The sequence below is a fragment of the Leucoraja erinacea genome, chromosome 27 (assembly GCF_028641065.1).
Source record: "Leucoraja erinacea ecotype New England chromosome 27, Leri_hhj_1, whole genome shotgun sequence".
Taxonomy (NCBI): Eukaryota; Metazoa; Chordata; class Chondrichthyes; order Rajiformes; family Rajidae; genus Leucoraja; species Leucoraja erinaceus.
This window is the reverse complement of record NC_073403.1, coordinates 14,231,225-14,375,403: the sequence shown is the minus strand read 5'-3', so window position 1 is coordinate 14,375,403 and position 144,179 is coordinate 14,231,225. Positions and strand designations below refer to the sequence as shown.

The following is a 144,179-nucleotide window of genomic DNA, read 5'->3' as shown; positions in this document are numbered from 1 at the left end:
GTGGAGCCAACAATGGTCTATTGTTGGCTGTGGAGAAGGTGATAACGAGTGATATAAACTGCTCCGCAGCAGACCTTTGAAACAGGTTCACTGCTCCCAGCAGTCACAATAAACAACTACAAGGCGGGCAGGAAAAAGTGATTCAAAGATGTTCTGAATGACTCCTTGAAAATGTGTAACATCCCCAGAGTCTGTACTGCTTATAACAGAGGGTTTGGCACTCTGGAAGGCACAAAGCCTGGGGATCCAACAGATATCGGCGGGGACACAGATCATCCTGCTCCCCCTGGCTCCAGCTGCCCATTACCATCCACCCCTTCTTGTGAAGCATTATCTGCAGTATTTCCGATTCCCCCGTTTATCATACTGTGCTCCAGGCTGCTTCTGACACTTTGTTCCTTATTTGTTCAACTCTGATATTTTTGGGAAATAACATGGCATCTCATTCCCCTGCTTCACCAAGTTCCAACCTTGGCACTACAATGAAATACCCTCAGGTGAAATACAGAGACTGCTCTCACACACCCTGTGCTTTAGAGTGAAATCACTAATTTTGGAATCTTCAGTCAACAGTAATTACCAGATGCCAGATCTGGGCAAACACCTAATTAAGTGAGAAACAGCCACTGGCAGGCAAGTTGGTTACCCCTAACATTGGAAGTTAGAAACTCAACCTGACTTGCAATTATAAATGCAAAACATAAGTAAACATTAGCATCAGCTTCAAACCCCACATCACCAAAGTCCAACCTCTGGTGAAATGCATTCAAGTAAAATGCACCATAGGCTTTTCATAAGATCATAGACTAGCCCTGCTCATTATACAAAATTTTCACCATCACCACTACCACCAACCTCCCAGTGTTGGCACTGTTCTTCACCAGCTTGTCCGGACACCTCTGACCCCCAAGAAACACGGTCCCACTGCCTCCTTACACTGCACAATCCATTCAGTAAGTAGCAACACTCGTGACAAGGTGTTGCACACCTGCAGTACGTTGACTCGAGAGCTGACCGCAGATATTATACCTGCAGGGCTCACTGCTGGCAGCTGCAAGCAACCTCAATAGATCAATAGAGAAAGCTGCAGTGAAACAGACAGTGCACAAGGTTACACTGAGAAATCCAACACTGCTATTCTGTAAACACAGCAACTGAAGATCTGCAACAAACTGTTGGGCTGCCCCTCAAATTGGTTTAACACCATTAAAGCAAATAAGATGTGAAATTGTGAAATGGTAGATGGAGTGAACCACTTCCTTGATGTCTGCTTTGATCTTTCATTTTCACACCTTTCCATATCTCTAGTTTCCCTCTCCCCTGACTCTCATTCGAAAGAAAGGTCTCGACCAAAATCATTACCCGTCCCCTCTCTCCAGAGATGCTGCCTGTTCCGCTGAGCTACTATTGCATTCTGTGTCCATCTTAAATACAGACAGATGTGAGGTGATGCATTTTTGGAGCACTAGAGACTAGGACAAACACTGTGAATGGCTGGGTCTTAGGGAGTATTGAGGAACAGAGGGACCTTGGAGTACATGTCTAAAGGTCCTTAAAGGTGGCAACACAGGTATATAACTTGGTTAAGAAGATATATAGGATGCTGGCCTTCATTAATGACAGCATCAAATACAGAAGTAGGGAGGTTATGCTTTAACTATGTAAAACCTTGGACAGATCTCAGGTCGAATATTATGTGCAGTTCTGGTGACACTGCTATAGGAGGTATGTGATGGCTCTGGAGAAGGTGCTGAGGACATTAACCAAGATATGTGAAACTGACTGTAAAAGTTCATTTAAGTTTCTTTAGGTATGTAAAAAGGAAAAGATTAGTGAAGACAAATATAGGTCCCTTACAGTCAGAGACAGGTGAAGTTATAATGGAAAACAAGGAAATGGCAGAACAGCTAAACGAGTACTTTGGTTCTGTCTTCACTAAGGAAGACACAAACAATCTCCCGGAAATACTGGGGGACCGATGATCTACTGGGAGGGAGGAACTGAAGGGAAACCACATTTATCAGAAAATGGTGTGAGGTAAACTGTTGGGACTGAAGACAGATAAATCCCCAGGGTCTGATGGTCTACATCCTAGAGTACTCAAGGAGGTGCCCATAGAAATCATGGATACATTGGTGATCATTTTCCAATGTTCTCTCGACTCTGGATCAGTTCCTGCGGACTGGAGCATAGCCAATGTAACTCCACTTTTTAAGAAAGGAGGGAGAGAGAAAACGGGGAATCTTTGACCAGTTGGCCTTACATCGGTAGTGGGGAAGATGCTGGATTGGTTATTAAAGGTGTTATAGTAGTGCATTTGGAAAGCAGTGATAGGATCTGTCAAAGTCAGTATGTGTTTATGATGGGGAAATCATGCTTGACTAATATTTTGGATTTTTTTGAGGATGTAACAAGTAGAATGGATAAGGGAGAGCCAGTGGATGTGGTGTATCTGGACTTCCCAAAAGACTTTGACAAGGTCCCACACAAGAGATTAGTGTGCAAAATTAGAGCACATGGTTTTGGGGGTAGGGTATTGACATGGATAGAGAACTGGTTGGCAGACACAAATCAAAGAGTAGGAAAGGTCCTTTTCAGAATGGCAGGCAGTGGCTGGTGGGGTGCCGCAAGGCTCGCTGCTGGGATCCCAGTTACTTACAATATATATTAACAGTTTAGACGAGGGAATTAAATGTAATATCTCTTAAGTTTGCGGATGACATAAAGCTGGGTGGCAGTGTGAGCTGCGAGGAGGATGCTATGAGACTGCAGGGTGACTTGGATAGGTTGGGTAAGTGGGCAGAAACATGGCAAATGCAGTATAATGTGGATAAATGTGAGGTTATCCACTTTCGTGGCAAGAACAGAAAAGCAGATTATTATCTGAATGGTGTCAGGTTAGGAGAAGAGAAGGTGCAACGAGATCTGGATGTGCTTGTACATCAGTCACTGAAAGTAACCATGCAGGTACAACAGGCAATGAAGAAAGTTAATGGCATATTGGCCTTCATTGCGAGAGGATTTGAGTTTAGGAGCAAGGAGGTCCCACTGCAGTTGTACAGGGATCTGGTGAGACCGCATCTGGAGTATTGTGTGCAATTTTGGTCTCCTAATTTGGGGAAGGACATTATTGCTATTGAGGGAATGCAGCGTAGGTTCACCAGGTTAATTCTCGGGATGGCGGGACTGACATATGATAAAAGAATGGGTCGACTGGGCGTGTATTCGCTGGAATTTAGGATGAGAGGGGATCTTATAGAAACATATAAAATTCTTAGAGAATTGGACAGGGTAGATGCAGTAAAAACATTCCCGATGTTGGGGGAGTCCAGAACCAGGGGTCACAGTTTAAGAATAAGGGGTAGGCCATTTAGGACTGAGATGAGGAAAAACATTTTCACCCAGAGAATTGTGAATATGAGGAAGACACTGGAGGCCAATTCTGGATGTTTTCAAGAGAGTGTTAGATTTAGCTCTTAGGGGTAAGGGAATCAAGGGATATGGGGGGAAAGCCAGAACGGGGCACTGATTGTGGATGATCAGCCATGATCATATTGAATGGCAGTGCTGGCTCAAAGGGCCGAATGGCGTACTCCTACACCTATTTTCTATGTTTCTATATTGCCTGGGATGGAGAAGTTCATTTATGTGGAGAGACGAGGTCTATTATCCCTGGAGTAGAGAAGGTTAAGATGGGACACGCTTAAGGTAGGTAGGAGTGAGGTGTATAGATAGGGCTCCAGCCTCATGTGCATCAGATAGGTCCCTTGAATGGCCACATTCACAGAGGTACAGCATAGAAAAGGCCATCTAGTCCACAATGACCATCAACCACCCATTTACTCCAGTCCTATGCTGATCCCATTTTGTTTCCATTCACTCCACTCCCTGATCACATCCTCTCTCGACTACACTAGAGGTAGTTTACAGACGTCTATTCATCTCCCAACCCACACGCCTTTGAACTGCGAGTGGAATCTGTCACTGGGGGGAACCCACGCGGGAACAGAGAGAGTGTGTAAAGTCCACACTGACGGTACCCGAGGTTGGTTTTGTACCCGGGTCTGTGGGGCAGCAGCTCTGCCAACTGCGCCACCTAAAAAGCTGACATTATTATATTCCTAAAGGTCGCCAGGAACTGACTGGTGGATGAATGGAAACCCAACTGTGAATAGTCAACCTTAATTTCGCCCTCTGGGCTGATGAATACAGATCTTGGCTCGATGAATGCAGTAGTGATGGGCGGTGGCAGCACAAAGGAATTCACAGTACAAATCCGCCCTCACAGCCATCTCTGTGCAGGGCTGTTTACTCCAGCCCCGTCTATACAAACGCCGCATCAATGGGCAGCTTCACGAATTTCAATCAATGACTATAATTGAGGGGCGAGATGGAGAATTAACTCCTTGCACCCTGTAGCTCGTCGTTTCACCCACCCAAGCTGTTCACGGATTTAGATGTTGCCCCCCCCCCCCCCCCCCCCAGCCTCTGTTGCTGCAGTTAGAGAGAGGGGGAGCGGGCAGTCTATGGGCACATTAGACGACGCTACCTGTTACTGTCAAACCCCTTTGTCTCTTACTCCGCACCAACTCTTGGCGTGGGCGGGTTTGAGTAGGGGAGCGCTCTCCATCCACCCTGCCCTGCCCTGCCCGCCCGTGTGGGGGTGTGGCGCTCCCTCTATGCGGCGGCACAAGACAGCGGGACCCGGGGGAAGAGGGTGTGGGAACTGGCTCGGGGGAGGGGTGTGTGGGGTCGGAGCAGACGGGGCGAGGTGGAGGGTGCGGGATGGCAGGGAGAAGCGGGCAGAGAGGGTGCGATGGCGCCGGGGGTGGAGAAAGGGCGGTGTTGGGGTGGGGACGGGCGCACGGTGTTGGGGCTAGATGGAGGGGGCTGGAGGCTCGGGTGCGGGGTTTGGGGGCTCGGGTGATGGGGATCACATCTGCCTCTCAGTCCGCGTCTCCTTCAGCACCGACCACCGGACAAGCCGAGGCAGCAAAACTGCGGCAACGCGCTGTCTCTTTGCCAGAACATTCCGCCGTCTTTAAGGAGGGGGGGTTGTCTCCACACTGACCTTTTGTTGGAGGTGGAGGTGGTGGTGGAGCCGCCCCGCCCGCACTCTCCGCTGCATTGCCCGTGCCCGGGAGGTTGTGCCCGCTCTCTGCCCGCTGCCCCGCCGCTGCCTCCATCGCCACCGGCTTCTGCTGTCGCTGGCTGCACACACAGGCGCTGGGAGGAGGAGGATGAGGAGGAGGAGGGAGGGAGGGAGAGAGAGAGAGAGAGAGAGAGCCGCTACAGCCCGGTACTCATCTTATTGCGGAACGGCGCAGCTCTCCGGCGAGTGACGGATCTCCGCTACGGGATCTGCGGCGCAGACTCGCCGCACACGTGCCCCTCCCGTACGTAGCCCCTCGCCCTCGCCCTCGCCCCTGCTGCCGGCCCGGAGCTGGGGAGGCCGGGGGCTGCACCCTAGGGTGCCCGTGCACCCGGGCCCCGCACCCAGTGCATCATTGGATGCCAACGCACCCACCCCACGCGCGGTCCGTGCGCACACCCCGGGGTGCCAGTACACCCAGCCAGGGGTGCCAGTGCATCCACCCAGGGGTGCCAGTGCACCCACCCCGGGGTGCCAGTGCATCCACCCAGGGGTGCCAGTGCATCCACCCAGGGGTGCCAGTGCACCCACCCCAGGGGTGCCAGTGCATCCACCCAGGGGTGCCAGTGCATCCACCCAGGGGTGCCAGTGCATCCACCCAGGGGTGCCAGTGCATCCACCCAGGGGTGCCAGTGCATCCACCCAGGGGTGCCAGTGCACCCACCCAGGGGTGCCAGTGCATCCACCCAGGGGTGCCAGTGCATCCACCCCGGGGTGCCAGTGCACCCACCCAGGGGTGCCAGTGCATCCACCCAGGGGTGCCAGTGCACCCACCCAGGGGTGCCAGTGCACCCACCCAGGGGTGCCAGTGCATCCACCCCATCCCGGGCCCCGCACCCAGCCACACCGGGGTGCCAATGTACCCACCCCAGGGTGCCATTGTACCCACCCCAGGGACCCTGCATCTACCTACCCCGGCTGAGTGCCAGCGCACCAACCGGCCGTGGGATGCCTCCACACATTGCCCCACCCGGGGTGCCCGCTCAATATGATGGGGCCTCACATAACCCTCCTCCCCGGGTGCCCGCTACCTGGGCCGTGGTGGGTCGTCCCGTAACCCTCAACACCCCACCCCGGCCCCTCCCCACACTCTCGCTCCGGGGCCACAGTTCTACTGCCCGAAGACGCGCTTCACTCGATGCCATCGCCAGGAATGGGATCTCAGACAAGTCCGTCCCAGCCCCACCGTCCTCCATGTGCAAGTCGCCCGTCAACGCGGGGAGACCACGGGCCTGAGTGACCATTGGGAGTGAGGCTCACGGTGGAACCCAACCCGCAGAATTGAGAAGAACTGCGGTAAATAAGCGACACACACACACTGAGGCACAGTCACACACACACTAAGGAACTGGGGTATAGTTCCACATACAAAGAGGTCACAGCAGGACACTTCGGCCCACCATGCCCAAGCCACCTATTCTACATATCTATACCAACTCTGACAGCTAGGACTTTCATGTGAAAAAAGACTGGATAGGCTCGGCTTGTACTCGCTAGAATTTAGAAGATTGAGGGGGGATCTTATAGAAACTTACAAAATTCTTAAGGGGTTGGACAGGCTAGATGCAGGAAGATTGTTCCCGATGTTGGGGAAGTCCAGAACAAGGGGTCACAGTTTAAGGATAAGGGGGAAATCTTTTAGGACCGAGATGAGAAAAACATTTTTCACACAGAGAGTGGTGAATCTCTGGAATTCTCTGCCACAGAAGGTAGTTGAGGCCAGTTCATTGGCTATATTTAAGAGGGAGTTAGATGTGGCTAAAGGGATCAGGGGGTATGGAGAGAAGGCAGGTACAGGATACTGAGTTGGATGATCAGCCATGATCATATTGAATGGCAGTGCAGGCTCGAAGGGCCGAATGGCCTACACCTGCACCTATTTTCTATGAGTCTATGTTTCTATGAATAGGATAAGTTTAAAGGGATATTGGGCAAATGTAAGCAGGGGTAAGACTAGTGTAGAAGGGATATGTGGGCAAGTTGGGCCGAAGGGCCTGTTTCCACGCTCTATGGCTATAATTTAATTTGCCTGCATTAATGTATAGCCTTTAGTGTCTTGCCAATTTGTTGAAATGCTTCCTGTATGAGCCAATGCATCCAGCTGCTCTTCAGACAATGCATTCCAGACTTCAGCCACTCTCTGGCTGAAAGATTCCTCCACAGATCCCCTTTAACCCTCCATGCTCTCACCTGAAACTAATGCCCTCTTTTCCCAGCAGGAGAAAAAATACTTTTGCTATCTACCACAGCAACCCCCTCACAATTCCACACATCTCGATGATGTCAGCTCAGCTCTAATGACAACAAATATCTTTTAATCCTCCCATAACCAGAAAGCTCAATTTCAGGCCATGCCCTGGTGAATCTCCTCTGCACTCTCTCCAGTGTTGTCAGATCCTCCCTGCATTGTGGGGACTGTAACTGCACATAGTACCTCTTGTATGGCCTATCCAATGTTTTATAAAGTCCTCACATTGATATCCCAGCTCTCACATTTAATGCCCTGGCTAAGGAGTTTAAGCATCCAACATGCCTTCTCCATCACCTATCTGTGCTGCTACTTTCAGAGATCCACGGACTTGGTCTCTCTTGTCATTAACATTCCCCAATACCCTATTATTTACTCTACCCCCAGCCCAAAATGCATCCCTTCTCACTTGTAGAATTATCCATTGACCTATGTTCCACTCAACCTTCCAACTGACCAATATAATGCTGTTGCCCCCAATTTTTTTGTGTATCTGCATACCTCGCACAGTTGCATTCAGATTCTTGATGCATTTCACAAACATCAGCGATCACACCACTGATGTTTATGGTACGTTACTCTTCACAGACATCCAATTAGAAAATCAATCACCTTCTGCCTCCTATTACCAACCCTATTTTGGATCCAATTTGCTAGCCTTCCCTGGATCATTTTGACCAAGCCTTTATCAAGCCTTATTTGACTTTGTCAAATGTCTTACAGACATTTATGTAGTCAACATCTACTGCACTCCTCTCATCAATATGGTTAGTTACCTCCTCAAAAACCTCATCAATTTTGTGCGAATTCCCATGAACAAAGCCATGTTGACAATCCCTATCATTCCAATTTCTGTCCCTTAGGTTTATCTCCAGAAGTTTCGCTACCACTGATGTAAAACTCACCAGCCTTTCAGTACTTGGCTTATCCCTGCTGCCATTAAAATAATAACTTTTACATCACCCAGAAGCAAAGATGCAGAAATATCTGTCAGAGCTCCAGCATTGTGCTTCCTTGCCTCCACACACACACACACACCCTCCTGACCGAGGTGATGTCTCACACATTCACACATTAACTAAGGTGGTGAATCTCACACACACACATAGATTGATGTGGTGTCTCTCACACATACACACGTTGACGTGGTGAATTACACACACACTCATGGACTAAGGTGGGGTTTCACACACACACACACAGTGAGGTAGTATCCCACACACACACTGACTAAGGTGGGGTCTCACACACATACACATTGACTGAGGTGGAGTCGCACACACACACACACACACACACACTGACTCAGGTGCTGTCTCTCCCTCACACACACACTGACGGAGGTGGTGTTGCACACATTGATTGAAATGGCGTTATGCACACACAGTTCCACAGACATACCCTGACCCAGGTTTTCTCAGGCAATCTGTTTGTATCAAGGATAACTCGGGTTTTTGTGGGTTCTGAGGTGGCTGCTGAGGCCAGTGTGGAACCGCAGGTATTTCCACAGGTAAGGCAGGGGTGGCAATTGGAATAGGCATGCCGGTATCTTGTGAGGTGGAGCTTTCTTCTGCAACTTACGCATGCCCTCTTGAGGTCCTCAGGCACAGAGTCCAGGTTCTCATTCCCGTCCTGAATCCTCTTTCTAAAAGGTTGAGTGTTTATGGCCAATGGTCTGTTGGGATGTTTTGTTAACAGTATGTCAAGGTGGCTTTGAGCACACCTTAGAAACATTTCCGTTATCCACCTGGTCGTTTCTTCACAGGTCAAACTTGGAATGAAATGCCTATTTCAGGACTCTGGTATGCAAACAATATGATCTGTTGAATGAAGTTGACCATCAGTAACCAGGAAGAGGAGGGTGACATTGGAGGATTTTGCAGGGCAGCACTGATGGCATTTGTCCTGTGCCCTGGGATGTCTGCTAGAAATAGATTAGGAATTAAGAGGATATTGAATGCAGGGATCACTGCTGTATGGTAGATCATGAGGTTCATGCCAGACCTGAGGTCTTGCCCTTTAAACCCCCTCTTCCTAAATTGCCCACAGGCTGTAATGTTGGATTGAAGACAGTTATGAACTTCATCATCCATGTTTGCCTTAAATGTTGTCTACTGAGATATAGATAAGTGATTGATGTTACTCAGAAACATTATTGTCAGAGGGCAGTGTGGTGCAGCAAGAACAGGTTGGTAGAGGAATGTTTAAGATAAGGCCCATTTTCCCCACATGCTTTAGGGAGAGTATTGACAAGGCTATGGAGCTGATCATCTGATCAAGAGCCAGTGCTGCCTGTACATTGTACCTAGGTTCTGGAGTGCAGTTGCCATGGGACAGTTTTCCCATTTGTTCTGAAGATTTGCTCCACTCTTTTACAGGAGGCAAAGTGAACATTTCATTGAGAAAAGTGCTGTGGCAATGATGCAGCCATGTTTGTCACTGGTCTTGACTGAGATCAGTTCTGTTGTAGATCCATTGGCTAACATCACAGCTTGCATGCCACTTTGAGGAGAATATTCCACAGTCACTCTCAGTTAATATAATCAAAGTCTTCAATGAGATTGGTGAAGACCATTGCAGCACAGTGGTGCAACTGGTAGAGCTGCTGCCTCACAGCGCCAGAGACCCAGGTTCAATCCTGACCTCGGGTGCTGTCTCTGTAGAGTTTGCACATTCTCCTGTGACCGCGTGGGTTTCCTCTGGGTGCTCCGGTTTCCTCCCACATCCCAAGGACGTGCGGGTTTGTAGGTTGGTTGACCTCTGTATATTGTCGCTAGTATACAGGCTGTGGATGAGGAAATGGAATATCATAGAACTACTGTGAACGGGTGATCGATGGTCTTCATGGACTCGGTGAGCCGAAAAGCCTGTTTCCATGTTGTATCTCTAACCATGCTGTTCCCTGTATTGTCCGTGGAGCTGTCACATAGCGAAGATCATACCTACTATGCTTCTAGATTTACAGAATCCAGACTGTGGTTCAGGGAACAGCTCTTCCAGCCATTACTGATGACTTTCTATTTGGCAGACAGCAGGGAGACACCCGGCAGTGGTAGCAGATGAGGGAAGAGGGCCTGGGGGTGCAGACCCTCATAGACCAGCAGCAGAGTTGTCGGAGAGTGAGGCATGGCAATAGGAGACAGCTGCCTGGTCAGCACAAGGCCACCGCTTGCCATCAAGTAACAGAACGATTACAGGGTGTTTTTCTTTTGCTTTGTTTCCTGCCTTTTCTGTCCAGTGAAGAGTTTAAAATCAGGGCACATTAGTGTGAACAAGGTCTGACAAGGGAGGAGATTTTACTGAAGTTTGCACATTATGAGGAGCTCGGGGCAAAATTGAAAAGCAGAACCACAAGGGTGATAATGGCAGGATTGTTACCTAAGACACGTGCAAATTAGCAAAGGGTAAATTGGTTAACAGAGGTAAATGGCAGGCTCAAAGCATGATGTGGTAGGGATGGGTTCTGAATTGTATGACATTGACTGGGGTAACCTGGAGAGATTGGTTCCTTTGAGATGGGCTCCACCTGAACCATGTTGGGACCAGTGTCCTAGTAAATCATGTAACTAGGGATGTAGACAGGAGCAAAACTAACCAGGAGGGTAGAGAGCTCCAAGAGCTTTAATAAATCAGAGAGAATTGAAGGAGCAATTGCATAAAATGGTGAGGGAGAAATAGACAGTAATTGTGTAACAAGCCTGGGCAGTATATGTACATTTAAGATGGGGATGTAAAGATTCAAGGAACAGAGGAGCATATTTTTCACACAGAGGATAGTGGGCAGGTAAAATGGGCTGGCAGGGAAGCTGTAGATTCAGGTACAAATACAATGTTTATAAGACATTTGGACAGGTACTTGGATATGGAAAGGTATAGAGGGATATGGGTCAAACACAGGCAAATGGGACTAGTCTAGATAGGCATCTTGGTCAGCATTGATGAGTTGGTGTTTCTTCTTCCATGTGGAATGATTTTATGACTTGAAATTAAATGCCAAAATCAACAAATCCTGAGTTGTAAATAACTGTTAATAATAAAAACAATATTGTTGTTTATTTGGATGTGTCTAACGTTTGTAATGAGACAGATAGCAGGGAATGGAGACATGGGTGGAAGTTTTCTGTAGACCCCATATTTGTGCCTGTCTCCTCCAGATATACTGCCTGACCCACTGAGTTACTCCAGCACTGTGTTCTTTTTTTGTAAACTAGCACATGCAGTTCCTTGTGTCCTCAACATGTGACCTATCAATGGGTCAGAGCATAAATTGGTCCTCCCCCTCCTGTTGAAGCACTTGCTGTGATATCCCATTGAGGTGAAAAGTTCAGTGTTCCTGTCTTGCAACTTTGTTTTGAAGTGTGTTGGAAGCTGATAGGAAGGAGCAGCGAATCAAAAGGAAGAAGGGCATGTTTGAACGGAATTGCAATTATCATGGAGGATTTGGGTAATTTACATTTTGATCGGATCACAATCACATTAAACCCCCCTAGCAGGTTGGAGGAGGGGGGGGGGGGTGAGAAGAGGGGGAATCGTTGAAGGAAAACGATTTGGGATGGAATGCATCAGGGGATCGCTTCGTGGAACAGTGGGGGAGGGTGGGATGGGGGAATCCACCCAGGAGGGAAAAGGGTCTATTTTAGATTTGGGAGAGGGAGGGGGAAATGGGAGGGAAGAGGAAGGAGGGGGGGGGGGAGAAGGGGAAAGAGTATCATGATTAAAGAGTCCCCACGGTATGGTAAGGGACACAATGTGATAGAAAGGGAAGCCAAATACAATGGTTGAAGGTAGACAACATAGGACATAAGTTTCTACCAGTGCCTTCAACTGAAATAAGAGCAATTCTAATGGAGTTGTCGTCTCATGTGGACAGGATAAACAAGCTAAGGAACACGTTCACCAGGGGTCAGTAGCATATGTAAAGAATCCCGAGGCGGGACATCTGCGATAGAAATTGTAGATATTCAACGATGCGAATGGTGTATAATCAGCTGGACGAACTCAATGGGTCAGGCGGCAGCACAGACTTTTATATGATAGATAGATAGATAGATAGATAGATAGATAGATAGATAGATAGATAGGGAGGAAAATGGACAGTCCACACTTTGGGTCGGGATCCTTGTTCAGCATGATTAGAGAAGGGAAGAGAATATCGTCAATGAGAGGTGGGAGTGGATCAAAGCCTGGCAAATGATAGGTGGATATAGATGACGGGTTTAATTGGCAAATGACTGAAGTAAATGACAAGGCGAGAGGTGAAAAGGAGACAAATGGGTGTCAGAGGAGAGGAGTGAAATGTAAAGCAGATATGTGGAAGGGGAGAGGGGAAAGGAGAGTTAAAAGAAAAGAGGGGACTCAGGGACGGGGGGCAAATGACTGAGTATGACAAGGCGAGAGGTGAAAAGACAAATGGGTGTCAGAGGAGAGGAGTGAAATGTAAAGCAGATATGTGGAAGGGGAGAGGGGAAAGGAGAGTTAAAAGAAAAGAGGGGACTCAGGGATGGGGCATTAGTATACAAAGGAAGAAAGGAGTATGGTGACTGGGATGGGAGATGGTGGAAGAAAGAGGAACATCCAGGGGCCGGGGCCTTGGAAAGAGGGGGTAGCAGGGGTATTAGGCAAAGTTGGAGAATTCAATGTTGATACCAATGCAAGGTACCCAAGCAGAATATGAGGTGCTGTTACTTTAGTTTGCGCATGGCCTTACTTTGGCAATTGGGGGAGGCCAAGGACAAAGATATTGGTATTAGAAAGGGAGTTTTCAATAGCAATATGTTTAGTTTTATGAATGCAAGCTTAAAATATTTATGGCTATATGTTACATTGTTTGGCAGAGTGTGGCATTGGACGTTAGCAGCTGTGTTCTTTAGAGCCAATGATTAATGTGGGAGATTACATGGAAGCAGTTTTTTTTCCTAGACTGTTTTTCTTCCCAAGACAGCTTTTTTTTTTTAGCATCAATTTCCAATGTGACTTTCAAATGGTTCTCTAATTCCCAATCAAAATTGCATTATAACATTTTGCACTGCATAATACAAATATCCTACCAAGATTCATTAGTTGCATTATATGCCATTTATGTCATATAAATGTGTTATAGCATAACAATCTGTACCGCAGGGATCAATTCTTGGCCCATATTGTTAACTGTATTAATGATTAATGATCTAGAGGAAGGAACAGTGTACAAATTTGCTCCCAAATTTGCTGATAATATGAAAAATGGTGGAAGGGCATGTTGTGAAAATACTGCAGTTCTATAACTATAGAGAAATTGAAAGAGTGTGCAAAACATTGGCAAATGGAGTTTACTGAGAGGTCATAGAAACGTGGAAAAATAGATGCAGGAGTCGGCCATTCGGCCCTTTGAGCCATTCAATATGATCACAGCTGATCATCTAAAATCAGTACCCCATTCCTACTTTTTCCGCATATTCCTTGATTTCTTTAGCCCTAAGAACTAAATCTAACTCACTCTTGAAAACATCCTGTGCCTTCTGTGGCAGAGAATTCCACAGATTCAGAACTCTTTGGGTGAACATTTTTTTCCTCATCTCAGTCATACCCCGTATTCTTAAACTGTGACCCCTGGTTCTGGACTCCCCCAACATCGGGAACATTTTTCCTGCATCTAGTCTGTCCAATCCTCTAAGAATTTTATATGTTTCTATAAGATCTCCTCTCATCTGTCTACATTCCAGTCGACCCATTCTTTCATCATATGTCAGTCCCGCCATCCCGGGAATTAACCTGGTGAATCTACGCTGCACTCCCTCATCAGCAATAATGTCCTTCCTCAAATTAGGAGACCAAAACTGCACACAATACTCCAGGTACGGTCTTACCAGGGACCTGTACAACTGCAGTAGGACCTCCTTGCTCCTAAACTCAAATCCTCTCGCAATGAAGGCCAATATTCCATTAGCTTTCTTCACTGCCTGCTGTACCTGCATGCTTACTTTCAGTGACTGATGTACAAGAATACCCAGGTCTCGTTGCACCTTCCTTTTCCTAATCTGACACCATTCGGATAATAATCTGCCTTCCTGTTCTTGCCACCAAAGTGGATATCCTCACATTTATCCACATCATACTGCAATTGCCATGCATCTATCTAACCCATTCAAGTCACCTTGCAGCCTCATAGCGTCTTCCTCGCAACTCGCACTGCCTCCCAGCTTTGTGTCATCTGCAAACTTGGAGATGTTACATTTAATTCCTTCGTCTAAATCGTTAATATATATTGTAAATAACTGGGGTCCCAGCATCGAGCCTTTCAGCACCCCACTGGTCACTGTCTGCCATTCTCAAAAGGTCCCATCAATTCCTACTCTTTGCTTCCTGTTTGCCAACCAGTTCTCTATCCATGTCAATACCCTACCCCCAATTAGTGTGCTCTAATTTTACACACTAATCTCTTCGGTGGGACCTTGTCAAAGGCTTTTTGAAAGTCCAGTTACACCACATCCACTGGCTCTCCCTTATCCATTCTACTTGTTAGATCCTCAAAATATTCCAGAAAATTAGTCAAGTATGATTTCCCCTTCATAAATCCATGGTGACTTTGATCTATCACTGCTTTTCAAATGCGCTGCTATAACATCTTTAACAATCGACTCAAGCATCTTCCCCACTACTGACGTAAGGCTAACTGGTTTTCCCCCTTTCCTTTCTTAAAAAGTGGAGTTACATTGGCTACGCTCCAGTCCACAGGAACTGATCCAGAGTCGAGAGAAAGTTGGAAAATGATCATCAACGCATCCACGATTTCTGTGGGCACCTCCTTTGGGATGCAGACCATCAGGCCCTGGGGTCTGCCTTCAGTCCCAACAGTTTACCTAACACCATTTCCTGATGAATGTGGATTCCCTTCAGTTCCACCCTCCCACTAGATCCTTGATTTCCGAGTATTTCTGGAAAATTGTTTGTCTTCCTTAGTGAAGACAGAACTAAAGTACTCATTGAACTGTTCTGTCATTTCCTTGTTTCCATTTGTAAATTCACCTGTCTCCGATTGTAAGGGACCTACATTTGTCATGTATTTTGGTGACAGGAATCAAAAGGCAGATCCTTATCAAAATGCAGAGATATTGCAAATGAGTAAAGTGATTTAGGTATTCTAGTGCAAACATCATGGAGTGCTAGCTGGCAGTTCCAACAAGTAGCGAAGCAAGTAAAAATCATTTTGGCTTCATCGCAAATGAATTAGAATTTAAAATAGGGAGTTCTTGTTGCATATATATAGATTGTTGATGAGGTGTCTTGGAATATCGCATGTATTGTTGATGAGGTGTCTTGGAAACCTCTGGAGACTTTGCGCCCCACCAAAGGTTTCCGAGCCGTTCCCGGAGGTTGCAGGTGGTTGCCGGAGGTTGCAGGTAGTGGAAGCAGGTAGGAAGACTGACAAAAACCTCCGGGAACCGCACGGAAACCTTGGGTGGGGCGCAAAGTCTCCAGAGGTTTCCGTTCAGGTTTCCTAAGTGGGACAGGGGCATTACCTACAATGGAGTTTCACCAGGCTAATTCCTGGGATGAGAGAGTTGTCCTATCAAAAGAAGATGAAAAGTTTGGGTTTGGATTCCTTGAAGTTTAGAAGAATGAGGGTGGCATTATTCAATAAGAGAAGATCATAAGGAAAGCTTGACAGAGTAAACGTTGGGATGTTTTCAGTTGTAGGAGAGTCCTGAACAAGGGGACATAAGTACAGCATAAGGGGCCGGTCTTTAAAAACTGAGATGTGTAGGACTGTCTTCCGTGGTGCCTGGTTATGCTGGAATTCCCTGCACGAGCATGTGGCAGCAACTGGATAATTAGAAGTAATTAAGTCGGCGATTGATAAATATTTGATAGCCTGAGGAATTGATTATTATGGTGAACTGGCACAGAAGAGCATTTAAAGCTCGCATTGATCAGATATAATCAGAATGAATTGTGCCATAGTCTTGAAGGCCTGTTGGCCTATTCCTATGTTCTTGTTCTTTTATGTTCTTCGGTTACCACAGTCCGACATGTCTCCTTTCTTGAAGATCATTACAATTATGTTGTGACTGAGGTCCCCTGATGTACTCGCCTTTTCCTAAGTGTGGATTCCTCAAAGCTCAAGATTCCAGCATCTGCAGTTCCTTATGTCTCCATTTACTTTATTTTCTCTGTCTCCATCATATATTTGCTTCGATGATGAGACATTTAGCACTGGTGACTTTAAAATGTCTTCCTTCTTCCTGAGCTGTGGCTTTGCAGAGCCCTGGACCACATTCCATTTATTTTTCACATAGAGTCATCTATACTGAGGTACAATCCACATTCGATATGTTGCAGGGACTGACTTGCACTGCATACATTACCACAAACACGGACAGACACTAGGGCACAGGTCCACAAACATCACAGACGTACAATCCCACACACATCATATGTCACGTTACAGTTCCATGAGCAGCCCCTCACTGGACTACTGTTCTAGGTTGATGCATTAGCCAAGTGGGGTTTTTTTTGCGTTAACTGTTTGTTTGCCATCCTCCAGATGCTGGGGATATTCCTGGCACTCCAGTTACGTCAGCACAGGGGGAGGCTGGGGCTGGGGGGAGGGGACGTGCTTTACTCTGTATATTAACCTTACCCACTGTACTGTGGAGTTCCTGACCCCACCCACAGTCAGACCCCAGGGCCTTCACCTGAGGGCCTGTGCCCAGCTCGCTACAAGGGCAGGGTAGTTTGGTCACACTTGGCATCGGCTGTGTAACTTCACGTCAGGCTCTGGCAGAGGAACCCTCAGCTATCAGCCATGCCTGCTGCTGCCAGCTTTATCTGCCTGCTCAGTGCGCTGGCCAGCTTTAACACCAGACTGCTCTGAGCAAACGCCGGGGTAGTACTCACTCTGCAGGGTAAGCCACGGAATGGAGCCCTTGTGGAAACGGAGCGCTCAGCAAAAGAAGGCCGCACTGTCAGTCGCCAAGGGGGCTGGGAGTGCAGGGGATGTGTCGGTGCAGAGCGGTGCCAAGCATTAGATAAGAGTCTATTCTTGGCAGGGTTCGATTACACAGAGCCAGGCTAGAGCTGCTGTCAGGTTGGATTACAGCGAGCAGAGCTGTGTGATGGGATGGCCGTCGTGTTGCTTTGGTTGAGGAAGGCAGTGGATAACAGCCCAAGGCTCTGTCTCCCCAGCTGAAGCAAATCCCACTGCAGAGTGGCTCGGCCAGACGACCCTGGGCCCAGCCAGTGCATTCAGACTCCACCTCGGGAATATTGTTCCCAATGTTGGTGAAGTCCAGAACAAGGGGTCACAGTTTAAAGATAAGGGGGAATTCTTTTAGGACCGAGATGAGAATTTTTTTTTTCACACAGAGAGTGGTGAATTCTCTGCCACCGAAAGTACTTGAGGCCAGTTCATTGGCTATATTTAAGAGGGAGTTAAATGTGGCCCTTGTGGCTTGAGGGATCAGGGGGTATGGAGAGAAGGCAGGTACAGGATACTGAGTTGGATGATCAGCCATGATCATATTGAATGGCGGTGAAGGCTCGAAGGGCCGAATGGCCTACTCCTGCATCTATTTTCTATATTTCTACCTCACAGCAAGCCCATGCTAACAGCTGGGAACAGCTCCCTGTCCGGTTACACCAACCAGCTAGAGGAGGGTGGGTGGAGCCGCAGAGGTGTTAACATGTTGACTGGACTCTTCACACAGAAGGCACACAGCTCCTTCAGACTGGTAAACGTGGACGGCAGATACCCAGAGACAGCCAGACGACCCGTACATGCTGCACTGAGCTAACAGTTCTTGCTATCATCTCACTCCATTGGCAAAGAGTTACTGTACATTCATACCCTTAAAATAATTGGAGCTTTCTAAAAATTGTATTAGATTGCAGAGTTTCCCTGATACATTTCCCAGCAACAAAGTGGTGGAAAGGGCAGTGAGAAAAGCATTTTGTTTTATTTTGTTTAGTTTAGAGATATAGCACGGTAACAGGCCCTTTGGCCCACCGAGACCGCTCTGACCAGCGATCCCCGCACACTAACACTATGCCACACACACCAGGGCAATGTAACAATTGTACTGAAGCCAATTCGCCTACAGACCCGGATGCCTTTGGAGTGTGGGAGGAAACCGGAGCACCCGGAGAAAACACACGCAGGTCACAGGGAGAACATGCAAACTCCGTACAGACAGCACCCCTTAGTCAGGATCGAACCCGGTCTCTGGCGCTGTAAGGCAGCAACTCTACTATGCAGTATTTTGTACACTTGCCTTCAAACTCTGAGGCATTGACTACAGAAGTTGGGATGCCATGTTAGATCCGTACCAAACATTTGTTAGGCCGCACTTGGAGTATCGTCTACACTTCTGATTTCCTCACAACAGAAAGGACATGGTATCAATACCTGCCTCTGCCTCCAACTTCACCTCGCATCTCCCTCCTTCCCCGCTCCCCTACCCCCAATTTGCCCATATTTGATCTCCTTATCTGTTTCCACCCATCACCCACCAGACACTGTCTCCAATTTATCCCTCCCCGTCCCCCATCTGCCCATCATCTCCATCTCACCTGGGTGCCGTCTATCACTACCAGCCCCTTATCTTACCCCTCCCTTTCACCTCTTTATACTGGTGCTCTCCCCTCTCCACTCTCAGTACCGACGCAGGCTCTCAATGCAAAACGTCACCCTTCCCTTTGTCTTCACAGATGCCACTCATCTGGCTGAGCTGCTCCAGTTTGTGTTCGCCCCAGATTCCTTGCAAATATATCGCTGGTCCTTCTATCATTGTTGGGGCTTAACCCTCCTCCAGGAACAGGACTGTCCCTCCTCAGGACCGCAACAGTACCACAGAGCACCTTCACCAGAGTTCAAGAAGATAGTTTCACTCACCTTCTCAAGGGGAAAACACATGGATGTAACCAATGTACTCAGTGCAACATCCTCATATAAACCTTCAATGGAACACTGCCTGATATAATGCCCAGCCTGACTATAAGCCTCTGATATCACCCACATCCTCCCTATAATCTTCTCTGATATATCTTGTACCTTCACGGTGTCACCCACTAAAATATCCCACAGCCTCATTCTCTGATGTTACTCAGAGCCTCAATGAGGGACCTCATTGAAATTTACGGAATAGTAAAAGGCTTGGATAGTGGATGGGCAGAGGATGTTTCCACTAGTGGGAGAGTCTAGGACTAGAGGTCATAGCTTCAGAATTAAAGGACATTTTTTTAGGAAGGAGATGAGGAGGGACTCCTTTCTTCAGAGGGTGGTGAATCTATGGAATTCTTTGCCACAGAAGGCCATGGAGGCCAAGTCAATGGATATAATATTTAAGGCAGAGATAGATAGATTCTTGATTAGTTCGGGTGTCAGAGGTTATGGGGAGAAGGCAGGAGAATGGGGTTAGGAGGGAGAGATAGATTAGCCATGATTGAATGGCGGAGTAGACTTGATGAGCCAAATGGCCTAATTCCTATCACTTACAATCCTATGAATGTAAGGTTGTTACAATCCACTATGTCAAATAACACTGACATAATCTACAATCTCACTGTAACTCTTTCTGATATAACCCACACTCTCCCCGTAACCCTCCAGTATGTTCCACACCATTGCTGAAACCATATATAACCATCACCTTAACTATAGCCTTCTCTGATATAAACAACAACCTAAATTTAACATTGTCTGATTTAATTGATATGGTTACTGTAACACTCTGATATAACCCACAACCTCATTTAACTGACATCAGGAACTGCAGATGCTGAAATATCACGTGGAATACAAAGTGCTGGAGTAACTCAACAGATCAGGAAGCATCTCTGGAGGACATGGATAGGTAACATTTCAGGTCGGGATCATCTTTCAGATTGTAGTAAGAGGGAGAAGGCTCGATAAGGGGCCAGGGTGGGACAAAGTCTGGCAAGTGATAGGTGGATACAGGTGAAGGAGGTTTGGTTGGCAGAAGGGTGGACAATGGCTCGAGATGAAGGAAACACAAAACAAATAAAAAGAAGACAAATAAGAGGAGTGAAATGTAAAGCTAGAGAGAGGGATATAACCATATAACCATATAACCATATAACAATTACAGCAGGAAACAGGCCATCTCGACCCTTCTAGTCCGTGCCGAACACATAATCTCCCCAAGTCCCATATACCTGCCTCAGACCATAACCCTCCATTCCCTTCCCATCCATATAACTATCCAATTTATTTTTAATTGATAAAAACGAACCTGCCTCCACCACCTTCACTGGAAGCTCATTCCACACAGCTACCACTCTCTGAGTAAAGAAGTTCCCCCTCATGTTACCCCTAAACTTCAGTCCCTTAATTCTCATGTCATGTCCCCTTGTTTGAATCTTCCCTACTCTCAGTGGGAAAAGCTTTTCCACGTCAACTCTGTCTATCCCTCTCATCATTTTAAAAACCTCTATCAAGTCCCCCCTTAACCTTCTGCGCTCCAAAGAATAAAGCCCTAACTTGTTCAACCTCTCTCTGTAACTTAGTTGCTGAAACCCAGGCAACATTCTAGTAAATCTCCTCTGTACTCTCTCTATTTTGTTGACATCCTTCCTATAATTAGGCGACCAAAATTGTACACCATACTCCAGAATTGGCCTCACCAATGCCTTATACAATTTTAACATTACATCCCAACTTCTATACTCAATGCTCTGATTTATAAAGGCCAGCACACCAAAAGCTTTCTTTACCACCCTATCTACATGAGATTCCACTTTCAGGGAACTGTGCACAGTTATTCCCAGATCCCTCTGTTCACCTACATTCTTCAATTCCCTACCATTTACCATGTACGTCCTATTTTGATTTGTCCTGCCAAGATGTAGCACCTCACACTTATCAGCATTAAACTCCATCTGCCATCTTTCTACCCACTCTTCCAACTGGCATAAATCTCTCTGTAGACTTTGAAACTCTACTTCATTACCCGCAACCCCACCTATCTTAGTATCATCTGCATACTTACTAATCCAATTTACCACACCATGATCCAGATCATTGATGTACATGACAAACAACAGTGGACCCAACACGCATCCCTGTGGCACCCCACTCATCACTGGCCTCCAACCTGACAAACAACCATCCACCATTACTCTCTGGCATCTCCCATTCAGCCACTGTTGAATCCATCTTGCTACTCCACCCGGGTACCCAACCATTGAACCTTCTTAACCAACCTTCCATGAGGAACCTTGTCAAAGGCCTTACTGAAGTCCATATACACAACATCCACTGCGTTACCCTCATCAATTTCCCGAGTAACATCTTCAAAAAATTCAAGAAGATTAGTAAAACAAGACCTTCCAGGCACAAATCCATGTTGACTGTTCCTAATCAGACCCTGTTTATCCAGATGCTTATATATATTATCTCTAAGTATTCTTTCCATTAATTTGCCCACCACTGACGTCAAACTAACAGGTCTATAATTGCTAGGTTTACTCTTAGACCCCTTTTTAAACAATGGAACAACATGCGCAGTACGCCAATCCTCCGGCACTATTCCCGTTTCTAATGACATTTGAAATATTTCTGCCATAGCCCCTGCTATTTCTACACTAACTTCCCTCAATGTCCTAGGGAATATCCTGTCCGGACCTGGAGACTTATCCACTTTTATATTTCTCAAAAGTGTCAGTACTTCCTCTTCTTTGATCCTCATAGTTTCCATAGCTACTCTACTTGTTTCCCTTACCTCACATAATTCAATATCCTTCTCCTTGGTGAATACCGAAGAAAAGAAACTGTTCAATATCTCCCCCATCTCTTTTGGCTCTGCAGATAGTTGTCCACTCTGACTCTCTAATGGACCAATTTTATCCCTCGTTATCCTTTTGCTATTAATATAGCGGTATAAACCCTTCGGATTTACTTTTACCTTACTTGCCAAAGCAACCTCATATCTTCTTTTAGCTTTTCTAATTTCTTTCTTAAGATTCTTTTAAGTTTATTCTTTATACTCCTCAAGCACCTCATTTACTCCATGCTGCCTATAATTAAACATTAATTGTAGATATTGTAGAATCTTCTTTTTCCGAACCAAGTGTCCAATTTCCCTTGAAAACCATGGCTCTTTACAATTTTTACGATTATTTTCAACCGAACAGGGACATAAAGATTCTGTACTCTTAAAATTTCACCTTTAAATGTACTCCATTTCTCTTCCACATCTTTCCCATAAAACAAACTGTCCCAATTTACTCCTTTTAAATCCTTTCGCATCTCCTCAAAGTTAGCCTTTCTCCAATCAAAAATCTCAACCCTAGGTCCAGTTTTGTCCCTCTCCATAATTATATTGAAACTAACTGGAAGGGGTCGGAGGGCGGAAGGGAGGCATGATAGAGGGAGGAATGGGTGCACTTCCAGAGAGGGCACAGGGAAGGGAAGGGGATTGGTGCAGTTGACTCGATACCAAAAATTGAAAAATGTTTATGTTGTTGGGTTATATGCTACCTAGGCAGACTATGAGTTGGTGTTTCTTCCAGTTTGTGTCTGGCAATGGAGGAAGCCCAGGACAGAAAGATTAGTATGGGAATGGGTTAAAGTGCATAGCAACCTGAAGATCCAACAGGCCAAACGCAGGTTTTTGACAAAACAATCGCTTAATCAATGCTTAGCTTCACAGAGGCAAAGGAGGCCATATCAGGAGCACTAACTGGGGGCACGCACACACAGAAACGCATGCACAAGCAGAAACACACACACATGCAGAAACACGCACACATGCAGAAACACGCACACATGCAGAAACACGCACACATGCAGAAACATGCACAGATGCAGAAACATGCACAGATGCAGAAACATGCACAGATGCAGAAACATGCACGCATGCAGAAACAAGCACTCACGCACACATGTAGAAACACATATGCATGCAGAAACTCACACACATGCAGAAAGAAATAAACACGCACACAGAAACACACACATATTCAAACAAGCACGCATGCAGAAACACGCACGCATGCAGAAACAAGGACACACACATGCAGAAACACGCACACATGTAGAAACACGTACACATGCAGAAACACGCACCCATGCAGAAATAAATAAACACCCACACAGAAACACACACATATTCAAACACACACACATACAGAAACCCCCCCCCCCTTCCCCACACACACACTCACACAGATGAAACATGCACGCATATAGAAACACACTGATACACAATGATTTCAGCACATACAGGTATATCGAGTCTATGCTGGCTCACAGAGTAATTCTATTCTCCCACTAACTTTCTTGGAGACCTCTTGTCATCAACTTCCCCACACATTCCACCAGATCAGTGGAGCAGCAGCTGAACTAACTGAGGAGGCAGATAGTGTGATAGAGAGGAAGTGGTCACACTATAGGTTCAATCTGATAGATGATGGGTGACTGTCAGAAGGGGTAATGCAGGAGTCTCCCAAGGCCGTCCCCCTCTCAAACAATTGTACTATTTTGGATACTGTTGGGGACTGGAAAGTGATTTCTCAGGGGATAGCACCACAAACAACAACAGCCGGATCAGTGACTTCACCACTGGATCTATTATACAGCAGGGAAGGCCAAAGTCTCGGCAAGCGATGGGGAACACTATAGTCAGGGGTGCAGACAGGCATTTCTGCAGCTGTAAACGTGACTCCAGCGAGGTGTATTGGCTTCCTGGAGCCAAGGTCAAGGATGTCTTGCAGGGGGAACAGGACTTTCGAAGAAGGGAGGGGGAGTAGCCTGAGATCATGGTCCACATTGACACCAATTAATGGTGGGTGTCTAGAACGTACAGCCAATGGTGGTGGTGGAAGTAGATACAAACATTGTGTATAAGAGGCTTTTCGATAGGGTACAAGGTGATGCAGGGAATCGAGGCATCTGGATTATATGCTGGCAGAGGAGATTAGCTTGGCATCATGTTCTGCACAGTTGTTGCTGTCTGAAGGACATGTTCCTGTACTAAGCCCTATGGCATAAGGACGAAGAGGGACGAGGTCCTGCAAAGAAAATTTGGGGAGTTACTGTAGGTTGTAAGTTAAGAAACAGGCTCACCAGGGTTGTAATCACAGGATTACTCCTTGTGTCACAAGCTAATGAGGCAAGAAATAGGAAGAATATCACACAGACAGACTTGTATGTACACATATTGGCCTCCAACATACACATAGTGATCTCACATACTTACTTGCAATGGTCTCTTACACATATATTATTCCTTTATACACACCTAAATCTCTCACACACAGTGGCCTTTTACATAGACATATCCCATTAGACACTTACTCTCACATGGCATCCTCTAACACACACGTGTAGCAGCCTCTTACACACATGTAACATCCTCTTACACACATATGTAAGATGCTCTCGCACATGTAATATCCTCTCACACACACAGCATCCTCTTACAAAAAGAGAGCAGCCTCTTCCACATACACACAGTGGTCTACATATCAATAAATGCCCCTTCTACCCACCAAACTGCCTTGTATACAAACAGTGGTGACATACACACATGGTGGCCCCTGACACAGGCTGTGTTCTCTTGCTCCTACAGTGCAGTGTACATGCACAGTGCAGGCTCATATACTCTCACAGTTCTGTATTCACAAAGCAGTCTCTTCTAAACATCGATGTTTATTGCACAGACAAAAATATCTAACACAAATAGTGGTCTCATACACATGGAGGTTTATTGCATGCATTAAGCCCCTTACACATCTTGGCTTCTTACATACACGTATAGAAACCTCTCTCACACGCACATGGAAACCTCTTACACACATTGCACCTCCGTACTCATGCATGGTGACATTTTACACACATGTAGCTTTTTACACACACAGACAAAGCAGTCCCAATGCAAGGTCTTACACATGCATACAGTCCTTGTAAGCATATGTAATTTTCCCATATAGCCACACATTGCCTTTTCATGCATTCTTTGTGTCATCTTACTCACACATAGCAGCATCTTTATATTCAGAGCCCCTTGCAGAAATGGAAGTCTATCATGCAGACATACTGTTCTTCTTCATACGTACTGGCCTCTGACACACATGATGATCTCTTAGATTCAGATCAGATCAGATTTAGATTCAGATTCAAATTTATTATCATTGTGCAGTGTACAACGATATGCAGTTAGCATCTCCCTAGAAGAGCGACATAGAATATGAGCAATAAATAAATATATTTACGTGCATACAGTGCATACAGGGGGGGGGTGGTTTGCAATCACCGAGGTACAGTGTTGAGTAATGTAACAGCCGCAGGGAAGAAGCTGTTCCTGGACCTGCTGGTCCGGCAAGGAAAGAGACCTGTAGCGCCTCCCGGATGGGAGGAGGGTAAACAGTCTGTGGTTGGGGTGAGAGCAGTCCTTGATGATGCTGAGCGCCCTTTGCAGACAACGCTTGCTTTGGACAGACTCAATGGAGGGGAGTGAGGAACCGGTGATGCGTTGGGCAATTTTCACCACCCTCTGCAGTGCTTTCCGGTCAGAGGCAGAGCAGTTGCCATACCATACTGTGATACAGTTGGTAAGGATGCTCTCGATGGTGCAGCGGTAGAAGTTCACCAGAATCTGAGGAGACAGATGGACCTTCTTCAGTCTCCTCAGGAAGAAGAGACGCTGGTGAGCCTTCTTGACCAGAGTTGAGGTATTGTGGGTCCAGGAGAGGTCATCGGAGATGTTGACCCCCAGAAACCTGAAGCTGGAAACAAGTTCCACCTCCGTCCGATTAATGTGGATGGGGGTGTGTGTGCCGCCCCTAGACTTTCTGAAGTCTACAATGAGCTCCTTGGTCTTCTTGGAGTTAAGGGCCAGGTTGTTGTCAGCGCACCATGCTGCTAGGAGCTGGACCTCCTCCCTATAGGCCGACTCATCGTTGTTGCTGATGAGGCCTGTAAATGAGACATTACACACGTGTAACTTCAAGGTAGTCTTTAATATACATTCAGACTTAGCAACATATTAGTAGTCACTGGCTCCAGGCTGCTACTGAACTGTGTAGCGGGAGAAGTGGGTGTTAGTATAAATGATACAGTGAGGCGGGATTAGTGATGCTAAGATATATATGATTGGTTGCATTCATAAACCAATCTACACCCTTCCCCTTAGAAGAGTGAGTATGGTGGGTACTCGTGCCATTAAAGTTGAACAAAATCACCATATCTAACAGGCGGTTTTACTGACACGACCCGAACACGTACGGACCAAACCCTCCCCCCCTTCACCGGAAAGATTAGGGGGCGGCGACAGGACCAGAGGCGAGAAGGACGTGGAGGGGGCTGGAGGCGGCAGAGTGGGTACACAAACTGGAGGGGTGAATCTGCGGTTAGTAACAGCCACGCCACGCAGAGGAGAACGGAACATGCGAGGGGTGGGGGACGTGCAGGGGCTGGTAACTGGATCTGCAGCAGACGGCAGGAACCGAAGTGGTGGAGCGTAGGGACCAGCTGGCGGCGGACGGGGTTCCTGCACAGCCAACAGATGTTGACGACTTCTGCGGTAAACTGTCCCTTCATAGTCCACAAGGTAAGATCGAGGCGCGTCAGCTGTGCCAACCACGGTGGCCAGGCGGGAATATCCACTATATGATTGGTTGCATTCATAAACCAATCTACAAGGCCAATCACTGTTGTATCATCTGCATACTTGATGATGGTGTTAGTACCATGTACAGGTGTGCAGTCGCAGGTGAAGAGAGAGTAGAGGAGGGGGCTCAGCACACAGCCCTGTGGAACGCCGGTGTTCAGGGTGAGGGTTGAAGAGGTGTGCTTGTCTAACCCTAACAGACTGGGGTCTGTTGGTTAGAAAGTTCAGTATCCAGTTACAGAGGGAGGGGTCGATGCCCAGGTCACCGAGTTTGGTGATCAGTTTAGAGGGTATAATGGTGTTGAATGCTGAGCTGTAATCGATGAACAGCATTCTTACGTAAGTGTCTCTGTTGTCGAGGTGGGAGAGGGCGGAGTGAAGTGCCATTGAGATGGCATCCTCCGTACTCTTGTTCTTGCGGTAGGCGAACTGATAGGGATCCAATGTGGGGGGTAGGCACATGGTGTACATATAAAAACCTATGGTATTGCCACCCCAGTCCCTTATGCAACTGAAGCATCCTTGAGCATTTCCTATGCCAGCTTAGTTCCTCTAGTCTAGTGTACCTGAACCATTGTTTCACAAGCAGAACAAGGAGGGAAAGTGAAGGTGGGCTTTTGCCTGTTTACGAGTATGTGCTGCATCATCTGTCTCGAATCTCCTTCACCCTTTCTTTGACTTCTCTGAATTGCTCTCACATCGATAGCTGGCATTGTGTCCCGGTCACTCCATGCTCCCTGGAGTGACAAACACAGAGCAGATGGATGCTTTAGCCCTGAAGAGTAAAGCCCTCACTGCCAGCCTATGGGCAGCGGCAGGTTGCACCGTGTTCCAACATGCAAGCTTTGTGCAGACGTACATCACATGGTGTGAGGAGGGCAGCTGTAGGGACAGAGCCTGTTGCCCACACAAGGTGGCAGTGTGGCTTAAAGCTTCACACTCACACTGCTCATCATGGGAACACAGCCAAGCTGCACCGGTCACTGTACACAGCTGCAGTAACATCCCCAATGTCCATCAGGGGCCGACCATCTCCTGGAATTCCATCACGTTGAAGGTCCAAGGTCCATTTGCCGTGGTGTCTGTCTGTCTGTCTGTCTGTCTGTCTGTCTGTCTGTCTGTCTGTCTGTCTGTCTGTCTGTCTGTCTGCCTGACCAGGTTCTGTGGTTTTACCTTGGTACTGCAGACAGGGCTGTCTTAACAGCATGAAAGGCCCCCGGGCAAAGCAGTACACTGGGGCCTCTATCTACACAACCACTCACAGGAATAAAAATGTAAATGGTCGATAAAATTAAACAAATACGTATATGTATAAACCCCAGCGCCAGCCGCGAACCCCCAGCGCCAGCCATACGTTATGTAGCGCGTGAGATACATACACAAAAATGCACGTGTGGTTGCAGAGGTGACCGTGATACTAAATCAGAGGCGAATGCCAGTCCACTTGTTATCACAAAAATTAACATTAATATTGTTCATTATCTTTAGTAAAACACATGCTAAATATGCATTTTCCAATAACAAATAGTATAGTATTTATTTATTGACAGCTAGTCACAACGTACATAGGCATGGGGACCCTATGATCGTGGGGCCCCGGGGAACTGCCCAGCGTGCCCATGCGTTAAGATGGCCCTGACTGCAGATGCTGGTTTACACTGAAGATAGACACAAAATGCGGGAGTAACTCTGCGGGACAGGCAGCATCTCTGAAGAAAAGGGGCTCGACCTGAAACGTCACCCATTCCTTCCCTCCAGAGATGCTGCCTGACCCGCTGAGGTACTCCAGCATTTTGCATCCATCTTGTGTGGTTTTACCACAGCCTCTGTTCCCCGACTGCACTCTCAGCGAGTCTGTCATTCTGTCCCAATTGGTTAGAGAGGCTAAGATTGGATTTGAGTGGCAAACAGATCACAACAATATTAGCCAGCCAACCTCAGTCAGTGCTGTGGTATCGTGCACTGTTCGGTGTGGTCAGAGCCCATGGGATCCACGGCAAATTGCAACATCCACTGAAATAATCCACAGCCTAATTCTCTGATGTTACTGAAGTTTAGAAGGATGAAGGGTACTCCTATATAAACATATACAATTATACAAAGACTGGACAAGCTAGATGCAGGAAAAATGTTTCCAATGTTGGGCGTTTACAGAACCAGGGGCCACAGTCTTAGAATAAAGGGGAGGCCATTTAAGACTGAGGTGAGAAAAATCTTTTTCACCCAGAGAGTTGTGAATTTGTGGAATTCCCTGCCACAGAAGGCAGTGGAGGCCAAATCACTGGATGGATTTAAGAAAGAGTTAGATAGAGCTCTAGGGGCTAGTGGAATCAAGGTATATTGATTCTTGGAATCAATGGAATCTAGTGGAATCAAGGGATATTGACAGGGTCTTGGTGAGACCACACCTGGAGTATTGCGTACAGTTTTGGTCTCGTAATCTGAGGAAGGACATTCTTGCCATAGAGGGAGTACAGAGAAGGTTCACCAGACTGATTCCTGGGATGTCAGGACTTTCATATGAAGAAAGACTGGATAGACTCGGCTTGTACTCGCTAGAATTTAGAAGATACAAGAGATACAAGATACATTTAATTGTCATTTGGACCCCTTGAGGTCCAAACGAAATGCCGTTTCTGCAGCCATACATTACAAACACATAAACCCAAGACACAACATAATTTACATAAACATCCATCACATTGCTGTGATGGAAGGCCTAATAAACTTATCTCTCCACTGCACTCTCCCCCCCCGATGTCAGAGTCAAAGTCAAAGCCCCCGGCTGGCGATGGCGATTGTCCCGCGGCCATTAAAGCCACGCCGGGTGGTGCGAGGTCGCACACCGGGTCTTGGTGTTGGAGCCCCCGGTGTGCGCTCGCAGAGTCCCGCAGCCATTCCAAGCCGCGCGGGGCAATGATGTTAGGCCCCGCTCCAGGAGCTCTTCAACCCCGCAACTCGGGCGGGGGAAGTCGCCGTTGCGAGAGCCCTGAAAAGCGGTCTCCCTCCAGGGAGCCGCGGGCTCCCGGTGCCGCCGTCCACAGACCTGCCGTTGGAGCCTCTGACTCTCTCCGGTAGCAGCAGCAGCAGCAGCAGCAGCAGCAGCAGCAGCGCTCCTCCACCGCTCCACCCGCTCCGGTCTCGGCCAGCCCCGCGACGGCGACGGTGAGTCGTAGCACCAGAGTCCCCGGCTTCTTCCTGTTGGAGGCCGCTCCTCGTTGCGGCCCCAACGACAATGGAAACCCGATGAGAAAGGTCGGGTCTCCCGTGCAGGGAGAGATTTAAAAAAGTTTTCCCCCCCCCCCTCCCACCCCACCCCCACCCCCCCCCCCCCCACACACACACACCCCAAAAAAATAACAAAAACTACATTAAAACACAGACAGAAAATAATAAAACTCGGACAGACTGCAGAGGCCGCTGCTGACCAGAGTCGCGCCGCCCACCGGTTTTTGAGGGGGGATCTTATATACTTATATATATATATATACTTATATACTTATATATATAAGATTGAGGGGGGATCTTATAGAAACTTACAAAATTCTTAGGGGGTTGGACAGGCTAGATGCAGGAAGATTGTTCCCGATGTTGGGGAAGTCCAGAACAAGGGGTCACAGTTTAAGGATAAAGTGGAAATCTTTTAGGACTGAGATGAGAAAAACATTTTTTACACAGAGAGTGGTGAATCTCTGGAATTCTCTGCCACAGAATGTAGTTGAGGCCAGTTCATTGGCTATATTTAAGAGGGAGTTAGATGTGGCCCTTGTGGCTAATGGGATCAGGGGGTATGGAGAGAAAGCAGGTACAGGATACTGAGTTGGATGATCAGCCATGATCATATTGAATGGCGGTGCAGGCTCGAAGGGCCGAATGGCCTACTCCTGCACCTATTTTCTATGTTTCTATGTTTCTATGTTTCTACATGGGAAGAAGGCAGGCACGGGTTATTGATTGGGGACGATCAGCCATGATCGCAATGAATGGCAGTGCTGGCTCGAAGGGCCGAATGGCCTCCTTCTGCACCTATTTTCTATGTTTCTATGTTTCTATGTTACTCAAATACATAGAACATAGAACAATACAGCATAGGAACAAGCGGTTCATCCTTCAATGTCCATGCCAAGTAAACTAATGCCAAATCAAACTTATCTCCTCTGCATGTACATGACCCATATCCCTCGATTCCCTGCATACCTATGTGGCTACCTAAAAGCTTCTTAAATGGCACCTTCATATCTGTTTTCCCCACCACCCCTGGTTCCAGTTACCCACCACATTGTGTAAAAAACTTGTCCCACACATCTCCTTTAAACTTTCTCCCGCTAACATTAAAGCTATACTCTCTAGTCTTTGACATTTTCACCCTGGGAATATATCTTGAGCAAGGTACAGCTTGGAAACAGGTTGTTCAGTCCAAGCCGACCAGCGATCACCCGTATACTAGTTCTATACTACACATTAGGGACAATTTACAGAAGCCAATTCGCCTACAAATCCACAAAGGTTTTGACTGTTCTACCCTATCTATGCCTCTCAAAAATGTACATACTTGTATCGGGTTTCCCCTTAACCTCTGATGCTCCAGAGAAAACAATTCAAGTTTGTCTGATCTTTCCTTATAACCAATAGCCTCCAATCCAGGTGCCATTCTGGTGAATCTCTTCTGTTCATTCTCCAAAGCTTTTGCATGCTCCCTGTAACACAGCAACCACAAATGCGCACAATACTCCAAATGTGGTCTCACCAAAGTTTTGTACAGCTGCATGACGTCCTAAATCTTGTACTCAAGGCCTCGACCAATGAAGGCAAGCATATCATATGCCTCCTTTGTCCCACTATCTTCTTGAGTTGCCACTGTCCACATGAAGCCCAAGGCCCCTCTGTACATCAGTGATGTTATGAATTTTGCCATTGACCATCACACAAACCAACTTCCCTTCCATTGACTCCACTCACACCTCCCTCTGCCTCGGCAAGGCCACCAGCATAATGAAGGATGTCGCATCCCAGCCATTCCCTCTTCTCCCCTCTACCTTCAGGCAAGAGGTATAGAAGCGTGAAAACGGATTCAGGAAAGTTTCGTCCCAACTGGGAGGGAGTTCAGTTATGTGTTTAAGAAGGGACGGCAGATGCTGGAAAATCGAAGGTGCACAAAAATGCTGGAGAAACTCAGCGGGTGCAGCAGCATCTATGGAGCGAAGGAAATAGGCAACGTTTCGGGACGAAACGTTGCCTATTTCCTTCGCTCCATAGATGCTGCTGCACCCGTTGAGTTTCTCCAGCATTTTTGAGTATCTAGGGAGTTCAGTTACCCTAGTGAGGGGCAGTCTTTTGTTACGTCAGTAGGGAGTCGATGTAATTCTGTAACAATGAGGGGCATATTTCTATTAGCCTTGCGAGGGGCAAGGTTTGGTTACCACATTGACGGGAGTTTTGTTAACCTAGTGAGGCATAGAGCTCTGTTACCCCAAATGAGGGGTGGAGATCTGTTATCACAGTGAGGGGTGGGGCGGGGGGGGGGGGGGGGGGGGGGGGGCGGGGGGTTGTAGGTCTGCAACCTCAGTGAGGGGCATCAGTTCACCTCATGAGGGGAGCTCTGCGGAAGGGTATGTGTTACTTGGAGAGGGGGCTGGGGCGGTTGGGATTGAACTGCTGCCTCTCAGCGTTCCTTCAATCACCTTTGAGCCGAGCTGTGACTGGGGATATCTTTTGCAAAATAGTCGTCCCGTCTCACAAGAAATCAGAGCCATAAAAGGTGAACTGCTCGGGGTTTTAAGTAAGAGACTCATCATCGACTTAAATGGCGGTGTACATCCTCCAGCACTCTGGGGTGTTGGTGGAATGCTGACACTTTCTGGCCGTAAGTAGCTACTGATATTTAGTCTGAGCTGGGCCCTTAGAGGCCTGGTTATTGGAGCAACCAGAACAGCTTAGGAAAGGGCTTGAAATAGGCCCAGGGCCCCCCGAGAGGCAGGGCCAGGAACACCTGTCTCAGGCAGGCAGGCAGGCAGGCAGGGCCGTCGAAAGACAGCACCCCAGATCCAAAATGTCTTGTGCTGTTCCACCAGCAAGAGATAGGGCAGTAGTTGAGAACCTGCTCCTGCCTGTGCAGCACACTGCCCCTGCCCCTCTCACCACTCACACCACTCCCGTAATACAGCTCCTCCTATAAAATGATGGGATTAAAAGTAATAGTAGCAGATTTGCAGAGGACACAAAGGTGGGCGGCAGTGGGAACTGCGAAGAGGATGGTAGGAGGTTGGAGGGTGACTTGGACAGGTTGAGTGAGTGGGCAGATGCATGGCAGATGCAGTATAATGTAGATAAATGTGAGGTTGTCCACTTTGGCGGCAAGAGCAAGGTGGCAGATTATTATCTCAATGGTGTCCGGTTAGAAAAAAGGGAAAAACGAGACCTGGGTGGCCTTGTACACCAGTCACCGAACGTAAACATGCAGGTACAGCAGGCAGTGAAGAAAGCTAATGGCATGTTGGCCCTCATAACAAGAGGATTTGAGTATAGGACTAAAGAGGTTAATCCCCAGAATGGCAGGACTGTGTAACTGGAGGGTGAGAAAAGATTGGAAAGACTGGGCTTGTATTCACTGGAATTTGAAAGGATGAGAGGGGTTCCTATAGACATATATAAAATTATAAAAGGGCTGGACAACCTAGATGCGGAAAAAATGTTTCTAATGTTGTCGGAGTCCAGAACCAGGGGCCACAGTCTCAAAGTAAAGGGGAGGCCATTTAAAACTGAGATGAGAAAAAAACTTTTTCACCCAGAGAGTTGTAAATTTGTGGAATTCTCTGCCAGAAGGCATGTGGAGACCAATTCACTGGATACATTTAAAAGAGAGTTAGATCGAGCTCTAGGGGCTAGCGGATTCAAGGGATATGGGGAGAAGGCAGGCACGGGATACTGATTGTGGATGATCAGCCATGATCACAATGAATAGCGGTGCAGGCTCAAAGGGCCAAACGACCCCCACCCGCACCTATTTTCTATGTTTCTATAACACAGACCCTCCCATCACACAGACGCCTACAACAAAGACCCTCAGTTACACAGGCGCCTAATACACAGAGCCCCCCCCCCCACCCTGTCATACCACTCCTCCCATCAACAGATCCCTCCTGTATCTCTGACCTCTCCTATTACAAAGCCCCTGGCTACCATCAGCACTGCCCCCTCCAGAGCCGTAACTCCAGGACTCCCCGTCACATGCCGGCCCCCTTTCCCCACCACACTCATCATGTGTAACCTTTAGCTAAACACGAGTCCCCGCCGTCCCCGTTCTATTCTGGTTACAAGGAGGCCTCCAGTCAACCGGACCATCGTATTTTCGTAACTAGATGTGGACGGAGATATTATCAGTGAGGCTGGAGTGGGGGGGCGAGCCAGGAGCCAGCTCTAATTAGATGAATGTTGGCCTGTCAAATGATACAGCTAGTAGATACCATAGTCTGGGCCCCAAAGGAGGTAACTGAAAGCTGGGAAATGCCCCTAATTTGGCTCTTTCAGGATCCAGCCACGCCTGATTTAAAATTAGCTGCAGTAAACTCATATACTATAACCTCCCTGCTCTTACCTTCCAGGCTGGATCGGTTCAGCCATGATGCAGGCTCGAAGGGCCGAATGGCCTACTCCTGCACCTATTTTCTATGTTTCTATGTTCGGTGCTGCTGTTATTGAGTAAGTCCACATCAGACGGGCTGAAGTCATTTAAAGGCCAGATGAGAAGTGTTGGTCTGATGTTTGCTCTGCTGGCTGGGGGAGATGCAAGATGATGCAAGGAGATGCAAGATCCCCCCCAACCCTCATCCCTGACCCTGTGTTCACTGGCCTGGCCTGGAAGAAGCCTGTGCATAAAGCAGGCTCTTGGATATTGGGGGTACACAAAATTGCTGGAGAAACTCAGCGGGTGCAGCAGCATCTATGGAGCGAAGGAAATAGGCGACGTTTCAGGCCGAAACCCTTCTTCAGACTGATTTCTTGGATGTTGGGTGCAGGGTAGAAAATCCTTAAAAATTAAGCTTGAGATAAATATTACTTTGGTGTCAGGCACAGCTTTGAGGATAAAGAATATGGCAAGCGATTCCAAATCAGAGTCTCTGGGGACAGACACAAGGTGCTGGAGTAACTCAGCGGGTCAGGCAGCATCTCAGGAGAAAAAAGGAAAGGTGACATTTTGGGTTGCGAGTTGCGACCTTTCCCCGACCTGAGACACCGGCCTCAGTGTTTCAGTGAAGAACAGGAATCCTGGCTTTAATGTAGCAGCTCTGTGCTTTTACCTACAACCCATGTTACACACCAGATACTTTAACATAGAACGTAGAAAAGTGCAGCACAGGAACTGGCCCTTCAGCTCACAATGTGTGTTCCGAATATGATGCTGAGATAACCTGCCTTCACATTGATCCAAATCCACCATTCCTTGCATATCCATTTGTCCATCTGAAAGCCTCTTAAACACCACTGTCACTTGCCTCGCCCATCAACTTTCAACTTTGGCCCCCTTCACCTTAAAGCTACTGTATGGTCTTTGTTTTTGTCATTTGTCTTTGACATTTCCACCCTGGGGGAAATAGGTTCTGACTGTCTACCCCATCCACGCCTCCCATGATTTTATATACATCTATTAGGACTCCCTTCAAACTTATAACATTCCAGAGAAAACAATCCAAATCTGGGCGACATCTCCCTTACAGGTAATACGCTCTAATCCAGGCAGCAGGAGCAAGGGCCGGTGGAATGGTGATGCCTCCAGCGCCTTCAAGGTCGCTTGTAGGAGACACCCTCAGGACACAAAGATGGCCGGACAAGGAGAGGGACGTTAATTTGTGGGAACTGTTCCAGTACATCGAGCACGTGGACCAACCGGACTCCGGACTTTGGAAATGGCACCCAAACATGGCGGTGCCTGCATGTGTAATACATGCAAAAATAATTTCATTGTGCAGTTGCATATGTGACAAATAAAGCAGCATTGAACTATTGAACCTTTGTGGTAAACCTCCTGCGTGTTCTTGACACTGGGGCATTGTCCAGAGATGTGTGCCAGGTTTTCTTGGAACATTTCGCACCTCCTCCATGTTACCATTTTACTACATTTGCCCTCCCGAAGCTTGTCATGCAACTGGTTGAGTACAGATTATACCTTTGTAAGAGTTGCAGGGGAGGGAGGTCACGGTGGCGCAGCAGTAGAGTTGTTGCCTTACAGCGAATGCAGCGCCGGAGACCCGGGTTCGATCCTGACTACGGGTGCTGTCTGTACAGAGTTTGTACGTCCCCTCCCCCTGATCTGCATGGGTTTTCTCCGAGATCGTCAGCTTCCTCTCAAGCGCCAAAGACGTACAGGTTTGTAGGTTAATTGGCTTGGTAAATGTAAAGATTGTTCCTAGTGGGTGTAGGATAGTGTTAATATGCGGGGATCGTTGGTCAGCGTGGACCAGGTGGGCGGAAGGGCCTGTTTCTGTGCTGTATCTCTAAACTAAACTAAACTAAAAATTCATTGATAGATTTGTGAACTTTCCAAAGCTTCCAGTTTTCCAGTTGTTGTTATACGTAATCCAAATGTTTGAGAGTTTATCTTCCTGGCTGTCTTTGATCCCATATCTTTGGCACACAAAGTCTGCCCATTTTTGAAACTCAAGGCCTCTCCAATTGTAATACCTGTTGCATGGTTTCTGCCTTACATTTCCAAGGACACTCATTACAGTTCAGTTGGCCCAATGAATTTAGGAGATTGAGGGGGGATCTTATAGAAACTTACAAAATTCTTAAGGGGTTGGACAGGCTAGATGCAGGAAGATTGTTCCCGATGTTGGGGAAGTCCAGGACAAGGGGTCACAGCTTAAGGATAAGGGGGAAATCCTTTAAAACCGAGATGAGAAGAAACTTTTTTTCACACAGAGAGTGGTGAATCTCTGGAACTCTCTGCCACAGAGGGTAGTTGAGGCCAGTTCATTTGCTATATTTAAGAGGGAGTTAGATGTGACCCTTGTGGCTAAGGGGATCAGGGGGTATGGAGAGACGGCAGGTACGGGATACTGAGTTGGATGATCAGCCATGATCATATTGAATGGTGCTGCAGGCTCAAAGGGCTGAATGGCCTACTCCTGCACCTAATTTCTATGTTTCTATGTTTCTATGACTATTGGAACTCTCAAGGAAGAGCCAAGGATCCATGAACCTGTCTTCATCAGAGCAACGGCAATGGGGAGATTTAAGAGCTTCAAGTTCCCAGGCATTCACATCTCTGGAGATGTTACCTAGGCACAGCCATTGATCCAATCATAAAGAGAGGTCGTCAACACCTCCACTTCCTCAGAAGTTTGAGGAGATTTGGCTTCTGAACAAACATTCTTATCGAGCTTCCGCAGGTGTACGTTGGAGAGCAAACAGATTGGTTGCATCATGGCCTGGTTCGGTAATTTGAACATTCAAGAATAAGGGAGGCTGCAGAAAGTGGTGGACTTTACCCAGTCCACCTGTTAGGAAGGAACTGCAGATGCTGGTTTAACCGAAGATAGACGCAAAATGCTGGGGTAACTCAGTGGGACAGGCAGCATCTCTGGAGAGAAGGAATGGGTGACGTTTTGGGTCGACACCATGCTTCAGACTGAAAGTCACGGGAAAGGGAAACGGGAGAAGATGATGTAGAGACATAGAGAGCAATGAATGAAAGATATGTAAAAAAGTAACGATGATGAAGGAAACAGGCCATTGTTGGCTGTTTGCTGAGAATGAGAAGCTGGTGTGCCTTGGGTGTGGGAGGGTTGGAATGAGAGGGAATGCAAGGGTTACTTGAAGTTAGAGAAATCAAAACTCATATCATTGTTGTAAGCTGCCCAAGCGAAATATGAGATGTTATTCCTCCAACTTGTGTTCAGGCTCACTGACAATGGAGGAGGCTTAGGACAGAAAGATCAGTATGGGAATGGGAAGGGGAATTAAAGTGTTTAGCAACCAGAAGATCAGTTAGGTTCAGGTGGACTGAGCAAAGGTGTTCGCGAACCGATGTATAAGAGTCCAGATCTTGAACAATGGATACAGTAGATGAGGCTAGTGGAGGTGCAAGTGAACCTCTGCCTAACCCGAAAGGACTGTCGGGGTCCCTGGACAGAGTCGAAGGAGGAGGATAGGGACAGGTGTTGCATCTCCTGCAGTTGCAAGGAAAGGTATCTGGGACGGGGATGGTTTGGATGGGTAGGGATGAGTTAACCAGGGAGTTGCGGAGGGAACGTTCTCTGCGGAAAGCAGAAAAAGGGGTGTAGAATAGAATAGAATAGAATAGTTTCTTTATTGTCATTGTAACATGAACCATGTACAACAAAATTTAAAAATGTCAGCCAGTCAGTGCACCATTCAAACATTTCTAAAAGCTAACGATACATACAAGGTAAAATATTAAAAGATAAACAACTAAAATAAATATCACGAAAATAGCACGCATAAACACCCAACCCTCCATCCTTCTGTCGATTTCACAGTGTACCACAGTCCCTTAGTATGTCTCGCCCCTGCGTTCCTTGGCGGCTACATTTAGTGCTTTTATAGCAGTGGGGTAAAAACAGTGTTTTTTAGTCTGTTCGTCCTTGTCCTTGTAGATCTGTACCGTCTGCCTGGGAGTGTCCGGGGTGGGAAATGTCCTTTATGATACTCTGGGATTTTTTGGTGCAGCGGGAACTGTGTAAGTCCTCCAAGGTAAGGAGAGGGCAGCCGACAATCCTCTGGGCGTTGTCAATGGCCCTCTGGAGCGCTTTCCTCTGAGCCGCTGTGCAGCTGGTGTACCACACGCATACACAGTATGTTAGTATGCTCTCAATGGAGCACCGATAAAAGGACAGCAGCAGTCTCTGAGTGATGTTATTCTTCCTGAGCACCCTCAGGAAGTGCAGTCTCTGCTGGACCTTTTTCAGCAGCGCAGTGGTGTTCACGCTCCACGTCAGGTCCTCCTCAACATGGATTCCCAGGAAGCGGAAATCCGCCACCCTCTCCACACAGTCCCCTCTGATAGTCAATGGTACCATGTCCGTTTTATTCTTCCTGAAGTCTATTATTAATTCCTTTGTCTTTAAGGTGTTGAGGAGCAGGTTATTTTCATGGGAGGAGGTGTAGATGGGAGGATGGGACTAGTGGTGGGATCCTGTTGGAGGTTGCGAAAATGTCAGAGGATTATGTGTTGTATGCGACAACTGATTGGGTGAAAGGTAAGGAATAGGGGGAGGGGAAGCAAGGGCGGATCTGTGGGGTACCGGGGAGACACGTGTGAGGGTCTCATGTATGATGGAAGAGGGGAACCCCCATTCCCTAAAGAATGAGGACATCTTGGATGTCCTGGTATGGAACACCTCACCTTGGGCGCAGATGCAGCGAAGACAGAGGGATTGGGCGTAGCGGATAAAGTCTTTGCAGGAAGCAGGCGGGAGGAAGTGTAGTCGAGATAGTTGTGGGAATCAATGTGTTTGTAAAAGACATCAGTCGATACTCTATGTCCTGTGATGGAGATGGTGAGATCAAGAAAGGGGTGGGAGGTGTTGGAGATGGTTTAAGTGAATTTGAGTGCAAGATAGGAATTGGTGGTGAAGTTAATGAAGTCCTTGAGTTCTGCATGGGTGCAGGATGTAGCACCGATGCAGTTGTCAATGTAACAGAGATAGTGTTCGGGGATATGGCCAGTGTAGGCCTGGAACAGGGATTGTTCGGCGTACCCTACAAAGAAGCAGGCTTAGCTGGGGCCCATGCGAGTGTATGTAAATGATTTGGATAAGAGGTTTGAAGGCTTTGTGGCCAAGTTTGCAGATGATGCTAGTTTAGGTGGAGGGGCAGGCAGTGTTGGGGAAGCAAGGATTCTGCAGAAGGACTTGGACAGGTTAGGATAGTGGGTAGAGAAGTGGCAGATGAAATTCAGTGTAACAATGTGCGGAGTCATACATTTTGATAATAAGAATAAAGGCGTAGATTATTTTCTAAATGGAGAGATAATCCAGAAATTGGAGGTGCAAATGGATGTGGGAGTGCTGGTGCAGGGCTCCCAAAATGTTAATTTGCAAATCAAATTGGTAGTAAGGAAGGCAAATTCAATGCTAGCATTTATATCATGAGGACTGGAATACAAAAACAACCATGTAATGCTGAGGCTCTATAAGGCGCTGGTCAGGCCGCATTTGGAGTATTGTGAGTGAATTTGGGCCCAGTATCAAAGGAAGGATGTGCTGGCTCTGGAGAGGGTCCAGAGGAAGTTTTTAAGAATGATTCCAGGAATGAGTGGGTTAGCATATGATGAGTGCTTGACAGCACAGGGCCTCTACTCGAAGGATAAGTTGTTAAGGGCGAGGTCCAGCTCAGCTAGGCGGAGGAGAGTATTAGTAGAGGGAAATTGGATGGTTCTATGGTCGAGGAAGAAATGGAGGGCTTTATGGCCTTCCTGGTGGGGGACGGAGGTGCAGACGGACTCAACGCCTGGCTGCTGTCTCAAGCAGGCAGCTGATATCATCAATGACACTCATCATCCTGGCCACACTCTGTTAGCTCTCCCAGCGAAAGAAGGTGCAGGAGTCTGAAGACCATTACCTATAGGTACAACAACAGCTTCTTCTTGGCAACCATCAGGCTCTTGAATCACCTGCACAAGCCTAACCATCAAACTACTGTGTATCGCTTGCACTATTTTGGTTTGGCTATCTAATATAACTTATCATTTATCGTTTATTGTAAATTCACTTGTTGTGTTGTAGCATTAATAGTCATAGTGTGGTATGGTGTGGAAACAGGCCCTTCGGCCCAACTTGCCCACACGGGCCAACATGTCCCAGCTACACATGTCCCACCTGCCTGCATTTGATCCATATCCCTCCAAACTTGTCCGATCCATGCACCTGTCTAACTGTCTCTTAAACATTGGGATAGTTCCAGCCTCAACTACCTCCCCTGGCAACTTGTTCCATACACCCACCACCCTTGGTGAGAAAAAGTTACCCCTCAGATTCCTATTAAATCTTTTCCCCTTCAACTTGAACCTATGTCCTCTGGTCCTCGATTCCCCGACTGGTCAAGAGACTCTGTGCATCTACCTGATTTATTCCTCTCATGATTTTATACACCTCTATAAGATTACTTCGCATCCTCCTGAGCTCCAAGGAATAGAGACCAAGCTGACTCAACCTCTCCTGATAGCTCAAACCCTCTAGTCCTGGCAACATGCTCGTAAATCTTCCCTGAAGCCTTTCAAGCTTGACAATATCTTTCCTATAACATGGTACCCCGAACTGAACACAATACTCCAAATGTGGTCTCACCTACATCTTATACAACTGCAACCTGACCTCCCAACCTCCATACGCAGAATGCATTTGTAAAGTTGCAGCAAGTAAGAATGTCATTGCTCTGATCCTGGTGCATATGACAAGCACTCTTGACACTGGAGGAGGATCCAGCAAACAAACTTAATTCCGAGACCTCTGAGGAGATATTATGCATGCAACCAAGGGTCAATCAAGGGTCAAGTTTTGATCCAGCTCAGATTAAAGGTGTGCAACCAGAACCTCTGTTTCTCCTGAAGTTGCCCTGCTGCTCAGTCTCACCAGCATTTGCTGCGTTTATCTTGACTTGGGAGAAAGGTTGTTAGGAATTTTCAGAGGGAAGTAAAGAGAGAGAAATATTTATGGTGAGAATGACCAAACTAGGGCTTGGATGATGGAGGAGACACATGGCAGGATACCTCTTAAAGATGTGTGTAGAGAAACCAATGTTGGAGTGTGTAGGAGTCTAGGAGGGTGGACAGGTGCAGAACTGTGGGGAAGAGGAGAAAGGGATCTACAGTTTGAGGATGAGGACTTTCCTTCCCGGGAGCTGTGTGATTCACTGAGTACAGGGCTGAGGGGCGAATGGGATGGTGCAAGTTAGGACCCCCAGAGTTTGGGTTGTAATTCACACTGTGGCACAAGTGATGCTGGCCGGGATCGTCGGTCCATTGAAAATTAAAGCAAGTTCAAGTTCAAGTGAGTTTATTGTCATGTGTGTCCCTGATAGGACAATGAAATTCTTGCTTTGCTTCAGCACAACAGAACATAGTAGGCATTTACTACAAAACAGATCAGTGTGTCCATATACCATTATATAAATATATACACACATGAATAAATAAACTGATAAAGTGCAAATAACAGATAATGGACTATTATTGTTCAGAGTTTTGTCCGAGCCAAGTTTAATAGCCTGATGGCTGTGGGGAAGTAGCTATTCCTGAACCTGGTCGTTGCAGTCTTCAGGCTCATGTACCTTCTACCTGAAGGTAGCAGGGAGATGAGTGTATGGCCAGGATGGTGTGGGTCCTTGATGATACTGCCAGCCTTTTTGAGGTAGCGACTGCGATTAGTCCCCTCGATGGAAGGGAGGTCAGAGCCGATGATGGACTGGGCAGTGTTTACTACTTTTTGTAGTCTTTTCCTCTCCAGGGCGCTTAAGTTGCCGAACCAAGCCACGATGCAACTGGTCAGCATGCTCTCTGCATGGGTGAGGGTTTCAATGACTGAGACCAGATTATGTGATGCGTGCGTGTGGTGATGTGCGAGGGTATCTCTATCAAGCGTTATGACTTACATACATAGTTGTACCAGCCATTGATGCCTGCTTGTGAGTTACTCCCTTTAATAAAGGATGTTATCTTGATAGCTCTTGAAGGAAAATGCAGAATGGATCATTGTTAGCTAGGAGAAGGTGACAAAGCATACAGAGATAAAATTTAATAAGGACCAGTCAGACTGGTCAGAGAACTAGGAAGGGGAAGAAATGGAGAGAGAGGAACTTGAAGTTCGAGAAGGCAATATTCATACCGCTGGGATGTAAGCTGCCCAAACAAAATAGCAGTGGTAGTAGATGTGGTTGGGGGAGGTGGGGGAACTGTGCAGTGATAGGTGGCATTGGGGGGTGGGGGCTTAAACTGGTAGGTTGGGTTAGGGTCACACACAACGGGCATAATAGGCTTATCTTGCCCTGTAGTTTTTTGATGATCATTAGAGCCAGGATTTTGCCATAAATGCCATGCGCCTTTTCATGCCTTCTTTGATGATTTCAGGATGATAATGCCCTTTTCACGATTGAGTGCTTAAAGCAGCCTTTTTATTGCCATTTTAACGTAACATTACAAGAACATTTACAGCACCAGGGCGAAGTCCAGCTGTAAGTGGGTGTTAAATGGTGATTGGAGAGGGGTGCATGGGAAAGGGTCCGGTCTTTGCAGACTGGAGTCATGCTTTAAGTAGGTGTGAAGTAGTGATGGGGAAGGACCTAGTCTTTTCAAACTAGAGTCAAGCTGTGAGTAGGTGTGAATGTACACAAAAATGCTGTAGAAACTCAGCGGGTGTAGCAACATCTATGGAGCGAAGGAAATAGGCAACGTTTCGGGCCGAAACCCTTTTTCAGACTGAGTATTTCAGAGTAGGTGTGAAGTGTTGGTTGTGGATGGGGTGTGTGGTACCAGGGTTAAGTTTCTGTTTATCGAACCTGCAGTAGAACTCGTTCAGGTCGTTGGTCAGCTGACGATTGCCCAAGGAGCGGGGGGGGGGGGGGTTTCCTCTTGTAGCTTGTGATTTCTTGCAAGCCCTTCCACACTGAAGGAGAGTCGTTTGCTGAGAACTTGCTCCTCAATTTTTCAGAATACCTTTCCTTGGCAGCTCTGATTCCTCTTCTCAGCTTGTACTTGGCATGCCTGTAGAGGTCTGCATCCCCGCTCCTGTAGGATCTACCCCAGTAAGCGTCAAAATGCCTAAAGTCAACGCCTTGTAAAAAAACTGAACTATTTGGTGATAGTGTACGGGAGTGATGTATTCTCTACAGACAACTGTGTGCAGTTTTGCAAAGCATGTGAGAAAGCAGTGAATCACGAGAAGAAATATTTAGTCTCCCAGCATGTACAGACAGCTAAACACAAGTCGACGGCAGAGAAACTGAAGGTGAGAAATAAGCAAGCTTGTCTCCTCACAACATTTACTGCTGGCTCCAATCGCATATATGAGTTTTCGAGTGATCTGTGCAACGCATTCATTGATGCTGGAATCCACTGTGAAAATTGGAAAACAAATCTCTCAGAGGTTTTTTAGGGAAATACACAGCGGAACCTATACCAAGCGAGTCATCATTACAGAAACATTATGTTGACAGCAACTTCAACATTGTTGCGCAGAAAATTAGAGACGAAGTTGCATGTATCAAAATATGGATCTCAATAGGCGAGACTACAATGCTGTGGGGAGATATGTTGGCAATGTGGTCATTGGTAAACTGGAGGCAGGTCAACCATCAAAGAAGTATTGACATCGGAAGTATTGGAGAAGTCATAACGCACAACTATTACTCAGTTGTTTACATCATCACTTGATGTACGTTATATTTAAAGTTCCTGGCGATGTAGGTAAAGACATACAAGGAAAATGTAAGAGGGGGATTTTAGCTAGCAAAGATCTTGAAGAAGTTATGTTACAAAACATAACTAAATTTCTCAAAGGTAGTAGTAATGTTCAAGATATCAACATGAATGTAGAGTTTGTAGCTTGTTTCAGGTATGCACCAATGACCTCAGCTGGGGCAGAAATAAGTTTTTCACAACTGAAGCATGTTCTGTCCGACAGACAGCATAGTTTAACACCAGATAATTTGAAGAAATACTGGTAGTTATGTGCAACCAGGCAACTTTGGTCATTTAATGTGGTATACCTTTATAATTATCATTTTTAACCATATTTTGGTGGTGGAAATAAATGCCTTTTTATACCTTTTTTGTCAATAAATGCTTTTTTCAGGCCTTTTTTGTAATTTTATTTTGCCTTTTTGCCTGCCTATTTCAGAGATTTTTAATGCCTAATCATCCTGGCTCTAATGACCTTCTTGTTGTGTATGGCGTGCACAGCCTAAAGTTGTCGGACAACTTGTTCTATTTGATCTTATTTGATTGTGCATGCCGGGTTGATTGCATTTGTCGAAACAGGGCGGACCACGTGAAGGTTGCAATCTCCCACCCTGCTCTAATGATCGTACGATGGAATGCCATTTGACTAAAACATCATGAGCAACTCTCTGGGGTTACTAAAGAACCATGGGTCCGGCTACAGTCCCTGAGACACTGCACTGTGACTGTGACTGAGAGCCATAACCTGAGACTGCTGCCTTTGGTCATCCCCTGTAGACACATTCTCCACTCTCACCAGAAAGGAACAAACTCAGAAGAGAAATAAGTGTTTTTTCAATTTTAATTTGTGGTATAAACTCATAAATTAAGATACAAGTTGCTGGCCAGTTGGAGATAGGCGGAGAGTGATGGAGCATGTCCTGAGACCCGACACAGCACAAACAGGAGAGCAGGCAGAGTCCAGTGTTAACGGCAGGTCTAGCCGGTGATAGGTGTTCACTTGCTGGGTATTATCAGGGTGGCAGCAGCAGCAGCAGTTGTTGATGGAGAGATTGGTCATGCGGCACCTTCTTCACCAGCAATTGCACTGTAAACTCGCTGCAAGCACCAAGAGAGAAGGGCGATCAGCACATGGAAGCATCACTGGCATAGGACAAAACAGAACTTACCACTGCCACATTGTCCCATCACACACTCCCAAAGCATGGGTAAGACACACAGTCAAGCTCTATGTGGGTTGTAAATAGGGCTGCCAACTGTCCTGTATTAGCCGGGACATCCCGTATATTGGACTAAATTGGTTTGCCCCATACGGGACCGCCCTTGTCACGTATTTGACTGCTGCTACTCGGGTCGAGGGGACTGTCGGGTCGGAGCGCCGCTTCCGGCCCAGCCACACCCATCCCGACGTAGTGCAGCCCATGGAGTGCAGCAGCAGCTCCTCGCCCGTGGCCCCGTCGGTCGGCAGCCCGGACAGCTGTCCGACCTTCGGACCTTCGTTTACTGCCGACACCACCACCCCCCCTTCTCATGGCCGATCATCAGTTCGTGAGTTGGATGGGGAGCCAGACTTTGCGTGCAACGTCGCGTGGGCCAAAACTCCTCAGCTGGCCCGCCGGCTGGGCTGTGTGTGCAGTCCAGCACCCGGGCCAACTCATCATTCATCCAGCCACGGCCCAGTTGGTCAATGAATTGCCGTCGGGAATTTGTCACGGATTTTGACCTTTTGTCCCTTATTTGGGAGTGAGGAAGTTGGCAACCCTCGTTGTAAAGCCTGCAGCCAAGGACATTCAAACATTTATCACATCCCAAACAGACCCAATTGTCTCACTCACCGGTCTGATGCCTTTCATCCTGATAAGATGTGCTTAGCGAAAGCTGTAAAAGTAAAGAAACAAGATTACCACAGTTTTGTCACATTAGTCACAATAAACCACTGGTTTCTGCAGTTAATTCTCCTTTCCCACCTCCCCACATTCTCACTTCCCACACTCCAGGGGTTGCCGTATCACATCAGATCAGAGGAGGAGTGAGTGTGGGAGTGTGCAATGTGAGGGAGGGAGGGGCTGTAAAGCGGGTGAGCGAGGCGGGTGTGACTGGGTGTGAGGGAGGGACTCGAGTGGGGAGGGGGGGGCGTGAGAGGGTGAGGAGTGATGGGAAGAGTGTGAGGTGGGACCCGGGTACTGTGTTTGCCCACAGTGGGGAGGAGGAGGGGGGGACCTCAGGTCCGGACTTACCCTCATAGTTGATGCAGCCGTTGGAGTCCTCCTGCCCCACCATCAGCTGCTCCACCTCGCTCTCCGACATCTTCTCTCCTGTGGACCCAAAGTGCTCATTAGTCGAGTAGTTTGCACATGGTCCCTCTCTGCTGGTAAAGTTCAGCGGGAACATGGACCTGACTTTTAAAATTGGTTACATATTCCACAAGAGTCAAAGTAGCCGACTTCTAAATGTGAAAATATTGTGTTGGAATTTACGAGGCATTTAACGAGTTTCATCATTGAAATGCCATCTTACTGCATGTACTATTCAAAGTACATCCTCAAAGAATAGCAGCAGATTAGTCAAACAGTTTCCACAAACCCATGTGAGTTCTATTCTTTCCAATGTGTCCTGTTTGCTGCATCCTTTACAAATGTCTGCAATTTCTCTTTTTGTGTGCAGAAAGGAACTACAGATGCTGGTTTATACAGAAGATGGACACAAAGTGCTGGGATAACTCGGCGGGTCAGGCAACATCTTTGGAGAAAAAGGATGGGTGAAAGTTGGGGTCGGGACCCTTCTTCAGGCTGCAGTCTGAAGAAGGGCCCCGACCTGAAAGGTCACCCATCCTTTTTCTCCACAGATGCTGCCTGACCTGCCGAGTTACTCCAATACTTGGTGTCCATCTCTTTGCCTTATATTAGGTTGCCCACTGGTTCCCTATTTCTCACTGGATTTTCAAAGGGTGGAGTCACATATTGTATGTTATCTTCCAATCCACAGAAACAGTTCCAGTATACGTGGAAGGTGATTGTTCTTATAGGAAGCCAATCTTTCCTCCCTTGGTCATCACTTCAGGACTTCCTCAGAGCACTGGTCCCAACCATGTGCAGCTGCTTTATCAATGGTCTACTTTTTGCCAGTGGAAATGTTTAATGTCTATTGCAGAATGTTCAATTCCATTTGAAACTCCTCAACCAACGTGCAATGTGCCTGAATGCAACAAGATCTGCAGGACATTGGGTGGTGCAGCGGCAGAGTTGCTGCCTTACAGCGCCAGGGACCCGGGTTCAATCCTGACTATGGTTGCTTGTCTTTAAGAAATTTGTTTGTTCTCTGCGTGGGTTTTCGCCAGGATCGTTGGTTTCCTCCCACACGCCAAAGACATACAGGTTTAGTGGTTAATTGGCTTGGTATAATTGTAAATTGTCTCTAGTGCATTTAGGATACTGTTCGTGTGCGGGGAATGCTCGTCGGTGCGGACTCGGTGGGCCGAAGCACCTTGTTTCTGCACTGCATCACTAAACTCTAAAGTAAAACTCCAATTCAGGCATGGCCTGATAAACATTTGTGCTACACGAGCAACAACGATTGATCATCTCAAATACCTCATCTTTGCATTTAATGGCACTATTAACAAAGCTACTACCATGAATAACCTGGGGGTCAGCATAGCCCCAGGAACATCAATATTGTGGCTGGAAAATCAGGTGAGAGGCTGGGCATCCTATATGAGTGGCTCAACTCCTGATTCCCAAAGGCATTCCCAACAACTTAGAATGATAGCTAACCTACAGCAAGATATAGATCAGATAAGAGGTTGGGGAGTTTTGACAAAATGGAATTTAATTCTGACCTCGCCGACATATTAGGAAGTCAAATAGGGGGCTGGACATGCGCAGTAATTGGTACCGTACAAAAGAATATCGGTGAGCAGAGGGACCTTGGGGGTCAGGTACATAGTTCCCTGAAAGTGCAACGCAAATAAAAGGCATAATGCATGCTTTCTTTCATAGGTCAGGGCACAGGACCGATGAATTAGGAAGCTATTTGCAACTTTGCAAAACACTGCTTGGCCACACTTCTGGTCTCGACGCTAGAAGAAAGATATGATAATGCTGGAAAGAATGCTGAGAGGATTCACCAGGATGTTGCCTGGGATGGAACATTTAATTTGTTGTGTCTGGGGTCTATTTGTTTGTAATGTATGGCTGCAGAAACGGCATTTCGTTTGGACCTCAAGGGGTCCAAATGACAATTAAATTGACTGTTGACTGTTGAATTTATGAGTAGGAGGATGGGTCTGTGCTCCTTGGAGTGGAGGAAGAGGGGACATGATTTAGGTATGTTGAATGAGAGGTAGATCTCAGAAACATTTCCCGCTATCAGAGAGGTGGATAAAATGAGAGGACATAGACTTAGGGGAAGGAGAAAGAGATTCAAAGTAGATTTTTTTACCCAAACGGAATACACTGCCACAGAGTGCAATGGAAACAGAGTCGACAACAACACTAACTAAAGCTCTGGACGAGCACTTGAATCATCACGCATTGAAGGGTCAGGGCCGAGAGCTGTAAAATGGGATTAGTACAATGGGTGCCCACTGGTCAGTATGGAAGTGGTGGGCCGAATGGACTGTTTCCATGCTGAACGACCCCATAACACAGTAACACCATCAAGAGCAAAGCAGCCCACTCGATTGGTACCCTGCCAACCACTCTAAATATTCATCCCTGCACCTCTGTCCCCAATGAAGAATAAGAGAAGGCTGCAGGTTTCCCTTAGAGTCCAACAACATCCCGACTAGGAAATATATCAAGGTTCCTTTAATAATGCCGTGTCTAAATCCTGGAACTCCCTATGCATCACACTGTGGGAGCACCTTCACCAGAGGGACTGCAGTGGTTCTGGTGGGCTATTCACCAGCACCACCCTGGGGGTCATGGAATTTAATCCATCAATAAAAAATAAAAACAAATAAAAATTAAATCACTGGCTGGAAACCGATCATGGGTTTGAGTTTTGTAATGACAGGAAGCAGTGCAACCACGCTCAATGTCAGTAATCGCTTTTGAAAATCTTATTGTAAATCGTACTTGTCATATATCAGCCCGTGCCTGACCCATCGTTCACATCTGGCTGCTTGCAGTCTCAGCTGCTTCACATTCTGGGCAGATACAAGGCGCAACCATCAGCAACCAACATCAACTCTTGGCTTCATGACAGAGGGAAGGTTATGATGAATTCTGGCAAGGATTGCAATGCAGAGGGTGTCGTTATCTGCACAGATTATTGAAAGTGCCAGAGCTAGTTGAGGAAGTGATTAAAAAAAACCCAGGTTGTCTCACAAGTTCTCCTGTGGGTATTCTCCGGAGGTTCCCCGCAGACACTCCCCATCGTTAATTCTCCAGGTACTCCCTGAGGTTTAAGCAGCTGGCAAAGTATTGAGGGGAGATTGAATTAGATGCCTTGTACCGGGAAAGGTGAATCACTCAGCAATGTTTCACCAGTGGTTCTGGTTATGACATAGCCACTAGCAGAGCGCAGACACTGGCGGGGAGCAGGCACTGTACAGACACTGGGAGATAATGAGACAAGGAGGGAGTTAGAGGACCACTGCAGTCTTTCTGGTGAAGGTTCTCCCACAGTGTTGTATGGAGAGGAGTCCAGCATTTAGTTTACTATAGAGATAATTTTAGAGATACAGCGCGGAAACAGGCCCTTTGGCCCACCGAGCCCGCGCCGACCAGCGATTACCTACACACTAGCACAATTCCACACACTAGGGACAATTTACAATCTTTACCGAAGCCAGTACCTGGGGAAAAACCCACATGGTCACAGGGGGAACGTACAAACTCTGTGCAGACAGCACCCGTAGTCAGGATTGAATCCAGCTCTCTGGCATTGTAAGGCAGCAACTCTATCATTGCACCATCTTGCTGCTACCAATGATGATGATGGCACAGTGATATTGGATGTGAATATAGGTAGCATGATTGGTATGAGGGTGTCACAAACATTGGTGATGTAGTGGACAGTGAACAGGGTTGTTTAAAATTACATCAGGATGTAGATAAATTGAGACAATGGGCTGAGGAAAGGCAGATGCAGTTTAATTCAGATAAATGTGAGGACTGCATTTTGTAAGACAAACTAGGGTAGGACATGCAGCAACTGATAGAGAGCATTGTAGTAGAACAGAGAGATGTAGGGATCAGGTACATTGTGTCATGAAGGTGACAACACAGGCACTCAGGTGGTGAAGAAGGCATTCAGTAATCTTGCCTTCGTCAGCCCTTGATGTCTCCTCCCCTTCCTCAGCCCTCGGGCTGTCTCCTCCCATCCCTCCGCCTCCTCCTCCTCCTTTTTCCTTTCTTCTCCCCACCCCCCATCAGTCTGAAGAAGGGTTTTGGCCCGAAACGTTGCCTATTTCCTTCGCTCCATAGATGCTGCTGCACCCGCTGAGTTTCTCCAGCATTTTTGTGTACCTTCAGTTTGGTATTGGGTACAGGAGTTGGGGCATCATGTAACCAATGTACAAGATGTTAGTATAGCTACACTTGAGGGTTGAAGCACACAGTACTCCAACCTTCCAATGTGGCCTTTCCAACATCTTGTACATCAGTAACATAATGTCCCAATGTGCACAGTTCTTGTTGCCCTGCTATATGAAGAAATTCATTAAATTGGAAAGGATGCAAAAATATTTACATGGAGATTACCAGGTCTGGAGGGTTTGAGTTTAAAGAGGCTGGATAGCTTCCTGGAGCGTAGGAGGCTGAGGGGTGACCTTATAAGGGTGTACGGAATTATGAAGGGCATAGATAAAGAGAGTAACAACATTTTATATAGTCAACATTGGGGGGGAGGGGCTCTAAAACATGCTATAGGTTTAAGGTGAAATAGGAAAGGATTAAAGGGATCTGAAGGGTACCATTTTCCACATTGAAGCATATATGGAAGCAGCTGCCTGAGAAAATGGGAACAGCAGGTACTGTTCTGACATTTAAAAGATATTTGGACAGGTACATGGATAGAAATGGTTTGGGCCAGGGACAAGCAATTGTGTTTCTCTTGGTTAGGCAACTTGGTCGGCATGAACAGACGAAGCAGAATGGCCTGTTCCCATGCTGTATAACTCTATGACAGGCCACAGCAATGCTCTACTAATTAGATGCCCATTTGCCACGAACCACCCAAGAACTAGGTGCCCTCCCTGGGCTGTTGAAGGCTGAGTCTGCAGTAATAACCAGCGACTGGAACTTGACTGAATATGTTTGGAGAGAATTGTTGATCTCATCTATGGTCCGTGTTCACCCCATGGATGTTCCTTGTGCATTGGACAGGCATCAAGCGAGACTGGAGCTCGCAGGAAGTTCTTTAATGGATACATAAGATTTAGAAGACGTCCCTCCCACTAGACGCAGTACTCTACTGGTCCACGGACACTGCCAGATCCGTTTCATATTTTGTCTCTGATCATTATCCTCATCTATCAGCCTGTGGAATCCTCCCGTGAAGAACCTGCACCGACTGGCCCACCCCTGCCTACCCAGCCCGCCCCGGCCTAACCCAGCCCACCCCTTGCCCTCTCTGCCTCATGTACCCAACAAGACGTTCTGCTGCTGATTGGACGTTCACCTGGACCATGTGTTTCCTGACAGTGGGTGGGCCGCAGCCCACCATCACATCCACAGATCCCTCTCCATCTACTCTGCCTGTGGACTGGGTAACAGAGCGGCAAGCAATACTGGTAGGGATGGAACATTTAGGTTTCTGTCCATCTCCCACCCCCCCCACCCCCCCCCCCCCCCCCCTCCCCTCCCCCCCCCTCCCCTCCCCCTAGTGCTGTCTGTGGTGTAAAAGAAACAAGTAGATAAGTGATTCAGCCAATTGGGCAATCATGCTCTGGGACCCTTGTGAGAGGAGTGAGCCGAAAGGGGAAAAGATGGAAGATGCCAATGAGTGTGGTTCGCTGAATTGTTATCTGCAAGGAATACGGTAGAAGTCATTAACCAGTAGAAATGTAAGCTCAATGCTGGAACGCTCAGTAACACACTGGGCCTACACCCGGCTCCAAACCTACTCACCCAGCGTTGCAAGGACGTGGCGAAGCTCGGCCCCCATCACCGTGCCGTCCCCTTCCTTGTCAAAGACTCTCAAACCTTCTATAAAATCTTCCAAAGTGCCCTGGTCCTTGCTTCTGGAGATGTGTTGCAGCATTGGTAGAAAGGTCTCAAAGTCCAACATCTTCTGGTTCATCTCTGTGTGGGGAGGCAAGCAGAAGTTCGGGCTGACCGCTAGGGCAGCTGTAGATAGAATGGGCTGTGGACGGACCATGGAGCGGTGTTGGTCTTGTGTCCATTGGTGAGGCTGTTCCTGCACCTGTGTTCATGTATGTGCCCATTTGTATTTATCATTTAATTTAGTACCTTTACCCCTCCACCTTTGTGATCATAGGTGTGTAGATACAGTACATGTGTGTCCATGTGAATGGGTGTTTACTGTTCAAACATGTGTTTATCTTATCCCCCATTCCGTCTCGTCCCACATCCATTTGAGTTGAACTGGTCGCTATTGCCCACACTTGGTGTCACGGCTGGTTTTATTACTGCCAGCGTTGGACGGTGGGTTGGAGGGTCATGATGGACGGGTGCTGCACATCCCCGAGACTGACCTTCCGGTTTGGGTTTGTCGAGCAGCTTCATGACCTCGGCATTGGTGGGGTTCTGCCCAAGGGCTCGCATCACATCACCACACTGGGCGTAGGTGATCTTCATCTCACAGGACGGGGTCCTGTCGAAAAGGGCGAAAGCTTCCTTGAATTCTGAAAGTGGAGGCAAGAGGAACGGATTGGAACCATAGACGTGAGAAACATCAGACCACAATACAGAGCTAAACCTGAGAGCTGGCTACAGGGCCAGGGTACTGGGAATGGTCCAGCAATTAGTGCAGGTATAGGGATGGTATAAGTATAAGCACAGGTAGTGACGAGGTAACATATAGGGACAGGTAAAGGGGGGTGGTACAGGTATAGGGACAGATACACATACAAATGTAGGGACAGGAACAGGTAGAGTTTTAGGAACAGGGAAGGTAGAAGTATTGGGGTAGAAATAGGGGCAGGTACATGTATAGGGCAAAGACACAGAGAGGGACAGATAAAGAGACAGCTGCAGGAACTGGTATAGTGGCAGAAATAGGTACAGGAACAGGTAGAGATAGAGGCTGGTACAGTTATAGGGGCAGTTTCTGGTATAGAGACAGATATAGGGATTGGGGCAAGTGTAGGGTTAGGGACTTGCCCAGGTATAGGGACAGATACAACTAATCAGAATCAATTAATATTGATATACTTCAGAATAAAGCATGCAGGTACGCAGTCACAAGAAAACAAACAGGTGTCTATGCTGTGAATGAACAGTAATTAAATAGACAAACTCAGCTCTGCCAACACATCAAACTTACGGCAAGTAGAGGAGACAAGATCAGTTTCACTGGGATAGGAATCAGAGAGTGAATAAAGTATGATCCTGGGTGCTTCAATGTAAGGAATGAGGTCAGTGTTAGATGTCAACAATATCAGGATTGGGGCTCTCCCCGGTGGCTGGGGTCAGTGTCCAGAGCAGGAGTCAGGGTAAATGTCTGGGGCTAAAGCTGCAGTCCTTGCTCAGGGTGGGGGTGTGTGGTGGTCGAGGGTGAAGGTCGGGGGAGCAGGTCAGTAACCGGACAGAGGTCGAGCTCAGCGTTGGGGTTGGAGTCACTGCCTGACATCAACTCACCTTCAATCTGGTCGTTGCTGAATTCAATCTGAAACAAACAGAAGGGCAGTGTTACATTGCGAGGAGCAATTGGTGTTCTAATTTGGTGTTCATTTACACTGCATCTGCTTTCCTATCCACCCCACACTCCTTCATACTTCACACACCAAAACTGTCAGAGCCTCTGCCTGGAGCCACACCACTCTGAACTTCTCCTTCACTCCCAGCGTTTCCCTAGCTCCAGCTCTTTGCAACAAGCTGCTCATAGTTGACTTTCTTTGAGCTCTTCACCTGTTCTTACTCAGTCCCTCCTCTGATCTGAAGCGCACCATTTTACTTCTAATGTATAACTGTTACGAGTCATACAAGCATGGTGACTGGATCTTCAGGCCAAATTGTCCATGCTAACCAAGATGACCATCTATCCTTGTTTCATTTGCCCGCCTTTGACCCATTCATCTCTAAACCTTTCCAATCTAAGTACCTGTCCAAATGTCCTTTAACGTGTAATATTGTAGGTGTTAGCTAGAGTACTTAAGGTGAACATCCTGCACTAACGATAGAATGCCCTACGGACACTAGAGAAACCCCAACACAGCAAAATCCTCCAAATTCACTGGACGGGTGTGTGAACCTACATCTGTGTTCTCTCCCAGGGCAATATCCCCTGGGGATTCTCAGTTGGCTAAGGTGGGCAGCAACGCCCATTGTTTGCCCAATACCAGACTCTATGGGAAAAGATTACAGGTGGACAGAGAAAAGAATCAAGGATGGGTTCAAAGCATTTAAGAAGGAACTGCAGATGCTGGAAAATCGAAGGTACACAAAAAAGCTGGAGAAACTCAGCGGGTGCAGCAGCATCTATGGAGCGAAGGAAATAGGCAACGTTTCGGGCCGAAACCCTTCTTCAAAGCCTCCTGCCGCATCCCTCCTGATCACTGGGAATCCCTGCTCTCTGACTGCTCAAGCTGCAGAGGAAAGCATTCGCTATGGACTGTGGAGTCTTGCAGTCTAGTCCCTCACTGGCCTCAGCCGTGACCTCAAAGGTGGAGACCATGTTACATTTCTCAATAACCCAGATGGCAGATGTTTCTCACCTGCACTGTCCCCGCTCTGGGAGCACGTGATGGGAAACTGTAGCCATTCTTCACTATGTGCCCAACCTCTACTGTTCATTATAATGTATCAAACTATAAACCAATTACAAAGTATCAAACAGAAGATGAATGGTATATAAAATCATAAGGGGCACAGATAAGGATAATGGCCAGTCTTTTCGCCAGGGTAGGAAGAGTCTAAAACTCGGGAGGTGATGTTTAAGATGAGGGAGGAAAATTTTAAAAGGGGCAATTTGCTCACACAAGTTCACACTGATATACAGAGGGATTTTGAGATCCAAGTCTGCAGCTCCCTGAAAGTGGCAACAGAAGTAGATAGAGTGGTAAAATATGGCAAACGGCGTGCTTGCCTTTACCGGTCGGGGCGTTCAGTGCAGGGGTTAGGAAGTAGGGGTCGAGTCTGAAGAAGGGTCTCGACCCGAAATGTCACCCATTCCTTCTCTCCGGAGATGATGCATGTCCAGCTGAGTTATTCTAGCTTTTCGTGTAGGGGTTAGGAGGTCATGTTGCAGTTTTATAAAGCACCGGTTAGGATCCGTCGCAACTCCGACCCCGCTGTCCGCCCGCTGTCTGGTGACCGGACAGCGGGTAACAGCTGTCGATGCCACATGAGCGAGGACTCAGTCACCCCGGCTGCCCGTGGGGCCGCTCGCCCATTGACCGACAGCGGACACCGGCCCCCGGCAGTCCCTACCCCACTCTCCGTCCCCCTCCGTCGACCAGTGGAGGCTGTGATGAGATCCGGGTGAGATGCGTTAACACCGTGAAGGGAGAAGACAGAGTGACGCTGTTTTCGCGGGCGGAGAGGTGACACATCAGGGGGCCACACACACAGTGCGGCTCTGGCAGAGACGCAAGCGGGCCCCGCGGCTCGTCCCCGCACTGGCCGGGCTCTGGGGGCCACTGGCCGGGCTCTGGGGGGCCACTGGCCGGCTCTGGGGGGCCACTGGCCGGGCTCTGGGGGGCCACTGGCCGGGCTCTGGGGGGGCCACTGGCCGGGCTCTGGGGGTCACTGTCCGGGCTCTGGGGGCCACTGAGAATAAGCGGCGGGAAGGTCGCGGAAGTTGGTGGTGGGGGGGAAGGGGGTTGGTACTGGGAATGAGGGGGGACACGGTGGGGGGTGTGAGAGAGACCGGGGGACGGGGGGGAGAATGGGGATCGGTGCCCGGTGTCGGCCCCGTGGGCAGCCGGGGTGCCTGCAGCTTTGTCCTGTGGCTGAGCCGTCGGGGCCGGGAGACGCCCGCTTCCCGCAGCCAGCGGTGCCCGGACAGCGGGGATGGAGCCGGGTTAGACCGCAGAGAGAGACAGACGGCGAAGCGGCGGGGAGGGTGGATCACGGACGCCGGCCCGATGGCTGGAGGCGGGGGGTCGGTCCCGCAGTATCGGCCGCTGCCGCCGCCCTGGACCGAGACAATAGCGGAGGGAGCGGAGCCCCGGAAAACAGCGGCCCGCGACCGGGCACTCACTCACTCACTCACTCACCCGCACACTCTTTGGGTCGAAGGCCGGCTCCTTGGGCGGCTCTGGTTCCGCGGGCGGGGGAGCGGGCTTGGCGGCTTCCTTCTTCACCTCTTTTTTGGGGGCCATGGCGGAGGGAGCGGAGTCTGCAGCGGCTGCGGCGGGCGGGACGAGCCGGCGAGGCTTATATATACGGGAGCGGGGCGGCGGGCGGACGGGCGAGCCGGCGGCGTCTGACTATAGATGGAAGCGCCGAGCATCCCCCGGGACCACGGCTGAGGGGGCTGACGGGCGCCTTCTCTCCGCTCCGCTCGGCTGCTGCTGACACAGGGCGAAAACAGAGTTGGCCCGGCCGGGGAGAGCGGGAGTGGAGTGGAGTGGGGCGAGGGGTGGGGTTTGAGGGAGGGGAGGGACGGGCTGGGTGCGTTTTATTCAAAAAAGAGGAGGATTTGGACAGAGGGCTCGAAGAATGGACCTGACTTGATTGATGAGTACGGGTGTCAGGGGTTATGGGGACAAGGCAGGAGAATGGGGTTAGGAGGGAGGGAGAGATAGATCCAAAGATACTAGAGGAGCTTCTAGTAGATCCTCTAGTATTTTTGGATAGATCAGTCATGATTAAATGGCGGAGTAGACTTGATGGACCGAATGGCCGAATTCTGCTCCTATCTCGGTCCGAGCTCAAATCCCCGAGACTGGGCCAGGGACACAATGCTCGCACCTGCCCCCTGTCCACTGACCCCTTCACCTTGTCCCCATTGACCTTTCCTCCCACTGATGGAAGGTTCACATTTGACCCATAGACCACTGACCGTCGACACCACCGACCCATGTCGCCACTGACTTTTTTTACCCTATCCCCACTGGCCTCTCTCCCAACTGATAGAAGGTCCTCATCAAAGATCATCTTTGGTCCTCATTGTCCCTCGTAGATCACTCGCCACTGACCCTACGACCTGGTTCCCATTTAATCCCTGCCACCACAACTCTCCCTTCCCCCCGAACTCACACCCGTCTCCATTGACTGCAAAATCTGGTTGTCAAAAAAGAAGACATAAAGTGCTGGAGTAACTCAGCGGGTCAGGCAGCATCAAAGACCCTATAGCAGAGCTCTGCTATAGGATCTTTGGGCAGCATATCTAGATAACATGGATCGGCGACGTTTCAGAAAAGGAGTTGGAGGAGGGGTGAGGCAAGCAGAACATTTCACAGAGGCAGAGGCCGTGGCTGTGGTAGTGAAGGCAGGCGTTCACCCGCCCTCACTAAAGGAGGATGTTGCCAGCAAAGATTATAGAGCTCCTCTAGTATCTTTGGTTGCCAGAGTCCCAGCAGGGGGACGTGCAGGTCAGATTGTGCGTGAGCTGAGAATTCGATAAGAAGAGCTACTGGGAAGCAAAGTGCTGGAGGACCCGACATCTAGACAACATCTGTGGATAGAATAGATAAGAAATGTTGCAGGTCGGACCCTTGTTCGGAATCACCCAAAATGTTAGCTTACACTTACGTAGAACATGGAACAGTACAGCACAGGAACGGGCCCTTCGGCCCACATTGCTTGTGCCGAACACGTTGTCAAGCTAAACTAAGCGTTCGCCTGTACACGATCCAAATTCCTCTATTCCTTGCATGTCCACGCAGCTATCTAAAACGCCTCTTAAGCCCCACTGTCGTTTCTGCCTCCAGCCCCCACTTTTGGCAACGCGCTCCAGGCATCCAATGGAATAAAAATAGACAAAGTGCTGCAGTAACTCAGCGGGCCAGGCAGCATCTCAGGAGAACATGGATGGGTGACGTTTTGGATCGGGACCCTTCTTCAGAACCTTCACCCTTATAGTCAGACTCTTTATCCTTATATTGGATAAATCCCCTGGCCTAGAGGGGTAACACCCCATGGTGCTGGTGGAAAATAAGCGAGGAAATTGCATAGATCCCTCAACCCCTGACAAGCTTATTAATCAATGATCTACCAATCTCTGCCTTAAAAATATCCATCGACGACCTCAACCGCCTTCTGTGGCAATGAATTCCACAGATTCACCAATCTCTGACTAAATATATTCCTCCTCAACTTCTTCCTACAGGAACGTCCTTTAATTCTGAGGCTATGCCCTCTGATCCCATAGTCTCCCACTAGTGGACACATCCTCTCCACAGGAGACAAATTGGTACAGAACTCAGTGAAATAAAAGACGAACACATTGAATGCCGAGCTTGTGTTTATGTGGAGGACACACCGATACAGAGCAGGTTTGGTCAGCCTGTACAAGAGATCTCGTGTGCCGCGGACATGCATTGCTGAGTGACTCCAGCGCTTTGTCTTTTTTCTTGTCAACCTGCAGTTCCTCATTTCTACAGGGAGGATGCTGTTTATGTTATCGGCAGCCTGTCTTCCATTTGTGTCTTTGGCCAGCTGCCTGCTCAGCATTATGGAGGCTTCTTTCGCAGAGCACAGAGGGAGATGTTCTGCATTTCAGTAAGAACTATTTACCATGCACGATGTAATCTAGCAACTGGTTGCCATGGCATTTTCTCACTATCTTATGGGCTACAAGCCAGGAATAGGGTGAGATTCACAAGCAAATCACAGGAGTCTAAGCCTAAGTATAATCAGGGAATGTTTCATAGAAACATAGAAATTAGGTGCAGGAGTAGGCCATTCGGCCCTTCGAGCCTGCACCGCCATTCAATATGATCATCCAACTCAGTATCCCGTACCTGCCTTCTCTCCATACCCCCTGATCCCCTTAGCCACAAGGGCCACATCTAACTCCCTCTTAAATATAGGGTTTCAGTTTCAGTTTCAATGGATTGTCGAAGAGCAAACCTGAAAACGTACTGTTTTATAAGGATGGGGAAGCTCACCTTTTCTCAATTTTTCTCCCTTAACTGTTACCTTTGTGTCACATAAACATTCTGCAAGTCTTCATATCTAATGGGAAATGATTCAGCCTATGAAGACTACATAACAAGGCACTTCAATCTTCAATCTGACCAACACAGCATCATAAGCACAGATGAGAACCAGAAGATCACGGAACAGGCAGCAGGGAGCAAAAGAGGGAACAAGTGAAGTAGAAATCAGAAAAATTGTCAATAAATATAAAATAATCCCCAAATCAGATTGTATCTGCCTTGCTATTGTCCACATACTCAACTTATCTATATCCCCGTGTAGACTCTTATCATTTTCACTACTACTCACATTCCCATTCTGTCTTGAGACATCACCAAACCTAGGATTTTAGCATATGGTTCTCTCATTCATTCAAATCATTGACACAGATGGTGAATAGTTGGGACCCCCCTGCGATACTCCACTAGTTACAGTCTGCCAACCTGAGAATGACCTGTTTATTACCATTCTTTGTTTTCTCTCTGTTAATCAATTCTCTATCCATGACAGTATCTTACCACAATTCCATGTGGCCTGATCTTCTTGGCCATCCTCGTTTGTGGGATCTCTTCAAAAACACCTTTAAACTGCATCGCCTACAGTCTGCCTGTCCCTTCCTTCTTTGTGTTTTAATAGTATGTGTTAAATGGATGTTTTTAGTGTTCTTTAGCTTGTTTTGTTGCGGGGGGGGGATCTTTTCTAATCTCTTACCTTGACGAAGATTTGATTTTTTCCCCCGTATCGTATCTCCGTCCACACTGCGGCCTAACATCAAGGAGTTGGCGGCCTTTGCTGGAGAACGACTTTTGAGAGCTCCACCGTGGGTCCCTGTGGACTTACCATCACGGAGCCCGCGATTCCTTTGCCAGGGATCGACCTCGTAGCTCAAACCATGGGTGCTTGCAGACTTTAACATCACGGAGCGCGCGGTCTCTGGTCAGAGACCGACTTCGGGAACTCCAAGGCATGAGAGTTTTGATCTCCCCGACGTGGGAGCCTCGATTGCCCAGATGGATGGTTCGACTGCCCCGACCGCGGGAAAATAAAGAGGGAGGTTTGGACTTTTTTGCCTTCCATCACAGTGAGGAAAGTGGGGAATCTGCTGTGGTGGATGTTTATGTTAACTTTTATGTAGTTGTGTGGCCTGTTGCTTTTTTTTTGTATGGCTGTATGGTAATTCGCATATCACTGGTACATGTGTCAATGGAATATCTTTGAAACCTTTGCGTTGAAGTACACCAGATCATCCGACTTCCTCCTCATCTACTCAACCAGATACATCCTCAAAGAATTCCAATAAACCAATAAAATGGAAACTGCATTTGACAAGTCCTTGTCATAGGCCAATCCTACTGTTATTTTCTGTCTTAATGCCACATTTTTATAGATTCAGCAACTTCCCGGCGATCAACAGCAGGCTAATGTTTAAGAAAGAACTGCAGATGCTGGAAAAATCGATGGTAGACAAAAATGCTGGAGAAACTCAGCGAGTGAGGCAGCATCTATGGAGCGAAGGAATGGGCGGCGTTTCGGGTCATGACCTTTCTTCAGACGGGCTAACAGAAGGCTAATAGTTGGTCACTCCCTGCTTTCTCTCTCTTTTTTCCTTCAAATAGCAGATTCACATTTGTTATCCTCCAACCTGCGGGAAGCATTGCATAGTCCACCTGGGTGAGGCTGGGACTTCCTCAGCATGACATTGCCACTCTGCTTATCATGCCCAATCTTATTACTCGCAGTTTCTGGTTTTATCTCTTGCGGTGTTACTTTGCGCAGTTTTAGAGATTTACTGCTCTGCAGAAATTTGATTTGGGAACACTGGAAGAGATAAACTTCACAATGAATTTGGTCAAATCACTAAGATCAGAGAGCTTAGTTCAGCCTTTATAATTTACCGTGTAGCATAGAGTAAGTGGCTGCGTCATGTTTATTAATAGGTTGTCCTACTTAAAGGAGAAAGTCTCCAGGAAGGCACATTCCCATACCGTGAATCCCTGCTGGGCTTCATTCTTGTTAATTCAAAAGCCTCCTCTGTGTCAGCCTCATTGTACAGCAACCTGCTCAGAGTTAGGTGGCCATTCGCAGTAAGCGGAAGAGTAATGCACACATGCAGTGAGCGTGACAGTCTCAACAGGATCTGTACACCACAGTGTGAAGACCTTAATTGTGTTCACATTATTGGGGAATGTGAGGGGAGACAGAGCTGGAATGAGAAACGGAGGAATTTGATCCTGTCAGTCAGCCACATCAGGTGGCTCATCCATAGACAACCCACATTAACCCACTCATTCCTTTCAACTTTATTCATCATACTGGAGAACACCAGCTCCATAAGTCCTTCTTTATGTCAACCTGGCTGTGATGAAGAGTGTTGGATCCTTCCTACACCATCGGAACCTCACTACCAGCGCACGCTGCCCTCGGGATGGCTATGGAGAGGAGGTGGTTGCCCACCTCTTTGCAGAGTGTGGATTCGCAAAGAGAGTCTGGAGAGGTCTGCAAGGGTCCCTGTCATGGTCTATTCCGAACAGCTCCGTCACAGAGGACTCTGTGATTTTCGAACTGTTCCCAGGGACGCATTCAGAGACGGACATCGAGTGCTGCTGGAGGGTCATCAACTCAGTGAAAGATGCTCTTTGGTCTGCCCGAGCATTGTTCACCACCCAGCGGAGCGAGATGTCCGTCAGGGAATGTTGCTGACTGGCCCGAGAGTACGTGCTGAGGGACCCATTGAAGCTCTGTGCAGCCAACATCAAGGCTCGGTGGGGGAGGACCACAGTATAGGGTCCCTCTGCTGCTGGACATGGGGGTCAGGGTGTGGTGAAGACGCCCCTCAAAATAAGGGAAGGGATTCCATGCCAGTGGGCCACATGAGCGGCAAGGGGGTGGGGTAAAAAAATTGTGATTTGAGGAAACTGTATGTATAGCCTCCGAGAATGTCGGATGGAGTTTTGTAACGATCATGTATATATTTATTTTTTGAATAAAGTATATTTTGAAATAAAAAGAGTGTTGGTAATAATATCCTGTTCGGTGACATCTAATAGATGGTTTCTGACAACCAAATTACAGGTTAGGAGGTTCAAGAACATATGGTGGGAGAAAATAGACATTCAGGTGTTTTCTCAATATTGTTCCAAATGCTCATGAGATTCCAAGGCTTTCAGTATATCCTTTGTCCACCTGGTCACCCCTCCTGCAGTGACTTCATGTCCTTTTTAAAGAACATTCATTGTCGGAAGACAATGTCATTTAGTAAGCAGTGGACCTAGAGTCATGGAGTTTTACAGCACAGAAACGGGCCATTCACTTACCCACCCAGGCTGACTGTGATGGCTAATTCCGCTTATCCCTTTACCCACTGAAAAAGGACACAGAGTATGACTTTCCCCATGGTGAACAGCAATGGACCCCTTTGTGGTTATCATAGTTGCATATCTCTTAAAGATGGTCACAACTACAACATCTCCAAGATCTTCAGATGTTGGAACTGAAACCGTGGATTTGCGATTGTAGAGTAAGTCGAAACATTCCACAATGACCATGGCCACTATTCACTCTTGCACATATTGTTTTGTGCCAATTTACCAGCTTCACTGTATTGTCTGACCGCTCCACTGGTTGGAGCCACAAATTGGCTGAGAACCATGCTCATCGAGTAGAGGAAGGCAACGTCAATGGGTTGATGTTGAATTGACATGAGCTGCCCAGGGGATGCCTCTAAGTCGGCATCATAGCTTGGATTTCCTGTATGCTCCCAGCTGTAACTATGGGAACTCTTGCTGCAGTACTGGTGACACCCCCCAGATACATTGAAGGAATCCGACTGGGGCCTCTTGCAATGGCTAACATCTAAAAGGGTAAGGCTGCTTTGTGCGGTAATCTTCAGAACTCTGGTTAAGTTGAAGTTGTCAGTTGAGCCAGGATTCTCCTTGAACGGATTCTGACCCACAAAAGAATGACTACATTGGCCCTACTCCAGCTCTGAAGGACAAGCAATGAATCCAACATCAACTGCCAGTGACGGTCTCAGCTGAGCCAAGTGACTCGCTATTGCTCAAATGCTTAAGTAAAAAGCTGGTACAAAAGCTGCATAGATGATGTAGTGCAGAAGGGTTTCACATAGTTGTAACCAAATGAAACTTTAATATTGGTTGACTCTGAATAAATAACAATTCAGATACAAAGGGATTTCATGTAAGAAGGTAATAAAACAGTGAATATTTCACGCTCTCAGTGTGATAGGAGAGATGAAGCACAGCATCTATCTGTAACGGATTCCAAAACAGTGGCTCTGTTTTCAAGATGGTCAAGAAGAGTGTGGACGTTATCTCTGCATTCATAGCAGGTTTGAGGACTGCTGCTGAACTCATGCTAACTGGTGAGAAAGGTGCAAGGACAATGCTTTCGTACTCACAAGGGTAAGAAAGCTACCACCTTACTCACCAGAGGTGAGACCAGGTAAGGATAATCACTCTGTTCTCACATAAGATGTGAGCGCAATGCTTCAGCGCTCACTGGCTGCTGGTACAGTAATAGAAGGGTAATGGTTGTGATCTGAAATCTCTAGTATTCAAGTACAATGGCCTCCATAATGTTTGGGGCAAAGACCCATCATTTATTTATTTGCCTCTGCACTCCACAATTTGAGATTTGTAATAGAAAAAAATCACATGCGGTTAAAGTGCACACTGTCAGATTTTATTAAAGAGTGTTTTTATACATTTTGGTTTCACCATGTAGAAATTACAGCTGTATTTCTACACAGTCCCCCCATTTCAGGGCACCATAATGTTTGGGACACATAGCTTCACAGGAGTTTGTAATTGCTCAGGTGTGTTTAATTGCCTCCTTAATGCAGGTATAAGAGAGCTCTCAGCACCTAGTATTTCCTCCAGTCTTTCCATCACCTTTGATAACTTTTATTGCTGTTTATCAACATGAGGACCAAAGTTGTGCCAATGAAAGTCAAAGAAGCCATTATGAGACTGCGAAACAAGAATAAAACTGTTAGACATCAACCAGACGTTAGGCTTACCAAAATCAACTGTTTGGAACATCATTAAGAAGAAAGAGAGCACTGGTGAGCTTACTAATCGCAAAGGGACTGGCAGGCCAAGGAAAACCTCCACAGCTGATTTATAATAAAGAAAACTCCCCAAACACCTGTCCGACAGATCAGAAACACTCTTCGGGAGTCAGGTGTGGATTTGTCAATGACCACTGTCCGCAGAAGACTTCATGCGCAGCAATACAGAGGCTACTCTGCAAGATGTAAACCACTGGTTAGTCGCAAAAATAGGATGGCCAGGTTACAGTTTGCCAAGACGTACTTAAAAGAGCAACCACAGTTCTGAAAAAAGGTCTTGTGGACTGATGAGACGAAGATTAACTTGTATCTAAACATGACTACTTTCATTTACATGACATTGCTGTGTCCCAAACATTATGGTGCCCTGAAATGGGGGGACTATGTATAAACACTGCTGTAATTTCTACATGGTGAAACCAAAATGTGTAAAAATGGCCTTTATTAAAATCTGACAATGTGCACTTTAACCACATGTGATTTTTTCTCTTACAAATCTCAAATTGTGGAGCACAGAGGCAAATAAATAAACGACGGGTCTTTGTCCCAAACATTATGGAGGGCACTGTGAATCAATGTACAGGTTGTGGTCCTTCACCCACCTAAGCTGGTTTGATGTGCACCCCTGCTATTCAGCATCTATTAGTGCCACACTTCGCTGTAAATCAGCAAAACTGCCTTTTACATAAAAAATACAAATAAAGACCAATGGCATCACCAGGCCCAGCTTGAACAACATGTCCACTTTCAGAAGTCCCAGTCCTCCATCTCCAGCTGGTCCAGGCTGGACACAAGTTCAGTCATCCCTCGCAACTCATGTGGGTCAGCACCTTCCAGCTCTGTCACGGGCGTGACGGGTCGCAGCAGGTCGGGAAGCACTTCCACCACTCGCAGCTTCAGCTGGAAGGACAGAAGGTGGGTCAGTGATCTGGTACAATTCAAACACATGCACAGAGCTTAATGATTTCACATGCTACATGGCTTAGAACCTGATGAAAACGCCTCCCTACTCTGGCCCTTTGTACTGAAACCCCTTCTTCATTGACTTTATATAGAGCCTCCAATGGTCTGAAACTCAAAGGTTGTTGTGCTTTTGACTATGAGTCATGGTGTATTTACATATCAATATATCTTCAAATAGCTGGTCAGAAAAAACCCCATCAGGTCACAAAAGATGTCAACCTAGTAACCTATTGAGATGAGAGTATTTTGTAAATTCTTCTCTACTCTCAGTCACTCCTTATTATTATCTTTGACAATGTCTTCCTCACCTTCTCTTCTCCAGCCTCCTGTCTTATTCCCCAAAAGGATGCAAAAGGATTCCCCAAAAGGATATCAAAGGACTGGAGTCTTATTATGGCTCAACCCCAAATTAACATCCAATAAATGGAACTGCAGGTCTGTGATTAGATTGGGTTTGAATAATGGAAGTTTCTTTCACCAATAACTTGGTACCACGGACATACCTGCTTGACAAATGAATGATTGAGTAATGCAATGGCAGAGGGTCTATAAAGAACAAAGAAAAGTGTTAGAGGATTGAAACAAATAGTATCACTTACAGCAGTATTACAGTGGAGGAGCTGCACAGTTACACAGATAAAATGGCCACCGTGGTACAGCTGATTAATGTGCCAATGAGTAATCATCACACCAGGTCAAAATGTTAAGATCATCAGAAACTGAAGCAAAAGTATGCCTGCTTTGCCATTCAGCAAGATCACAGCTGGTTTTTGTTACAGTAGTGCTATCGTGCATTAATCCATGTCTCTTGAATGACAGTCAATTTATCAACAAATAGCAGCTACTTTCACCAAGCACGTACCTCTGCTCAGGCTCCCGTTGCAAGCACAACTCCACAAAGTTGTGAAAGAGCCTGGAGAAAGTCCTGTTGTACGGATGCTGCACTTGTTCCCCATTCGTTGTTCGCATGTCACAAGCGGCCGAGCTTTCTACAATGCCAGAATCCACCGCTGACTGAGAGTTTGTCATCAGAAGCTCCTCCTCGGGAATCGTTGTGGTGTCCAGCAGGCAAGGCACTGTACCATTCAGCTTCTCCAGCAGCATCTGAAACACAGGCAAAGGCAATCAGAACATCTCTGGCCATCTAAACATCACAAAGAAAGCAAAATGAATTTGGTCATGTTCAGGAAACACTTCAAATAATGCAAGTCATTAAACGTGGCTGGTACTTTGCAGCCAGTGGAGTGAGTGCCAGCATTACAGAAAATATTGGCCACAGCAACTGGACATTCTACGCACGCCAGTTTTCATCATTCTTACTTCCTCAAGGACCACGTTGTTTCTAGCTCTCCAATTATTTCTCTTCTTACTCTCCAATCCTCCCCAGATTCTCTGACAATTAAATTTTCATAAAACTAACTGCGCCCTTTATTCGTTCTTGTTTACAGAAAGGAGGGTGTAGGAATTTGATCAGTTACATCTTTACACGTCACACAAACTGGAAGAAAAGCACCTGATATTCCCCTTGGTAGCATACAACCCAATGGTACCAACTATGAATTCTCCATTTTCATGTATTAACCCCCAGCCCCAGAGGCTATTTCCTCTGCCCCACCATCCTGATGCATACACATTTCTCCCACCACCTGTAACACTGCTCCTTTCACCTTCTTCATGCACATCCCCATCACCGAGCCCCACGTCTCTATTATACCCTTTCCCTTCCCCCCTGTTCCCTTCCGTCCAAATAGTTCCCTCTAGTTTTGCATTTCATTCCTCATCTTGTTTCGTTATCTCATTTTGTCTTTTTATTTTTACATTTAAGCTTTTGTCACTTACTCCACTCATCTCGCCTGTACCCACCTATCACTGCCAGGTTTTGTCCCACTCTATCAAAGTTTCTCCCCCTACTCTAATCTGCCTTAATAAGGTCCCGACGATCTTTTATTTTTCTCTACAAATCCTGCCTGACCGGCTGCATTCCTCCAGCACTCTTTGTTATTTACTCAAGATTCCAGCATCTGCAGTTCCTTGGGTCAACAGTTCAATCCTGTTTGCTCTACAATAAATGGAAAGTTTCAAAACCTTCATTGTGTCTAAAGTTACATAAAAGTTCAAGGCGTTTTATCGATTGATCCTGAACTTTATCTGATGTGGTTTTTGCATCCAGGTCAGTCACCCAAATCAAGAAGGGTCACTCCACTCATTACACGGTTCCAGGTCGTACATTATCCCTGACCATTGTACTTCTTATCTTACTGGCAGTCTTTACTGGCAAAGCATCTCAAGCTTCACCAAGGAAACCCATTATTTCAACCCTCAAGTGGCAGATGAAAGAATTTGGAAATGTAACTACAACATCAGCCACTGTTTGGAAGGCACTTTTCAAAATAAAAGCTTGTATATTAGTCAGGAAAGATCTACTTCTCTGGAAACCATTCCGTTGCCATATACCAAGACTATTTTCCTACAAATAATCTAGTTTTCTGTCTCATGATTATCTGCACTATTTTGCTATTGATTGATCTTAAAACAAGCTTTTTGTCTCTAATCCATTTTTCTTATATCACTTTCTTCACAATACAGTCCACCATCCATGTACTGCCAGCAACATTTTGTGCCTACCTATGATATAAACCAGCATCTGCAGTTTTTTCCTGCACGCCATCATCAAACTTCCCCACTGCCCCTCACGACTACCATTGAATTCAGAGATCTTATCCCTGGTTTCACTAACATTTGTTGCAGCATGTATTTTATCCCTTCAATTTATTGGTTTGGAAAAACTAAATTACCTTAATATTGTTATCTTCTAATTGTTAACATGTGGAGCATCACAAGATTACAGATTACAAGATTACAGATTACAAGATTACAGGTAAACAAGTCATTGAACACACCAGTTTATTCATCCAGATGAAATAGAAAATTCCCCTTGGTATAGCTTTTAATTACGGAAATTATTTAGGTTCTTGGGTTTCAACTTTTACTCCACTTGTTTCAGTTATTCACCTTCATACAAACCTGAGCATCCTAATACAACTTTGCCTTTCACCAGTTTAAATTTATTTCTCCTGGTTCTGATCATCTTCTAGATTCCTCTCCTCTGTACATTTTATATAATTGTGAAAGACAAAGTGATGTGCTACACTGCCTAATTGGCCACACTATTCACAAGCTGCTCTGACTCATACTATACAGATTTTGCTGAATACAGGTGTCCTCTGGGTTTCAGTACGGTCCCATTCCTGTGAACTGCTCATAACCTGGACAGTTCACAAGTAGGAAATGCGGTCACAAACTGAGTTCCTACGCGGCAGAAGATGCCTGCAGTCCTGGCAGTCTCGGAAATGCTCGCATGTATGCACGGTCTGTAAAGTCAGTGTCCTTAACCTGGGGAGGACCTGTACACCTTCACCCTTCTGATTGTGTTGATTACTGCTCCACCTGCTGGACATTGAGGAGAGTCTGCTAAAGGCCCCGAGTTGTGTTCTCATGCAGTCTCACTATTTATAGTTTCAATTGCAATATAAAACCACTAATTAAAGTTTAGTTCATCATTTAGACCTTCGCATGGAATTGCAACCATTGGCTTTTTTGTTCTGGACATTGCTTTTTAATCCACTCAACCCATTATGTCCTATCGTATCTAACTGGCAAAGAGCACTCCTCTGTCAGAAAATACCAGGCTTCATTGTATTCAATTAAAAGGGAAGATTGAATTAAACGGAGTGCACACTGATAGTTTGAATAGTTCTCAATCTGTTAATTTAACGATTCTTCAGCTTTTTCCTCGTCTACAGAGCCAGATATTCAGGGTTTACAATTATCACGGGACAACCAAAGCCAAGGTGGCAAGACCTGCAGTGCAGTTTGTGTTTTGACAGGTTTTCCACAGCACCTATACCTGAGTTCCAGGCATATTTTTGAAGGGGACATGTCCATTAGCCAGCTCACATGCTGTTATTCCCAGGCTGTAAATATCAGATTTGGCATCATAACCCTGTAGATTCTGTAGAAAAACAAAGTCAAAATTGTAAAAGTACTTTAGTTACTATCTGCAAACAACATTAGTAAAGCACTAGAACCCAGTTCCCAAGTGGTTGACGACCAGTTAACATGTGACCAACCCACTGTAAAACAGCAGTACTGACATGCTATTAAAAACCTTAAACTTAGATTTCTGAATGGCATTTACATTAAAGAAACACCAATTTTATATAAGAATGAGGATTTTAGAGATTATCAATTTCTCACCACTTATTCCTCAACCCAAACATGACACAATTATTTCCAACAGTAATCGAGTTGTGCTTTGAAACAAGAGATTAATAAACACTATCTTTCTCGAGTGTTTAAGGATAGTAGTTGCATGGGTACGTTAATACAGACAAGATGAACCTCTTTATCTTCTCTGACCAGATGGAAAAAAAATCATTTAATTCATTTACAAATCTTTGACATACAAATAACATGAGCAGACCCTGCCTTTGCCGAGTCCAAAGTTTTGAAATGCCTACCTGATAGCTCTAAGTACGATAAACTGACCATAACAAAACCGACCAGAAGGCTTTACAGCCCCTCAAGAAAGCTCCACCATTGAAAATGATCACGACTGATCCAACTTTCCTCGTCCACTCGCCCATCTACATCTATAACCCACGGTTTCTTTACTGATTAAAAGTCTATCCATCTCAGCTTTGAATACATTCACAAATTGAATCTTTAGTTTTCCACGGCAAGAGATATCAAAGGCACACAAACCTTTCATAGAAGAAATTCTTCATCTCGTTAATTTGAATGAGACTCTACCCTATGGTCCTAGACCATCTCACAAAAGGAGACATTCTCCCATCATATACAAATCTTGCATGTTTCGATAGCCTCTCATTCTCTTGAACCTCATTGAGTGCAGATTTGATCTATTGAACCTTTCCTCTTGAGACAGTCACTCCATAAACAGGATCATTCTTGTGAACCTTGCCTGAACTGCCTCCAGCGATAATACATATTTAAGTAAGGTGACCAGAACTGTACATAATACACTCCTGCCTTGGACAATAGCACGACGACTACTCAGCTTCTATATTCCACTACCTTGAAACTTCTCCCCTCTCACCTTATAGCTATGCCCTCCAGTGTTGTACATTTCCACCATAAGCCAGCATTACATTTGGCTCAGAGCATTTGGGCATTTTGGAATTGTTAACATAATGCTGGCCTTGGCAATAATGCCCATGTCCTTATAGAATTGTGCAGCTCAGAAACTAACCCTTCAGTACACCTTCTCCATACTAATTGTGATGCCTAACTATACTAATCCAATGCAAACCTGTGCAAATACCTTTTAAACATTCTAAAAGCCCTGTCCCACGGTACGAGTTCATTCCAAGAGCTCTCCCGAGTTTTTAATAAATCCAACTTGTGGTAAGCACAAAGAATGAGCGTAGCGGGTACGTCGGAGCTCGGGGACGTCTCTTAGTGGCTCGTTGCGCTAACGGCAGGTACTCAGGAAGACTCGCTAACGGCAGGTAAGCACGGGAAGACTCGTGAAGATTTTTCAACATGTTAAAAAATGTCCACGAGAGTCCTGAGTACCGACGAGTGGCCATTACCGTAAATCTCCGAGTTCGAATCAGGGCAAACTCGGGAGAGCTCTTGGAATGAATTCATACCGTGGGACAGGGCTTTAACTGTTTTTGCTTCTACCATCATCTCTGGGATCTCATTACATTACTACCAACCCCGTGTAGAAAAAAGTTCCCCTCAGAGAGCCTTAGAATTTATCCTCCCTCTCTTTAAACCTGTGACCTCTAGCTCTAGACTCTCCCATCCTGGGAAATGATTCCATCTTTGCCTCTATGCCCCTCATAATTTTATAAACATCTATGTCACCCGTCAGCCACCTACGTTCTAGTAGAAATAAACCTGCCCAAGTTCTACTTACAGCCCTCCATTCCAGACAACCTCACGGTGATTTGCTTCTGCACTCTCTCTCTCTCTCTACTACATCCTCCCTGTAGTGTGGCGACCAGACTACTCGCAGTACTCCAAATACAGTCACTACTGTTTTGTAAAGCAACAATATCACATACCAACTCTTCTTCTCAATGCCCTGGCCTATGTAGGCAAGAATATCTTATATCTTCTTCATTACCCTATCTACCCATGCCACCACTTTCAGCAAGTTGTGTACTTGCACCCCAGTGTCTCTCAACATTAAGGCCCCTGGCATTTAATGTGGGAAAATGCAAAATATCCCAGTTTGGTAAGTGAAATTAAAACGGCATATTATCCAAATAGTGAAAGACTTTAGATCTCTGAAGATGATCAGGATGTCCAAGTGAATGATTTACCAAAGGCTAGCTAACAATATTATCAATAATTGCAAAGGAAATTCAAATCCAAAGTAGGGTGGTTATGCTTTTGTTATATAGGGCATGCGGAGATCTTATCTGAAGTAAGGATTACTAGACTGGAATGGTAAGTTATCTGATGAGGGAGAAGTGGACAAGCTAGGTTTGCATCTACTATAGTTTAGAACAGCGAAGACATATTGAAACATACAAGACCCTGAGGGGTTTTGACAGGTTGGATGTGGAGATGATAGTTCTTCAAGTGAGGATCTAAGTCTGTGAGCCGTTAAAAAAAAAAATGGATTACACATTTAACATGAAGAGGCCTTTTCTTCCCCCCTGAAAATTGAGTGACTTTGGAACTCGTTCTCAAAGAGCATGGGAAATTGAATCTTTGAAAGTTTTATAGGCAGTGGTGGGTAGATGTTTACTAAATAACGGGTTCAAAAATTATTATGGGGTGATGGGAAAGCAGAGTTGAGGTTACAATCAGCAGCCATGACACTAATAAGTGGTAGATTAATTCATTTATCATCGTTGAAAACATTAGTGACGCAGTGGTGCTGGTTTCAGACGGGCATGGTGATTTCATCGTTCCTTACAATGCTATGTACGACAGTGAGCACAACTTCTTCTGAAGTATGGATGACCGTTGGCTCGCTGGGAGCTCATCCGCCCTTTGACAGGTCTTGTTTTTGGTCTTGCTGGGGATCCACAGTCCCTTCCTCACCTGGCAAACCAGGTAGAGTAGGTTTACTTCTTCTCATAATTAGCATGCGTATGTAGGTGCGGGCTTACCTGCTGCAACAACTCAGGGCTCAGCCATGGTAATATTTTAACACTGTATTTTGGGAAGTCATGGATCACCCGTAGCCGTTGTCCATGACTGATCATACTGAAAATACTGCGTAGTCCTGATAAATAAACCTGTCCCTCTGATGATATTAGAATGTGACTTGCTTGAACACTCCTGAAAAGAACAAAATAAGTTGATTACTTAACCATGCTGATGATACAGAGACTGGGCAGGCTGGAATGTTTACACCAGTGAAGGTTGAGGGGAGATTTAACAGAGGTGTGCAATTTATTAGAGTTAAAAAGCAGGAATTTAACTAAAGGAGGCTAGAAAAAAAGAACCGGAGACAAGGCAACCAGGTAGGAAGGAACTGCACATGCTGGTTTAATCCAAAGATAGACACAAAAGCTGGAGTAACTCAGTGGGTCAGGCAGCTCTCTGGCTAAAAGTAATAGGTGACATTTCAGGTCAAGACACTGCTTCGGACAGAGAGATAGATTTTTGATTAGTACGGGTGTCAGGGGTTATGGTTAGGAGAAGGCAGGAGAATGGGGTTAGGAGGGGGAGATAGGTCAGCCATGATTGAATGGCAGAGTGGGCTTAAATGGGCCAAATGGCCTAATTCTGCTCCTATCACTTATGACCTTATGACTGAGAGTCAGGGGAACAGGAAACAAGAGATAAAGATAAAGTGATATAGACAGATATAGAACAAATGAATGAAAGATATGCAAATAATAACAATGATCAAGGAAAGGTGGAGCCCACAATGGTCCACTGTTGGCTGATCTTTTATCGGTGGGGGATTCGGTGCACTGCATCTAAGGACAGTGGAAAGTTTAGGGAAGTGTAACTCATTAAGCAGGCTCAATGATGAGACAGCTTGATCCTTTGACTTAGTGAATTGAGCCCAATAAACACTTCTTTCCTTGCCAGGTGCCCCTGCTTTGTGCAATGTACATTGGGGATCTCGTTACACGAAGATGCCACGTGCAAACTTATATTGTTTCTCTGCGCTTTACAGATCAGCAAATGGTGTATTAGGGAATCCCTGCAGTATTCATTGTCACCTCCTACACGCATTTAGTACTTGCACCATGCCACAAGTTCCATTTTATCTGTGGTAACGTTTCACCTCCTTAACAAGCAAGTGTCTACTTCTGCCTTTAAAATATTCCATGATTCTTCTTCTACTGCCCCTAGAGTTCCAAAGATTCACAAAATGAAAAAGCACTACTGTGTATAAAACCCTATTCACAAAGTTTCAAGGGATGCATGATTGGGATTGTAGTCCATATGGAGTACACATCGCCTGAAGGAGAAGACTCTTCCTTCAATCACTGCCCTCACTATGTGGCAGCTTAAACATTTACAACCAAATACAGCCAGTCCCAACTCAGCTTTCTCCGGAGATGGTTACAAGCACAGAGTTTGGTCTTCAGCCAATTACTAATATCATTCAATGTGAATCAAATATCTGCATCAGGGAGAAAACACTCCAGTGGCTAGAGACATACTTTCCACAAAGGAAGACGAGTGCGGGTTTCAGCGAACAATCATTCGTACCACTGTGTTCAACGAGTGTAACCATCACTCCTTCCCATTGCTGAGTTTACTGCCATCAACATCCTGGGGAGTCATGATAGGAGAGGGAAGTCACCATTGATTACAGATTCAACTGGACCAAACACCATGGTGACATAGTGACAAGGTGGGAATATAATATACTCTCATCCTGCCTTTCTACAAACATGGATTAGGGGTGCATTGGAATACTCTGGATGAGTGCAATTCCAATAATATTAAACAATGTGCTGAATAAAGCAGCCCACTCAATTGGTACCTCATGCACCACTACAGCTGCTGAATATCCCGCGGTCTAGGCATAAGCTTAGGGGCGACCGCGCCTTTGCGGTTGCAGCTCCTAGACTGTGGAACAGCATCCCCTTTCCCATCAGAACTGCCCCCTCCATCGACTCCTTTAAGTCAAGACTAAAAACGTATCTATACTCCCAAGCCTTTCCTAACGTCCACTGAGCGAGGGCTATTTGTATATATGTATGTAGTTTGTTTGTTTATACTATTCTTATATCAAATGTAAAGCACTTTGGCCAACGAGTTGTTTTTTAAATGTGCTATATAAATAAATGTGACTTGACTATTAGCTTCACCACCAGTATTCTCCCAGGTGCAATGTACGTCTTCACAAAATGCTAAATTTACAAATTCATCTAAGCTATTCTAACATCTTCTTAACCTACAATGTCTACAGTCCAGGAGAACAAGGACAGAAGGTGAATGGCTGTATCACCAACTGCATGTTCTCCAAGTCGCATACCATATTGACTTAGAAATATATTGCTGATATATCATTGTTGCTGATAAAAATCCTGGCACTCTCTACACAGCAGTGAGACTAATTCACTACAATGTCATCCTTGCCAGAGGTGTCTGGATATTAATAAAGGTATAAATTATAAAAATAAAATTGACCCCAGAATGCGACTGACTAACATCAACTGAAAAATGAGAGAAAGGGAAAGAACAATTCCAGTGATCAGTCTTACACCAGAAAATAATCTTAAGAATCTACTGGGTCCTTGGTAAATGGGACTAGCTTAGATGGAACATTTTCGTCGCCATGGACTAGTTGGGACGAAGGGACTGTTTCCAAACTGAATGATTCTATGACTGGGCTACTGTCAGGTACTTAGAAAATACATATGAATACACCTATGAAGAAAAAAAAAAGTTTTTTTCTATTAACCCAGAAAATGTATGGGTGATTTGACGAAAGTATAAAACCAAACACCAAGAAACAAACAGTTTCACTCTATTTCATTTTTTTGTATTTTTCAATACCAGTTTTACATATAATTCAAGTCTGGCTGTGCAATAGTATGTTTAAATGCTGAATCACATAAATACATTTTCAAAAGCAAGGCTCACTCAATTAATGTTGCTTGCAGCCTGAGCCGCTGTACATTACCTGTGCACATATCCCATTCTATGAATATAAACCAAGGCCTTTAGCACCCCATGCAGGATGTAGGCAATTGTGGGCTCATTCAGACCATCAGTAAAATGGGTGTTCATCAGATCTTTAGCAGAACCTGGTAAGGAGACCACATAACATAATTAACATCTATTTAAAATGGAACGCATCTGTGAACGACAGGTTTGGAAATCTGTCAGAACTAGACAGAAACTGGTGTTTATACGGGAACAGGAGCATTATCAAGCAAACTTTGACACAGAATCACCAGAAAATATTAACAAATGCGATGAAAAATTTGAAGAGGAGGTTTTCATTTCAAACAATGAAGGGAGGAAATTATGGTATCTGAAGACCCAACAGTCAGTGATTGCGACTAAATTTGAGGATGTTCAAGGGGCAAATATTATAGGAACACTTAGAGGATATTATACAGGTAGGAGGGTGAAGCCATAGGGATTTAAAAATAAGTATGGAAAAACAAAACCAAGTGTAAGCACAAGTTGTTGAATGAATGGAACATGCAGCTTGCTGAGTTTGGGATGTACTCGGATTAATGGGAGAGAGAAGATAAGAATATGGTCAGGATGCAAGCCAAAGTCAGGCGATACAGAGGTAGAAACAAGCAGCCTGGTGGCAAACTCATCACAGAGTTACATATGGCCCCAACGTTGCAAGCAGCATGGCAATCAATAACTTTAACATTGCACAATCCACAATTAATGGATTGGAAAGAGCTCAACAACGTGAAAATGTAATACGAGTTTCAAAGCCACAATAATCTCCATGACTGATGTGCCAAACTTACCATAGGCCATGAATGGAGTCACTATCCACACCTCATTGTTGGTGATCAATGTGGCTTTGTATGGTAATATATTGGGGTGGTGAAACAATTTTGATATGTGGAGCTCACCCTAGTGTACGAAAACAGTTAGGTTACCAAATAACATGCTTTAGCAGCTAATGAGTTAACAGAGTAAAAGTATCCACTTAGTGGAGTACTTAACACATCTTTCTCCACTATTCGGTGCATCTGTTCAATGCGCTATTCTATTCTTTCTTTGACAATTTTGTGTTAAAACATTATTCACAGCCAATTAGAGGTTTATAATAATATACTGAACAGAAGGCACGATAGACAACCATCATTACTTCTAAAGTTCTAATATCCATATAAGGTGCTTCCAACGCATTTCATTTCTCACTATTAAAAATGTTCTAAATTCAAAACTCTCACCAAATTTGCATCAAACATCACATTTTTATGGGGTTTTTTGGCATGAATTCATGCAGTTTTGGAGATCCTTTGGATCTATTGGTGTGCAAGAAATGAAAGCTTGCTGGTTGCTCTTCTGGGCTTGTGCTTCTCTGCAAAGCCTAGTCTGTAGCATTTCAATGGGACTATTAGATGGTTAATATGAATACCCATTTAATCTTTCTAAACTATTGAAGAATATAAAGCCAGCAGGAAAGAGCCCACACAGGGAATATAAAGAACCAAAAGGGGCCATGAAATTATTGGCAAGTCGGATTAAAGAAAATCTCAAAACTTTTTACATGTACATTAAAAACATGGAGGTAAGTTGAGAGTTGGGAAGAAGTCCCCAATCAAGGACAAAGGAATCAATTTAGACTTGGAGTCAGAAGATGTAGGAAAGGCACTAAACCAGTACTTTGCATCTGTATTCACCAAGAAGGACAAGGATATTTTTTTAACTCCTTTTTTAACTTCCCCCTCTCACTTTAACCCTATGACGACTAGTTTAGTCTCCACTACCTTAGGGAAGAGAATGTGGCCATTCACCTTTCCGTAACTAACAGGACCTTACCTGTAATAAAGCAAGCATCTCGTTGGTGCAGTTGTCCAAGTTCATTCTCCGAACAGCTACCTGATGGCCAGTGCGTTTACACCTCCCCAGGGTTACAGTCATGATATCATCAAACCCTTTACCTGGGCGAAAAAGACAGCTTTTCTTTTAAAATGCCACAATTAAAGCAGAGTCGGTGCGGAATCATCTCAATAGTTGCGGTTCACAACTACATCCACCCAATTTAACGACGGGATTCATTCTGTTTGCAAATACTCCGTTGGCAGATGTTTGCCTCATACTTCTTGCTCTGGTTGACCTTGGGTTAGTTCATCGGTTTCTCAAAAAACCAAAGATCAAATATTCATGGCTCCATCCAGAATTTAATTAATTGCACAACATTAGCCCATTCTCCATTGCAGTTATAAGGAAGTTAGAAATAATCAAACTTTGGCTTTACCTGCCTGCATAAGTAATTGTAATCAACTGCATGAAAATACTTTGAGTAGGATTTGTTTTCTGGTGCGTGGATTAAGAGTTCTCCTTTAAACATGATAAACAAATTACTGGGACGTTCCTGCAATAGCTTTTTCTGGAATTGTGTTATCATAAATGCCTTTCTAAGTCAATTCCCACCATAATGCTTCACTAAGGAAAGTGCTTTAAGGTATTTGCTTTCAAGACCAACAGTGCTTTAACATAGTGAAAGACATTTTGTACAAAGCTGTTCACTGGCAAGAATACCCGAAAAAGCTCATCTCCTTTTAATTCTGACCTATGCTTTAGTTGTGTTCACTTGCAGATGTTGACATGGGGAAAGAAAATGGGAGAAATATCGTCACTTTAAAGCTTTGTTTACATAACAATTCCCTATTTAATAAAATTGGGCAAATTCACCACACATTGCACTGTAACACTGAACATCTCTTCAATGTGTTGAAGTGAGAGATTTAATAACAACAAATCTGTTATTTACTTAAACTTTCCCAAAAAAATGGAAGCAAAAAAAATCCCCCCCAAAAAAAAATTTCCGAAGCAGCTGGCACTATTTATAACAGAAGGAAGTTAAATTTTGATGGTGAAAGCTCAGTAAAAATATTTACTGTATCACAATAAAATATAGGGAGAATATTGCTTGATCATCATCAATCTCCGGAATTATAGGATCATGAGGAAAAATTGACCTGACCCAATGTGCAAAGATGTCAATGAAGTTGAATGCAATCCTGGTTATTTTTACTCTGAGGAAATTCCATTCTATCATTTTGTTGGTGGTTGGAGACTACTCGACGTTTAACTGTTCTGGAAGGTCTAAGGACCTATTTCCAATCCAAGGTGAAACCTGTTATCAGAATCTGACTGCATTGCTCTCCTCTGTCTTCTGCCACAAAAGGACTTCAGCATCAACAGTATGGAACCATTATTACCTTTCATTATCCCATCAGTCTATCGTTTCACTATTCCTTCAAAATGCCGGATCAACATTTTTAACTCTCTGCCTGAAAAGATATAATGGAAAAACCTTCTTGCATAAACATGCACACATGTTCACAGACACGCACCCACACGCCACACACATTACCTATTGCAGTCAGCAGTTCATAGGAACCACTGTCTGCTGGGTAGTTGTTCATGGTGTCCCAGTTCTGGGGAGGCGCAATATTTTCCGATGAGCGTTCATCTGTCTAAGGGAGAAAATAAATAGATCATCAGTAATGCCACTGACTGGGGAATTCCAGTAAGGTCGGCTTACAGTAATGTTCAACTCAACAGGCTAGCTCCAATCCTCTTCAAATTTTGGATAAAATTTAGCAATCTAAGACAAAGTTGTACTATAACATTAAATGATTCAAAATGTAAACAGGTGCAACTGAGAAAGAACGATGAAAGAGTCTGTTTGTAGGCAGTGAGTAACAAAGGCAAACATTTAATAGAATGTAGTATTGAGCAAGGTCATGATGGAAGATGATACACTGAATAAAGGTATTGAAGAAAGAAGGAACCAAGGGTTTTGGTAAGATTGTAGTTGGTTGATTCTCATGAAAGGACAAGTTTCTTGGATCTAAGGGTCTTCACATTCCTAAAGTTCTCCAGTTTTCCTTTTAATGGCAATAAGTTAATTTATAAATTTTTAAAAATTAAGCAGATTTGGTAATTCAATCCTGGCAATAAATACCAGGGCCACCCAGAAGTCCACAACTGCAAAGCCCTGCACAAAATTTCCATTAGATGCATTGCACCCTAGACTTCAGTAGGGCAAGATTTGTGTTGTGCAACTTTTACAGATTATAATCAAATGCAACAGAACGTGCAGATTAAACAAACATTTTCATTGTATATCAGCACACGTAACAATAATAAATCAATACCAATTTATTTTAAATAACCTTCTTTGATTCACCATTTTTTTAACCTCACTTGCTACATTCTCATATCCTCATTACTGCTCATATAAACATTCATTATAGCAGTTGTTTAAGAAAGATTCATTATAGCAGCATGTGAGTGACTTTTAGAAAATCATATTGATGCACTGGGAATGGAGGGATATAGATCATGCACAGACAGAAGGAATTAGTTTCAATTGGCATCATGTTCAGTACAGATATTCTGTTTTGTTTCCATGCTGTACTGCACTGCTCTATGTTCCACATATAAATTCATCTAATTATGTGGACAGCACTCGCTTTCAAGACTAAAGGGTCATTTGGAGAAGAATCAGTGAATTTGATGGCAGGGATAGTTCGTGTCCAAGCTCAGTGATTTCACATTCCCCTTGTAGGCTATCAGTTCAAGCCACATGTGAGACTCAAACATATAATGTTAGCATTCTTATGGATATGACCGTGTCTGGATAATGAAGGAACTGGAGCAGAGAGCATGAAAGAGCAACAAACATAATTGAATAGCAGAGCACGCATAAGCGGCCAGTGTTTTTACTCTTATGTTCTCCCACAGTGCATCACCTTGCTCCCTACCTTACATAAGCAGCTCACACATCCTTTGAGTTTTACCCCTTGAAATCCCTTAAAGCCCATCTATAATAAACTTATTGATTCTCGCAGGCTAAATATTTTGCTAAAAGCTGAGCTATTAGCTAGTTTCTACTCATTATCCATTCTTCATTTTTATTCAAAGAGGGGTGAGGAGGTTAAATTCCTTGCATCAAAGGATCATGCATCATTCTTGTTTGTCCTGCCATGCGGATGATCTGCTACTGGAAGTGGAACCCACTCACTAGGTGAGCAAACAGACCAGCAAGAATAATGCTTTCCTTTGAGGGAATTTCCTGCTTTTAAGCCTAGCACTCTGCCACACAATATTTCATCAAAGAAAAGTAAAAGATTTCCACTAACTATAAAAAAGCTGAAGAATGGGATTAGGCAAACAGCATCCATGCACAGGGGTGCAAAGGAGTCTACAATGGGCTCATTGACCTTAGTCAATGACTCACGCTACAGAATAACCAGGCAGAAATTCACAGCAAGGGCGTGGTAGAGCTTAATATCAAGCAGTACAGCACAAGGCGCAACAATGTCATCAGTGCAAGCAGTGTATAATAAACAAGCCTATCAGAGAGCCACTAAAGTGAAATAAAAGAAACTTACTCAAGATATCAGTTTGCACTTAGAGCACTTTTTACAAAGTCCTTCCCCCACCACACCCCAAACAAAATTCAAGCAAAAATAGCTATTTTTTAAAGCAAATACACTTTGGCTCAGATCTCCAGATCAGCCTAATGAAGAGAGTTCCAGCTCGGCACAGAGCCATGAATCTAGTGCTAATAAGGAGTGCAGCACCTAGGAGGCCATATTTTGAAGGAACATTGAACATAGCTTCCCACCGCAGTTAGAATTAAAAAAAAAAAATCACAGGCAATTGCTTTCACCAGCTAAACATGTACCACCAGATTCAGGAACAGCTTCATCTCTGCTGTTATTACACAATAAATAGTATTCCTGATACAATACCAAATTTTCCAACTTCTGAATATTTACTCTCTCTGTCCATATGGGAGCTGCCATTTTTGCTTGTCATTCAACTGAGATTTTGGCTCTGGTTCCCCCTCCCCTCTCCATTAACACAGCCTGACGACTATTTGCAACACATCACATTTCTTTGTCCCCCTCTAAATGCTCCATTAATAACTCATCTTCATAGCAACGCAGGCCTCAACCTATCACAGATGTAGGGCGGCTGCCTCACAGCACCAGAGACCCAGTGCGCCAGAGCTCTGTGTGTAGTTTGCACCAAAGATCTTATAGCGGAGCTATAGGATCTTTGGTTTGCACGTTCACCCTGTGACTGCATGTGTTTCCTCCGGATGCTTTAGTTTCCACCCACATCCCAAAGTGTGGGTTTGTAGGTTAATTGGCCCCTGTAATTTGACCCTGGTGTGTTGGGAGGGGATGCAAAAAGTGAGATCATATAGAATTAGTGTGAACAATGATTGGTCAGCATGGTCTTGGTGGGCCGAAGGGCCTGTTTCCATGCTGTATCTTTCAACCAATCAATGCCATGTCCCTTTCAACAGTACACCCACCTTCCCTGTTAAAGTCTACTTTTTACCGCCTCTTTCCACAGATGCTGCCTGACCTGCTGAGAGTTTCCAGCATTTTCTGTTTGCGTTTCTGATCAGAGATGATTTTAAGAATAAAGAAAATGCAGATCATCAACAGCTTTGGCTCGGACAGTACTGGACAATTCCATGGAAATGCTGATCGCTGGACGGTTGTACTTATCCAGATTTGGGGCCATGCTCTATCCTCTCAGGTTCTGATATGTGTTAATAACTCCTGGCTAGGAACACATCTTTAAAGAAAGGTAATCTTTATATGAAAAAAAATTAAATGAAATCGCAATCTTAATCCAATAAATTGTAAAGCTTTCGTTGTTTTGTCTGGTTTCTTTTCTATCACATTTAGCCACCTCATCCTGACATGGTGCACTATTCTCAGCTGACAGCATCTTTGTCTTCGGCTTCCAAGCTGGAGCTCAGAGGTGCAGCAGTGTCACCTGCCAGTTATAATTTTTCTCACTTGGAAATTGTCAAAACTCTTGCAGTTCTGCATCTCAATCAGTAATTCAATGTCTGGCATATGGTTTCGGTGCAGAAATAGTGATTCTAGATGACACATCCAAAAGATTAAATTACCTCAGTAACAGGGGAGTTTAAAGTTAATGTCAATAAAGTCAGATGTCTTAAAAACCTACCTGCAAAGGAAATTATCTTTTTTGTCTCAAGATTCAAAGTGATATTTACAGTTAACTGCACTCTGAAATGGCTCTGCACTCCACTCAGTACAAACGCAATGTAGGACACCGTAATTCAACCAGTAAGGGCAGTTCAGAACACAGTTGTCTGCCACTTTAATTTTCAGTCTCATTTCCACTCTAATCTTTTTGTCTAGCCTCCTACACTGTTATAACAAGGCCCAATGCAATCTTATGGAATTGCAACTCAACTTCTGCCAGACATTTTGCAGCTATCTCAACTCAATATTAAATTCTGTAATTTTAGATAACTTGCTTTTTCTCAGCATCAGAACTGGCTGGTTCTGCCGAGTGTCATCCATTGTTTGTTTTGTCTCCCTGTTTGCACAGCCTGACCTGCCGATATGACCCATCGCTCTGCACTTTGCAACTTTTACATTGCTTTGTTCTAATTGCCCTCATTAACCCGACTAAGTGACCTCATCCATAATCCATCAGATGGCAACCCTAATTTTACCCCATCATGGAATATTTATTTTATCCATCCAACTCTCTAGCAAATTTATACATAATGTGTTTTTTCACTTACTAAATTCTGCCAAAGGGTCTCCATCTTCAAATGCTAACCATTAACCTGCTGAATGCTTCAGCATTTTGTTTTTATTTCAGATCTTCAACATCTGCAGTTTTTTGATTTTCTACAAATCCTAGAAATGTGTAAAAAGGTAGCTGCTGCACAAAAGCACAGCCCACAAGAAGGTTCTGAAGCTTAGCATTGTGAAGGATTTTGCCATGGGTCATGAGAGGATTCAGATATACAGCAGAATTTGGCAGAGCTCCCTTTCCTTGGGCTTAGGTGCTTAGTTGAGCAACTGCAATCAATTATTTCCCAAATTTCAAAGTGTTTTAGGATTTGTATTATGGATTTAGTACAGCAAAATGAACTGCCCCGGAAACAACAATGGAAATTTGTACAATGGAAAAGGTGTAAATGCAATGACCTATATGGATGATAGCAAGAACCGAGAGATGATAAATCAAAAACTTTAACAAGCTGGTAGTTTTTTTTTTATAGAAAGGCAACTGGTGCAACACAAATACATAAATCTAAAGCAGTTTAAATGGGTAAATGTGTACAAATCTTGCAAAGAGAGCCAAAACTAGACAATCAACCAGTCAGCGTCAAATCCAGAGTTGTGAGAAATTGCAACTTCCTCCACACAGACTGCCTGAGGTAGAGGAAACTGGATAAGTACAAGGACATCTGGATAGCGTGGGGTGAAAAGGAATGCAAGGAGGGAGGGTCATGGGTTGGGCTAAACGCCCCTTTTTTACACTGTGTATAACAAACTTGCCCCATGCAGAAACAAAACCAAAGTTGCTATGAAATGTGAACACCAAAGTAAAATGCTTTGCAGCAAATGTCTGACATGCAGGAGATCAAACCTTATATTTCCTGTAGTCAGAGTCACATACCACACTGCACAAAGGTTCACATGCAATCAACACAAGACACCCTTTTGGTGGAGAGTACTCACCTTCCTGTGATACTCCGCTCGAGGCCGCTCTAAAGCAAAGAAACTAAGTTGATTTTTAATATTAGGGCAAAACAACTAGTAAACAAGGCTGGTAAACCTGACCATAGGTGTCATCAATCCAAGTCACTGCCATATGGTGCGAGATTTATAGATCGATGAGAGTTATTAAACTGCCTTTTATCAATAATTATGGTAATTGAAGGATGAGAATTTGGTGTCAGATGATTTAATAATCAAAGTGTCCTTCTCACATGGACATTACAGTCTCCATGTATAAAAAAACGGCATGACCATTACCACAGAATAAATGTGTAACAATACTATAGAATGCTAAGAGATCAGAGCATAGGTTGCAAATGATTGAAAATAGGAAATACAGCATACATTTAAAACATCACAAAGTTTCCCTCCCATAATGTCGAGACACCATTTAGATTAAACTACTAAAGTGGATTGCCTGCATGACTGCTGCATGCATCCAAAGTAAATCACATCACATGTGGGAAGAGAAAAACTTGCACCATTTTTACGTTGCAACTTGCATCATTTTTATGTTGCAAGAATTGTTTCATGAGGATTCATGAAAGGGAAACAAGAGCACGAGGGAAAAGCCTAGAGTAGCAAGGATAACATATATAAGAGATCATTGTTGTAGCCAAGAAAGGGTTGGCTGCAAATGAGTTGAAGGGTATGGATGATAAATGAATTACTCCAGAGACAAAGACACCGAAAACAGCACAAGAAAAAGGCCAACAATACCCATCCAACCATACATATTTCCTTACCCACAGGTATCAAATCCTCCAGGTGAAGGCAACAAATGAAATTTGCAGCTCGTTTCCAAAAACACCCAAAATTATGAAATGGGTGCTGGCAACGGATCTCCTTGAATGTTCTTCATGATTTTTTAAGATCAAACTAATGAGTTCATTTCTTGCCTTATACCCTGCAGTTCAATGTCTACCCAAGCCCTGAAATTACTTAATGACTCTGGACAGGGAGTTCAGGGAGTTCCAAAAGACACACAACAATTCTAACTCATCTCTATCTTTTATCTTGATTGTAAATCAAAAAACTGCAGTTTGTTGATTTTTGAGCAAACCTATAAGTGTTGAATACAGAAAATGCTGGGAAAACACAATAGGTAAGCAGCAGCTGTGGACAGAGACAGTCAACGTTTTAGGTCAATAATCCTTCATGAGAACTGCAAATATGAATTCTGGTTGGTGGGAAAGCTTGGAGACTACACACAAAATCACTTATGGTTGCCCAATTCACACAGTGCTTTTAAAGTTGTCTACCTGCCATGTAGTGGAAAAAGCAATCAGCTCTAAGAATTCAGCCAGTCAAACAGCATTCGTGGAGGGAAACAGAAAGTCAAGATTTCTGGTCAACACCCAGCCCAGAGGAAAGGTCTTGACCTGAAATGGCGTCCATTCGTTTCGCTCCACAGATGCTGCTTGACCTGCCGTTCCTACAGCAGATGGTATTTTGCTCAGGATTCAGCATTCTATTATGCTACATAAACAGTCACTGCACAATAGTACACAGATTTGGTGTTAATATATCAGCAAGGATGTCATCCAATGGCAAGGGTGCAGAGAAGATTTATGGACCGAGCTGTCGGAAGAGGTAGTTGAGGCAGGTACTATCCCAGTGTTTAAGACACATTTGGATCAGTACATGGATAGGATAGGTTTACAGGGATATGGGCCAAATGCAGACAGATGGGACTACTGTAAATGGAGCATGTTGGTCGGTATGGACAACTGGGCTGAAGGGCCTGTTTCTACGCCATATGACTCCATATCCAACTAACAGAAAATAGCCACCCAGGATAAATTAGTAATTTTCATTGCATTAGGTTACTTATGGGGAGCCACAGGTGCTAAAGCCCATGACACAGGATCAACTGTACTGTATACAAATCCACTGATGATATAAAGGCAGGCGAGTTAGTAAATTGTGAGATGGACACAAAGAGACTGCAGGATAAAAAAAAAGGTATATTAAATGAGTAAGCAGATGAAAAGCACCGTGGGAAATGATCGGGTTTTCCATTTTGGAATGGGAAAAAAAAGGCGTATTATTACTTAAATGGAATGAGACCACAAATATTGCAAAGTGATCTGTGAAATCATGTACATGAAACATGAAGTTAGCATATTGCGACAAATAATTAGGAAGGCTAGTTGCACGTAGTATAAGAGTAGCAACGTTTTAATGCAACTTTACAGCATGGTGGTGAGACCACACCTGGGGTGATGTAGGTAGTTTTGCTTTTAATATTTAAAGAAGGATGTACTCAAACAAGAGGCAGCACAGTCATGGCACACTAGGTCGATGCTCTGGATGAAAAAGGTTATTTACAAAGGAAGTTTGACCAGGTTGCACTGATACTCAGTGGCGTTTAGAAGAATGACAAGTAATCTGATTGAAACATAAGATTCTAAGTAGGATTGACGGGATGGATTTAGAGAAGTTGTTTATTTTAATGGGGATATCTGGAACTGGGGGGCAGAGCATAATTTCAGAGTAATGCGAGGCAAAGATCTTAGACTTATACAGAACAGAAAGTGGTCCTTCAACCCACCAGGTCAGCATCTTTCCAACTTTGCCTATTTAAGGGCAAAAGACAAACTCTGGAAGAACTCCAGGTGAACCAGCAAGCCTTTTTGGGGTTTTTTTGCTCTAGATGTATTGTGTGTTCGCTTTTGTTTCATTAGTGTCTGACCAAGTAGGTGAAGGAAGGAATTTCTTCCCTCACAAGACTATTACAAAATATGAATGAGGTTGGGCCATCTGGCCTCTCAAATCTCCCCTGCCATTCAACATGATCTGCTTTATGCTGGCCTCGGTTCTTCCTCTGGGAGAGCCACACAGCCCTCAAATCTACAATCTTACAAAAATGCACCTTCACCTTTATTTTAATGATAATGCTTAAATTTTCTGGGGTAGAGAATTCCAGAGATTCACCACCCTTCACAAGACAATAATTGTATTATAAATTAATAGATGGTGTTACTTTAGTGCTTGTTGGAAATTTTTGTCAAAACACTATCGTAATCCCACAAGATGAAATGAAAGTCTGTATCAAAAGCATCATATATTTGGAAAATATTAAACAATTACACTTGAAAACTATTATATGAGCACATTATACAGGCCATCCAGAGTGTTTGCTTTGAACTTACTTTGTTAGAAAATGACACACAAAGATTCAAAAGGAATAATTTTGAAGAAAAACGTGGGCCAAATTATTTCATTCCTTCATGATCTGAAGCAAGTTGTTTTTCCAAATGTCACTCAACACAACTTGATTTGCCAATGGTGGTGTGAAAAAGCAATTTTGGTACTGAATAAAATGACACGGTGTAGGCCATGAAAACCTTTTTTCGAAGCGCCCTGGACAACCTGTGCTACATACATCTATAATCTGTGACAGACATGGACACGATTGTGCATTTTCCTGTTGACTTTTTAAACTGTGTCACTATCTGATGTGCCATTACATAATCTTGAACCATAAGAATACACTCGAGTCATGCTACTGAGGAATATGGAACCATCAATATTATGCAATTGCACATGATTATCAATTCAAAAATTACTACCACATGTACCATAATAACTGGTAATGCAGTTGGGGGAAATTACTTCATCCCTCAGATACTGGTTATCCTATCTGATCTACGTTGGACTATTGCAACGTTTAAGATGCAGTTAGACAGTTACATGGATAGGACAGGTTTGAAGGGATATGGACCAAACACAGGCAGGTTGGACTAGTGTTGCTGGGACATGTTGGCCGGTGTAGGCATGTTGGGCCTGTTTCCACACTGTATCACTCTATGGCTCTACCGTTGCAATTTGTTCCCTGTACAAATTTATTACCCTATGAGCATTAACAAGGCTCGGGGGGGGGGGGGGGGGGGTACGTACGATGGCTGCCTTGCCAACGGTCTGTCCCGTCTTTTTCCTTCTTTGTTGTTTTTAATTTGGTGTAAAATGTATGTTCTAGTGTACTTTTCGTTTTGTATTATGTGGGGGAGTGGTGGGGTGGTGGGGGAAACTTTTTAAAATCTCTTTCCTCGACGGAGATGCGACTTTTTACCGTGTCGTATCTCCGTCCGCACTGCGGTCTAACATCGTGGAACTGGCGGCATCTTGCTGGGACCTCAGAGCTCCAACCGAGGAAGTCTGCGGACTTAACAACGTGGAGCTTGCTTTCCCTGGTCAGCGACCTTATTTCGGGAGCTCCAAGCCGCGGGAGCTTCAACCGACCCGATCGCGGGAGCTTCAATCACCCTGACGTAGGAGCTTCGATCGCCGGCTGCGGGAGCTTCAATCGCCCCGACCGTGGGAGAAAAGGAGGAAAGTAGATAAAACTTTATTGCCTTCCATCACAGTGGTGAATGGGGGGGGGCATTGTGGTGGAGGTTTATGTCACATTTTTATGTAGTTGTGTGTCTTGTTGCTTTTTTTGGCAAACCAAATTCCGCGTATGGCAAACCAAATTCCGCGTATGTTGCAAAACATACTTGGCTAATAAATTACGATTATGATTATGAAGAACAATCATTACAACATGTCCGCCTTAATTTCTCAGTGATGTTTCCATGGTCAATTCTATGTTCATTACTGCAGTATTGGGCATAAAAATAATCCACACATTTTTTACACTAAATTAAAAAGAAAGTATATTCTGAATCACTTCAATATTAAAATCTATTTATACATTGTGCATGTGTACACTACTACATATAGGAAATATATTAAATGTGATTTTTGCACATTTATTTTGTGTGCATATTGTAATTGGTAACTTTAATTTTAACTCCCAATAACATAATTCATGGGGTAATTCAACTTTAAAGTTTACTAGACCAAGTGCAGACCCGTTGGGTCTGTTTTCCCAAAGCGCGTTTTTGGGGGGGGGGGGGGGGGGGGGGGGGGGGGGGGGGGGGGGGGGAGTGAGGTGCGGCGTCACACTAACCACCTGGGTCTATTGGGTCTGTTCCTCCAAAGCACGGTTGCGGGGTGGGAATCTGGCTGGGGCTGGTGCAAAGGCATATGTAAATGGATCCATCCCGATTGGACATATGTGAGCATTGGGCATTGTGACATCACACGATGGAAACGAATCAAAAGGCAGACAGGCAGCCGGACGGACGCCGGCAGCCACAGACTTTTATATAATACTAGACCAAGTGCAGACCCGTTGGGTCTGTTTCCCCAACAGCGTTTGCAGGGGGGGGGGGGGGGGGGGGGGGGGGGGGGGGGGGGGGGCGGAGGGTGTGAAGGGGGAGGGAGGGAGGAGGAAACGGGAAGACGGGATAGATTTAATTTACAAGGAGTGAAATAAAACCCAACTACATGAAAAATGAGAACACCATGATTGCCAGCATGATAACCTGAGTGACGATGGATATTGCAGTCAGTTCAATAATAAAATGAACAATAAAAATTTGAAGCCAAATATGGAAAATGCTGGAAGCTTTCAGAAGTTCAGAGAAATTGCATCCCAAATTTTCTCTTTCAGATCTGATCATCTGGCTAAGAAATTACTGCATTTTCTAGAATTCATCACGACAAACAACTAACGCAATACTCAACCATTCCACAACCATCGTCGAGGGTTCATTTAGATAAGTACTGGGAAGCATCAGCTTCACTGATTGGTATGAGAGCTTTATATAGACACAAAGAATTATGTCTTACAGGAGAACCAGGGAAACATATTGCAAATATTGAACAGTAAAGAAAATTAAAAACTATTTAAATCATATGAGTCAAATCAAGAAAGTCAATTTTCTTTTGGCAAGTGGGTTGTGGAAGTAGGGATATCATGCAAAGAATCTCACCCAGGTTATTATACAAGTATATAATATTGAGCTAGAGCACTGACAGGCTGAAGGTTACAACACCATTAAAAGTGAAAAGGCACCAGACACAAATGGACTTCAGCATAAATAAGTTTATTTTGCATCCAATGAAAAAGCAAATGCTAACTATAATCTTAGACTATGTAACATCTGAACCAACTGTCTGAACAGAATCCGATGATATATGGTATCCACATTGATTCCACGTTAAAAATAAATAAAATTAAAATGCATTTGGAGCTCTTTTGGAAAGTTTCAATCTAGACATGTTTAGGTTTGAATATAACCGCAAATATTTTATTTTGATGTCTCGACCTTCCATGAAATACAAACATCGTGGATCTTTGTAACTCATCTGCTTCAGATGATGGTATTTATGTTGCATTAGCTCATTGATTAATTTAATTATGTGCATTTGATCAGATGTTTCAGGTGTTTCTATGAAACAAACTAGAAGTGTATAAAAAGGGAAATCAACAAATGAACATAATTGCATTCAGAACATCAAAGATATTAAGAAAGAAAGTTACCATGTATACTGTTCTCTATGAGCTTCATTGCACCCTATAACAATAAACTAATCTGAATCAGACATGACCCAGACAGAGAGAAAGTGTCAAATTGATCTCTAAAGCCCCTGTCCCACTGTACGAGGTAATTCAAGAGGTCTCCCGAGTTTTAAAAAAAATCAAACTTGTGGTAAGTACGTAGAATGTACTTACCGGGTACGTCGGAGCTTGGAACGTCTCTTAGCAGCTCGCAACACTAAAGGCAGGTGTTCTGGAAACGCGGTAAACTCGTGAAGTTTTTTCAACAGTGTGAAAAATGTCCACGAGAGCCCCGAGTACCTACGAACGGCCATTACCGTAATTCTCCGAGTTCGAATCAGGGGAAACGCGGGAGAATTGAATTACCTCGTACAGCGGGACAGGGGCATTAGATGAGATTCAACAAACCCATACACCAACTTCTATGTCTATGTCAGTGTCAGACAAAACTTTGTCAGTTTTCTGAAATGTAAATTTATGCCTGCCAACATTGGCACAATAACTTACCACCAAATAGTCCCACGTCCTGCAGGCTCTCGACACCTAGCTTTTCAGACACCCACCGCTAGGGCAGCAATTCCAAAAAAAGACATGGCAACAAAAAGAGAACCACCATTAATAGCTTTACTATACACTTCTGTGATATTTTACATAACTTTCATTGTGCTAAAAATAAACAAATTGCAACATCAGAACCAGATGAACAGCATGTAATGCTGAAGAACCCCTGGGGTAGATGAAAAACACCATTGTGAACCACACACTACCACCATGGAGATGCCAAAACCTGCCTCCAGTGAGTGTCACAGAGATGATGAAGATGAATACCACCCTGTCCACCAGAAATGGCAGAAGGTAATGACTTAACAAATTCCACAACTCGGATCATACAAGGCCACAATGGAGGAGGGTAACCTCAAACTAGAGGAATAGATACAGGTGTTTTTCTTTTCTGTTTTTGATTATTAGAAGAATCCTTGTGAATTATAGTTTGTGGCCATCTGTTCTCTTTGTGCAGAACCAGACAAAACACATTTGGTTGTTAGGCAGTAGGCATTCAATAGAGAAATTATATCTCTCTCTCTCCATCTCCTTTGTTAATTATAATCACTGACTATTCTGGAGTATTTTAGATAGAATGTTGGTGGTATCTAGATTTGTCAGCTTGCAATCACCTTCAATCTTTACAATGGCTTTTGTTTACAAAAAAAGTTTGTTGCTTTCATTTGACCCGATTCCTAACCATTTCTGGTTCCTTTGAGAAGATATCCGTAACTGTTGCATATATTTCAGCCATTTTTTCTTCCAGTGAAAAACTGATTTACAGCAGGATCTTGATGAGAAAGATTTTGCCCAGCATTATGACCCCCAAATATAGATCTAACATGAAATAAGTGTGGCTAAGGGGAGAATCTTATAGATGTTTATAAAAATATGAGGGACATAATTTTGAGGGACTTAACCTGACTCTTGGGCCCCACCTAACGCACTGGCCCTCCTCACAGAATGGCCGTCTCCATTTTCCAACTCTCGGATCCGACTGGATGAAGCCACTTACTTAGGAAATGTGGGAGATGTGCTGGTTTGCAGACGAGACTGAAACAACATGGTTTCAAGGTGAAATGGGAGAAATTTAAAGGAGATCTGAAGGGTAAACTTTTCACACTGAGAATGGTAGTGATCTGGAACAAGACGCCAGAATATCGTAAGGGCAAATACACTGACAATGTTCCAAGTAATTTGGACAACTACTTGGATAGAAAAGGCATAAAGGGACGCTGGCCTAATGTAAGCAAATGGAATTAGTGTAGATAGGCATCACAGTCTGCATGGATAATGTTGGCTGAAACAACCCATTTCTGTGCCGTTTGATTCCATGGTAGGAAACTATGGGGTATTGAAACAAATAAGGAACAACATGAACTAAAATGAAACTTGACTTACCAAAAATGACATGGGAAAGCTGGATTGTCACTAAACAGGCACTTCCATTAGGAGATCTAGTTTAAAACAGAAAATTGTTATAAGAACATCGGGAAGAAAAGACAGTTATGCCATGTGTGAATATGTGAGACAAGAGTGCTGGAGTAGCTCAGAGGCAAGGCAGCATCTCTGGAGAACATGGATAGATGACGTGTCTGGTTGGGAGTATTGAGAAACATAGTGACTTTGTTTTTTAAAGTCCAAACATCCCTGATGGAGGCACCACAGGTGGGTAGGGTGGTGAAGGTGGCTCTACTTCCTTCTTTAGTTTACTTCCTTCATTACTCAGGGTGTAGAACAGAAGTGCATGGAGATTATAAAATATTGATTAGGCTATAATAACTGGGGTGCTCTGCATAGTTCTGGTTAACGCACTATTGGAAAGGCTTGATTGCACTGAAGAAAGTGCAAAGGAGATTCAAAAGGATGTTCCCTGTGATGGTGCTTTTCAGGTATGAGGAGGACACATTGAGGGGTAGATTTCCTTGGACTACAGGAAATTGAGGAGGGACCTGATAAAGTTGTACAGAATGATGAGAGGCATACATAGGATAGATAATGGTAAACTTTCCCCCGTGGTCAAGCTGTCTAAAACTAGAAGACATAGCTTTAGGATAATGGATAAGAGATTTTGAGGTGATCTGGAAAATACTTTTTTTTCCAACAGAGTGGGTGGTTGGAATCTGGAACCCACTGTCTGAGGGGTGGTGGAGGCAGATATTTAAGAAATATTCAGATGACTATTTATTTTTTTCTACCTTGACTCCATCTTTTCTCTCCTGCTCTGGTCCCTTCCCACCTAAACCTTCGCTACTTTGAATTTCCAATTCCTGGTCCTAACTACTGTTTTCACCATGAACATACAACCCTTCTACATCACCATCTCATGTCAGAAATGTCTAAGGGCTCTCTACTAATTGTCCAAGGGTGACCATGAGCTTTGCATTGCCTACGACTACAACTCTGATATTGTTCTGTGGCACTGTTCGTAGAGACCCTGCATCATAGACAGGGGTTTAATGTTGACCCTGGGTGTTCTGTGTGGAATTCTCCTCCAGGTTCTCAGTTTCCTCCCAAATCCCCAAGATGTACGGCTGGTAGGTTATGCATAGTCAAGTATTTGCTCCAATCAGCATCAAATGGTTGAGAGCTTCACGCTCCATGGCGTGACTCCATCTACAATTCATGATGCCATCATAATCAAAGAATTATCGCAGTCATCGGTCCTTCTATTCCTAGGTATCATTTAGACTTTGCTTTATTTTAGAGATACAACGTGTAAATAGGCACTTCGGCCCACCGAGACCGCGTTGATAAGCGATCACTCCATACACTAGCACTATCCTACACATTAGGGACAATTTACAGAAGCCAATTAACCTACAAACCTGGAAAGACACAAAATGCTTCTGAAGAAGGGTCTCGACCCAAAACGTCACCCATTCCTCCCCCCCCCAGAGATGCTGCCTGTCCCGCTGAGTTACTCCAGCACTTTGTGCCTATCTTAGATTTAAACCAGCATCTGCAGTTCTTTCCTACACAACCTACAAACCTGTATGTCTTTGGAATATGAGAGGAAACCAGAGCACACGGAGAAAACCCATGCAGTCACAGGGAGAACATACAAACTCCGTAAAGACAGCACCCGTAGTTGGGATCGAACCCGGGTCTCTGGCACTGTAAGGCAGCAACTCTACTGCTGCGTCACTGTGCCGATTTTCTATTTGGTGGTGTTTCTAATTGATCCAAGGTGATATTTAGGTAGCTGGGCTACAGTTCCCAGGACACATTCTATGCCCCCATTTCATATGAACGCATTGAGTGCTGCACAAGTCCTCCGTCACCTTAATATGCTATTGACCATTGGTGGCAGTGTGCCTGCTATTTTTTCTTCCAGACTTTATTTATAAAATGCATATGCAATCCATCCAGGATGGAAGCTTTATCACATTTGGTCTGTTTATTTATGAATTCACTTGTTTTCTCCTCCTCCCTCATCTCATCATCCCACCTTCTATTTCACGTAGATACTAAAGCAAAATTCAGGCATTATGGGAGGTGGGGGGGAAAGAAGAGAGAGAAAGGGTTTGTGTTCCTAGAAAATGCTCCACATTGCAATTTTCTTTATCATGAAGCCAAGTATCTGTGCATATGTCAAGTAGGGAGTTGGAAATAGAGTGATTTATTTACTTTTTTCACATGAAATCCATGAGATAAAATTTCATTTCTTATCAAAAACCTTTGGCAATGGGTAAATATCAGTAATCCAAACATAACATGGGGTCACCTGCAATGATTTGACATTTCTGCCATCTCTAATGATACTAAACTGACAATCCCTGAATATACCTGCTTCCATTCCAGTATGAGGAAGGGTTCCGAGCAGAAAGACACCTATCCATGTACCTGTATTCCAGGGATGCCGCCTGACCCACTGAGTTACTCAAGCACTCTGCATCTTTTATTTGTAAACCAGAAACTACAGTTCCTTATGTCTCCATTCTTATCTGTTTTTTGCGGGGTGTAGGGTTTAAAGTAATATTTTTTTACCGTTATAATTTAACTTCTAAATTCCACTTATGGTTGTTTTTTTTTTACTTCTTTACCAATCCCTTTGTATCTTCTCTCACCTTAGACACCTCAGCTGATTTGGACCTAGACGGCAATTGTTCCCTTTATCTTTACTCAGCCACGGACTCTCACAAATGTCCAGTGTGTTTTTCCTTGCAGCAGAACATTTCCTGCATTCCATTTCAAATGTTCACCGACTTTTAGCTATTTTATCCTCCAAGTTTAATTCTCAGCCCCTCAAAAATCAGTTTTACTCCAATCTATAAATCTGTTTTTTTGTCATGTTTATAACTATCTTCACCCTAAAGCACAATATATTATGATTTCTATTGGCTCTATGTTGTCTCATCTTCACTTCTATCAGCCTTGATTAATTCTTTATTGATCAAAGCTTCTGGCAGATGTTGAGGTGTGAATCACTTCTGTTGAAGTGAGGGGAAATCGGATCACCCTAAAAGAGTAAAAGATGTAGTGGTACCCAGGAACAACCCTGCAGCACACAGTAACATTACATATTGCCAGTATCAGGCATACATCCACAGATTTTCCAAAAAAATATCAGAGGCAGCAATGCTCAGGAGAATGGGTGGTGGGGTGAGTAGGGTCCCAGACACACACCAGCTCAAATAGTACGGCCCTAAGAACAAAGATATATAATTTGGCCTGTTTTGCACTCCACATGAAGAGGCGAGGTTTGAAACATGGAACATCAGGATTATCATGGACAACCCTAGTCAGAATTGACCCGATTGCCATTCTGCTTAAATTGCAGATAAAATTACAATGCGATACACCACTGGGTGGCGCCAGCAATGGCTTCTTCGCCAACAGTCTGTCCTTTCCTTCCTTGTGTTTTAATTGTACGTGTTAAATGTGTTTTTAGTGTTCTTTAGCTGTAGGTGGTTGGGGAAATGCTTTCTAATCTCTTACCTCGAGGGGAATGCAATCTGTATCGTATCTCTGTCTGCACCTTGGCCTAACATTAAGGAGTTGGCGGCCTTTGCTGGAGATCGATTTTGAGAACTCCACCGCAGTCACCTGCGGACTTGCCATCGAGGAGCCCACGATTCCCTTGCCAAGGGTCAACCTTGGAGCTCCAACCGTGGGTGCTTGCGGATTTAACATCACGGAGTCCACGGTCTCTGGTCAGAGACCGACTTCGATAACTCCAAAGGCGGTCAAACCTCCGTGGGAGATTTGACCGCCCCGACACGGGGACTTCGACCGCTTCGATGGTGGTTCAACTGCCGCGACCGTGGGAGAATAAAGAGGAAGAAGATTGGACATTTTTGCCTTCCATCAGTGAGGAATGTGGGGAATCCGCTGTGGTGGATGTTTATGTTAACTTTTATGTAGTTGTGTGTCTTGTTGCTTTTTTTTCGTAAGGCTGTATGGTAATTTGCATATCACTGCACCTTTATTGGTACACGTGACAATAAAAGACCTTTGAAACACTTGACCTGCTTCTGGAATCAGAATCCAAAAGAGAAAGTATGCTTTGCTGGCATGAATAGGTTACTCAGGTGTATTTTTATCCTGAGATGCTGTCTCACTCGTTGAGTTACTCTCGCAGTTTATGTCTATCTTTGGTATAAACCAGCATATGTAGTTCTTTATTTCTCCAAAATGGCACAACTGTTTGAGAGGTAATGACCACAGGAGACTCCTGAACAACTTGGAGGTCATCCACCTCTTAATATACCTGGTGTGCCAACATGGTACAATCTATGACATTTTCCACATCCCCAATCCTCAATGCAGTCAGAAAAGATTTGTAGCTGGGCACATTTCCTGTAGGCAGTCACCACGAAAATGGAAATTCCCTGATCTCCCAAATCCAGCAGGAGGAGCACACCACTGCCCTAGCTTCTATATCCTTTATTCCCAGTCCCTTCTACTGAAAATAAAACCCCAACTAATCACTTCTCAGTCCCTCACCAAACCCAGGCAGTCATCAAAGCCTGTAATTTATCTTTACTAAGCACACATACTCTTTGCTTAATTTTCAGCACTGATTCATATTAAGTCACCTCCTATGTTTGACTGCCTCCAGCTTCCTTGTTTTATACTGAGCACTGTGTGCAAAGCTCTGCAGACAAAAACTCATTTTTAAAAGGATTTCATCATCTAAATATCTAACCATCATTTTAGACCCATTTCTTAGCTGTAATTGCCCTTCCTTTATTCTTGTTAATGCTCGTTTCAAGTTCAGTTTATATTTCAGCTTACATTTCTTTTCCTTTTCCCCTTACTTGCTTAAAATCAGTGCCCCTTCTTCCGAGTTCAGGAAGGGCCCATCTCCAGTATCAGAAATGGTGCATTAATGCATTAACTCTTTCCCACAGCAGCTCATGAATTCTCCTGATCCAAGTACTTATTTGCCAATTTGTACATGCTCTTGGTTCGCTTTTAACTTGGATCCTATTACATGATATTTTTTCAAAAATAACTTATTTCTCTTCCTACCAATGCTGTTTGTTTCAGATTGGTCACAACAGCACATTTTCCCTCCATTTAGGAGCTCTTTTCCAGCAGCCATGAGGGTAACACAACCCTTAGAATTTGTGTTCTTGGTTATAGACCATTATTTTTTCCCCCCAAAAGCAACCTGATTGTAGTCCCCTACATTCTATATTTCTATCTATTCCATCCTTGTTCAGATAGCCTTCTTGGCCAGGAACATGGGATAACATCTAGTTTTTAAAATAGTGCAAAAGGAATTCTTACATTCATCAATATAATGTATGGATTGCAAATGTATTAATCTATTGTATGATCACACATCAATAACCTGTGAACAAAGATACAGTCAAGGTTTCCCTCAGACCACAAAGCTCTAGATCTCAACTTTGTTTAGTTTAGTTTAGAGATATAGCGCGAGTCTGCACCGACCAGCAATCCCCGCATATTAACACTACCCTACACACACCAGGGACAATTTTACATTTACATCAAGCCAATTGACCTGCAAACCTGTACATATACTGTATGGTAGGTCCATATACCTACCACCCTTTGTGTAAAAAAGGTTGCCCCTCAGGATACTATTAAATATTTCCCCCCCCTCACCTAAACCCATGTCCTCTGGATCTTGATGTGCCTACTTTGCTTAAAAGACTCAGTGCATTTACCTTATCTATTCCTCTCATGAACTTATACACTTCTATAAGAATTGCCGAATTAAACTCCATTAGCCATTCCATGGTGCACATACCCAGCTGATCAAAATCCTACTGTACCTCGTGGTAGCCATCTTCACGGCACAATATCACCTATATCAGTGTCTTCTGCAAATTTACTGATCATGCTGTGCACATTCTCATCCAAAGAATTGATATAGATGGCATATTGCAATGCGCCAAGCATCAATCTCCAAAGCACCCTCCTAGTCACAAGCCTACAGTCCAAAAAACAACCTTCCACCAAACTCTGCTTCCTTCTATGAAGATAATCCAGTTAGTTAGCTCTCCATGGATCCCATGCAATCAAACCTTCGAGAGCACCCTACGATGCAGAACATTATCAAAGGCCTTGGTAGAATCCATATGGATTATGTCTATGCCATACGCTCACCAAACCCTGGTTACTTCTTCTAAAAACTCAATAAAATTCATGACACACAACTCCCTCATACAAAACCATATTGATAATCCCTAATCAACCCCTTTTTGCAAATCCATGTGTATGCATATTCCTCACAATCTTCTTCAGAAACTTTCCTACCACATTTGTTAAGGCTTACTGGTCTATAGTTCCCAGGTTTTTCTTAGCAGCTGGTCATCAATCGAGGCCCAAAATTAGCCACACTCCAGTCTTCTAGCACTTCGCCCCTGTCCAACAATCATTCATTATCTAAGCCAGGATTCCTGCAATTTCTTCTGCATCCCACACGGCTGCAAAAATTGGCGTCCTGATGTTATGAAAGACCTGGGAGATTTATCTACCATCATGGTCCTGTATAGTTCTGACCACAATATAGGAAGGACATGATTGTACTGAAAGTGCAGAGGATATTCTGCAAGGTGCTCTCTAGGGTAAAACATTTCAGTTGTGAGGCAAGCCTGAATTTGTTTACTTTGGAGCCGAGGAAGCTGCGAAGGAACCTAATTGTGAAACACAAATTATGAGCAGCGTAGATTAGACAGGTAGCAAACAAGTTCTCCCCTTTGCAAAGGCATAGAAAACCAGAGGTTTATACATGTTGTCAAACCAGAGTTGAGGAGATTATGGTGTAGGAGAGATACAATAATTTCTTTCATCTAAAGGATGTTTGGAATCTTGAAAGTATTGCTTTAGAGGAAGAGACAAGGCCTGGATCTCACACTTCCTCTCGCAATACTGCACCCGAGTCAATCACCCAGGATGGGGTTAGCTCTCCAACCTCCGCCTCTGGTAATGGACAGCGGCACCGATTAAATGCGTACAAAGTGCCGTCTCTCTAGTAACCACCCGCAGGTCCGCGCCCCCAAAGGCCAAGCTGCCCGAACGCTGCGGCTGCTGCTCGACCCACCTGCCGCAACCTGCGGCCTGGTCTCCTCACCCGCGGCCGCTCTCCAGCGACTGGGAGTGCGAGCAACCACGAGCTCCGGCTGCCTTTCCGCGGCGGGCGGGCAACGATGACCGTGCAAAGCCTCAGCCCCTCACTCACTCACCTCACTGCACCTCGGCCAGCGCTCTCCTCTGGGCGGGTACATCCGCCAGATGTCCCGCCTCCACCAGTCACCGCCATTGGTGCAGCTCCAGAGCGTGACGTCGGCGGCCAGGGAGCGGCCACCCACTCCGGCCTGTGATTGGAGCACCCAGCCATCAATCATCCTCCACCTGCCCCTCCCCCAGCGCTCGGTCGCCAGGACGTTGCTAAATACAATACAATCCCGGTCTCCATTACTTTTCGATTTAAAAAAAATAACGAGCGATTGTCTGCACGTAGCAGAACTCCAGCTGTTATTATCCAGGCGCTTGGTGATCGATTTTTTTGTGTGTGTGTGTGTGGGGGTCGTCGTCGTTGCACTTTGACCCAGTGACATCACGTAGTTTAATCGCGACGTTGTCTGAGTTTTTAAGTTTGTTGGCGCGGGTGAAAGTGGGCAGGAGTTAGAACCGGGCCGAAGGAGCCAAGTCGGGGTTTAGGCGGCGACTCCCTCCGTGTGTGGATCCGGAGCCAGGCGGGTCGGGGGGGCCGGCGGTGGGCAGTGCGCAGGCGCGGCGGTGGGCAGACGGCGGCCGTTTCGCTGCTCGGTGTGAGGGAAGGAGGAGGCGGAGCGGCCCCGACCCTCACACACACACACCCACACACAACCCACCGAGCCATAGACGCACCAACGGAACCGGCGGCGTCGCCATCGCCACTCCCCAACCCCACGCTCACGCCACGATCTGCTGGGTAAGGTGTTAAACTCCGGCGATGTGCTTTTCCAGTGGTCAGGCTTCTCGGGCCTACTTGTGTTCAAGGCCTAGAGTGGCGCTTGGTCAGCCCACCCCAACCTCAGGCGTCCCACACTACCTCCCATCTCCACCATCAGTCTGAAGAAGGGTCTAGACCCGAAACGTCACCTATTCCTTCTCTCCAGAGATGCTGCCTGCCCCGCTGAGTTACCCCAACATTTTGTGTCATCTTTGGGTTTAAACGGGCATCTACAGTTCCTTCCTACACATCCACAGCCCGGCAGCGGTTCCACTCCCACTTCACTCCTGGCAGTGAACATAAGGTAGGCAAGGGCACGGAAGGAACGTGGTACCATAGAAGTATACTGCAGGGTTAGAAGAAGGGTTTCGACCTGAAACATCACCCATTCCTTCTCTCCCGAGATGCTGCATATCCCGCTGAGTTACTCCAACATTCTGTGTCTATCTTCGGTGTAAACCAGCATCTGCCGTTCCTTCCTACGCATGATATTGTCGGTTCCACAACAAATATAAAAACATATTGGCACGAAAGAGAAATCATATGGTCCGTGTGCCAGTACTGCTTCCTTATTTCACAGCAAACACATTTCTAAAACTTCCAACAAAAAATGTAGGTGGAGAAATGCCACTAAAAGGAAAATACTATCCAGCACGATCACATGTAAACATGATCCTCTTGCAACCTAACCAAACCCTAAGAGCCAAGAGCACCAGAATCAGGAACAGTTCTCTCTCCCCCCCCCCCTCCCCGGGGGTGTTGGACTTTGTCTACTAGGCTACAATGCTGAGAACTATTTTCTGTATGTACCTTCCTTTTGTTGTATCTATTATGCTTGAGGTTGAACTGACTATATGGTATATCTTATCTGTTTGGATAGCATGCAAAACAAAGCTGTTTGCAGTACCTCTGTACATGTGATGATAATAATAAACCTAAACTCAATGTTGTTGCTTTGTAAAAATCTTAATGTTTCAATGCTCTGCTCCACTGAGTACTATTATGTAATATACTATAGTATGTATATATATGTTTATATATGGTATTGTGAGTAACATACTAGGATGGATTCACAAGACATAATGTATGTCGTACCTATATAATTAGCTGCCTACCAGCAGTTCTGATCAATCTACATTATCACACTAATAATTTTTTGTTAATTGTCATAACTGATGATGTAGAATAGTCTTTTTCTTAACATTTGCATTCTGGTGAGCAGCTGCTATGTAATCTCTTGCCTTTTTAATATACAGGGTTTATTGCCTTTTTCTCATTTCAAACGTATTTATCCAGGGCTTTGAGGAAAAACATTTTCATGCAGAGAGTTGTGAATTTGTGGAATTATCTGCCTCAGAAGGCAGTGGAGGCCAATTCACTGGATGCATTCAAAAGAGAGTTAGATAGAGCTCCTAGGGCTAGTGGAATCAAGTAGTATGGGGCGAAGGCAGGAACGGGGTACTGATTGTGGACGATCAGGCATGATCCATTTGAATGGCGGTACTGGCTCGAAGCTCTGAATGGCCTACTCCTGCATCTATTGTCTATGTATAATAATATATTTTATTGGCATTGCACAGAGGTACAACGAGATTTAGTATGCAGTTTCCATCCAATGTAATAACTTAATTAGCTTAAAATATAGACACCCAGAGAAACATGATTTAAAAAAAAAAAAAAAAAAAAAAAAAAAAAATTAAAACACTATAAAGCGCAAATAGGTCTGTGCAGGCTCGATGTGCGACGTGACTATCCGAGGGAGACAGTTCATGCAAGGGCCGGTTCCGAGCAGCTATAGCTCTGGGGATGAAGCTGTTCCTAAGTCTGGAGGTACGGGCGTAGAAGGCCTTGTAACGTATCTATGTATTCTGAAATTGTGAGAGATGGACTAAAGGGCCCTTTTCTATATGTCATGTAAGATGAATCTATGATTTCAAAGTTTTATGAAGTTTCAGTAATTCTCATTTTGTGTTTATGCAGCTAAACAATGAATTGGAACAAAGGAGGTGGTGGTGCAAAGAGGGGTTTTGGTTTTGGTGGCTTTGCTATTGCTACGGGGAAGAAGGAAGAACCAAAACTACCAAAGACATCACACTCTGTATTTGGTTCACTGGGGCCAGGAGGTTATGGAAAAACCCAACCAGCTCAGACACCTTGCTTCTATAAAGTAGGATCTAAACGGCCAAACTTCGATGAAGAAAATGCGTGAGTGTTTTAAGGAGCTGTTTGCTGATTGTGATCACAATTCAAATGGGAATATGTGAATGAAATAACTTAATTACTTCCAAGAGCAAGGATTGTGACTAGGAAGGAACTGCTGTTGCTGGTTTAAACCGGATAGTCACAAAATGCTGCGTTACTCAGCAGGATAGACAGCATTTCTCGAAAGAAAGAATGGGTGATGTTTCGGATCGAGACCATCCTTGTGACTGACTAGTTTGAAATTCACGGCTGAAAATTATATTCATTTCGTTCTTTAAAATGTTCAGTTCTGCATTGTGTATCGTGTGTGGTCTTTTCCCCTTATCATTTCCTGGAAACAATAGATAATGCCTGTACGTGAAGGTAATCAATGCAAGCTGGGCACCTATATCATAGTAATATATGTTTTTAGTATATTAATCATTCAATATCTTCAATGAGAATTTCAGAGGGAAAAGATAAACCATTTCCAGAGATATTTTGCTAAATTGCGAGCTGAAAATTGGAAGATACTTTTAATGTGGAGAAATGCAAAGATAATTAGTGGGAATATATAGGGAATAGTGTGTAATATTGGGTGTAATAGAGGAGAGTGAGGTGAGTCACAGGCTGAAACCATCCAAATAATGAATCCACACTTCTACTTTAAGCTTGCATCTACTTCTCATCAACTTATTTTTAATTACTGCTAGTATTACGAAATCTTTACTCTGTTGCTTGGATCGTCTAGGTATTTTGAAGATGATGATGATGAAGAAGACAGTTCAGCCAATGTTGACTTGCCCTACATACCTGCAGAAAACTCTCCAACCAGACAACAGTTCGCCAGTAAAGCTGAGGACCTTGAAGACAGTGAAGAGGACCCTTTGGATGCGTATATGGCTGAAGTGGAGGTGATTTAAAATTGCTAATTTTTGCTTTAATTTGGTTGTGGTCATTGATATTTGCAACATATACTTTTGCACGTCCAGAAATTCCATTATGTCCATTGACTGTGTAGCAGAAACATAGGCTGCTGGCAAGTGAGACATTCCTACTGCATTTCAAAATGTATAGTCAGCTGCGGTCACAGACTAAAATTTACGCCAATGTAATGTAATCCCATTTCTCAATGGCCTCAAATGAGAGAATTAATTTACACCATTATTTATTATTCAGCTGCTGGCTGCCTATAACTGTATTACTTCAAGTAATGGAAGTAGACTGAACATGAGTTTATTGTATCGACTTTTGAAGTGACTTGAAAAAAAAATCTTTGCTTCGGTTGGACAGAGATGTGTCCAACTGATTTTACAAACTCTAATCAAGATAAAAATGTCAATTTAACTGTGAGCCGGCAGTTTCATATAGGGTCATTTTACTTTATGTCTATGTACACTAGTTACTGGGTCTTGACTTCCCATGCTTATTTCATGTAAAAACCTTGTATCATACTGATTCTAGACCAGAGGCATCAACCCAATTAGCTATCATGCGATGTGAACCCATCTCAGATGAGGTTCACCTTGTGTGTACCCTGTTTCTATTGGTTTTAAGGTTACATTCCACTTTTCATTTACTGTTAGTTGAGCTATCCAACATATAGGCAACTGTAAATTTCAGTTAATTGAGCACTTTTGGGACTTTGGTGCAGAACTCACGGTTGTTCTAGAGTGTGTGATGTTATTCTATTAATCTTCCTAGAAGAATGTATTTTATTTTTTTTACAATGTTACATCATGGAATGATATTTTTCCAGTGACCCTGGTAAATATGAAGCAAGCGAGGAGAAATGGTACCAGGTGAGTTTAAAGGGAGCAGGAGAACCAGGGGCATGGGCAAATGCAAGGGGAATATTGGAACCAAGGTACCAGATGAAAAGAATGGGAGAACAACATCAATTGGTGAGCCATGCTCTGTACCATTGGAATTTCGAAGATCTTGATAGTGCATTATTATTTACTGCACTTGCAAATTTTAAATGTTATATCTCCCAGTCCCTGTATATTGCAATAATAGATATTGTAAAACTTGCAGTGTGGCAAATATGTCCAAACCAGAACTGAACATCTGATTATGGGTGGCGCAGCTAGAAGAGCTGCTTTCTAACTGCTCATGTGAGCCAGGTTCACTTCCGACCTTGCAGACTTCACACAGACAGCAGCCAAGTTCTTCCTGTGGCCGCATATGTGTCTTCCAGCTATTCTGTTTTCTCCCACGTTATGGTTAGTGGGTTTCTCTCCTACTATCCAGAGATGATGCCTGATCCGCTGAGTTACTCCAGCATTTTGTGTCTACCTTTGATTTAAACCAGCATCTGCAGTTCTTTCCTTCACATGGTTAGTGGGTTAATTGGCTGCAGTTAATTTCCCCTAGTTTATAGATGAATGGTGGAATGTAGAGATCATTTTTTTTAAATGGGCGCTTGACGGTTAGCTTGGTCTTGGTGGGCAGAGGAGACTGTTTCCATGCTGTGTGAGACTATGACGCTATGAATGCCATTTCTGACCATCATCACCGTCTCTACTCCAAAGTTATATGTACAAAATAAGCCCTTCAGCCCAACTCATCAATGATAACCAATATTTCTTCCAAAACCATTTCTGTTTGCCTGCATTTGATCATTTCCTTCTAAACCTTCCCTTGCTAAGAACGAGTCCAAATATATTTAATTGGTGCAATAGTACTTGCTTCTTCTATGTCCTCTAGCAGCTTAAACTGAATCGCATTCATTGATGTAACTGACACGATGCACCAAGTAATTTGACAGCCAGAAATTGAACAGTGTAATGATACCTTGTTTTGTTTTTTCTCGCTAGGATCAAGCAGCAAAAGATATTAAAAGACTCGATGAAAAGGAGTGCGAGAAGAAAAATGCCAAGTAAGAACCATTTTTATTCTAAGTCTTAATTTTGCACAAGCTCATTTGTAATTACATTGTTGAGGTAATTGAGTTTACAATTCACTAATCAGCCCTAATTAACTTACCTCGACTACCTTACATTTTATCTATAAAGAAAAAGTGAAACAAGACAAAGTTGACAACTCTTGACAAGCCCAATTTGTGACTGATCATAGAAAATGGCCAAACAATTAAAAGTATTGCTAAAATTCATCTGTGATTGAGATTTGGCTATCTTGGGCTGAAGTTGTAAAGCAAAGACATGTTGAAAAGATGTTTTGCAGTCCAAGATGAATACTTCAGTATATCATAATCTATAAATCATATTTACCATGCATACCCTCAACGTTCCTTTAGTATTAATGGTAGATTTAATCATGCAGCAAGGGTAGCTGGGAATACTTTCTATTTTTTAAAAAATGACTTAAGTTTTGAAATGCAAATTAAGAATCGACTTGAAGTTGAAAACATAAGCTTAGAATTTGATCACATGAAATAAGTAATATTACAGTTGCCAAGATTTGCAGCTGACCAATAACAATTTGTTTGAGGAACACTTTTTGGATTTCTTTCAATTTAAGCATTATTATGAAATTAATATTATTTCTTGCATCTGCATTTAACCGTAGTAGATGTAATTTAAGAATATTATGTGTTACCTATATGGAATGTCATTGTATTAAACAAAAGAAATGAAGCGCTGGAATTATTTTGTAGAATACATTTTATATATAATGAAAATTGGTTTATTTCTAAAGATGCTGCATGGAAAAGTCTATGTTATTGGAAAAATTGTGAACACAAAAGTCAGTTTTATATTTTGTCTCTGATTTTAAAACAGGAACAAAGTTTATAAAAGATTATCAAGAAAATAGGAACTTCTAGGTGTATTCACTGTGATCATTTCATGCTTTGCTGCATTCACGCTGGGTCTGTTGAACACTTGTAGGGAGTTGGTTTTTCCCTTTGTTTTTGCAGGGGTATAAGGGATGACATTGAAGAGGAAGATGACCATGTGAGTTCTTGTACTGTCTTTATACCAAAAATAATAATTCATTGTTGTGTATCCACTGTAGCCTTTAGTTTGTCTCAATTCTTAGTATGCAGCCACAATCTGATGAAGATGCCTACCTTATTCTATTTAGTACATTGAGATTCTTCCATTGTTTGCATCTGCATACTGGAACTGGATTCTACTATCCAGCTTTTGTTTGGATCTCTTTTTTTAACGGATAAACGACCTTACAGCTAGACATCTGGGGGGGGGTGGGGGTAGGGGGTTAGGGGGGGGGGGGGGGGGTGGTTAGGATGTTGAAGGACAGACTAGAGTTCAATTTCTAACTGTGCCCAAAATTGACAAAACAACCAAATTAGCCCTTCTTCATAAGTTTGTTCTAATCCTATACTTTTACAGTCATCAGTGCACCACTTTCCTGTGAGATGTTTTGACCATGCTACTACTCATAATTGAAATGAATTATTTGCTTTGTGAAAATGATTAATATATTAATTAGTAGCCATATCAATGACTTGGTGCTAACTCTAGGCTGCAGTGGAAGGAAAAATTCTGTATAATTAAAATGACTGAAAATGTTTTATTTCTTTTAATTGGGAAGTGTAATAGGTTTTCACAATTTTTTTTTATCAGCACCTAAATGCTATTCCTTATCTTTTGGGGGGGGGGCTCTATTAATGCAACTTGTTTGCAATTTCTCCCACTGCTGTTCTTATGTTGATGAGTAAATTGTATATCTCTCAATATTGATAGCAGTTTCGGATGTGGCTTTTATAATTTATGAAATCACAGATGTAATTAAAGATGTGATTGACTCACTGCATACATTTAAGACAGTAGTTTTGTAGCGGGTCCTTGTAATGCTTTTTAATGAATTTTCAAATGCAAATGGTAGAAATTCTTCCTGATCTGGTAGTCTTGTATCTCTCCGCGGAAGAATGCATTAGTGCTTCCTTTACCCTGCCATATCTTTTCAAATGCCATGCTTTAAGTAGAAAAATAAGCAGGAAAAGTGAACATGGAATATAAATTAAAAAATGAAGCCTGCAAATTGGGAGTGGTGGGTGGAAGATGGAGGTGTGTGTGTGTATGTCTGTCTGTGTCAGAGAGAGAGAGAGAGAGAAAATCCAAGAGTGGGAGGCAAGTGAAACCAAAATAATGAGCACGGGAAGCTGAATGAAAGAATGACCTAAAAGCAAGTGTGAAAATAATATTTGAATCATTGCTAAAGAAGAAGCAACTGAGATGAGACAAACAAAAGAGATGGGGATGGTTCAGACTGAATTCCTGAGAAATAAGTGATATAATTATGAAAATAATCTAAAATCAATATTTGTTATTATAAACTGAGAAAAAGTTATCACATTGCATTGCTGCCATTATTAAATGAGTCCAAAGAGCTTGATGTCAGTTGACTGCAGTGCCACTGGAGTAAGGCCAAACTCTGCTCAGATTCAAGCTCATTATTGTAAAACTTGCTGATATTTGCAGTAACTGATTTACAGATATATTTGATTTGGTGGTTCTCAGATATTTGCTCTCCTAAAACAGTCACTGGTTTTGTCACCAGAACAGCTGATCTTCCATACCCGGTCACGCAATTTTTATTCTACATTGCCACATGCATGCACTGATTTTCTGGTTCATAAGCAGCAGTAAAACCCAGGAAAATTTGTATTTGAAGGGAGTATAGGTAAGATAAATTTGTGGATGAAAATGAATTAGCAGAGAAAAGACAGAGAACACCAAATACACACATTTTTTTTTAAAAAAGAAGAAAAATGTCCAGGGTGTACAAGCGATACTCGGGGAATTGCAAGCTTTAATAGGGTGATTTCCCCTCTCTGTATGTGAAATGCATTTAGGAAATAGAAGTTAATGGCCACTGTGACACTTCAGATTAAAGTCCATACGAGTCCCTTTCAAATTATTTTTATGTAGCTCCTACTATTGTGTATTAGCTATTCTGTCATTGATGCATTTAGTGAATACTGTTTGAACACCATTGTATTTTCAAGGAAATTGATGTAGGTTTATGGAAAGCTCAGTGTAATGAGCTTTCTCAGCGTTCTCTCTCCAGTTTGACTTGTGGATTACATTTTTGTGCAGGAAGCCTATTTTCGCTACATGGCTGAAAATCCTAATGCTGGTGTGGTTCAGGAGGAGGAGGATGATATTGACTATGATAGTGACGGCAATCCCATACCTCCACAGAAGAAAGCGATTGATCCATTACCTTCCATTGACCATACTGAGGTAAGTAAAAACCTGAAGAGATTCCAAGTCGTGTAGCATTTGGTCATCAGGGTGAATTGAATGTGAGCTTTCTGAATACAAATATCTGCTATTGACCAACCCAACTTTGGATTAAATAGCAAGCTGAATGATGAGCAGTTCAGTGATAGAGAGTTGAAAACTGATAGAAAGCGCAAAAAAAAAGCATCAAGAGAGAACTTCCTTAAGGTGGAAGCACTTTATATGTTCAATGTAATGGTGCCAAATCTTCAAAGTATGATAAATCTTTTTAATTCATAATGTTTCTAAATTGAGTTATTTTAGAAAATTGTGGCATGTTGCTATATAACTACAACGTCAAGGGAATGGAAGAAAGATAAATAATTTACGAAGATAAATATTTCTTAGATTCTGATCCTTTGCCATTCTTTAAATTGAGCTAATTGAGACTGATAACTTGTGGTTCCTCTTAGATCGAGTACCAGCCATTTGAAAAGAATTTCTACATTGAACACGATGAGTTAGCAAAGCTTTCGCTCGAACCTCTAGATGAACTCCGGCAGAAGCTGAATTTGAAAGTAAGTCTGACCTTTCCTCTACCAACATTCTATGTCGATGGGAGTTATGGGATTCAGTAGGAAGAAGTATTAAATGAAATTTTCTGTTGCATTTCCAAAGTGAGTATTGGTTTAATCCTGCGGTTGAAGTTGATTTAGTGTTGCTGATCAAATTGCTGAATTTTGCTCTGATCTATTTACCTTAGCTGTATGATCATATTTTATAAAAGATGTATTTCTATTTCACACTTGACAAAATTAAAGATTTTATCAATGAGATTCTTATCCTGTGTTTTGATCATAAATTTGTCAATTGCCAAGTAGATTAAACCTTCCCAAGATCATAATGTGCAGTGAAGAATAATGCATGCTGCAATTTCTTGGAATATTTTGTTGCAACTATAATTTCATCTCCTTCAATGGAATTCATTCCACTCTAAATTTAATAAAACCCTACCTTAGTTTATTTGATGCCTTTCCTGTGGATATCACATGGACAATGTTAATGCTAATGCCTGTCATGCATTTTGAGGTCAGTATTTTGAGATGTGACTTGATGATGTGAATTTTTGAGCATCAGTAATATTACGAAACTGAGCTTATATTGATGCAAAAAATTGCACTTTGTAGAAATTAAGGGTTCAAATAAAAAGTAATTTAGTTTTGTAACATGAAGTTGGGAGATAAAATGGCTGTTTCCTTCATCAATCATATAGTGAAATTCAACTAAAGTAGCTGAAAATTTAAATTCAAACAATTAAACATCTGGAATTGGAAGTACAGCTCATATCTGTAATGATGACTGAACTATCATGTTATTGTTAAAAAGCTATCATTTTGTTTGTTGGTGACATTCAGGGAAGAACATTTGACATCCTTTCTTTGTGTGACTTATGTGAATCCTGCCCATCAATATAGTTGACTTAAATGTATATTGTATAGTCGGGGCCAACTGAGGATGGATAATAAATCGCACCCTTATCAGTGACATTCAAATCCTGAGGATTAACACAAGGCCATTTACCGAGTTACGGCATTGCCCAGGTGGTCATTCTTCTTCTTTTAGTCTCGATGGTCAGAGTTCACATGATGAAATAATACAAATTTCCACAAATCCGACAATAAGTAAAAATTGTGCTTCTATATAACTCCATACACAATGAGATGTCGTGAGGTAATTAACACCACTATTATTGTACAAATATTGGGTGCTGTGTCACGGCTTAAAACAGGCTTTCATTGTTCTAAAGATAAATTAACCCAATCTCCCTCTGCTGACTTTTGCTGGCATTTTCTATTTAAAAAAAGGCTGCCATAATTACTTTAAATAATAACAAAATTAAAAGCAGGAAAATGAATCAAATACTTTTTCTTGGTCTCTAAGGTTGGAACATGCATTCAAAGATTGGGAGGTCAGATCCTGTGCTGGGTCTATTGTGCACGGAGTCGGAGAAGCTGACTTCCCAGAGTAATTCAGTGGAGGTCCACAGTGTCCTTCTTCATTGTCTGCCTCTGCTTTTGAAATCCATGTGGAGCCCTGTGATGGATTGGCATGACAGATGTACCAGCATTTGTCACTCGGCAACACCTGGACCTGCAGTGGTCCATGTAAGGCAGCGAACAGCTGCACGTGTCACAGATGACATGAATCGGCTCACTGACGGGTAAACAAAAGAGCAAGATTTGGAGCGCAATATGGAACTCTGCATGCAGGTTGCATGGTGGCACAGCAGTTGGTGGTGCTGTTTCACAGGTCAGGGGAGCTGGATTGAATTGCAACCTGAAGTCCTGTCAGTGCAAAGTTTACACATTCTCCCAGACTGAGTGGGTTTCATTTCTGTGGACTGGTTTCATCCCAGTCCTAAAGACACGTTAGCACATTAAATAACAACCATAAATTACCTCTAAGTGTAGGTTAATGACAAAAAGAATCAAAGGTTATGTGTATGAAAGAATAAATTAATCTAATACAGGGAAGTATGAGGAGGGAAATGAAACTATTGGGATTGCTCCCTTGGGATAACCAAATTCGCTGAACGGTTTTTTTTTTTTTTGTTTCAAGCACACTTAGCATTTACTGGGGAAGTTTAACAATACTCTATTTTCATATATCCCTTTGGCATGGAAAGAGTATTTCATCCCATTGTCGCTATGCTGGCTTACTGAGCTATTACCTGTCCCATTAATTTAATTTGACATGAACTTTCATGTGTTGGGGATATGGAAGGAAGCTAGGGTATTCCTGGGTGAAACCCACACTATCACTGGAAGAATGTGCCTGTTCCACACTCATGGTACCGGAGGTCAGGTATTGAACCTGCTGGAGCTGCGGTTACTTGACATCACTGCACTGAGCTAATACCGAATTAATGCAAGTAGTTTTGGTTATAACCTAATATATTGTAAAGTCCCTTGAAGCATACTTGGGGAAATTGAAAGTGGCCACTGACTGTGTTCCTAATGCTTAGATACTGCAGTGTGCTTATAAATCAGGTTTAAATCTTAAACTTGATATCTGTCATTAATAATGATACCTCTGTGTTTGCAAGAATACCTTTTCGCTGCTTAATTTGTTACATTGTACCATATTTCTTGCTGAGGTTGAGTACGTTTTGGAAACGACCTTTTGGAAATTATAATGTATAATTGTGAAAATGTAACTGAGGAAAAACGTGAGAATTTTTAATCCTGGGATATTGTAACTGAATTTAGTTTTAAGAGTATTTAACAGAATTGGCCCTGTTCCTCTGCAGGTCTCTGGCGCTGATCCTCCCAAACCTGGCAGCAGCTTCGGTCATTTTGGCTTTGATGAGCAGCTGATGCACCAGATTCGAAAGTCAGAATACACGCAGCCTACACCTATACAATGTCAGGTAAGAGACTGGCTCTCACTTGCGTCGTCATCTTCCTTCGCTGTTCTACTGCCCATAGAATGTTTTTATTTTCCATTTTGGTAACAGAAACACCCACAATCTGCCTTGCCATATGTACTTTCATCATTATACAGCAATGCTTATAATTAGAATAATTGAATATAACAATTTGGCTTCTAAATATAATACACTACATTATGAATTCAATCCTTCCTGTCCCCTCCCAGGGAGAAAATAATGTTCTAATGTTTATTAAATGTTTATTTGGATGCAGGGTGTTCCCATAGCGCTAAGTGGCAGAGACATGATTGGAATTGCCAAAACTGGTAGTGGCAAAACTGCTGCCTTTATTTGGCCGATGTTGGTTCACATCATGGATCAGAAGGAACTGGAACCCGGGGATGGACCAATCGGTGTAATCGTCTGCCCGACTAGAGAACTCTGTCAACAGGTACAGTAATGATAGAGATCATGGAAGCAGCTCAAATCTATGCACCACTGGCAGCAAGTGAAGCATTGATGAGAAACATAGTAAATGTCTGAATGGTGGAATCTGTATTATCTAAGCCTTTGAAAATAATATTTCTGTCGACTTTAAAGTTGTGTCTTTGATTCTTCATTTTTTTTAAATCCTCATTTATGAATAATTAGCAGAATTGTTGAAAAGGAAACGTGGCACTTGTGGTTAAAAGTACAATGTTCATAATTTGAAGTAAATCAGGAAGCAGTCGTTAACATCTGTCTAATGAAAGGCTCTGACTTTTTACCACGCCAGATGTTGGCTGATGAAATTGTTTCGCGAATTTTCTTTCTTTTTTTTTTGTATCTACCTAATTTGTATACACCTTCTTTACTTGTAGACATGCCATTCTGAACTTTAAGAGGTTGCACACTTGTTTTATTTGTGTAGAAATGGCCTCGCATTCAGTTGAACATGTCATGTGTTTATCTTTCACGTGAGTGATGGCCCCAATTCCACAATCTACCCTCTTGCTGTATCCTTGTATGTTCATTTCACCGCTACAGAGCTACAAACTATGTCAATGTGCTCAAATCAAAATACTGTACATGCTAGAAATATAAAATAAAACAAAATGCTGAAAGCAGCATGTTTGGATAGAGAATCTGTGGTTATTGTGAACTCTTGTTCCTTTTTACTAATGATAACTAATCCAATATGCAAGGTATTAGTTTAATGAGCTTCCATGGCGGTTGTCTTGTTTCTTGGATTGATGACATTGAAAGTTCATTCCTAGTCACAAAATTCCGTTGCAGTATTTCACATCTAGGTCTTTCTGGGTTCTGTGGGTTTGAATTATTAATTATTGGGCATTAAGGTTTTTCCTAAATTCATGTATACAACGGGATAAGTAATACCCTGAAGTAAAGGAATGGGGATATGTCACCCATTATTTCTCTCCAGAGATGCTGCCTGTCCTGTTGAGTTACTCCAGCTTTTTGTCCATCTTCAGTTTAAACCAGAATCTGCAGTTCCTTCCAATACAAAGTAATACCCTGATTCTCTTAACATGTTGCACTTGTTGATGCTGTTAACTTGACATCTAGCAGGTCACTATGAACATAGATCTTTAGAGCACATGTATGTACAGTCTTCAGATCATCCACTTCTGGTAAAGTATTCCTAGTTTACATTGATGGGGAAAACCATTGGGGTTGTAACTACAAGTAATGGCTTAAACATGGATTAAAAGGAAATATAATTACATATTTGTACTTTGTCAATGCAAGGTCAAATTTCAAGCTAGTTGGTGACACAGGTGTTGCAAATACCATCATACCCAATCCCTACTTAATAGTGTTTAAGAAGGAACTGCAGATGCTGGAAAATCGAAGGTAGACAAAAGTGCTGGAGTGCCTTGTTGATGCTGCACACTATTTTTGTGATGCGATTTGTTGATTTTAGTTTATTTTCTGTCATATGCAGATTCATTCTGAATGTCGGAAGTTTGGAAAAGCCTACAACCTGAGGTCAGTGGCTGTGTATGGTGGAGGCAGCATGTGGGAACAGGCAAAAGCTCTTCAAGAAGGAGCAGAAATCGTTGTGTGTACACCGGTCAGTATATCAAATACACTTAACAGATCCACAATAATCATTCAAAGAGGTAACATTAGAGTTGTTGCTACTATAAAACAATTCATGCACTTGTAGACTTTTGTACCCCAGAAGTAACGTACTATTTTTTTATTTCGTTATTTTTACACTGTTTTACTTTGTATAATTTGATCCCAGCAGTAGAAATAGCATTGAGATAAATCTCAGTTGTACATCTTAGAAGCAGGCCCATTGGCCTAACTCATCCATGACGACCTAGATGTCCATCTGAGCTGGTACCGTTTGCCTCCTATCCTTCTAAACCTTTCCCATCCATATACCGATCTAAATGTCTTTTAATCATCGTAATCACTTCCTCTGGCACCTTGTATCACATACCCACCACTCTTTGTGTAGAAAATGTTGCCCTTTGGGTCCCTTTTAAATCCTTTCCCTCGCTTTAAACCTATGCTGTCTGGCTTTAAAATTCCTTACCTGGGGGGGGGGGGGGGGGGGGGGGGGGGATATGACCTTCCACCTTTTCTACTCCCTTCATGATTCTGTATACCTCTAAGGGCACTGCTCAAAAAATCCAGTCTATCCAGCTTCTTGTAATGCAAGCCCTCCAAATCTGGTAACATCCCCATGAATTTCCTCTGCACCCATTCCAGCTCAATGACAATCTTCCTACAGCTGGGTGACCAGAACTGTACACAATACTGCATGTGTGTCTCGCCACTGACAAGGGAGGCACCATGGCGCAGCGGTAGAGTTGTTGCCTTACAGCGCTTGCAGAGCCGGAGACCTGGTTTTGATCCCGACTACGGATGCTGTCTGTATGGAGTTTGTACGCTTTCCCTGTGACCGCGTGGTTTTCTCCGAGATCTTTGGTTTCATCCCACACTCCAAAGACGTACAGATTTGTAGGTTAATTGGCTTGGGTTTGTATACTTCGTATACGTGTAAATTGTCCCTATTGTGTGTAGGTTTGTGTTAATGTGCGGGTATCGGAGGTCGGTGCGGACTCGCTGGGCCAAAGGGCCTGTTTATATCTCTAAAATAAACTAAACTTGTACAATTGTTGAAGATCTGAATGTTTAAATGATCAACTCCAGAAGCATTTTTTGAGGGATAAATTTTGGCGGACTTACCTTTGGTGTGAAATACTAGAAATAGCAATGTCTGTGGAGCCATCTGAAATGGCAGGCAGATCTTACATTACTCAAAGACAAATAACTTAATTATAAAAAAAAAACTAAGTCAAACTTGCCTTGTTTGCAAAATTAAACCTACATTTCCTCAGAATTATAAACATAGAAACATAGAAAAAAGGTGCAGGAGTAGGCCCTTGGAGCCAGCACGGGCCATTCAATATGATCGTGGCTGATCACCCAAAATTGCTAACCACTTTGCTTAAACAACCACTGTGATGGTGCTTCAGCATGAATTGAGTTTTTTTAAAAAAATGTTTCAATCTATCCACAGGTGGCAGTGTGCACTCTAATGCTGAATGCCTTATATATGCGATAGATAACGGAATTTATTTTTTAAGTTGGCTGCATTATGTTGTTGGAAATTTGTATCAATATTTCAGAGGAAATGCAGTAAAATAATTGTTCACATGGCTCAGAATGATTAGGAAACATAAGTAATGTGTTTGGTGTAAATTGCTGCATGGATTGTTAAGATTAATATTTAGACTGCTCACTTCTTGCATTCCCCTTCCAGGGGCGGTTGATAGATCACGTGAAGAAAAAAGCCACTAATCTACAGCGAGTGACCTATTTAGTATTTGATGAAGCGGACAGAATGTTTGACATGGGCTTCGGTAAGAGGTTTCCATGTATAAAAATGTCAAACTTGTTTGTCTTTTGATTTCTTGTTGTGAATATCCTAATCATTTATACATCTTAAAAATAACAACGCACATGTGCATTATCACACTGTTTCAAACCAATGTTGGGGTAAATGATCATAGTTTGATCAAAGAGAGAATTAGATTCTGAAAAGAGTGAAAATGAGAGGGATGAATTTCAAGAGTTTGTGATGTTGGTAATGGAAGGCAAGACTGGTTGATTGTAGAATAATCAAATGTACCATTGATTCAGATCTAGAGTTAGAGAACCATTAAGTCAGGAGGGATGGATACAAATATTAGAGCTGGTAGGGTTATGGCCTTGGAAATGTGAAAATGGATAATTTTAAAACAATGCCTCTTTCAAGGTAGGAAATGGACAGTGTGCTGTATCTTTGGATTCCAGATTCATTGACCCCCACTACCAATGAAAGCCATGTACACGCTATTACAGGTGCACAACCTTTTATCCGAAAGCCTTGGGACCAGACACTTTTCGTAATTCAGAATTTTTCGGCTTTCGGAATGGAAGATTTTTAGCGTAGTGGTAGAGTGCTCGGCTCGTATCCGCAAGGTCGCGAGTTTGCGCCTCGATCCCGGCAGTTACTCAATCGCGAGTTTGAGTCTTCAATGTAGTTTTTTCTTGCAGAATAGGAGAGAATAGGGAGGGTTAGACTGGGATCATTCTCTGTGAGATGATCTTAGTGCGGGAGACAAGTGTAGGAGAGGTGTACTGACTGTGTGGGCAGAACTTTGGAAGTGATTGCCCACCATTCTCAAAAGCCGCTGTGTCTCCCTGTCCCTCCAACTCCAGAGGAATCCGCTCCCCGATGGGCCGCTACGGCGACAAGTGGCAGTTCGCCCACAGCCCGAGCTGCGCCCCCTCATCCGCAACCCGGGTTCCTATGGAGTTGGAGCGGGGCTGGGCTAGAGTTGTTGCTGGCTGTGAGTCTCTGGGATCTCCGTGCTTGCAATGGGCCCGGGAGTCGGTATCCCGATGAGGGGGCGCAGCTCGGGCTGTGGGCGAACTGCCACTTATCGCCGTAGCGGCCCATCGGGGAGCGGCTTCTGGTGGTCCTGACGTCTCTCAGCTCCTGTCCAGGGGGGTGGCCGGAGACGTCAGGCCCAACAGGAACCCGCTCCCCGATGCGCCGCTACAGCGACAAGTGGCAGTTCGCCCACAACTCGAGCTGCGCCCCCTCATCCGCAACCCGGGTTCCTCTGGAGTTGGAGCGGGGCTGGGCTAGAGTTGCTGCTGGCTGTGAGTCTCTGGGATCTCCGTGCTTGCAGTCGGTGTCCCGTTGGTCCTGACGTCTCCGGTCACCCCCTAGAATGGAGCTGAGACTGTGAGCTGTAGCGCCCTTACCCCCTCCCTCTGCAACTGCAAACAACCCCACAGTTCCCAGTCTCAGCTCCTGTACAGGGGGGTGGCCTGAGACGTCACAGCCCGAGCTGCGCCCCCTCACCCGCAACCTCAAAACCAAGACGTACTTTGCACACCATCAGCTTCAGTCCCTACGGGGAGCGTGTTCCTCTGTAGTTGGAGCGGGGCTGGGCTGCTGCTGGCTGTGGGTCTCTGGGTTCTCCGTGCTTGCAGTGGGCCTGGGGGCCGGTGTCCCGTTGGTCCTGACGTCTCCATTGACTGGCACTGGCTCCGACGTGAAGACAGTGCAAAGCCCCCGCGCCGGTGCAATGGGCGGGGAGCTGGAGAGGGGAGGGAACGGGTCACACACATGGCCGGGAAGCAGAGGGGTGTTGGTGGGGTGAAACTGAAGGGAGCGACAATCTGCTGCTATCTGCCCGCTGAGTTAAAAAGTTCCCACGCAAGACTCACGATACACTGTGTATCGCGAGTCTACCGTGGGAACATTTTTAACTCAACGGGCAGGCAGCAGCAGATTGTCAATTATTAACCCTCCCGCGCAATATACCCTCACCTTCTCTTTTATGAATGGGGATTTAGTTCCCCTTTCTTCGAGGACCGACTGGAGGTTCCGCTGTCACCTCTGCGGGCCGCCCTCGGTGAACGTCTTCAAGGACCTTTTTTCAAGGACCGAAAAAATGTCGCTATTCAGAGCTTTTCGTTATTTGGAACTTTGGATAAAAGGTTGTGCACCTGTACTTTTTGTAAATAGGTACATGCCATTAAAATTTTGTTCTTTGCTTTTGGATTGTTAATATACAGAACACTCATTTTTATACACTGAAGCATTTACTGAGTGACTGAGCAGTGATGGGTGATGGTCGTGGTCTAAATGTTTGTTGTTTCTTTCACATTTTCAGAATATCAAGTCCGATCAGTAGCAAATCACGTACGTCCAGACAGACAAAGTAAGTATTGGTGCTTTGTTTTTCTAAGTTCATAACCAGTGATAGTGCATCTAAAGTCTGACATTAGCAGTTATTTTTAGAGAAAAGTATTAACTCATGAAGTGGTTTCAGTGCCTATAAATCAAGGTGTATAACTTTAAAACAGTGTAAACTTGTAGATAGAGTCTTAAAATCGGCATAGGAAATCTCTATATTCCAAATATTTGTTCCCCACACAAGACTAACACATTGCACAGCTTGAATTGTCTTGGGAATGTTATGATGTTCTGAAGCTGGAGATCTGATGAGTTCTTTCTGGAATGCACCCATATTAGTTTTACTTGGGACTTCCAGGTTGCAAATCCACCTCTGATGAAGGGTTGGCAATATTTGCCAAATTGTGGATGGTGTGATGTTATACCCACGACATCACTGTTTCCCTTTCCATTGATGGGTGTTGCAAGTGAGGGGGGGCATGAGATTTAAAATAATCACTGCTCCAGTATCTGTCAACCCACAAAAAGCTCAATGGTGGTCGAAGGGAGGATCTTGAATCATCAAATCTGGTTGAGCTACAACTGATGTAGCAAGTTCAGAGGCTGTAGTGTGCTGATATTTAAAGGCAGTGAATGATATTCCTAGAAAACTTGAGCTAAAGCATGTTTTGTCTCAAAATCAGTTTAATTAATCACACACTTAAATTTACATCTTTCAGGGGTACATATGCTGCTAATTGTATCATTGCAAAGAATAAATACATCACTTGTAATAGTGAAACAAGGTCTATAGTGAGCATAAAATAGGAAGAAGTGCAAAGGCAGAAGATTAATTTTACCTAATGCAATACGGGTACTTTTTGCTACTCTCCCTGATCCTGCAAGCCTTTTAGATTTTTCAAAACAGCATTCTTTGTAAAGGAACTCCAGGAACATCCACTGGGGATGGACTGTTAATGATGGTCTTTCCCGCAACACCCAAGCACAAGAATCTGGATGGAAATTCATTATTGTGAAGTTAAGGCATAGACTGTTGGAGATGGTACAACAGGTAATCACAATATCCAGATAGTGATATGGAGCTGGGGCTTTATTTGATATTGGAGAGAGGGTGTTGCATAGATCAGAAGACTAGATGAATTAAATTATAATGTGGAATGCATTAATTTGGCAGTAAGCATGAAACTTGAAGAAATTTGAAGCATGTTTAGAAAATGGCATTGAAAAGATTAATGCAGATGTACAATAGTTTCCCTTATTCACAGAAAACTATGACTTCATAAATCTATTTATTTACGTTCCATATTTGCCTAGTTTTATCCTTGGGCATTCCGTTGGAATTGATTAGACTCTGTTCTGAATCTGCCTTTTGCAATTTGTAGCTGAATTTTATATTCTTGGTAAATAGAATTTCTCATCTATATTCTGCTTGGCAACCTGTCTAAGGTTGTTTCCTTTTCCCAAAAACGAAATTATAAATCTGAAGATAACTGCAGATTTCTGAACTTTCTCAAACAGATGAAGCAATTGTTGTAGGAAGGAACTGCAGATGCTGGTTTAAATCAAAGATAGACACAAAATGCTAGAATAACTCAGCGGGACTAGTAGCATATCTGGATAGAAGAAATGGGTAACGTTTAGGGTCGTGACCCTTTTTTCAGACTGATTCAGTTTCAAGAAGTGTCTCAACCCGAAACGGCACCCATTCCTTCTATCCAGAGATGCTGCCAGTCCCGCTGAGTTACTCCAGCATTTTGTGTTTAGCTTCAGATGAAGCAATTGTACACTTACACGTGGAATATAGAGCAATACAGCACAGAATCAGGCCCTTTGGCCCACAATGTCCCCACCAACCACAATGCCAATTTATACTAATCCTATTTTTCTAAACGTGGTCCATATCCTTTTATTCCCTGCTTGCTCATGTGTCGGTTTAAATGCTGGTGAAATGTTATTATGGTATCTGTTTCTATCACCTTCCTTGGCAAAACATTCCACGTACCTGCCACACTCTATAAATACAAAAGTTGCCTTGTAAAGCTCCTATTAAACTTTCTCATGTCATTTTAACCAATGCCCTTTGGTATTGCAACCTTGGAAAAAGATTCTCACCATCTATCTTGTCTCTTCCCTTCAATGTTATACTTCCTCTTGTTTGCATTTGGTGTTCACAATGTGGTCTCTTCTGCATTGGATAAACCAGACACGTATTGAGTGATCGCTTTGTGGTGCACCTGTGTGTTTAGTCCACATGAATGATCCCTGGTTTCTGGTTGCCTGCTGCTTTAACTTTTTCTATCCTATTCACTGACCTTTCTTTCTGTAGCGTCCACTGCTACAATGAGGTCCAGTGCATTCTGGAGGGACAGCATTTCATCTTCTGTCAGCACTTTGCAGCTTTCTCGACTCAATATTGAATTTTCCAAGTTCAACGCTGACTGAATCGGAATTGGCCATTTTTGCCACTGAAAGCTATCAGGATTTCTCTTTCACAGGTCTCTGACCAGATATGTTAACTTTGTTTCTCTCTTCACAGTTGCTTCCTAACCTTCTAACTGTTTCTCTTAATTTGTGTTTATATTTCCATCACATTCTAGTTATTGAGGAATTCACTTAAATGTGGGATCTGTGTTTCAGCTTTGCTCTTTAGTGCTACGTTCCGGAAGAAGATAGAGAGGCTGGCTCGAGATATCCTCAATGATCCTATTCGAGTTGTACAAGGAGACATAGGAGAGGTAATATGACTACTAAAAAATTGCTAACTTTTAATTCATATTGACCATAATAAAAAGGGTAATTCTGGCAGCATTCACAACAATACAAAAAATAAAATGTTAAATTGATTAAATGGAAGATAAATCACACTGGATAAGGGCAGTTTAACAATTTTACTGAGTCAGTGAAATGGAAGTAAAATAACTAGATTTGGTTTGCTATGCATGCAAGTAAATTTGTAGAGTGCAGTAAATAAGATTGGCAAGCTGCAGGAACAAATAGCCATGTGGGACTGTGATGTGGTGCTAATAGAATTTTGGTTCGAGTCGGCCCTATTAAATATCCCGGATTACAAACTATTGTTGATGTAAACACAGTGGACCCAATGGCCTCAGAAGTCATGTGACTATTCTATGATTAATTAGAATGTATCCAATTCTTTATTTCACTCCTTTCTAATACCTAATAACATAACATGAATTTATGTCCTGAATTACTGGCCTCTCTTCTGAGATAAATTGCCCCTTCTTGTCCTCTCTGTCATGCTTCCTATAATTTTGTTCACCTGAACTAAATCCCCTTTATCTTGTCCATTCTAAGACATTTTCCATCCAGTTTCCAACTCTCCTACTTTCTCTGTAACCAGTGTTTTACCAGATGTCAGGTATCATCATCTGGGATTCCAGTTCTGGTATTGCTGTCACTTCAGCCTCAGCATTGTCTGGTACCATGTCCATTGTAATAACGTTAATCCTCGTTGACATTTGTTTTAGGCAAACGAGGATATCACTCAGATCGTGGAGATTATGGTATCTGGTCCTGATAAGTGGGATTGGCTCACAAGACGACTGGTGGAGATGACATCCAGAGGCAGTGTACTTATCTTTGTGACCAAGAAAGCTAATAGTGACGAACTTGCTGCTAACCTAAACCAGGAGGGTTATACTGTTGGACTGTTGCATGGAGATATGGACCAGAGTGAAAGAAACAAAGTCATCTTCGATTTCAAGAAAAAGTCAATTCCTATTATGGTGGCTACAGATGTGGCAGGTGAGCTTCTCCCCTATACTTTATAGGAAAAGGTGAATTTGTTCCACACCTTCTGAAATTAAAGAATAAGATGCATGTTAAAGCATTGGAACTTCAGAGCCTGAGTTTGGGAATATTGTTTGTGGATAGTTTCTATTGGGGATGTAGTTTGGTGTTTGAGCTTGAGTCATGTGGGGAATGTAGCCTGGTGTATGGCTGTAGCCCGTGACTGCATCATGGCTGGTGTTTAGTTGAGCTCTGCAGCTTGAGCAAGCAAGGAAGAAGGCAGTGGATAAGCCTGAGCACATGGATGCTTTGGTGGCATCTATGTATGTTCCCATGTATGTGTGAGCATTGACATCCATGCAGCAGAGTCTGCAGTGGTCTTGTACCATTGCCACTGCATCAAGGCTACACTCTGTGAAGCCTGTGTGGTGACCATGTGCAGTGGCTGACAATATTAAATGAAACCTCAATCTGGCTGCTTGCAATCCACAGTAAAAGGAATATCCAAACCTTTATAGACCATTGCAAAAATGATAGTCCTGAACACTGCTCTATTATCATCTTGGGACTCGGGCACTTTGACATCAATATCACTGCAGAAAAGATGGCCAGCTGAAAGCACGAGGCTTTGGGTATGCCCAGTGGAGGAACAAACCAGAAGCGGAATGGAACTATACGAGGAATGATGTCTTGATGAATATTTAGAGATACAGTGTGGAAACAGGAGCTTTAGCCCATAGTCCACGCTGACCAGCAATCACTGGCACTGTCCTACACACTAGGAATAATTTACAATTCTTACTGACGCCAATTAATCCACAAACCTACACGTCTTTGGAATGTGGGAGAAAACCGGAGCTCCTGGAGATGTTCTTAATGTTTCAACAATGACATTCCTAGCATTATAATGTCATAAATGAGGTTGTTAGCTGATGATTGTACAATGTTCAATTCTATTTACTACAAATCAGCAAATTAAGCGGTCCATACCAACATTGGTGCTGTAAGGCAGCAACTTAACCGCTGCACCACTGTGCCGCAATCATCCATTGACATTTGGAGAACAAAGAGTTGCAGATGCTGGGCGACAATTAAAAAACACAATTTGTCGGAGTAACAATGCGAGTCAGGCAGCATCCACGCGGATAGGTTACATTTTGGGTGGGGCCCTGACTCCAAATGTCCCTTATCTATGTCATCCACATAAACTGCCTGATCAGTGTTGCTCCAGCACTTTGTGTGTTCCATTGACATTCACCAGCCATCAACATTCTACGGGCAAGGGACAGGTTGTTATTGAGCAGAAACTCAACTGCACCAGCCATATAACCATATAACAATTACAGCACGGAAACAGGCCATCTCGACCCTTCTAGTCCGTGCCGAACACATAATCTCCCCAAGTCCCATATACCTGCGCTCAGACCATAACCCTCCATTCCCTTCCCGTCCATATAACTATCCAATTTATTTTTAAATGATAAAAACGAACCTGCCTCCACCACCTTCGCTGGAAGCTCATTCCACACAGCTACCACTCTCTGAGTAAAGAAGTTCCCCCTCATGTTACCCCTAAACTTCAGTCCCTTAATTCTCAAGTCATGTCCCCTTGTTTGCATCTTCCCTACTCTCAGTGGGAAAAGCTTTTCCACGTCAACTCTGTCTATCCCTCTCATCATTTTAAAAACCTCTATCAAGTCCCCCCTTAACCTTCTGCGCTCCAAAGAATAAAGCCCTAACTTGTTCAACCTTTCTCTGTAACTTAGTTGCTGAAACCCAGGCAACATTCTAGTAAATCTCCTCTGTACTCTCTCTATTTTGTTGACATCCTTCCTATAATTAGGCGACCAAAATTGTACACCATACTCCAGAATTGGCCTCACCAATGCCTTGTACAATTTTAACATTACATCCCAACTTCTATACTCAAAGCTCTGATTTATAAAGGCCAGCACACCAAAAGCTTTCTTTACCACCCTATCTACATGAGATTCCACTTGATATAAATCAAGCAGTCAGGGTACTCTGCCTGGTAATCTGCGTTGAGTGTTTTAAGCCCTTACACTGCTTTCTACCATCTACATCACATAAGCAGGAACATGATAGGATGCTGTCGACTTGATATTAGTTATTGATTTATTAGTCAGGTGCACCGAGATACAGTGAAAACCGTTGCATGACATCCAAGCTACTCATACCGTATTTGAGTACATCATGTAGTGCAAAAGAGAAAAACAGATGGTTAAGGACAGCAGATGTATGGGAACACTACCACCTACAGATTCCCCTCCAAGTTGTACACCATGATGTCTTGAAAATATAAATCTCTTTCACTGTTGATGAGTCTAAATCTTGTAAGTTGCTGCTGCCAGCACTGAGAGAGGACCTTCATCAGATGGCTGTTATCACTAGCTCACTGGTACTGAGGGATGGAAATTACCAATAACACCTACATTCCAAAGAATGAATGAATAAAATTTGCACGGAACATTATTTGTCTCTTTTATCCCATTTTGCTGAATATGGTCGGAGCAGAAACTGGGCCGATGGGCTTCAGATATGGAGTTGCAAGAAACAGAGACTGGTTTTGGGGATAGCAAAATATTCAGAAGCTTCATTGGTGAGGAAAAGTAAGGTGCAGTCAGAGGAACAAAAGCCAGAGTAATGATTGAAGTTGTTAGTGTGAGGCCTGATCTGAAGGCAGTATGCATCAAGGAGAGACAGGTTTAACACTCAAAAGAAGAGAACCACCGCTGAATAAGATTAGTTTATTGTTATATACACCAGGGTACAATGAAATTGCTGGTTTGTGTGAAACCTAGAGTAAAAAATGCGTGCAAAACAGCAGGCCATGGAAAGAGTGTCGTGCAAAATCTGAGTATAACCATATAACAATGCCAAAGAATATTATAGTGCCAAAGAATAGTGCCAAAGAATATTAAAATGCAACAAAGCAATAACTGCATGAGGTAGAGTTAAAAGGGTAAGTGTTTGCAAGCACCTCCAGCAATGGGATGTGAAAGGTGATTGGCTCAGGGGTCTAATAAAGAAAATGAATTAGCTTTACCTTCCATGATGATACAGAAGAGTTCACAGCTGATGATTAAGCAGTCCTCTCAGATTTGATGGCAAATGGCATAGACAATCATACAACACATGTATTCAAGAGTGCATCTTTTGGATTTAAGGGAATGAAGTTGAGCCCATACTTGGATTAGCCTGCTTAAAGAGAGTGAGGATTTTAATGACAAAAGTTCAACTGCACCCCCTCCCCCCCCCACCCCCCCCAGGGAGATTTGTATTTATATTTTTGCTTTTTACCTGGCAACCACTTAAGTACTTCTGAAGTGTAGTTTCCATAATAACGTAGGAACCAATTTGTGCACTGAACACACTTATGTGAATTACAATTTTGGCATGACCCAGTAACACTTAATTAAATTAATTATGGGGTAAGTATTGTTAATGAGACTGAGCCAAGTCCACTACTCAGCATTGAAATAGTGCCAGAGTCAAGTCAGGTTTGTGTATGCAGAAGCATGGAGAGGTACTGGTTACTAAAGGAACTAGAGCAAAAAACTTACTTGCAGTAGCATCACAGGCACATTGATCCGGGCAGACGAAAATCATCCGCTAAAACAAACGGCAAAAGCAAGAGTGATACTGTGAGCTTGCAAACGGAAGGGATTAGTTTTAAGTAGGCACAATATTCAGATTCAAATTCAATCTTTATTGTCATTGTGCAGTGTACAGTACAGAGACAACAAAATGCAGTTAGCATCTCACCCAGAAGTGCGAACATAGAATAATGAGCAGTAAAATATATATATGTACAACAGTAGTAGTAGTGCAATTTTTCTGGGGGAAGGAGTGTCTGGGGGGGGGGGGGGGGGGGGGGGGGGGGGGGGCTCACTAAGGTGCAGAGTTTAGTAGTGTAACAGCTGCAGGGAAAAAGCTGTTCCTGAACCTGCTGGTCCGACAACGGAGAGACCTGTAGCGCCTCCTGGATGGGAGGAGGGTAAACAGTCTGTGGTTGGGGTGAGAGCAGTTCTTGACGAAGCTGTGCGCCATTCGCAGACATCGCTTGCTTTGGACAGACTCAATGGAGGGGAGTGAGGAACCGATGATGAGTTGGGCAGTTTTCACCACCCTCTGCAGTGCTTTCCGGTCGGAGACAGAGCAGTTGCCATACCATACTGTGATACAGTTGGTAAGGATGCTCTCGATCATCATCAAAGTATCATCAAAGACCCACACCATCCTGGCCACACACTCATCTCCATGCTATCTTCAGGTAGAAGGTATAGGAGCCTGAAGACTGCAACAACCAGGTTCAGGAATAGCTACTACCCCACAGCCATCAGGCTATTGAACCTGGCTCGGACAAAACTTTGATTATTAATAACCAATCATCTGTTATTTGCACTTTATCATTTTATTTATTCATGTGCGTATATATATATATATATATTATAGTATATGGACACATTGATCTGTTTTGTAGTAAATGCCTATTATGTTCTGTGTGCTGAAGCAAAGCAAGAATTTCATTGTCCTATCAGAGACACATGACAATAAACTCATTTGAACTTGAACTTGATGGTGCAGCGGTAGAAGTTCACCAGAATCTGAGGAGACAGATGGACCTTCTTTAGTCTCCTCAGGAAGAAGAGACGCTGGTGAGCCTTCTTGACCAGTGTTGAGATATTGTGGGTCCAAGAGAGGTCATCGGCAGAGACATCGTGGGCTGATAGACCTTTTTCTGTGGTGTTCTTGGTTTTTAATGCAAAACACAATTTGAAGACAACTCCATGGAAGTGCAAGACATCTGTTACTGAAGTAGGATTAGGTGATGTGTAGTTCAGTTTAAGAGCCTAATGATTGTAAGAAAGTGGCTGTTGTGGTGTAGCAGATCATGCTTCTGAACGCTCTGCCTGATAGTAGCAATGAGAAGAGAGCATCACCTGAATGGCAGGGATCCTTGATAGGTGCTGTCTTGAGGCAGAACCTTATGTAGATGCTTCCAATTGTTGGGAGGGCTGGGTCCATCAGTCTCTGCAGCCTCTTGCATTCCTGTGCGTTGGAATTGCCACATTATGATGCAGCCAGTCAGGACACCTACAGAGCATCTGTAGAAGTAGTATTCCGTGACATGCCTGATCTCTTTCAACTTCTAAGACAGTAGAGGCACTAACGTGTATCTTCTTGATTACATCTATGTGCTGGGCCCACTTAGGTCACTTAGCTTCCACCTGAAAAAAACAACAAAGCTTCTTGTCTGAACACAGCATTCCTGCTGCTGTATTTCAGTGTCAGCCTGGATATGCGAGTGCAATTTTTTCATTTATTTTTAATTTAATCAGGAGTAATACCCACTGACCCCAATGTTGATTATGTGAGCTAGAGCATCAAAGGTGAGGGCAAGGTTGTCATTTCTCCAGGGTACAAACATAGTGTCTGTAAATATGTCAGTTTTATTTTCAATTATTGATGCAGATCTTGCAATAACAACTGTTGCATTTATTACAGCACGTGGTTTGGATATTCCATCCATTAAGACAGTAGTTAACTATGACGTGGCTCGTGATATTGATACACACACTCACAGAATTGGACGAACTGGCAGAGCGGGTAAGAGGTGTTAATTTCAGCACTGCACAATTTTATCCACAAAAATTCTGCAACTAGTTCAATTGCATGTATGGGAATTGATGCAACAGATAAATGTGATTTTCTATTAAATGCTGCCCGTTACATTTTGGTCTATATCCTAATTTACAATATCCTTTGTAGTCCTTGGTCTGAAAACGAGCGGTAATTTTCATATACACCTGGTATCATGGTTCTGATTTGTGCAGGTTTTGATTTGGGTATTTTTCTTTTATATCAAATTTAGTTTTGTAACTTTAATTAATAAGGTGCCTGGAACATGATTCTATTTTAGCTGTTCCTAGCTTATGCAATGTTTCTACAGTGCATTCAGAAAATATTCAGACCCCTTCACTTTTTCCACATTTTGCTACTTTACAGCCTTATTTTAAAATGGATTAAATTATTTTTTTTAAATCATCAATCTGCACACAGTACCCCCAGAATGAAGAAGCAAAAACGTGTTCAGATATTTTTTGCAAAGTAATTATAAAGAAATAACTGATATTACATTTACCTAAGTATTCAGACCCTTTGCTATGACACTCAAAATTGAGCTTAGGTACATCCTGATTCCATTGATTATCCTTGATGTTTCTACAACTTGATTGGAGTCCACCAGTGGTAAATTAAATTGATTTGCCATGATTTGGAAAGGCACACGCCTGTCTATATAAGGTCCCACAGTTGACTGTGCATGTTAGAGCAAAAACCAAGCCATGAAGACAAAGGAATTGCCCGGAGACCTCCGAGATAGGATTGTGTCGAGACACAGATCTGGGGAAGGGTATAAAACAATTTCTGCAGCATTGCAGGTCCCGAAGAGCACAGTGGCCTCCATCATCCTTAAATGGAAGAACTTTGGAACCACCAGGACTCTTCATAGAGCTGGCCGCCCGGCCAAACTGAGCAATCGGGGGAGAAGGGCCATGGTCAGGAAGATGACCAAGAACCCGATGGTCATTCTGACAGAGCTCCAGAGTTCCTCTGTGGTGATGGGAGAACCTTCCAGAAGGACAACTATATCTGCAGCACTCCACCAATCGGGTCTTTATGGTAGTGGCCAGGCGGAAGTCACTCCTCAGTAAAAGGCACATGGCAGCCTGCTTGGAGTTTGCCAAAAGGCATGAGAAACAGGATTCCCTGGCCTGATGAAACCAAGATTGAACTCTTTGGCCTGAATACCAAGAGTCACGTCTGGAGGAAACCGGGCACCGCTCATCACCTGGCCAATACCATGCCTACGGTGAAGCATGGTGGTGGCAGCATCATGCTGTGGGGATGTTTTTCAGCAGCAGGAACTGGGAGACTAGTCGGGATCGAGGGAAAGATGAACGGAGCAAAGTACAGAGAGATCCTTGATGAAAACCTGCTCCAGAGTGTTCTGGACCTCAGACTGGGGTGGAGGTTCAACAGGACTACGACCTAAGCACACAGCCAAGACAACGCAATAGTGGCTTTGTGACAAGTATGTGAATGTCCTTGAGTGGCCCAGCCAGAGCCCGGACTTGAACCCGATCGAACATCTCTGGAGGGACTTGAAAATAGCTGCGCATTGACACTCCCCATCCAACCTGACAGAGCATGAGAGGATCTGCAGAGAGGAATGGGAGAAATTACCCAAATACTTGTGCCAAGCTTGTAGCGTCATACCCAAGAAGACTTGAGACTAATAGCTGCCAAAAGGTGCCTCAACAAAGTACTGAGTAAAGGGTCTGAATACTTATGTAAATGTGATATTTCAGTTATTTATTTTAATTACTTTGCAAAAAATATCTGAACACCTGTTTTCACTTTTTTATTATGGGGTATTGTGTAGATTGATGATTTAAAAAAAAATGAATTTAATCCATTTTAGAATAAGGCTGTAATGTAGCAAAATGTTGAAAAAGTGAAGGGGTCTGAATACTTTCTGAATGTACTGTATATATTCTAGTTAGGGATGTCTTTACATTTTTTGCTTAAGTCTCTGGCGTGAGACTTAGTCGTATCTTTTTGGTTAGGGTAAAATTACCATTATTGAGCATGGGTGACAACAAGTGTGGCGGACAGGAGGGATGTATTATCCTGAAAGCCGTGTGAAATGGCTCAGTCATACTATTTTCATCTGAATCTAATTGACAATTGTATGTTTTACTTAAGTCATTACCGCTTCATCTAGGTTGTTTGCTGTGTACTGATGGAGTGTTATGAAGTCAGAGTATGGTCTTAAAGAAAATATTGATCCAAGGTGAATTGGCCCTACTCAACCGAAAGATTCCAAAGCTCCTTTTTAAATTCTTTAATCTGCCATTTATTATGTCACCAAAATAATCAAGCTGCTAGTTACATATTTTATGGAGTTGTGCACAGCTCGATTGCTTCAGTTATTTAGATTATGGTGATTGTACCTAATCAACTGAAAACTCTTTTGGAAGTCCTCAGGTCCCGGAAGTTTTTAATGAGGCTGATTATTTGTATCGGAATAAATTATTTTTTACCTAGGATTTTTTTTCTCCTTTAAACCAGTGTTTGAACTCGGTGAATCATAACTTTTTCTTCATTCTGCTTTTTCAGGAGAGAAAGGAATGGCGTACACTATGATGACTTGTAAGGACATTAATTTTGCTGGGGATCTTGTTCGCAATTTGGAAGGAGCTAATCAGTATGTTTCCAAAGAATTGTTGGACCTAGCTATGCAGGTATATAAATATACACAGCCATGGTTGTGTCTGAAACAATTAAACGTTCATGCTTGGTTAACTCAATTTACATAAGGAAATTCAACATCTATATAAACCATTACCCCATCCAATTCAAAGCCCGTGTGATTATCTTGGATTAAACCTCCAGAATCTCAATTTATCTCCATGTTTTAAGTGACACTCATTGTACAGATCCCACAATTTTTTTTTCCTGGTCTGTTGAAAAACAAAGCTTTTTGTTCTTTTCTTTATCTTAGATACAGTGATATTGGCATAGTGATTATATACAATCACTATACAGCAAATAAATAAATGATGGGTCTTTGTGCCAAACATTATGGAGGGCACTGTAGTTTCCAGCAAAGATTGTACAGCAGTGATCTTAAGTGGGTGTTCTGGCTCACTTCCTTTGTTGTACAATTCAGTGTTCATTTTTTAATTTTTTTTTTTTGCTGATCCATGTAATCTGGAATGCAATTTGCAGCAGATGCAATTTGATCTGCAGCATCCACTTTAGTAATCCTTGCGCCCCAGCTGTAAAGTATGATGATGCTTTTGAGTTTGGTTGATTTGCAAACTTATATCTCAAGCCTGCACGTAATATTATAGTAGATTATCTTAGGTTTCTAAACCTAATTTAGGAACTTTAGTAACCTACACAACTTTTTAAGTGTCATTGTAAGCTTCCTAATGATGCATCTCAACATTAAATGGTATCCCATAAGGAGTTGGTGGAGTGTCAAATCCTAGTCTCCACACACGCACGCACACACATACGCGCACACACACACCCACACACACACACACACACACACTGCAGGATGCATTTTCAAGAACCTGAGAACAAATATTATTAGTGGTAAAAGGGTTTTGTATGGCATAATAAATGGAGAGACATAGACACAGGGACTACAAATGTTTAAATCTTGTGTAGAACACACAGTGCTAGAGTAGCTCAGCGGGTTAGGCAACATCTCTCTGGAGGACATGGATATGAGATGTTTTAAGTTGGGACCCTTGGCTATCCATGTCCTCCAGAGATACTGCGTGACCCACTCAGTTACGACAGTACTTGGAGAGATGTGTTGCTGATAGGTGGCGATGAGCCTGCAGGATTTAGTTATATGTCAACATATGGAGCAGTCGCTGCCAGTCCCCATAAATGGTCCACCCTCAAGGATTGATCAACGGGCAGGCTTCAGGCCCACCTGTCAGCACTGATTAGCAGCGCCACATGGCCCACCTCCCTCCTGTAACCTCTCCACTCCAAGCCACCGGATCATTCATTGATGACAGAGGGCCAGTAGAGGGCAGCACTGGATCCCAGTCGAGCAGCCAGATTCATGACATTAAAACACATTCTGAGCAGCTGCCTTTGTTTGAATCATGGGTCATTGATTTATAGGTAAACAACATGTAAATAATCCCTGCACCCCTGCTGTTTATGCTGACCTGGGTGGACACATACCTGTAAGTGTTGGGACTGGAGGACCAAGGGCACTATATCAAATCAGCCTTCTGCATGGTAGTGCTCAATGAGCACCATGGTAACAATTATCATCAAGGTGGTCAAATTCAGATTTGAATTACCGGTAGTTTATTGTCATATACACCAGGGTGCAATGACATTCCTTGCTCCTATGATGCTCGCAGATTAAACAACACACATAGAACACAGAATAGTACAGTAGAAACTAGGAACTGCAGATGGTGGTTTACACCAAAGATAGACACAAAGTACTGGAATAACTCAGGTCAGGCAGCATCTCTGGAGAAAGTGTAAAGAAGGGCCACCCATCCTTTTTCTTCCGAGTTGCTGCCTGACCCACTGCGTTACTCCAACACTTTGTGTGTATCTATAGAATAGTTCAGTACAGGAACAAGCCCTCCGACCCGCAATGTCGGCGCTGAACATGAAGTCAAATTAAACTAATCTCTGCCTGCACGGACTTCTATCCCTCCTTTCCCTGTATCTACATGTGCCGATCTAAAAGTTTCTTAAATGCCACTATTGCATCTTTCTTCACGCCAGTGCATTCCAGGCACACATCGCTATCTATAAACAAAACTTGCACTGCACATCTCCTTTAAACTTTGCCCATCATCTCATTAAACTGTGCTCTTTGTATTACCACCCGAGGAAAAAAGCCTCTCAATATATTTTGTATCATTCTCTCAGGTTTTCTCTCAACCTCTGACATTGTAGGGAAAACAATCCACGTTTGTCCAATCACTCCTTATAGGTAGTACCCTCTAATCCAGGCAGCATTCTGGTAAACCTCTTCTGTGGCCTCTCCAAAGCCTCCACAAACCTCCTGTAATTGGACAACCAGAACTGTGCACAATATGTACAGTATGTATACATACTGTAAGGATAAATGCAACATTAAGTACAAACAGCAGAATGGTGTAAGATTGTAGCGCAATTTGAAGTAGTAAAAATAATTAAAAGTACAATAACGGAAGAACCAAATGATGTAGGAGGATGTGGCAGCATCTCCAAGAATGGAGTGTGAAAGGCTAATTGGTTCAAAAGTCAGATAGCAGTAGGGAAGAAACTGTTCTTGGGTCTAGACATCTGTTTACACGCTCCAGTATCTTCCCAGAAGGTAGGAGAAAGAAAAGAGAATGTCTAGGGTAACTGGCTTCCTTGACAATATGATGCCACGCACATGACTGGATGGAAGGAAGTAACAAGCCTGTGCTGGACCAGGCTGTACTCAGCGTCTGCACCAGGGCAGAGCAGCTGCCATATCAGATTGAGATGCATCGCATCATGATACTTTATATAACACTTCTGTAGAAGTTCAAGACATTGTTCGTGGACATTTCTGGATCATCGCAGATGCATGTGGAAATAAATACAGACACTCCCCGACTTAAGTAAGGATTACGCTCCGTGGAGCCTTGCATAATTTGGGTGTTACGCAAGTCTGAAACTATAGATGAAGGCCCTAAGGCCAACATCCAGGTGTTTGGAGATGAGCTAATTTAGTATCATGACGTCAAAGGCTGAGCTGAAGTCAGAATTGGGGCCCTGGTTGTCAAGGTGATCCAGAACTGCATGTAGTGCAAGAAAGATGGCGTAGTCCGTTGACCTATTTTTGCTCTACACAAATTGCATGGGGCCCATATTGTCCTAAAGACTGGTACTGATACAGGCCTTTGCTAGCCTTTCAAATCACTTCATTATGGTCATCTGTGAGGACTAGTATGTGGTAGTCATACTAATCATAGTCAAAGTGTTAAGATCGCCGCTTTGCCTGAATGGTAAAGAAAGCTAATCAATAACATAACAAAGATTACAGCTTCTACAGGAAAATAATTCCGTCAGTGTGTTGTTGCAACAATGTAATTGTTCTTTAAGCAATGAAAATAATAGGTCTGTGCTGTCTTTATTCTTTTTGTGGGACCCATTTAACTGTGATCTAGTCAATACTTGGATGGGGGAATCACTTAGGATAAACTAGTGTACCAGCTTGGCTGACGCTGGGAACATGATCCATTCAATCGACTGAGTATGTGCTCAGTCAGACTGTCAATTTGCAAGATCTTGAATGGAAAACTAAGCATTAACTCTCAAATTTCAGATAGTTCATTGCCGAGAAGGTTTAACTCTCAGTGTTTACAAATTTTTGTTAGAATCCGTGGTTCCGAAAGTCTCGCTACAAAGCTGGGAAAGGAAAAAGAATGAATATTGGAGGAGGAGGATTAGGATACAGAGAGCGACCAGGACTTGGCGCAGATACCACAGTGAGTAAATGATGGGTTTGGCATGTTATCATCATCAGTAAATATTTTCATTTAAAACTTGTGCACCTCAGTACATCTCTTTTGCAGCTCAGTTCATTTTATTATAGTGTGCAAATTTAAGATAGAACTTGTGTCTTGAAAATTTTCATTGCCCTTTTATTTTGATGAAGATGAACTATTCCAGTTCCCTACCCGGGGAAAAGGACTGTGAGTATTCACTTTATCCTTCCCCTTCTGCTGTAGAATTCAACCCTGTTAGAGACAATCTGTAGAATCTAGTCCTAGATCCATTGTATTCACTCCTATTCAGAAATGATCTGGTTTGAATCCAGTCAACTTGAGCAGCAGCAATGACTGCCCTGCCAAATAATGTTGAGCATTTCTGTTTAAAAAGGAAATACATTAAGGGAGATGGAGCTAATGCAGTAAAGTGGCAACGAGGTTAAAGATTGGCTATGATATTATTGAGCGGCTAAGCCATTGCAAAGGACAGAGGCCTCAACTTACTTTTTGTGTACTACTGATCCACTGTTAAATTCAATTGGCACGAGGAGCAAGTTGAATCTTATAAACACCTGCATGGCTCGCATCAGCTAATGCTGTCTTTGTGTTGACTGCGTAAACCTTTTGCTTGATGCATGATGACCAAATTGGTGAGTTTTTTTTTTCTCTCAGGACAGAACAGCTAGCCTTGTGCTGTCTAATTATGAAGCATACAAACCATCCACTGGTGCAATGGGTGACAGAATGTCAGCCATGAAAGCAGCATTCCAGGTAAGGGTCTTTTCATGAAGCTCTGATGTGGGGTTGTAAAGTATTCTCATGACCTTTTTAGGAATTCTGCTGGAAATTCTTGGGATGATATAAATTATCTTTGTTGTATTTTTCACCATACCAAAACTCTAAATGGCTCCTGAAGTAACAGTTCAGCTTCTTCACAGCCAGGTGCTCAAATCTTCATTTGAATTTAGTTTAGTTTAGAGATACAGCGCGGAAACAGGCCCTACGGCTTACCCAGTCCGCGTCGACCAGCGATCCCCGCACACTTGCGCTATCCTACACACATAAGGGACGATTTAACATTTATACCAAGCCAATTAACTTGCAAACCTGTATGTCTTTGGAGTGTGGGAGGAAACCAAAAATCTTGGAAAAAACCCATGCAGGTGACGGGGATAACTTACCAACTCGGTACGGACAAGCACCCGTAGACAGGATTGTGCCTGGTTTCTGGCGCTGTAAGGCAGTAGCTCTACCGCTGCGCCATCATGCCGCCATGTTCTGTCCACTGTTCCTGATGCAAACCAGGCATTCCGAGGAGATCATTTAAATGTTGTCAAGTATTCAGATCAGTGCTTGGCGATATGTTACCTTCTAGCTAACAATGATTTATTCTACATTAAAAAAAATATCCATCCCCTTTGTCTCGTTTTCACAGCTGACAATTCCACATGTCGATCTCTCTCACCCCTGACTCAGTCTGAAGAAGGATCGCGACCCGAAAGGTCATCCATTCCTTCTATCCAGAGATGCTGCCTGTCCCGCTGAGTTACTCCAGCATTTTTGAGTCTAAACCAGCATCTGCAGTTCCTTCCTACACATATATGGATTAAGTTGTGCTTAGATTTCCTTAATTAGTTGATGATGAGTTGAATCTTTAATTAGTTGATGGGTCTTTCATTAGTTGAAGATGCACCCAGCTCAAGACGTATATGCAGATTAACGGTGCCACGCCAGAGGCAACAATGGAAACTACCAATAATATGAACAATATAATATGCTCATAATAGACACAAAATGCTGGAGTAACTCAGCAGAACTGGCATTATCTCTGGAGAGAAGGAATGGGTGACGTTTCGGGTCGAGACCCTTCAGACCCTTCTTCATAATATGTTCAATGGGAAGTGCCAATATAATATGTAGCAAACCGTGGTGTATGTTTTTGAAAAGTAGGTAGTCTTTATTTTGTGAGTAGCCATCACATCGTGTCCCGACCCAAAACCTCACTGATCCATTTTGTTCCTTATTTCTACATTACAACATTGGTTAGCCTAATGGGGAGTACAGGGTAAAAAAGGACGATACCTGCTATATTTACCTACATGGGTAAAATCACTGGAGAGCCTAATAACTGGAGATCACAAAATCTCCACTCTTTATGCCCACAATTCGACCCTTATGGTAATTTTCTTTTATTCTGTAATTCTGCTAACTTTTCTACTACTGATGAGTGCTATGCCATCATTAATGCTTAAAATATTTTAAAACATCGTGTTAAGGCTTTAGTGGTTCCTGCAATTTTAATTGTGCCTTTTTTAAGAGGTTGCTCAATTTTTAGAGTGATAAATGTAGAGTGGAAACAGGCCCCTCGGTCCAACTTGCCTACACCGACCAACATGTCCCAGCTAAACTAGTCCCACCTGCTTGTGTTTTGTCCATATCCTTCCAAACCTGCCCTATCCATGTACCTGTCTAACGGTATTTTTAAATGTTGGGATAGTCCTTGCCTCAAACATCTCCTCTGGAAGCTTGTTCCATACATCCACCTGCTAGAAAAAGGGGCAAATTCCTATTAATTTTTTTCCCCTTCACCTTAAACCTGTGTCCTCTGGTCCTCAATTCAGCTCTGGGCAAGAGACCCTGTGTGTCTTCTCGATCTATTTCTCCCATGATTTTATACACCTCGATAAGATCATCCCTCATCCACCTGTGCTCCAAGGATTAGAGTCCCAACCTACTCAACCTCTCCCTATAGGTCACACCCTCTAATCCTGGCAACATCCTTGTAAATCTTCTCTGAACCCTTTCCATCTTTCCTACAACATGGTACCCAGAACTGAACACAATACTCTAAATGCAGCCTCACCAATGTCTTGTACAACTGCAACATGACCTCCCAACTTCTATGCTCAATACCCCGACTGATGAAAGCCAATGTGCCAAAAACGTTTTTAACCACCCTATCTACCTGCGACTCCACCTTCAAGGAACCATGCACCTGCACTTTTAAATCCCTCTGACTATCCCTAATCAGCCCTTGGCCTTCTAAATGCCTGTATATCCTATCCCTTGGTATACTCTCCAGTAACTTTCCAACTACAGATGTTAATCTCACTGGCCTATAGTTCCCAGCATTTTCCTTGCAGACCTTCTTGAATAGAGGCACAACATTTGCCACCCTCCTGGATTAAAAGACGACTTGTAAATTTCAACCATGGATCCAGCAATTTCCTCTCTGGTTTCCCACTATATCTGATCGGGCCCTGGAGATTTGTCTACCATCATACATGATAGTACCTTCAGCACCATAACACTGACTGCTCTCAAGACACTTCCATTGATTGCCCCAAGTTCCTCCATCCTCCTGTCTTTCTCCTCGGTAAATACAGAGGAGAAATACTCATTGAGGACCTTGCCCATCTCCTGTGGCACCACATAAAGATAACCACTTTGATTCCTGAGGCGCCTCACCCTCCCTCGAGTTATTCTTTCCCCCCCTTGTGTATTTATAAAATCTCTTAGGATTGTCCTTAACACTATCTGATATCTCCTGGCCCCTTTTTGCCTTTATGATTCCCATTTTTACTTTGCTCCATAATTCACAAAACTCCTCCAGGGATACACTTGATCCCAGTTGCCTATATCTGTCCCATGTGTCCTTATTCTTGACCAATTTTGTTCATTATGTGTGTATTTGTAATCTGTTAAGAAAATTATGTGCCACAGAATTAGATTATACCATGTGATTTATTGTTATTTGTATAGCCCTTCATAGCACTTGCCAACCCTAGAGGCTACGGGTTTGAATCTCTTGTACCTTTGGCAGAGATAATAGCATTCCTCTCCAACTCATTCAGTGTAGTTGAAATAAAAGATTTCATTAATTTCACTCAACAATTGAGCTTCATGTTAATCATAATTGGTCTGAATACTCCTTTGATACCTTACAAATGCTAACTTGGGCTCCCAAATGAAGAATATCCAATTAATCGTTGAGGGTTATTAGCCTCAACCTCTATGGAAGACACTGTCCATGTAGGCCCGTTCCAATGAAGTACAAATTGGCAGTCACAAATCTGCAATGAGTGATGATTAACATTGAATCTAAAACATTTACCATATATTGAATTAGAATCTAATTAGTTTATATAACTGGATATGGGTTGTAGATCTCTAGAGTTAATATCCTCCACTTTATGGCTGTATTATTCCTCATCTGCCTCTCAACTTCCCACATTTAGTTTCTCTCCAAATCACAAAAATAACAATTGAAACACTTTTGTGAATGCTCTCAGTCAGCAGCAATTTGAATGGATATGGGGCTTCCTGGAAATAACAGTATCAACCATATATTGAAATACAAACTGTGTTCTTCAGCCATCTGAATCACTTGCATTACAACTTTCTTCTCCAGTGTACTGTGTAAACTGCAACAGACATTCCAGTACATTGATACTTGTTCATTGCATATTGCATTTAGCAATGTGAAGTAGCAGCACCTTGGCATTAAGGTCCACTGATGCAGTGGTGGTGCAACAAGTTCAGTACGCACTATTAAGATTGATATTTAGGCTTGTGAAGCAGTGAACACTAACATTGTTCTTGTTTTATTCCAGTCACAATACAAGTCACACTTTGTTGCAGCTACTGGAACTGCTCCAAAGATCACAGGCTCTGCCCCTGGTACTAGCAACTGGACTAGCGCTGGGAGTCTCAACATCATCCCGACATGTCCTCTGGGTAACCAGATCACTAATCAGCCTTCAGCCCCCGACAGCAATAGTGGAGCTACTGCACGAAACAAAGACGACAATCGTTCTCCTGAAGTCAAAGTAAATCGCCCTATCGATAATAGCCCTAGTCGCTCCGAAGGTAGTGATCGCCATGGCGATAGCTTGGGTCGTCATGGGGAAGGCTTTGGTCGTCATGGTGACAACTTGGCTCGCCATGGGGACAACCTTGGTCGCCATGGGGACAACCTTGGTCGCCATGGTGACAGCATGGGCCGGCATGGGGACAACCTTGGCCGTCATGGGGATAACTTTGGTCGCCACGGTGATAGCAGCAGTCGTCACAGTGATTCTGGCAGCCGTCATTCTATCAGTAAGTACAGTGATCGGGGTGGTGATGGCAGGCATGGTGACCGAAGTAGTGAGAGACACGGCGATCGAGGGAATGATCGGAGTGGCGAGAGGCACGTTGACCGCGGTGACCGGCATGGTGATCGGCGGGGCGAGAGCCGACACGGCGAGAGGCACGCAGAGGGCCGAAATGACAGCCGGCACGGTGAGGCCAGGAGCACCAGCCTAAACCGGAGCAGTGGGGAGACGGGATGTGTTGATGAGGCTGGGAATGGTGGCGAGAGTGGGAGTGGGGATGGGGATGGGGATGATGGGGATGGGAATGGCAGCGAGAGCAGGAATGGAGACAGCAGAAGCAGCAGTCGGGCCACTTCCACCGAGAACGATGGCTTTGCAGTGCCAGAGCCACCGCCCAGAAAGAAGAGGAGCAGGTGGGACAATTAAAGCCCAGAGGAGCCCCACATTCTCCTGCAAACAAAGATGCTTACACTTCAAAGTCCTGTTAGAAACTTGGTGCATAGTTTTATCTGCATAACCATCAAAACAAAAAGGGACATTACTAAATGGAATTTCATTTAGAGTAGTCAGCTATGTATCTTGTACTTTCGTGCTGGTAGTTGAAGTGGAAAATTCTGTAAGTTTTGGTCAGCGGGAATTTTAAAGGTTGTCAGATACTTTCAGTACATTTGTTTTTGCCTTTGCTCTGCACTTGTTGTGAAACAGTAAAGTCCTCTGAAAGATTTCTGAAACTGTAAAATCTGATTTTTCTTTTTGCTGATTTGTGTTGTGATATCCAACTGTGTTTGGGTTGAAGTTGCCTTTCTGGCAGGAGCAGGTCATGAAAAGGAACCATTCCTTTGCTGTTCCCCCAGACTGAGATCAGCAGCCATTGTCTTCACTCTGGTCTGAACTTCATCATCAAATTCTTCACTATTGTGTTTGAAAAGTTGGCTCCTTTTATATTCAAATAAAAGACACTTTTAAACATGAAATATGTTAAGAACGTGTGATTGAACTGATTCGTATATAAATATGTGGTGCAGCATGCTGCTTTGTTGCTGATGTGCATAATGTTTCCTTTGTCCACTCAGTGGAAGTAGGAAAAATGCTAAATAAGATTATGAGGAAACATGGCAGAGATTAAGCATCCTACTTGGCTCTGCTGAGTGAACGTTTGAATCCCACTTTTAATACAACAATGCAGTACCCAAGAGCATTGTATAAAAGATAACGAGTGGCTCACAGAATTTAAATCGGGGTGCACAAATTGGGCAATATATTCCATTCTTGGTCTTCATATGTGGTCAATTTCATGCAGCAGGTACTTGGATCAAGGAAGTATAGTTGTAAAGATAAAGTACGGGAAGAACTCAGCGAGTCAGACCACATTTTGGGTTGGGACATTTCTGCAGACTGATCCAAAATATTCTCTACAGAGTTGCCTCTTGCCTGTTGAGTGATTTTAACATTTACTGCATTTATTTCATTTTCTCAGCATACACATAGTATTGTTAATTTTTGGAGGGATTAGCTGCCTGATGTAAGAGAGTATCTCTGTGAGATAGTGAGAGGATCAGACACTGTTGAGAAACAAATGTTCAGCAACCTCAGGCTGGCAGGAGCAGGCGCCTGTGTGATGTATTTATTTTGTCTCTTGAGCATTTTGCCCTGTGTTCATTATCTCACCATCTGGTAGGGCCGACATTGAGGAGCACTGGCAAGAATCATTCAACGGCTCTGGCACCCAGAGGACTTCAGCCCCTTGGTGTAGGATTTATCGAATCGGACAGCACAGAAACAGACATTTGGGCCGACCATGCCAATGCTGTCTCATCAATTGCCCACCTAATCCCATGTAGCTGCACATTGTTCGTTGCCTTCTGTGCCTTGACAATTCAAGTGCTTGTCTAGATGCTTTTTACATAACCTGTCACCAGGTAAAGAGATGACATTACCTGCCTCCATCATTTTAAGCAGTGCATTCCAGATTGCAACTGCCCTCTGCTTGAAAATACTTCTTCCTCGTTTTTCCCCTTGCCCTGGGGAAAGATTTCTTACTATCTCTCCATGCATGCCTCATATGATTTTGTATACTTCCATCAGGTTACCCCTCAGCCTCCTCTGCTCCTAAAAAACCCAGCCTGTCCAGTCTCGCTGAACTGAACTCTGCTCCGCTTTAGTGAAGCATTTCATTTTAGCAGCATTCTGGATAATATTCTCCTTCCTATAGTTGGTGACTGGAAGTGCAAACTATATACCAGCTATAACTTAACCAATGTTTTATCAAATTACCAAGACCCTCCTGTTCTTATGTTTTATGGCCTCAGTAAAGAAGGCAAGCAATGAATCCCATAACCCCTCTTCATCACTTTATCTCCCTGGGATGCCATCTTCATGTATTTTTGAACTTTTACACTGGGTCTGCTAGTGTCTCAATACTCCCAGGGCCCCAGCATTATATGTCCTATTCTTATTTGAACCCCCTACCCACTCCCTCTCCCCCAAAGTACATCACCACACATTTATTGCAATTAGGTTCCATCTGCTCTTGCCCAGCCAATTTGCCATTAGATCAATACCAACCTGTAGCCCAAGATTGCTCTCCTCATTATCAACAGCACTGCCAATTATTTTTTTTGGTGTCATCGGAAAACTTGCTGATCGATGTCTGTATAGTTTTGGTCCCATGTGCCTCTATGGCAGTTTTGATAAAGTGTCCACGATTATGCTACAATATTTTACGAGACAAAGTCTCATCTTCGCACTTGTGGCATGTCCCATTATATTGTGTGCTAACTGGGATCGTTTTCGAATCGGTACACAGTTCAAAACTGCATCCAAGAGGGTCATCAACAACAAGCAGAATTATATTCCATAAATTGGCAACGTGATAGAAAGATGTAAATGAAGTGGGGGAGTTGCACTAAGGAGAATGTCACAGCTGTGCAGAGTGAAGACATTTTGGTGGGCTCGTTTGATGAGGTCATTTGGGTAGGATTTAGAAGTAAAGGTGCAATCACTATGATTGGATTTTACAAGAGGCCTCAATAGCCAGTGGGAAATAGTGGACCGATATGTAGGCAGACCATGAAAAGATGTAAAGGGGATGGGGTGCTTGTAATGGATGATGTTAACTTCCATTTTATTTTTGCATCCTTTCCTGATAAATGACATCCTTCCAACAGCTGGATGACCAGCACTGCGCATAATACTCGTGTGTACTCTCATCTACTTATATAGCTACAACTTGATGTCTGAAACCTGTACTCAATGCCCTGACTGATGAAAGCAAGTGTGCTAAATGCTGCCTTCACCAACCTGCCTCCCTGTGCCACTACTTACAGTGAATCTTATACTTGCCTTGTTTCACTCACCAAGTTGCAGCACCTCGCACTTCTCATAGTTAAATTACATCTGCCATTCCTTAGCTTAGTTCAGGTAGTTCCTGTTGTAATTTTAGTAACCTTCACTGTCGACAACATTATCAATTTTGGTGTTGTCCACAAACATCGTAACCATATTAACAACATCATCCAGATTTTTAATGTAGATGCTAATGAGACAGCAGCACAGGAGAGTGTCGACATTTTATGTAAAGTTCCTCTTATATTAGCCAGCTGTGATAGTTTTTCCTCATTGTCTGTTCCAAAGTTGGAAAGTCATAAGCATGCAGATACAGCAGGCAGTGAAGAAAGCTAATGGCCTTCATTGCGAGAGGAATTAAGTTTCGGAGCAAAGAGGTCCTACTGCAGTTGTCCAGGACCCTGGTGAGTCTGCACTTGGAGTGTGCAATTTTGGTCACCAAATTTTAGGAAGGACTTTATTACTATTGAGGCAATGCAGAGTAGCTTCACCAGGTTAATTCCCAGGATGGCGGGACTGAAATGATGAACAAATGAGTCGACTGGGCTTGTAATCACTGGAATTTAGAAGGATGAAAGGGAATCTTATAGAAACATAACATTCTTAAATGATTGGACAGGCTAGACGCAGGAAAATGTTCCCGATGTTGAGGGAGTCAAGAACCAGGGGTCACAGTTTAAGAATACGGGGTAGGCCACTGTAATGAGAAAAAAAATGTACCCATAGAGTTGTGAATCTGTGGAATTGCCACAGAAGGCAGTGGTAGTCAATTAACTGGATGTTTTCTAAGAGAGAGTTAGATTTAGTTCTTAGGGCTAAAGGAATCAAGGGATATGGGGGGAAAAAGCAGGAACGGGGTATGGATTTCAGATGATCAGCCATGATCATATTGAATGGTGGTACTGGCTCATAGGGTCTAAATCTGCACTTTTTTTTTCCCTTCTATGGGTGAAGTGCTGAAAGTCTTCTATCAATGAATGCTAAATCAGAACAACTCTTGAAACTATCGACCTAAATCATACCAAATGCTATAGCTGTGAGTACTAACAAAACATGGAAGCATTGCAATCAGGGGGGAGGGAGGAGGGGGGGGGCAACTGAAATTCCAAGCTTACTTTTAGCTAACGTTGAATC

The 144,179-nt window shown here is 43.9% G+C and overlaps 4 protein-coding genes across 10 annotated transcripts in view; 1 reads left to right on the top strand and 3 right to left on the bottom strand.

Annotated features, from left to right (window-relative positions):
* Positions 1-5,364, bottom strand: part of maptb (microtubule-associated protein tau b) — a 52,374-nt gene extending 47,010 nt beyond the window's left edge. Inside the window, exon 1 of one of the 4 annotated variants that reach the window (XM_055657115.1) lies at positions 5,072-5,364. In XM_055657115.1, the coding sequence (XP_055513090.1) occupies positions 5,072-5,186 (115 nt within the window). In that variant the 5' untranslated portion in view covers positions 5,187-5,364. The remainder of the gene's footprint in view (positions 1-5,071) is intronic. The other 3 variants (XM_055657114.1, XM_055657117.1, XM_055657116.1) reach the window with 3 other exon arrangements.
* Positions 5,365-45,243: 39,879 nt separating this feature from the next.
* myl4 (myosin, light chain 4, alkali; atrial, embryonic) lies at positions 45,244-57,126 on the bottom strand. Its single transcript, XM_055657113.1, has 7 exons — positions 56,767-57,126; positions 54,188-54,215; positions 53,083-53,232; positions 52,496-52,669; positions 46,658-46,735; positions 46,256-46,298; positions 45,244-45,518 (listed from the first exon to the last, which is right to left on the bottom strand). Exons 1-6 carry the CDS (start codon positions 56,869-56,871, stop codon positions 46,270-46,272), a joined length of 564 nt encoding a protein of 187 aa, XP_055513088.1. The 5' UTR covers positions 56,872-57,126; the 3' UTR covers positions 45,244-45,518; positions 46,256-46,269.
* A 6,613-nt stretch (positions 57,127-63,739) lies between these two features.
* Positions 63,740-100,117, bottom strand: strada (STE20 related adaptor alpha). 3 transcript variants are annotated; one of them, XM_055657110.1, is made up of 13 exons: positions 100,037-100,117; positions 92,775-92,830; positions 91,338-91,395; positions 84,398-84,426; positions 79,228-79,330; positions 77,667-77,788; positions 76,643-76,751; positions 75,829-75,952; positions 72,842-73,013; positions 69,595-69,699; positions 66,550-66,791; positions 66,191-66,233; positions 63,740-65,624 (listed from the first exon to the last, which is right to left on the bottom strand). In XM_055657110.1, the coding sequence occupies exons 2-13, from the start codon at positions 92,784-92,786 to the stop codon at positions 65,472-65,474; spliced, it is 1,272 nt and encodes a 423-aa protein (XP_055513085.1). In that variant the 5' UTR covers positions 92,787-92,830; positions 100,037-100,117; the 3' UTR covers positions 63,740-65,471. The 3 variants fall into 3 exon arrangements, with proteins under 3 accessions (XP_055513085.1, XP_055513086.1, XP_055513087.1); XM_055657111.1 differs by lacking the exon at positions 100,037-100,117 and adding an exon at positions 99,895-99,911; XM_055657112.1 differs by lacking the exon at positions 84,398-84,426 and having other exon boundaries at positions 100,037-100,055.
* Positions 100,118-100,265: 148 nt separating this feature from the next.
* On the top strand, positions 100,266-140,674 carry ddx42 (DEAD (Asp-Glu-Ala-Asp) box helicase 42). 2 transcript variants are annotated; one of them, XM_055657107.1, is made up of 19 exons: positions 100,266-100,767; positions 102,769-102,993; positions 103,721-103,883; positions 105,789-105,850; positions 106,850-106,886; positions 108,996-109,142; positions 109,595-109,699; positions 112,432-112,551; positions 112,826-113,002; positions 114,497-114,625; positions 116,333-116,432; positions 118,743-118,790; positions 121,403-121,500; positions 122,254-122,530; positions 128,045-128,146; positions 130,721-130,845; positions 134,491-134,601; positions 135,277-135,375; positions 139,218-140,674. In XM_055657107.1, exons 2-19 carry the CDS (start codon positions 102,776-102,778, stop codon positions 140,124-140,126), a joined length of 3,027 nt encoding a protein of 1,008 aa, XP_055513082.1. In that variant the 5' UTR covers positions 100,266-100,767; positions 102,769-102,775; the 3' UTR covers positions 140,127-140,674. The 2 variants fall into 2 exon arrangements, with proteins under 2 accessions (XP_055513082.1, XP_055513083.1); XM_055657108.1 differs by lacking the exon at positions 100,266-100,767 and adding an exon at positions 104,729-104,771 and having other exon boundaries at positions 102,833-102,993.
* The last annotated feature ends 3,505 nt before the right edge of the window (positions 140,675-144,179 follow it).

Bases quoted from the DNA above. Each gene is read 5' to 3' on its own strand.
- myl4 (XM_055657113.1), bottom strand. From the start codon at position 56,871: ATGGCCCCCAAAAAAGAGGTGAAGAAGGAAGCCGCCAAGCCCGCTCCC. The intron at 46,736-52,495 runs GTGAGTAGGTTT...TTGGGTCCACAG, and splicing joins CCACGTCCTTGCAACGCTGG to GAGAGAAGATGTCGGAGAGC. The intron at 46,299-46,657 runs GTAAGTCCGGAC...TTACTTTTACAG, and splicing joins CGGCTGCATCAACTATGAGG to CTTTCGCTAAGCACATCTTA.
- strada (XM_055657110.1), bottom strand. The intron at 84,427-91,337 runs GTAAGTTATTGT...TCTTTGCTTTAG, and splicing joins GGACGTGGGACTATTTGGTG to AGCGGCCTCGAGCGGAGTAT. The intron at 65,625-66,190 runs GTATGTCCGTGG...CTGTCCTTCCAG, and splicing joins ATCATTCATTTGTCAAGCAG to CTGAAGCTGCGAGTGGTGGA.
- ddx42 (XM_055657107.1), top strand. From the start codon at position 102,776: ATGAATTGGAACAAAGGAGGTGGTGGTGCAAAGAGGGGTTTTGGTTTT. The intron at 103,884-105,788 runs GTGATTTAAAAT...TTTTCTCGCTAG, and splicing joins CGTATATGGCTGAAGTGGAG to GATCAAGCAGCAAAAGATAT. The intron at 122,531-128,044 runs GTGAGCTTCTCC...CATTTATTACAG, and splicing joins GGTGGCTACAGATGTGGCAG to CACGTGGTTTGGATATTCCA.